General features: G+C 38.9%; 2 protein-coding genes and 2 pseudogenes across 3 annotated transcripts in view; 1 reads left to right on the top strand and 3 right to left on the bottom strand.

The window, feature by feature from the left end:
• Positions 1 to 25,819: 25,819 nt before the first annotated feature.
• Positions 25,820 to 114,323, bottom strand: SLC30A9 (solute carrier family 30 member 9). The gene is made up of 18 exons (XM_019962671.2): positions 114,076 to 114,323; positions 101,672 to 101,824; positions 87,858 to 87,920; positions 85,322 to 85,421; positions 83,124 to 83,216; positions 82,301 to 82,383; positions 75,586 to 75,644; positions 71,683 to 71,750; positions 69,204 to 69,306; positions 58,114 to 58,169; positions 55,797 to 55,932; positions 52,340 to 52,379; positions 51,332 to 51,403; positions 50,674 to 50,781; positions 47,816 to 47,981; positions 39,755 to 39,884; positions 36,889 to 37,002; positions 25,820 to 28,971 (listed from the first exon to the last, which is right to left on the bottom strand). The coding sequence occupies exons 1-18, from the start codon at positions 114,185 to 114,187 to the stop codon at positions 28,927 to 28,929; spliced, it is 1,701 nt and encodes a 566-aa protein (XP_019818230.2). The 5' UTR covers positions 114,188 to 114,323; the 3' UTR covers positions 25,820 to 28,926.
• Positions 75,654 to 82,279, bottom strand: LOC139183625 (E3 ubiquitin-protein ligase RNF126 pseudogene; annotated as a pseudogene).
• Positions 114,324 to 117,024: 2,701 nt separating the features above from the next.
• LOC109560021 (small ribosomal subunit protein eS12-like) lies at positions 117,025 to 117,866 on the top strand (annotated as a pseudogene).
• A 21,605-nt stretch (positions 117,867 to 139,471) lies between these two features.
• TMEM33 (transmembrane protein 33) overlaps positions 139,472 to 144,179 on the bottom strand; it is a 19,660-nt gene continuing 14,952 nt past the window's right edge. For both annotated transcript variants that reach the window (XM_070791368.1, XM_019962670.2), the window contains one exon: positions 139,472 to 144,179. This exon is cut by the window's right edge and continues 742 nt beyond it. The gene's annotated coding sequence lies outside the window, so the exon portion shown is untranslated.

The raw sequence follows: 144,179 nt of genomic DNA, 5'->3' as shown, positions 1-144,179 counted from the left end.
TCCACTTTCTTCAATTTCAGTCTGAATTTGGCAGTCAGGAGTTCATGATCTGAGCCACAGTCAGCTCCTGGTCTTTTTGCTGACTGTATAGAGCTTCTCCATCTTTGGCTGCAAAGAATATAATCAGTCTGACTTCGGTGTTGACCATCTGGTGATGTCCATGTGTAGAGTCTTCTCTTATGTTGTTGGAAGAGGGTGTTTGCTATGACCAGTGCATTGTCTTGCCAGAACTCTATACCATAGATGAACCCTTTTTAAGTTGATTATACATTCATGCAATATATTTACTGAGAGCCTGATTGCCTGGCACTATACAGGTACTGTGTCCCAGGAATGGAATAAATACAGCTGATGGTTAAGTAACTATTTGGAGAAAAAGGACCAACACCTGTTATGAGAAAATTCTAAGTTCCACTGAGCAACTCATTCTTGAATATATTTTTTAAAAACCGCGTCAGTCATACAAAGAGAAAATACATGTCTGTCTCTGTCACACTAAGATAATTCAATCTGAGCATCTCAGCCAAAGTACATGCCAGTTCAGGGAATTATTCACATATAATTTGATGTACTCCCAAACCCTGGTTGACTCTTTCTCATAATTCCTCCCTCCTCTTAAAGCTGTTTTTCAGGCCTCACATAAGACACCATCTTAGTGATACACACCTGGTGTTTGAACCAGCCTGTCAGGAAATAGATGGCACAGTCGATTTGAGAAGAATTTGATAAAGACACAGTCCAAAGGTGTGAGCAGGTTAGCCTGAAACTACAGTGGGGAGGGGCATCTAGCCCTTGCGTTGGCAGGGTGCTGTCGTCAGCCTGAAGAAGTGAGGTGAGCAGCGGTGGGGCTGGAGTTGGGAGTGCCTGCTAGGAGATGTGGTCTCCGTGCGAGGAGACGTGGTCGGACTCCACAAAGCTTGCAGGGAAGGAGCCGGAAGAATCACCACCTGAGCCCCCTCTTTCTCTCTCCCGATGCTCCCCTCCGGCCGAAAGCACCTGGAAGGCAAAGGGCAGTGGAACAGGTGGGAGCCCATGCAGGTCAGCCCCCGGGCGCAGAGCCAAGGTGGAGACGGAGTCAGGGGAAGAAGTTGGTCACAACTGATACAGGGACGAGCTGGAGAATTCAAAGGATCTGTTTGGTTCCCCTTCACTGAAATCCTGAGACATGACTTCTTTACATAAATGACATTTTAGTTCTTAATAATTTGAATAGTTACCATATCAAGCCAGTAGTTTAATGCTTTCTCTCATTGTTGTCGTGAATCTTCTTACGGCCTGTGAGAAAAACTTAATAGGATCCCTTGCTCAACAGATGAGTGAACTAATCTTAGAGACATGGACCCAAGGTCACAGAGCTAGTGGTGGTGGCATGCTGAGGGCAAGGTGCTCATCCAGGCAGTCCAGCTCCAGGTGAGAAACCCAGCTTTCACCCATGCCAGTAAAACTGATCTTTGAAGACCTTCAAGGCTGAAAAAAGAATGGCAACAATAACGCTGATAAAATAGTGGACGTAGAAGTCATTCAGTCGTGTCCAACTCTGCGACCATGTGGACTATGCAGTCCATGGAATTCTCCAAGCCAGAATACTGGAATGGGTAGCCTTTCCCTTCTCCAGGGGATCTTCCCAACGCACGGGATCAAACCCAGGTCTCCCACATTGCAGGCAGATTCTTTACCAGCTGAGCCACAAGGGAAGCCCGTAACCACCTCTTAAGTCTACCCAGCTTTGACTGATCAAGTTATAATTCTTCTGTTCATATGGCCTGAGAAAACTGCTCAAAATCCTAAAAACAAAAAATGCCCCAGTGAATATTGGTGGAATTCCTGGGTCCCAGGTGAGTCTTGTTTCTGATTCAGTCCTAAAGATCCATAGAGATCTTAATGCCTCTATCAGCAGTCCTCCGTGTTCAGTGATCCTGAAGAAGCAACATATGCTTGCTTCTATAAATGAATGAGTGAAGAGATGATTGATAGATAATAGATAAGGTAGAGTAAGATACATCAAAATAGACTATCTCGAACTTGTTCTGATCCATTGTCAAATTTTAATAAATTAGGTTAAAACATGGGATTGAAATACAACTTTCATTCTCACCTAACAAAAATGTTATGGGCCACAGTGGTTATGATTCCAGGCTTTCACTGTCAAGGGCCGGGTTCAATCCTTGGTCAGGAAACCAAGATCCTACAAGTTGCGTGACACAGCCAAAAAAAAAAGTCATGGACCAGATTAGTTTCGATTTTTCTTTTAACTTCTTTACTACTAAAAAATAAGAATTCATCAAGGCACAGTGTATATAAGAATATCACTAATGAAAATGAAATATAGTGAACAATAAACTGTGTGGTTGGATACACACACAGAGAGACCAGAAAATGTATAAATATAGGCTGCTTTTAAAGGCTAAGGTGCACTTCCAGCAGTAAGTGAGATTTAAAACATTTTTCAGTGTCTGCCAGATTCTAGGAAGAAACGCAGGCCTGTCAAGATGTGAGGAACAGGGGTAGGGAAATGTCTTCTGGCCTGTCTCCTTCTTGGTCCGAATGACAATGATTGTTTTCTCCTTCCTGGCAACACAGAAGCATTTTCAATTCAATTTTTAAAACATAATAATTATGTTTGATTGTGACTTGTGTTATGTTTTCTATTAACACATTGTACTAAATAATTACCCTTTCATTTCTTATGTAATTTCGGGTACTTTTTTTCTGTGACTTCAGAAGAATGTCAAAGTAAAAACTAGTGACATGTGAAATATATGTTAGCTTTAAAATTAGTAAAGATTAGATAATTCTGTCACATTTCCCTTTAAGGATGCTTAATGAGGAAAATCTCATGAATCTACTATGAACCATAAACATATGTTTAATGAAGAAGTGAATAATCCTAATGAAATGTATAAAGGAAGACATTTCTTTGAAGGGTCATTAATAATTGAGAAGTTATGAATAAAACAAATTTAAATACTGTCTAATTCAGCAGGCAATTACTATCACATAGAAAAGTGAGGCCCAGAACATTCTACTAGTAACCTGTTACATTCATGCAGCTATTTGCTAGCAGTGCCTATATGAATATCAAAACTCTTAAGACCCTAGAGCCGTAAAATTTTTACAGCTACTTGTCCAAATTTCTTATCGGCTCTTCCCTTTTTCCCCACGGCTGCCAGGAAGCCCGATGTTAAGTTATATCTCAAGTGCAGCTTCCCTTAGCTCACCTTTTCCAGTCTGCTTATTCTCCACCACTACTGGCCATCAGTTTCTATTCTCGTCTTTGCATTTATCTTTGAAAGTTTATTGTAGCAGTGCTTTATTATTATGAGCTATTTTTACCTGGAAATGGAGGAAGTAGGGATGGTAAGTATGTTAGAATGCTTCCTAGAACATATATTGTCATGTTCAAAAGCTAACCCCAGAAATTAGAAATCTTCACCCCTTTCTGCCAGCTGCCCCACCCCCCGCTCCCCAGCACTAACAAAAACAATGCAGACTGCTTGTCCCAACTCACCTATCTGGAATCTCTTGTCTCAGCCCTTGTGGTCACATCCCTGCCAGGGTTCTCTCCCCTCTTTGTCTGCAATGAGGTTAAGAACCTGGTGGATGACAGAGAAAGACAAATATCATATGATACCTTTTATATATGAAATAAAAAAAAAGGTACAGATGAACTTATTTACAAAACAGAAATAGAGTCACAGGTGTAGAAAACAAACCTACGGTTATGGGGGAAGAAGGGAGGGAGGGGTGAATTGGGAGGCTGAGATTGATATATACACACTGCTGCTGCTGCTGCTAAGTCACTTCAGTCATGTCCGACTCTGTGTGACCCCAGAGACAGCAGCCACCAGGCTCCCCTGTCGGTAAATTGGGAAGTTGAGATTGACATATACACACTGCTGTCCAAAAAATAGATAACTCACAAAGACCTACTGTATACCACAGGGAACTCTACTCAATACTCTAATGCCGAATACGGGAAAAGAATCTAAAAAAGTGGATATATGTATATGCGCAACTGATTCACTTTGCTGTACAGTGTAAACTAATACAGCTTTTAAATTAAACTTCAATAATTTAAATTGAACATGGTGGATAAGGAAAAATGAGGAACTTGTCCAGAGGTAAAGACATGTGATGTCCAGAAACCTGCCCCCTCCTCTCTGGGGCCCTAGTTAGTTAGGAGACTTTGAGCAGAAGCCCCTCTGAACAAGGATCTGTTGTCTGACACAAGTGGGAAGTGGAAGTACCTTAGGGAGTGAGGAGCAGTGGGGGTTTTAAGCTATCAAGGTCTCAAAATTGTCTTGTTACTGCAACATAACTTAGTCTATCTGGACTCACACACGCACTACAAGAGTTTAACTGTTAGGGTAAAGACCACTCTGAAAATCATAAAAACTTGGGACTCTCTCCCTAGATACACTCAGAATTTCCAGGCAATTCCAAGGGATTCTTACGCTAAGTTTTATCCATGGTCCCCATGTTAAGAACGCCTCCTAATCTAGAGCCTTCTCCTCAGCTCTGAATCGCTTTTTCCCTGGCAGCTTATCCCACAGCTTTTTTGTTTCTTCTTAGTAGGTGCTGGCTACATTGAAAGGCTTTGCAGTAAAATATGTTGCTGTAAAATATTAAAAGTACTAATGCCCAAATTATTAGGCTAGAAAGAGGACATCAGAAAGACAAATGGACGAACCTGTTCCAAACTTGAAGTCTCACTCTTAAGAAAGCACTGCCCTGGGACTTGCCGCACAGTGCTGCGACTACTGAAGCCCACGCACCCAGAGCCTGTGCTGTGTCTCAAGAGAAACCACCGCAACGAGGAGCAGCCCCCGCTCACCACAACTAGAGAGACGCCGCGTGCAGCCAAGAAGCCCTAGCACAGCCAAAAATATTAATATTAATTAATCAATAATAATAAACATCACCTGCACAAAATGAGCAAATGTTATTTTTTTCAAAAAAGCATTGTGCTACAATCCTTATTGAAACAAAGCAGTTTTGCTCCCCAAATACCCTAAAATGAATGCATATACCTTCTCAAAATGATGCCCAGCCTTAATCTGGTGGGTTCTTTAATATTAATACTAAAAACTTTATGGTATACTAATAAAAATATTAGGAAACATTTTCTAAGGATGGTTATTCTGTGCTAGAAACAATCCTTCCCACTTTGTTAAGCAGACAAGCTGCCAATTTATATTGCAAGCAGGCAGGCACTGCAGACTCAGCCACCCACATTATTCCCCCATGTTCCTGCCTCCCCTCCCTCCCCTTCACTCTAATCAGAAAAGCAAATGCAGTTGTTTGAGTGCCTTTACTCTACACCATGATATCTGTTCAGCGAGCAGATGTTCCTTACTGCCTAGGTACTAAGTGTCTAACCAGGAAAATACTTGGGGAGAATGTTTAAAATCGGGTCACTTAAATTTGTTCCCAAAATAAAGCAATTTTTACATACAAGTCATCAGACAATGACCCAGTGTTTTTGTAAAATGTCTTTAAAATCAGTTTCCTTTTTTCCTTTTTTTATTGGAATATAATTGCTTTCCAATGCTGTGTTATTTTCTGCTGTACAATCAAGTGAATCGGCTGTATGTTTCCAAATGTCCCCTCACTCTTGAACCTCCCTCCCACCCCTCATAGCCCCCTCGTAGGTCATCAGAGAGCACCAAGCTGAGCTGCCTGGGCTATAGCGCTGAGCCCCACAGGCTAGCTGTTTCACGTGTGATAGTGGATATTCAGCAATGCTCCTCTCCCAATTTGTCCCTCCCTCCTCTTCCCCTACTGTGTCCACATGTCTGTTCGACACATCTGCGCCTCTGTTCCTGGCCTGCAAATATGTTATCTATACCATTTTTCCAGAGAAGGCAATTGCACCCCACTCCAGTACTCTTGCCTGGAAAATCCCACGGATGGAGGAGCCTGGTGGGCTGCAGTCCATGGGGTCTCGAAGAGTCGGACACGACTGAGCGACTTCACTTCCCTTTTCACTTTCATGCATTGGAGAAGGAAATGGCAACCCACTCCAGTGTTCTTGCCTGGAGAATCCCAGGGACGGTGGAGCCTGCTGGGCTGCCATCTATGGGGTCGCACAGAGTCGGACACGACTGAAGCGACTTAGCAGCAGCAGCAGCATACCATTTTTCTAGATTCCATATATATGCATTAATATACATTATTTTTCTCTTTCTGACTTACTTCACTCTGTATGACAGACTCTAGGTTCATCCACCTCTCTATAAATGATCCAATTCCATGCCTTTTTATGGCTGAGTAATATTCCATTGTGTGTATGTACCACATCTTTATCCATTTATCTGTCGATGGATATCTAGATTACTTCCATGTCCTGGCTACAGTAAATAACACTACAGTGAACACTGAGGTACATGTGTCTTTTGAATTGTGGTTTTCTCCATATATATGCCCAGTAGTGCAATGGCACCCCACTCCAGTACTCTTGCCTGGAAAATCCCATGGATGGAGGAGCCTGGTGGGCTGCAGTCCATGGGGTCGCTAAGAGTTGGACACGACTGAGCGACTTCACTTTCACTTTTATGCATTGGAGAAGGAAATGGCAACCCAATCTAGTGTTCTTGCCTGGAGAATCCCAGGGACGGGGGAGCCTGGTGGGCTGCTGTCTCTGGGGTCACACAGAGTTGGACACGACTAAAGTGACTTAGCAGCAGCAACAGTGGGATTGTTGGGTCATATTATTTTTTGTCTCTTCCTGCTCCAGTTCTTATCCAACAACTAACAAAAATTAGTTTTATTTCCATCTTCCTTTTGAGCTATCTGAACACAAACCCTCAATTTTGCTTTACTTTTTTCTTTCTTAAGCATTTATTGAGTCTTCAGTATGTGTAGGCACTGTGCAAGTGGTCGGTCCTGGGCCTGTCCTTGGGTCTCCCTATCACCAGGGAAAGATGGGATCTGAAGGAAAGAGTATTGTGGTCTTTTCAGAGTGATATGGTGCAGCTTTCACACCGACTGCAGCCGGTCACTGGGCTCCAACCGGTGGACTCTGGTTGGAGAGAATCAGAAATAGCCCCAGTGTGATCTGGTCTTGTTGAGACAAGGAAGCGGGCTACTCCCAAAATCACTCCTGCTCAGCTTCCCCCCAGAACACCGCTCAGAATGAACACGGCAGGGTCTAGGTGAGCCCCTTACACTCTATCAGCTACAGCTGATTTTACTGCTCTTTTAAACGCATCCACAGCCATTTTTTAAATGCACTGCTGGAAGTGAAGAGTTTTATTCTAAAGTCCTGTAGTTAAAGCCTGCATTGTAATGAAAAATTCCTAGCTAATCTTCACTCTTAAAAAACCATCATTCTTTTAGCAGATTGGAAGGAAAAGGCTGAATAACTTTGAAAATAATTGCAAGTGACAGCACTTCACATTCAAGAGAATAGAAATATATTCTGTTAGAAATACATCACGTGGCTCCAAGCATGCTGAGGTTGAAATAATTTTTTTGTTAATAAATTATCTTACTTCTAGCTTGGTAGCTAGGATAGTATTAGTATAGTAGTAGTATTACTAAAATATCAACTTTTAGCTTGGTGGCTAGAATAGTAATAGTATAGTAGTAGTATTACAAATAATAGTAGTATTTGTAATAGTTTCAATATATTTGTAAAAGAAGAAAATGCCTATTCCATTGATGACCCTGCAAATAGGTCATCCTATTATCCAATCATGATAACCTGTTGCTCTCATATCATTTATGACATTATTGTGTATATTTGTGTGATTCTCTGTATAAAGTTTGCATGCCTCATCAGACTTCTAATTCTATAATATCAGGAGACATAGTTTGTTCATCTTTTAATATCTTTTACCTACCACAGAATCTTGCATATTTTATGAAGTGCCAAAACATGTTTAATGTGTTAGTGTACTATGCTCATATGTGTGTATTATACATAGATGATGAGCACAGCAAGAAGTTCGTAGAGATTTGAAGAGGTTTGTGAGAAGAGACTTCGGTCATCCTCACCGTGGGCAGTGCAGCAGGGCCAGACAACACTGACACCATCTCATCCCACTCCCTCAGTTGTAGAGAACCTAGGCATATCCCGACCTGCACTGGAGAGTGAAGACAGATAGGAAACCCCCAAGAAATAATTCTATATAACGTCACTGTAATTTGAAAAGTGAGAATATATTTTAGTTACATAGGCATGCAGAAATGTAAATGTCAATTATATGCACAAATGTTGGAAGACATAGGTTTCGTTGTCCAAAGTATTCTGTACGCATAGTACCTAGAAGGGATTTCTGGGTGGCACAGTGGTAAAGAACCCTCCTGCCAATGCAAGAGATGCAAGAGACGGGGGGTTTGATCCCTGGGTCGAGAAGATCCCCTGGAGAAGGAAAAGGCAGCCCACTCCAGTATTCTTACCTGGAAAATTCCAGGGACAGGGGAGCGAGCATGAGGGGTTGCAAAGAGTTGGACATGACTGAGCATGCCACACAGTAGCAGCAGGAGCTAGAATGCACACACACACACACACCCCCCCTGCTACTACTACTACAGTACCTTGGCCTTAAATAAAGGGCAGAGATCTTGGAAGACAGGGGACCTGAATTGAAATCCCAGCCCCAGGACATCCTGGCTATGTCACTTTGGGCAAGTTGTTTAAAGCTAAACCTTAGGTTGCTTATCTGTAAAATACCTTTGCTTATTTGTAAAATATCTGTACAATACCACTTTGAATTAACATAAGAATTAACATCTTACTATTTGATTTTTGCCTCATCTTTTCTTTATTCCTTGTTTAGGATTTACTGAATATTTATTATGTTTCCATTTTATCTCCACTGTTGGCTTATTAGCTGTACCTCTTTGTATGAGGGTTAGCTAATAATGTGTTTTAGCATTGCTAAAACATACTGTCCTTTAGCCTTGCTCAGGCTGCCTGGAAATATAAGTGTAACACTTCGTTAAGAGTGTAAGAGTCTTCTATGTCTCTATTCCTGTCCTTTTGTGCTACTGCTGTCATATATTTTAATTCTACATTTTATGGGTTTTGAAACTCAATTCCATTTTGGTCAAAGAATATACTTTGCATGATTCAAATCCCTTTAATTTCATCAACACATGTTTTATGGTGAAGCAGAAGGTCTTTATTGGTAAATAACCTGAGTGAACTTCAAAAGAATGTGCATTTCTGTTTCAGGATGAAGGTACTACAAATGTCAAATAGGTCCAGGTAGCTGACAGTGTTGTTCACATCTTCTCTATACTTATATATAGAGGACTTTCATCTGTGTCTATTGATTATTGTGAGAGGAGCATTGTGTGCATTTATCTATTTCTCTTCCAGTTCTATCAGTTTTTGCCTCATATATTTTGAAACTCTGTTAGATAATGAGGCTGATTTCTTTAACCAAGAAACCGGAATTTATATCTTAAGGTAAACATTATTCTTCAAATCAGTAATTACCTTGAAAGAACTTGAACTCATTATATAATGACAATATTCATGTTGTTTGTGAGGCTTCTCCTACAAAATGAAATAATGAGCCACAAACGCAAAATAGATTTCATTATACTGCTCCTTATTTATCATCCCCAAACAATGATAACTAGCTTACCCATCCACATTCATAAGTCTTAGATCCAAGTGGTTTTGACAGCTTCACCCGAAATTCCATTTATCCTCAAAAGGTGAAGATATCTATCACCTCATCAGCCTAATTTTACAAACGAGTTACAAATACTAAACTCCCAAGCAGGTGTTCCAAACATATCCTAAAGATGGCAGCATTGTTAGAATAAGACAAGAGTCTCACAAGGGACTATTTTTAAAGGAACATTGACTTGCGCTTTCAGTTCAGTTCAGTTCAGTCGCTCAGTCGTGTCCGACTCTTTGCGACCCCATGAATCGCAGCACAACAGGCCTCCTTGTCCATCACCAACTCCCGGAGTTCACTCAGACTCACGTCCATCGAGTCAGTGATGCCATCCAGCCATCTCATACTCTGTCGTCCCCTTCTCCTCCTGCCCCCAATCCCTCCTACCATCAGAGTCTTTTCCAGTGAGTCAACTCTTCGCATGAGGTGGCCAAAGTACTGGAGTTTCAGCTTCAGCATCAGTCCTTCCAAAGAACACCCAGGGCTGATCTCCTTTAGAATGGACTGGTTGGATCTCCTTGCAGTCCAAGGGACTGTCAAGAGTCTTCTCCAACACCACAGTTCAAAACCATCGATTCTTCGGGCCTCAGCTTTCTTCACAGTCCAACTCTCACATCCATACATGACCACAGGAAAAACCATAGCCTTAACTAGACGAACCTTTGTTGGCAAAGTAATGTCTCTGCTTTTTAATATGCTGTCTAGGTTGGTCATAACTTTCCTTCCAAGGAGTAAGCTTCTTTTCGTTTCATGGCTGCAATCACAATCTGCAGTGATTTTGGAGACCCCAAAAATAAAGTTTGACACTGTTTGCACTGTTTCCCCATCTATTTCCATGAAGTAACGTGACCAGATGCCATGATCTTAGTTTTCTGAATGGTGAGCTTTAAGCCAACTTTTTCACTCTCCTCTTTCACTTTCATCAAGAGGCTCTTTAGTTCCTCTTCACTTTCTGCCCTAAGGGTGGTGTCCTCTGCATATCTGAAGTTATTGATATTTCTCCCGGCAATCTTGATTCCGCCTTGTGCTTCTTCCAGCCCAGCATTTCTCATGATGTACTCTGCATAGAAGTCAAATAAGCAGGGTGACAATATACAGCCTTGACGTACTCCTTTTCCTATTTGGAACCAGTCTGTTGTTCCATGTCCAATTCTAACTGTTGTTTCCTGACCTGCATATTGGTTTCTCTTGCGCTTTAATGTTTATTAAAAATATGTTGACATTATTTTATGATCATACTTTGGATACAATTCCAGATTAACTCCCAACAATTAATTATGTAAGAAGGCATATGTATTAATTATGTAAGAATTATGTAAGAATATATATGTATTAATTATGTAAGAATGCATATGTAAGAGTTCCAAAGAATAGCAAGGAGAGATAAGAAAGCCTTCCTCAGCGATCAATGCAAAGAAGTATTGGAAAACAATAGAATGGCAAAGAGTAGAGATCTCTTCAAGAAAATTAGAGATACCAAGGGAAAATTTCATGCAAAGATGGGCTCAATAAAGGACAGAAATGGTATGGACCTAATAGAAGCAGAAGATATTAAGAAGAAGTGGCAAGAATACACAGACGAACTATATAGAAAAGATCTTATGACCCAGATAACCACGATGGTGTGATCACTCACCTAGAGCCAGACATCCTAGAATGTGAAGTCAAGTGGGCCTTAGAAAGCATCACTATGAACAAAGCTAGTGGAGGTGATGGAATTCTAGTTCAGCTAATTCAAATCCTGACAGATGACGCTGTGAAAGTGCTGCACTCAATATGCCAGCAAATTTGGAAAACTCAGCAGTGGCCACAGGACTGGAAAAAGTCAGTTTTCATTCCAATCCCAAAGAAAGGCAATGCCAAAGAATGCTCAAACTACCACACAATTCCACTCATCTCACGTGCTAGTAAAGTAATGCTCAAAATTCTCCAAGCCAGGCTTCAGCAATACGTGAACCGTGAACTTCCAGATATTCAAGCTGGTTTTAGAAAAGGCAGAGGAACTGGAGATCAAATTGCCAACATCCGCTGGATCATTGAAAAAGCAAGAGAGTTCCAGAAAAACATCTATTTTTGCTTTATTGACTATGCCAAAGCCTTTGACTGTGTGGATCACAATAAACTATGGAAAATTCAGAAAGAGATGGGAATGCCAGACCACCTGACCTGCCTCTTGACCTGTATACAGGTCAGAAAGCAACAGTTAGAACTGAACATGGAACAACAGACTGGTTCCAAATAGGAAAAGGAGTACGTCAAGGCTGTATATTGTCACCCTGCTTATTTGACTTCTATGCAGAGTACATCATGAGAAACGCTGGGCTGGAAGAAGCACAAGCTGGAATCAAGATTGCTGGGATAAATATCAATAACCTCAGATATGCAGATGATACTACCCTTATGGCAGAAAGTGAAGAAGAACTAAAGAGCCTTTTGATGACAGTGAAAGAGGAGAGTGAAAAAGTTGGCTTAAAGCTCACCATTCAGAAAATGAAGATCATGGCATCTGGTCACATCACTTCATGGCAAATAGATGGGGAAGCAGTGGAAACAGTGGCTGACTTTATTTTTCTGGGCTCCAAAACCACTGCAGATGGTGATCACAGCCATGAAATTAAAAGAGACTTACTCCTTGTAAGGAAAGTTATGACTAACCTAGACAGCATATTCAAAAGCAGAGACATTACTTTGCCAACAAAGGTCCATCTAGTCAAGGCTGTGGTTTTTCCAAGAGTCATGTATGGATGTGAGAGTTGGATTATAAAGAAAGCTGAGTGCTGAAGAATTGATGTTTTTGAACTCTGGTGTTGGAGAAGACTCTTGAGAGTTCCTTGGTCTGCAAGGAGATCTAACCAGTCCATCCTGGAGGAGATCAGTCCTGGTTGTTCATTGGAGGAACTGATGTTGAAGCTGAAACTCCAATACTTGAGCCACCTGATACCAAGAGCTGACTCATTTGAAAAGACCAATGCAGGAAAGATTGAGGGCAGGAGGAGAAGGGACGACAGAGGATGAGATGGTTGGATGGCATCACCAACTCAATGGACATGGGTTTGGGTGGACTCTGGGAGTTGGTGATGGACAGGAAGGCTGGGAGTACTGCAGTTCATGGGGTCACAAAGAGTTGGACACAACTGAGTGACTGAACTGAACTGATTCTGCCATTAGAAAAGAAATCCTGCCATTTGCAGCAACATGGATGAACCATGTTCAAGGGCATTATGCTAAGTGGAATAAGTCAGACAGAGAAACACAAATACTATATGCTATCACTTCTAAGTGGAGTCTTGAAAACAAAAACAGAGAGCAGATTGGTGCAGGGGCTGTGAAATGGATGAAATTGGTGAAGGGAGTCAAAAAGTACAATCCTTCCAGTTATAAAAAATGTCAGGAGGATGTAACATGCAGCACAGTGACTATAGTAGAAAGAAAAGTGTTAGTTGCTCAGTCATGTCCGACTCTTTGAGACCCCATGGACTATACCCGCCAGGCTCCTCTGTCCATGGGATTCTCCAGGCAAGAATACTGGAGTGGCTTGCCATTCCTTTCACCAGGGAATCTTCCCAACCCAGGCATTGAACCCAGGTCTCCCGCATTGCGGGCAGATTCTTTACCATCTGAGCCACAAGTCGCTAGGGAAGCCCAAGAATACTGGAGTGGGTTGCAATATCCTTTTCCAGGGGATCTTCCTGACCAGGGATCGAACCCTGGTGTCTACATTGCAGGCAGATTCTTTAACATCTGAGCCACCAGGGAAGCCCCAGAGGGGACACTGTGGCTGCATGGCCCGGGAATCAAACCCGTGCCTCTTGCCTGGCAGGCAAGAATTCTACTACTGAACCACCCATGCACCAGTTAACAATTGCGTGTTTGAAAATTGCTAAGAGTAGTTCTTAAAAGTTCTCATTACAAGAAAAAAAGTTTGTTAACTATGACTGGTGATGGATGTTAACTAAACTTGCGGTGATCATTTTCAGTGCATAAGCATAGTGACCCATAATCCTGTGCACCTGAAACTTATATAATGTAATATGTCAGTTATACCTCAATAAAATTAAGTAAGTAAATAACCTGTAAGAAAATTGAAGCGCCTTAGTCTGAAAACACTGCCAAGCTTGAGAGGTGCTCCTACTGCAGCACTAAGCCCATCTTCAGGACACAGCAAGGCCTTGGGCTTCAGAGATGTGAAGGTGGAACTGAGAGTCCTGGGAGGAGCCTTGCAGGCTGGGGCAGGAAAGAAGTCCCAGGCGACAAAGGAAAGAGCTGTGACATCCATTTCATCCCTTCTGGAGGTCTGAACTGTTCCCCATTTGGAATAAACTGAGAATGTTTATACCAAATACAACTGCCTGTAAAGTTTTAAACTGCTTCAATCTGAGTTTAACAGCCACCTCTCCCTTCACCTCTTACTAAATCATCTTAAAGCTACATCTAGAATTCAATAGGAAAAATTACAATAAAAATGGGTTTTAGGGTTTTCACAGATTTATTCAATATTTCTACTGAGAACAAATAAATCACAATTCAGAACTCCAGCAAGAAACAATGCCTTGAAGCTACACTTATGAGGAAACAAGTTAAATCTACTGAACCCCCAGAGACTCTATCTACCATTGCAAAATAAGCGTGAGAGTCTCATCCTTTATGCCTCTCCAGATCCAGCAGAGATGTAGCAGAGTGGAATTCACTCAGTACTGATGGCTAGAGACAGTCTGCATGAACACTCGAGGAACAGGTTCTCAGGAATGAAAATGCACTCTGATATTCCTTTTAGCATGAGGTTGCATGAGCCCAATTAGAGCTATCAGTTGAAGATCAATACCATATTTTTGTACACATTCCTTTCCTCTTTCCTGAAACACACCACCCCGTGCTCTCTGTCTGACCTCCAAGGGCACAGCCTGGAGGAGGCTTTCCCATCCCTACTGCCCAGGTAGGAATGAGGTGGACAGTGCCCAGTGACACAGGGTGCTCTCAAAACATCTGTTGAGTGAATGCAATAATTGAAGGCTCGGTTTTTTAAATTTCTCTTTCAGTTTTCCAATTTTATAAGACAATTTCTCTAGGCTTCTCTGACAGAGAAGTATCTGTTTTTACAATAACCCATAGTGAGCTCCAAGACCATGACAGATTATATAAATGAAGAATTAAGCACATGGCCTTCTTGAGTTTGAAATACAACTGTTTTTTTAAATTTATTTTTAAATTGGAGGATAATTGCTTTACAATGTGGTGTTGGTTTCTGCTGTACAACAATGCAAATCAGTCAGAACTATATTTATACCCCCTCCTTCTTGAACCTCCCACCCACCCATCTCACCCTCTAGGTCATCAGAAAGCACCAGGCTGGGCATCCTGTGTTATATAGCACAATATACCCCTATTTTTAGGGCTGGAAGTTCCTATGGGAAAGTTGAAATCTAATGGTATTAAACTCAAGTTTTAAAAATAATTGAAAGAAACCATCTTATCTTCAGCCTTTTCCCTTTAAAATTTTTGGTTCTTATTTCCTTTTGAAAGGGAGTATTAAAGTTAGAATTCTAATTCAGAAATTCTAACATCTTAGTTTTATGATACTCTATGATGTTTTCAATTATATCAGGACAGTTGAAGAATTGTCAGTCCTTTTCAATTATCTTTTTGTTATACTCTATAACATCTTATGGAAAACCTGAACAAGCTTTTTGATCAACCCAGTGAAAGACACATTCATCACTGGAAATCTCTAAATGACAAAAAAAGAGAAAAGTCATATTGAACATTGTTACTGCTTAGTGTATGTATTAGGTTGGTGCAAGTTTTGCATTGTTGAAATTTGCCATTTGATATTGGAATACATTCTTAAATAAATGTGGTTATGTTATACAACATTTTAATGCACATTTCTTGTTTTATGTTTTCTGCTAGTGAATTATTACTTGCTATTTATTTTACATGTGTTTTAGTTATGGAAATGATGCTAGACAGAAGCAAACTTGAGCAATATTCTTATTCCAGTTCAAAATGTGTCATAAAGCAGCCGAGACAACTTGCAACATCAAGAACTCATTTGGCCCAGGAACCGCTAATGAATGTATAGTGCAGTGGTGGTTCAAGACGTTTTGAAAACAAGATTAGAACCTTGAAGATGAGGAGCTCAATGGCCAGCCAATGGAAGTTGACAATGACCAATCGAGAGCCATCATTGAAGCTGATCCACTTACATGAGAAGTTACCCAAGAACTCAACAAAACCATTTTATGGTCGTTTGGTATTTGAAGCAAATTAGAAAGCTGAAAAAGCTCTTAAAGTGGGTACCTCATGTTCAGTTCAGTTCAGTTCACTCACTCAGTCATCTCCGACTCCTTGCAACCCCATGAACCACAGCAGACCAGGCCTCCCTGTCCATCACCAACTCCTAGGGTCTACCCAAACTCATGTCCATTGAGTCGGTGATGCCATCCAACCAGCTCATCCTCTGTCGTCCTCTTCTCCTCCCACCCTCAAACTTTCCCAGAATCAGGGTCTTTTTAAAAGAGTCAGCTCTTCATAACAGGTGGCCAAAGTATTGGAGATTCAGCTTCAACATCAGTCCTTCCAATGAACACCCAGAACTGATCTCCTTTAGGATGGACTGGTTGGACCTCCTTGCTGTCCAAGGGACTCTCAAGAGTCTTCTCCAACACCACAGTTCAAAAGCATCAATTCTTCGGTGCTGTCTAGGTTGGTCATAACATTCCTTCCAAGGAGTAAGTGTCTTTTAATTTCATGGCTGCGATCACTATCTGCAGTGATTTTGGAGCCCCCAAAAATAAAGTCTGTCATTGTTTCCACTGTTTCCTCATCTATTTGCCATAAAGTGATGGGACCAGATGCCATGATCTTAGTTTTCTGAATGTCGAGCCTTTAAGCCAAATTTTTCACTCTCCACTTTCACTTTCATCAAGAGGCTTTTGATTTCCTCTTCACTTTCTGCCATAAGGGTGGTGTCATCTGCATATCTGAGGTTATTGATATTTCTCCGGGCAATCTTGATTCCAGCTTGTGCTTCATCCAGCCCAGCCTTTCTCATGATGTACTCTGCATATAAGTTAAATAAGCAATGGGTGACAATATACAGCCTTGACATACTCCTTTTCCTATTTGGAACCAGTCTGTTCTTCCATGTCCAGTTCTAACTGTTGTTTCCTGACCTGCATACAGATTTCTCAAGAGGCAGGTCACGTGGTCTGGTATTCCCATCTCTTTCAGAATTTCCCACAGTTTAGTGTGATCCACACAGTCAAAGGCTTTGGCATAGTCAATAAAGCAGAAAGATGTTTTTCTGGAACTCTCTTGCTTTTTCCATGATCCAGCGGATGTTGGCAATTTGATCTCCAGTTCCTCTGCCTTTTCTAAAACCAGCTTGAACATCTGGAAGTTCATGGTTCACGTATTGCTGAAGCCTGGCTTGGAGAATTTTGAGCATTACTTTACTAGCGTGTGAGATGAGTGCAATTGTGCAGTAGTTTGAGTATTCTTTGGAATTGCCTTTCTTTGGGATTGGAATGAAAACTGACCTTTTCCAGTCCTGTGACCACTGCTGAGTTTTCCAAATTTGCTGGCATAATGAGTGCAGCACTTTCACAGCGTCATCTGTCAGGATTTGAAATAGCTCAACTGGAATTCCATCACCTCCACTAGCTTTGTTCGTAGTGATGCTTTCTAAGGCCCACTTGACTTCACATTCCAGGATGTCTGGCTCTAGGTCAGTGATCACACCATCGTGATTATCTGGGCCGTGAAGATCTTTTTTGTACAGTTCTTCTGTGTATTCTTGCCACCTCTTCTTAATATCTTCTGCTTCTGTTAGGTCCATACCATTTTTGTCCTTTATTGAGCCCATCTTTGCATGAAAAGTTCCCTTGGTATCTCTAATTTTCTTGAAGAGATCTCTTGTCTTTCCCATTCTCTTGTTTTCCTCTATTTCTTTGCATTGATCGCTGAGGAAGGCTTTCTTATCTCTCCTTGCTGTTCTTTGGAACTCTGCATTCAAATGGGTATATCTTTCCTCTCTCCTTAGCTTTTCGCATCTCTTCTTTCATAACTGTTTGTAAGACCTCTTCAGACAACCATTTTGCCTTTTTGCATTTCATTTTCTTGGGGATGATCTTGTTTCCTGTCTTCTGTGCAATGTCATGAACTTCTGTCCATAGTTCTTCAGGCACTCTATCAGATCTAATCTCTTTAATCTATTTGTCACTTCTGCTGTATAATCGTAAGGGATTTGATTTAGGTCATACCTGAATGGTCTAGTGGTTTTCCCTACTTTCTTCAATTTACATCTGAATTTGGTAATAAGGAGTTCATCATCTGAGCCACAGTCAGCTGCCAGTCTTGTTTTTGCTGACTGTATAGAGCTTCTCCATCTTTGGCTGCAAGAATATAATCAATCTGATTTCTATATTGACCATCTGGTGATGTCCATGTGTAGAATCTTTTCTTGTGTTGTTGGAAGAGGGTGTTTGCTATGACCAGCGTGTTCTTTTGGCAAAACTCCTAGTCTTTGCCCTGCTTCATTCTGTACTCCAAGGCCAAATTTGCCTGTTACTCCAGGTGTTTCTTGACTTCCTACTTTTCAGTCCCCTATAATGAAAAGGACATCTTTTGGGGGTGTTAGTTCTAGAAGTTCTTGTAGGTCTTTATAGAACTGTTCAACTTCAGCTCTTCAGCATTACTGGTTGGGGCATAGGCTTGGATTACCATGATATTGAATGGTTTGCCTTGGAAATGAACAGAGATCATTCTGTCATTTTTGAGATTGCTTCCAAGCACTGAATTTTGGACTCTTTTGTTGACTATGATGGCTACTGCTTTTTTTCTAAGGGATTCTTGCCCATAGTAGTAGATATAATGGTAAATTCACCCATTCCAGTCCATTTTCATTCACTGATTCCTAAGTTGTCAATGTTCACTCTTGCCATCTCCCGTTGGGCCACTTCCAATTTTCCTTGATTCTTGGACATAACCTTCCAGGTTCCTATGCAATATTGCTCTTTACAGCATTGGACTTTACTTCCATCGCCAGTCTGAGTGTTGTTTTTGCTTTGGCTCCATCCCTTCATTCTTTCTGGAGTTAGTTCTCCACTGATCTCCAATAGCATATTGGGCACCTACTGACCTGGGGAGTTCATCTTTCAGTGTCCTATCTTTTTGCCTTTTCATACTGTTCATGGGGTTCTCAAGGCAAGAATACTGAAGTGGTTTGCAATTCCCTTCTCCGGTTTTGTCAGAACTCTTCACCGTGACCCGTCTGTCTTGGGTGGCCCTACACAGCATGGCTCATAGTTTCATTGAGTTAGACAAGGCTGTGGCCCATGTAATCAGACTGGTTAGTTTTGTGTGATTGTGGTTTTCATTCTGTCCACTCTCTGATGAAGAAGGATAAGAGGCTTATGGAAGCTTCCTGATGGGAGAGACTGACTGAGGGGGAAACTGGGTCTTGTTCTGATGGGCGGGGCCATGCTCTTTAATCCAATTTTCTGTTGAAGGGTGGGGCTGTGTTCTCTCCCTGTTAATTGATCTGAGGCCAAACTATGGTAGAGGTAATGAAGATAATGGTGACCTCCTTCAAAAGGTCCCATGCAGGCAACCCTACACTCAGTGCCCCCAACCCTGCAGCAAGCCACCACTGACCCATGCCTCCACCAGAGACTCCTTGGACACTCACAGGCAAGTCTGGATCAGTGGCTTTCGGGGTCACTGCTGCTTTCTCCTGGGTCCTAGTGTGCACAAGGTTCTGTTTGTGCCCTCCAAGAGTCCATTTCCCAGTCCTGTGTAAGGTCTGGTGGCTCTGTGATGGGGTTAATGGTGACCTCCTCCAAGAGGACTTGTGCCACACCCAGGTCTACTGCACCCACAGCCCCTTCCCCTGCAGCTGTCCACTGATGACCCGTACCTCCTCGGGAGATACCAAACACAGTTCTGTCTCAGCCTCTGTGGGGTCTTTGGGTCCTGATGCACACAGGTATATTTGAGTCCTCTGAAAATTTCTGGTGGGTATGGGGTTTGATTCTAAACACAATCTTTCCCCTTCTACTATCTTAGTGGAGCTTCTCCTTTGCCCTTGGACATGGGATATCTCCTCAAAGTCGCTCCAGTGCCGCCTAGCCACTGCTCCAGCACCTATCGTCTTGCTGGAGCTTCTCTGCCCTGGGGTGTAGGGATCTCCTCACAGTTGCTGCAGTGCCATGCAGCTGTGCTGCGTTGGTCATTTAACTAGACTGTGAGTCTTTTTTTTTTTTTTAATTTTTATACCTCTAGAGATAGCATCATACATGAAATATTCACTTGTCAACATATATTTATTGAATGCCTACGATGCCAATCTAGGTGCCAATCTAGTTTCTGGAGATCCAGCTCTCATGGATGTTACATGTTAGTAGAGATAGACAATAAACAAAATAAAATTGTAGTATGCAGGTAATAAATGCTATTGTCAAAAATAAAACAAGGAAAAATTAGAGGTGTGAGGAGAGAAATGGAGAGGGTTTGCTACTTTATAAAGGGTGGTGAGGAAAGGCCTCACCTTTAATCTATGCTTTTTTAAATATATTTATTTGGCTGCACCAGGTCTTACTTGCCACTTGCAGAATATTTGATCTTTGCTGCAGCGTGGGCAAACTCGAAGTTGTGGCATGTGGGATCTAGTTCCCTGACCAGGGATTGAACCCCGGCCCCTACACTGGGAGCACAGAGTCTTAGCCAATGGACCACCAGGGAAGTCCCTGTTAAGGTAGCCTTTGAACAGATATCTGAAGAAGCAAAGCAACATACTGTGCAGGCATGTGGTGGAAAGAGTATTTCAGGCAGTACAAAGGCCCTAGGTGGAGAGCATACGTACAGCCGTAGGATGTATAAAAAGCAGAAAGGAGGCCAGTCTAGCTGGAACGGCAGGGAGAAAATAGTAGAAAATGGGGTCTGAGAGATGGTGGAGAAACTCATCATGGAGGACTTGTAAGCTTCGTCCGAACAGACTTTGTTAGTCTGTATGAGATGAGAAACTACAGGGAGGGCTTCAAGAAGTGACATGATCTAATATCTTTTCAAAAAAGCACAAGCTGCTGTGTTGAAGCAATGTGAGGGCTAGGATTAGGAAGAAATCACTTAAGAGTCTATTTTGAAAATTCAAGCAAGATATGATGATGGCTGACATGAAGATAATTGAGATGCTGAGAACTAGATTCTAAGTATATTTTGGAGCTAGAGCCCGTACATCTTGCTAAGGGGTTGAATGTTCATTGTATGAAAAATAAAGAGGAGCCAGGCATAAAGCCAAAGTTTAGGGCAACTGAAAGGATGAAGATGTCACTTAATGAGAAGGAAAAGACTGCAAGAGAATTGTTTTGAAGGTGAGACAAAGAAACTGGGAGTTTTCTTTTTTGATATGTTGAATTTGAGATATTAGTGATCTCCCAAATCTCAGTAATGCTCACATTGCAATGGTTATGGGTTGGTTGTCTTTCTGTTCCATGTGCCTTTTTCATTCAGGAAACCAGATTAAAATAAAACAGCCCCTATCTGGAACATGCCATTCTCAAGAAAGAGGGAAAACAGCTATGGTAGAATCATGCAATAGCTCTTAAAACATCTGCTCAACTAACACAACACTTTAAATCAACTAATCTGCTCAGACATGGCATATACCACTCATGCTCACAATATATTAGCCAAAGCCTGTTGCATGACAAAGCCTGATGTTAATGGAAAGTACTGTAGGTCTTATGGCCATGGGATAATTATTCAACAGGGACGTGTAATGTTCTTTCATAAAGGCAGTGAATAATCAGGACCAATCACCTAATTTACCCAAGTGGAAAGTCAAGCTGGCAACTGGGTGTATGAACCTAGGGTTCAAGATATAAAATTCAGATTTCAATAAACAGTGGTTTTTGAAGGCATAGAATTGAGTCACCAGTGAATGAGTGTGGCCGGAGAAGAGATGTAACCCTGGGACATGCCAATTCTTGGAGGTAAGGGAAGTGAGGAATAACTTGCAGAAGAGACTGGAAAAGAGGCCACTGAGGTAGGAGGAGAACTCAAGAGAGTGGGGTTCAGAAAGTCAAAGATTCAGCATCACATGTTGCTGGGTAGGTCAAGTCAAATGATCACTTAAGACTGACCATCGTATTTAGTAGTATGGAGGTTTAGGAAGGGGTTAGCAGGAAGAATGAAAATGGGAAAAAAGAAGAGCAGCAAATATAGATGACTCCTTTGAGCTTTTTTCCTGTAAAGGGAAACAGAAAATTGGGAAAGTAGTTGAAGGATTTTTTGTTTTTAGGAATTCATGTGTGTGATTGATGTTTGTTTTAGTTCATTTTCTATGATGGGAGACATAAGAGCATTTTGATAAAAATCCAGAAATTTTGTGAAGATTTCATACATTGTCAAACTTAGCAAGACTGGCCAAAAGTTTGCACCGACTAGCCGGGTTGTGAATGCAAAGGAAAAGTCCTTGAAGGAAATCTTAAGTGCTACTCCAATGAACAGATGAATGATAAGAAAACAAAAGTCTTATTGCTTATATGGAGAGAGTTTAGTAGTCTGGCTGGAAGACAAACAAGCCACAACATTCCTTAAGCCTAATCCAATGCAAGGCCCTACCTAACTCTCTCCAACTCTGTGAAGGCTGGGAGAGATGAGGCAGCTGCAGAAGAAAAGTTTGAAGCTAGCAAACGTTGGTTCATGAAGTTTAAGATAAGGAGCCATTTCCATAATATAAAAGTGCTAATATAGAACTTTATATTAGCAAGTGTAATGGAGAAGCTGCAAGTGCTAATGCAGAAGCTGCCACAAGTTATCTAGAAGATCTAGCTCAGATAATAAATGAAGGTGGCTACACTATGTAACAGATTTTCAGTGTTGACAAAGCCTTATATTGGAAGATGCCCTCTAGGACTTTCATAGCTAAAGAGAAGTCAATGCCTGGCTTCAAAGCTTAAAGGGGCAAACTGATTCTTTTGTTAGGAGCTAAGGCAGCTGATGACTTGAAACCAATGCTCTTTTACCATTCCCCAAATCCTAGGGCCCTTAAAAGTTAGGCTCAATTTACTCTACCTGTGCTCTATGAGTGGAAGAGCAAAACCTTCAGAAGACAACATATCTGTTGTTGTCACACACAGCTCAAAAAAAAAAAATTTCCTTTCAAAATATTGCTCTTGTTCTATGATCCAATGGATTTCGGCAATTTGATCTCTGGTTCTTCCGCCTTTTCTAAATCCAGCTTTTATATCTGAAAGTTCTCAGTTCATGTATTGCTGACGCCTAGTTTGAAGGATTTTGACCATTACTTTTCTAGCATATGAAATGAGCACAATTGTGCAGTAGTTTTGAGCATTCTTTGGCATTGCATTTCTTTGCGAATGGAATGAAAACTGACTTTTTCCAGTCCTATGGCCACTGCTGAGTTTTCCAAATTTGATGGCATGTTGAACACAGCATTTTAACAGCATTGTTTTTAGGATTTGAAATAGCTCAGTTGAATTCCATCACCTCCATTAGCTTTGTTCGAAGTAATACTTCCTGAGGCCCACCTGACTTCACACTCCAGAATGTCTGGATCTTGGTAAGTGATCACACCATTGTGGTTATCTGAGTCAGTAAGATCTTTTTTATACAGTTCTGTATATTTTTGCCACCTCATCTTAATTTCTTCTGCTTGTTAGGCTCTTACAGTTTCTGTCCTTTATCGAGCCCATCTTTACATGAAATGTTTCCTTGGTATCTCTAATTTTAAGACCTCTGGTCTTGCCTATTGTTTCCCTCTATTTCTTTGCACTGTTCACTTAAGAAGGCTTTCTTCTCTCTCTTTGGAACACTACATACCTTTCCCTTTCACTTCTCTTCTCTCAGCTATTTGTAAGGCCTCCTCAGACAACCATTTTGCCTTCTTGCATTTCTTTTTCTTTGGGATGATTTTGGTTACCTCCTCCTGTACAATGTTACGAACCTCCGTCCATAGTTCTTCAGGCACTCTATCAGATCTTATCTCTTAAATCTATTTGTAACGTCCACTGTATAATCGTTAAGGGATTTGATTTAGGTCATACCTAAATGGCCTAGTAGTTTTCCCTACTTTCTTCAATTTCAGTCTGAATATTGCAATGAGCTCATGATCTGAGCCACAGTCAGATACAGGACTTGTTTTTGCTGACTGTATGGAGCTTCTCCATTATTGACAATGTACCTGATCACCCCAGAGCTCTGATGGAGATGTACCACAAAACTACTATTTTCATGCTTGCTAACACAATATCCATTCTGCAGCCCATGGACCAAGACTTTCAAATCTAATTATTTAAGAAATATATTTCATAAAGCTGTAGTGATTCCTCTGATGGATCTGGGTAAAGTCGATTGAAAACCTGGAAAGGATTCACCATTGTAGATGTTATTAAGAACAGAAGTGGTTCACAAAAAGAGGACAAATTATCAACATTAACAGCAGGTTGGAAGATATTGCCTCCAACCCTCATAACTTTGAGGCGTTCAAGAACTTCAGTGGAGGGAGTAACTGCAGATGCGGTGTAAACAGCAAGGAAACTGGAATTTGAAGTGGTGCCTAAAGATGTGACTGAATTACTTCAATCTCATGATAAAACTGTAATAGATGAGGAATTGCTTTTTATGAATGAGCAAAGAAAGTGGTTTCTTGGGGTGGACTGACTCCTGGTGAAGATGCTGTGAAGAATATTGAAATGACAACAAAGTACTGAAAATATAATATAAATTTAATTGATAAAGCAGGGCAGGGTTTGGGAAGATTAACTTCAATTTTCTACTGTATAGAAAATTGGAGGAGAATCTACAAAGTTCTACTGTGGGTAAAATGCTATCAAATGACATAGAAACTGTTCAAGAAAGCAAGTCCAATGATGTAAGGAAACCATTATCTTAAGAAATTGCCACAGCAACTCCCAATCTTCAGCAACTGCCACTACCCTGGTCAGTCAGCAGCCATCAACATGAAGACAAGACTCTCCATCAGCATGAGGCCTCTCAAAAGGCCCAGATGATGGTTAGCATTTTTTGGCAATAAAGTACTTTTAAATTAAGGTATTTACATCGTGCTGTTAGGCATAATTCTAGTGCACACTAAATAGACTACAGTGTAAACAGAACTTTCTAAACATTTCTTTGGCTGTGCTGGGTCTTCATTTTGGGCATGTGCAATCCTTTCTTAATTAAAAAAAATTTTTTTTTTTAAATTTTTAATTTTTTTTTAGCTGCGGCATTGGGGAACTTTAGTTGCAGCACGCAGACTCTTAAGCTGTGGCATGTGGGATCTAGCTCCCTGAACAGGAATCAAACCCAGGCCCCTGCACTGGGAGCACGGAGTCAGCCACTGAACCACCAGGGAAGTCCAACATAACTTTTATATGCAACGGGAAGCCAAAAAATGTGTATGACTTGCTTTAGTGTTTGCTTTATTGCAGTGGTCTGGGACAGAACCTGCAATCTCTGAAGGATGCATGTACATAAAAAATGGTACTTGGCATAAACAGCTCAAATTATCCTGTTGATAGCTGTATTATACAACAGATTTTTTAACTTTTGTCTATTTTAAAACTTCTACGAGCTCTTAAAGACACACACATATTTTGTATTTTGCTTCACAAATTCTAAACTGTATTGCTTTTATTTTCAATATGTTTTGATTTGGAGGGAGATATGCCCTCTCAAAATACCAAATTACTTTGAATAACTAATATGGCTCAGTTTCTTGTGAAAAAGGAAACACAGTTGGGCTTCCTGCAGGATTAGTACAGAATTCAACCTGGATCACACTGCAGGCTGGCTCTAGGCTCAATCTTTTGTTGTTTTAATTTTTGTACTTTTTTCCCCCTAAATATACTATATAGGTATATCTCAAAAGACATAAACCAATTAACATGTTCCAATAATCTTATTTTGTTAAAATGTAGTGATACAGTATGTGTCACTAAGAAATATATATGTTTTAATTTTCACCTTACCACGCACATGATATTCTAACAGTATATTAATAATAGTTCTCTTTATACTGAAAATGGATTATAAAACAATTAAGGGTTTTTATATCTTAGTTTTGTAAAACTGAGGACACCCACAAATTAACAACCATGCTCAAGAAATAATAAATTGTTTGGAAACAAAGGTATGATATTTAAGGTTAGCACAAGAAGTATTTAACAAACATTTATTTATCAGGGGGGAAAAATCCCAAACTAAGAAGTAAAACATTCTTATTTACATACAACATTTATTAAGGAAGAATGCATCCTGAGGGACCAGGGAAATCTAACCTGCCACAGAGATCAGACAGATGAAATACAATGTAATAGAAACAAAAATTTTCTCTTTTCCATAAAACCAAGTCTAGAGATGCTAGTAAACTTAAATGCAAATATAAAGGCTGCCAGACCAATCTTCTATATAAATGCTTTCCAAAGTTCCATTTCAGAGACAAAGATGAGGGATTTAGGGGGGACAATCTTTGAATCAACATTTTACCTTCAATTCTTTGCTTCAGTGACTTCTGACAGTTTGGCAAATTGGGGGTCATCACATTTGAAAGAAATGCCAAAGTTTGACAAATGCAATCTAAGAAAAATAGTATAAATTTCAAATGCCTGTGCAATTTTCTGTAGTTTCCAGCATTCTCAAAAAGTTATCCGATTTAAAACTTAAGCCATTTCCTTTAGATGGTATAATTTTACCAAAAAGCATTACCCAAAGTACAGGATAATTAAGGTAACACACTGAAGTCATATACCCAAAATTCAAATCTAAAGCCATTTTGTTGTTCTGGTTTATTTGGTGTGTAGGAGGATGTATGCAGAGTTTATTTTTTTTTAAACTTGAAGGTTTTCCAATCTATCTTACAGTTTCCTAAGTATATGTTCAGGAATCTCCCTCTTTGGAACTGAATATTACTAACATAAGAAGTGGACACTAACATAGTCCACTTAAAAACAGATCTCTACTCCTCATCCTCTGCTGTGGTCTGAGAGACATGCCACCTTCCATAGTCTGAGGCCTGTTACTAACAAGTACATTTCACCTTTGCTACTTTCCAGATTTCAGCTTAATACAAAGAGAAGTAGTGGCCTTAACTGACCTCTTCTCTGTCCAACATTAGATATCATCTTATTTTTAAAGAAAGGGGATCAAATTCCCTGATTTCAAAATTCAAATTTGACTCTCATTTAAAAGAAAAAAAACAAAACAAAACAAAAAAAGGACCAGTGTTGTTATACATTAAATTCCTAGACAGGCTGTACTTCTTTATGTCAGATTTCACTTCAAGTATCAGTGCAGGACAAGACCAGGGAGAAAGGACAGAAACATAACCTTCAATTAGGTATTACTTCAATCAAAATCAGATTAGAAAAGTCAAAGAAGTATCAGGAATTGGCTTCTTTCAGGGAGTCCTTTAAACAAAATCTACCACTTGGAATAACTATTGCACATCAACTTGAGATTTTTTTTAATAAGTTAATATTCTTGTCTAGCTATGTGATATTTTTCCGAGTAATTTTACTAGGAGGAAACTGGATATAATTTGGTACCTTTCCATATGGCATTGACATGGAATAACAAAATGGCAGGTGGGAAAGGGGAGGGAGGAAGACATAGAAAATATAGAGTGAATTATAATGGGTAAAAAAAGTTTCTTAAAAAGGGTGAAGAATTTGAAACTGTAAGAACAAATTGTGGGTGTATACAGGTATATGTATAAAAGAGTTTAATATCTTAAAAAATAAAATTGGAATGTTATTTTTCTTAAAATATACAGCATGCAAAATGCTACAATTGTAATGGTAAAAAATGTACAGAAAACTAGATTTTCACAATTTTCCAGTAAATGACAATTCTGGGTCAAAAAATTACCACTACAAACCCTTTAATCAAATGTTTATTTTTTGTTTCTGGCATTACAATTTGCTATAATTGGTAAACTTTAATCTAAATAAGTTTATAGACACTGACCTAGGTCCTTAAACACCCCCTTATCCAGCAAAGAGATTATTCACCAGCTATCCCTCTTGCGTGGACAACGCTCACCGGTACCTGAACAACTTAAAGTGCGTGTGAACTGGTTTGATGAATGGAGAGACACAGCTGTAGTTTTGCACTCAGTTTTTAATTATTGAATTATGTTTTTTCACCTTGATACTTTATGATCATCAGAAAGCTACTTACATAATTTATAATCATACTTTATGCTAAATGCCCATTTGTAACTGCAAGAAACTCATGTTACACTATTGACTATGATATTAAACAAAGTCATGGTCACAAGTTTTTGTATAAGAGGTTTATGTCTCTATCTCTTAAAGCAAGAAATATCACACAGTTCAGATTTACATAAGTAGTGCCTCTTTTAAAATAAATTAAAAATAAAATGCTGTGGTGTCTGTAAAATTATAAATATTTCTAGTCCACTTTACAGAATGTTAAAATACTTATAAATGCATTATCTCCTAGTAAATACACATGGCAGCATTGGAGCCAGTTAAAAAAAACAAAAACTAAAAACCAGTCATCACACTGGCCCATGGAAACATCTAGGGTTATTTTATATTTCCTACCATTAGAAAAATTAAACTAAATAAGGAAAAAAACAAAGGAGAGAAAAGAAATTTTACAAAATGGCAACTAGCATGACCTAAAAGAGTGTACTGAAGTTATCTTCCTTCAATTCAGTAACAGAGTCCTATTGGAATGAACATTTATGGATAACCAAGTTATTACGACAGTGTTCCTCTTAGTGCTCAGGTTTGACAACCTATGTCAAAATAATTTCTACATTCTGTAAGGAAAGACAGACTTTGAAAATGGAGTGACTGTTTCAAAAACCAGAATACAAGATTTAGCCAGAATGTTCAAGATTGACAGGTTTTGATGGAGTGAAATCTTCACTGGCCACAAAATAAAAAATCATAATCTTACGGATGCTGCTTATTTTTACCCATGTGAAGGAAGGAAACATGATTGCAGGTACAATACACACTGACAGGCTAAAGAAAGAAATTATGAACAATTTAAGTAACTAAAACGTTTCCATTGAAACATAAAAACATGATTTCCAAATTGATTCAACTTGTAATAGGTCTCTTAGAAGAAGCTGTTTTAGTTCTATGGACTGTTGAATTGCCCTTTTCATATAAATACTTCCTCCATCTTCAAATAAACGGCTTCTGAATGGCATTGACTCCCTCAGGGTGGGAAAGTAGTCTTGGCAAACTTGGTTCCAAGGCTCCCTCCAAGGTGATTCATCCCATCAAGTTTATAATATCTCTAAATCTACATGTCGAACTTCAGGATTTCGTTTCTGGAAGGAAAAAAATCACCGTTACGTTATTAATAGCAAAAGACAATCTTCTATTTCCTTTATTCCTTTTTAAAATTTTTATTTATTTTTAAATTTAAATTTATTTATTTTAATTGGAGGCTAATTACTTTACAATACTGTATCGGTTCTGCCACACACCAACATGAATCCGCCACGGGCGTACACGTGTTCCCCATCCTGAACCCCCCTCCCACATCCCTCCCCGTTCCTTTTTATCAACTTTACTTTATTTACGTAGATGCACCATATGGCATGTGGGATCTTAGTTCCCCAACCAGGGATCATACCCATGTGCCTCCAGCATTGGAAGCTCAGAGTCTGAACCACTGGACTGCCAGGAGAGTTGCTCTTTTTATTTCTTTTGCTCCCTAAAGCCAATGAAAACTTTTGATCAAACTATTTCGCTGTAGCATAGTATCAAGAGAAATATTTACATAGGGAAAAACACAAGATCAATAGATAATGACCAATTATACACTATAAACAGTAACAGTAAGTAGTCCAACCTCCCTGAGTTTTGTCCATATGTTCATTAACACAATAATGAATTAAGAATCTAGTACATGCAAAGTATTGCAAAGCAGTGCAAATACTCATTTGTGGTGAAAATCACTGCAGAACAATAATAATCAGAATTAAGCTGATATTAACTTATTTTACATATTCCAGTAACGGTCCATATAGTCTTGATCTAAGACTGTTCTAGAAAGTAGAGCTATGGTTATTAAATAAGACTCTGCTTCTAACCCTGAGGGACTTAGTTTACTCAGAGGCAAGTATATGAATAACCTTTATGAGTTAAAGCATTATAACTAATAATAATAATCAGTTAACCTTTAATGAGCAGTTACTCTTGTGTCAAACACTGTGTAAGAGGCTTCATGGAATAGTATGCACTTTAAAACTGTCATAATAACCAATTATTTCCATTTTACATATGGGAAAACTGAAGGTTAAAGAAATTAACTAACCATCCAAAGTCACACAGCTAGTAAGTGATGGAGGCAAGACAGATTCCAGGCCTGACTCCAGACCCCAAAGCTCCTATTTTTATGTACTAAATAATGATTCTGGTTATAACAACATGAGATCTATTACTTTCATTCACGAGATCCAGAAAGAATTCACTGAGGATATAATATCTAACCAAGGTTTGAATACAGTGAGTTTTCCAGACAGATGAGGAAAAGGGTCTAGACAGAAGAAACATGAGCAAAGTCAGACAGCCTGCGAACTCTGCACTGGCAACATGGTGTGATCAGCACAGAAACTGCAAAAGGGCGGGTTAGTGATAAGGCTGGAAAGATAAGCAGAAGTCAGACTGTAGAAAAATCTAAAGAAATTTCAACAACAAAAATTATTATAGGCCTAGACTGTAGCAAGCACTGAAGTATACAACAATGAACAAGAAACAAACAGCACTTGACCGGAAAGAACTTATCTTTAGTGAGGAAACACACGTTAAGTAAGCAGACATTATAACGTTATGCTACTACAGAGCAAGTTAAGATTTGGGAGGATTTTCCCACTATGGATATGATATGTAATGCAAGAACTTTTCCTTTGACTTGAGATTAATTGTACCTTATGACCACCTTCTCCTCCTCTCCTCCTCCAGGAGGAGAAGGGGACAACAGAGGATGAGATGGTTGGATGGCACCACCAACTCAATAGACAAGAGTCTGAGTAAACTCCGAGAGTTGATGATGGACAGGGAGGCCGGGCATGTTGCTGTCCATGGTGTCACAAGCAGTCGGACACGACTGAGCGACTGAACTGAACTGATGACCACCTTAGTAGCTATGCTTCCCTCATAGCTCAGTCTGTAAAGAATCTGCCTGCACTGCAGGAGACCTGGGTTTGGTTTCTGGGTTGGGAAGATCCCCTGGAGAAGGAAATGGCAACCCACTCCAGTATTCTTGCCTGGAGAATCTCATGCACAAAGGAGCCTAGGAGGCTGCAGTCCATGGGTTGGCAAGAGTTGGACACAATTTAAGGGACTAAACCACCACAACCACATTAGTCAGGGATATCTGCACCTAAAAGGGTAGGCAAAATGTGGCATCTTGGTTTGAAAGACTTACATAACTCAAAAACATGAGATAATTCAGTCTACTAATGATTTCAGTTCGGTTCAGTCGCTCAGAGTGTCCAACTCTTTAAGACCCCATGGACTGCAGCATGCCAGGCTTCCTTGTTCATCACCAATTCCCAGAGCTTGCTCAAACTCATGTCCATCGAGCTGGTGATGCCATCCAACCATCTTATCCTCTGTTGTCCCCCTCTCCTCCTGCCTTCAATCTTTCCCAGCATCAGGGTCTTTTCAAATGAGTCAGTTCTTCGCATCAGGTGACCAAAGTATTAGAGTTTCAGCTTCAGCATCAGTCCTTCCAAAGAATAATCAGGACTGATTTCCTTCAGGATTGAATGGTTTGATCTCCTTGCAGTCCAAGGGACTCTCAAGAGTCTTCTCCAACACCACAGTTCAAAAGCATCAATTCTTCAGCACTCAGATTTCTCTACAGTCCAACTTTCACATCCATACATGACTACTGAAAAAACCATAGCTTTGACTACACAGACCTTTGTCAGCAAAGTAATGTCTCTGCTTTTTAATATGCTATCTAGGTTGGTCATAGTTTTTCCTCCAAGAAACAACGGTCTTTTAATTTCATGGCTGTAGTCACCATCTGCAGTGATTTGGAGGCCAAAAAAATAAAGTCTATCACTGTTTCCCCATCTATTTGCCATGAAGTGATGGGACCAGATGCCATGATCTTAGTTTTCTGACGTTGAGTTTCAAGCCAACTTTTTGACTCTCCTCTTTCACTTTCATCAAGAGGCTCTCTAGTTCTTCTTCACTTTCTGCCATAAGGGTGGTGTCATCTGCATATCGGAGAAGGCAATGGCACCCCACTCCAGTACTCTTGCCTGGAAAATCCCATGGACGGAGGAGGCTGGTGGACTGCAGTCCCTGGGGTCGAGAAGAGTCGGACACAACTGAGTGACTTCCCTTTCACTTTTCACTTTCATGCATTGGAGAAGGAAATGGCAACCCACTCCAGTGTTCTTGCCTGGAGAATCCCAAGGACGGTGGAGCCTGGTGGGCTGCCATCTACAGGGTCGCACAGAGTCGGACACGACTGAAGCGACTTAGCAGCAGCAGCATCTGCATACCTGAGGTTATAGATATTTCTCCTGGCAATCTTAATACCAGCTTGTGCTTCATCCAGTCCTGCATTTTGCATGATGTACTCTGCATATAAGTTAAATAAGCAGGGTAATAATATACAGCCTTGACATACTCCTTTCCTGATTTGGAATTAGTCTGTTGTTCCATGTCCAGTTGTAACTGCTGGTTCCTGACCTGCATACAGATTTCTAAGGAGGCAGGTCAGGTGGTCTGGTATTCCCGTATCTTTCAGAATTTTCCACAATTTGTTGTGATCCACACAAAGGCTTTGGTGTAGTCAATAAAGCAAAAGTAGATGTTTTTCTGGAACTCTCTTGCTTTTTCCATGATCCAACAGATGTTGGCAATTTGATCTCTGGTTTCTCTGCCTTTTCTAAATCCAGCTTGAACATCTGGAAGTTCATCATTCACGTACTGTTGAAGATTGGCTTGGAGAATTTTAAGCATTACTTTGCTGGCATGTGAGATGAGTGCAATCGTGCAGTACTTTGAGCATTCTTTGGCATTGCCTTTCTTTGGGATTGGAATGAAAACGGACCTTTTCCAGTCCTGTGGCCACTGCTGAGTTTTCCAAATTTGCTGACATATGGAGTGCAGCACTTTCACAGCATCATCTCTGACAGTTTGAAATAGCTCAACTGGAATTCCATCACCTCCACTAGCTTTGTTCATAGTGATACTTCCTAAGGCCCACTTAACTTTGCATTCCAGGATGTCTGGCTCTAGGTGAGTGATCATACCATCGTGATTATCTGGGCCGTGAAGATCTTTTTTGTATAGTTCTTCTGTGTATTCTTGCCACCTCTTCTTAATATCTTCTGCTTCTGTTAGGTCCATACCATTTCTGTCCTTTACTGAGCCCATCTCTGCATGAAATGTTCCCTTGGTATCTCTTAATTTTCTTGAAGAGATCTCTAGTCTTTCCCATTCTATTGTTTCCCTCTATTTTTTTGCATTGATCACTGAGGAAGGCTTTCTTATTGCTCCTTGCTATTCTTTGGAACTCTGCATTCAGATGGGTGTATCTTTCCTTTTCTGCTTTGCCTTTAGCTTCTCTTCTTTTCTCAGCTATTTGGAAAGCCTTCTCAGACAACCATTTTGCCTTCTTCCATTTCTTTTTCTTGGTGATGGTCTTGATCACTGCCTCCTGTACAATGTCATGAACCTCCATCCATAGTTCTTCAGGCACTCTATCTATCAGATCTAATCCCTTGAATCTATTTGTCACTTCCACTGTAAGGGATTTTATTTAGGTCATACCCAAATAGTCTAGTGGTTTTCCCTACTTTCGTCAATTTAAGTCTGAATTTGGCAATAAGGAGTTCATGATCTGAGCCACAGTCAGCTCCCGGTCTTGTTTCTGCTGACTGTATAGAGCTTCTCCATCTTTGGCTGCAAAGACTATAATTAATGATTTAATGGCTTCTAATTAAATCACGTGCACCGTCAGTTGCATCCAACTCTTTGTGACCCCATGGACTACAGCCCATCAGGGTCCTCCGTCCATGGAATTTTCCAGGCAAGAATACTGGAGCAGGTTGTCATTTCCTACTCCAGGGGATCTCCTGATACAGGGATTAAAACTGCATCTCCTGCACTGGCAGGTGGATTCTTTACCACTGAGCCACCTGGGATGTCCCAATTAAAGCAAAATAAGCTTAAAAATAATAAGCTTATATGATTATGATAAGAATAAATACACTTAAGAATGGCCAACTTGTTAAGTATTCTCCAGTCCATACTGTGATGTGCTGTTTCCAATAAGAGTAAAGCCAAAATTAAAAATTAGTTTTAAAAATCCATTATTTTCCTTGCCAGGGACATAAAAGCAGATAGAACGGAAATGTAACATATATTCATTCACCAATTACCCAGCATAAAAAGAATCATCTCACATTTTATTAAGAACAATGGTTTTCAAAGTTTGGTCCAAGGATTACTGGGTTACGGAGATATTTTCAGGGGTGACTCCAAGGTCAAACTATTTTCCTAATTACATAAGATGCTTTTTGCCTTTTGTATTATGCTGACATTTCCTCCAATGGCATAAAAGCAATGGTGGATAAAACTGCTGGGACCTTCATACAACTCAAGACAACTTACACCAAACTATACTGACATTCATTTTGCTTCTTTACTGCCACTCCATTGGTTTTTTTTTTAAGCCAGTTTCACTCTGAAATGTCCTTCATGAAGCAGTAAAAAGTACTAATTTATTAAACTGAAATTGTGAATACAATTTTTAAAAAATGTTTTGTGATAAAATGGGAAATATGTATAAAGCCCTCTAGTGCCACACAGAAGTCTGATGTCACAAGGAAAGGAACCCCCATGACTGCTTGAATTATGAGCTCAATCAGATGCTTTTTATCTGAACACCATTTTTACTTGAAAAAATAACTAACAAACCATGGTTATTAAAATCTGGTTATTTGGTAGGCACCCTCTTGGGAAATAAACAAAATGAGTCTACTTCAAGAAAAACAACTAATAGTATTTTGTTGCTAATAATAAAATGCAAGCTTTCAGGTCAAAATTAGGATGCTGAAAAACTCATATCCACCATGATGAGTCTGACAGTTTCCCAATATTTAGAAATGTATCAACATTTGAATGATGTGCATAAATTCAATGAGCCAGTATTTTCCAAATGACCAATTCATAATGCTAAAGAATTATGCATGGGTTAAAAGATCCCATCAGACAGAGAACAAAGACAGGCTAACAGATTTTAATATAATAATGTATAGGACAGAACTTATTGTACCCAAAGAGAGGTCTGACAGTTGCTCTTGGCTACTGGGAGATAATCTTCAGGCCCTTGGAAATCCTGCCTGATAATTATGTTTTTATCTTTGGCCACATGGTGGCTGCTGTATCTCCAGAAAGGGGTGGAGACTAGAGGTGTCAGCTCTTCCTTAGAGGGGCTGGAGATGAGAGATAGGCTACTCAAGCAGTCAGCTACAGAGCCCCGAGAAAACTCCTGGATACCAAAGCTCAGCTGAGCTTCTCTGGTTGGCAGCACTCCATGCAAATTGTCACACATCATTACCATGAATGTAACACTGTCCATGACTCCCCGGGGAGAGGACAGAGAAACTCCAGGTTCAGAACTCTGCTCTATACACCTCTTTCTTTGACTAGCTTTAATCTGTATCCTTTCACTGTAACAAACCATTCAGTGAGTTCTGTGAGTCCTCCTAGTGAATTATCAAACCTGAGGATAGTCTTAGAAACTCCTTGAACTTTGCAACTGGTATCACAAATGAAGATGGTCTCCTGGACTGTGCCCTCTAACTTCAAACACTGTATGAAAAGTTCATTGAATGGTTTCATATTTCGCATCACAACTAAGCTTTAAGAGGTTACCAATTGCCAGGTTTTGATATAATATTAAAAGAGAATATAACAATTTAGCTTTTTAAGTGAATGCTGCTGCGGCTAAGTCGCTTCAGTTGTGTCCGACTCTGCGACCCCATAGATGGCAGCCCACCAGGCTCCCCCGTCCCTGGGATTCTCCAGGAAAGAACACTGGAGTGGGTTGCCATTTCCTTCTCCAATGCATGAAAGTGAAAAGTGAAATGGAAGTCGCTCAGTCGTGTCCAACTCTTCGCAACCCCATGGACTGCAGCCTACCAGGCTCCTCCATCCATGGGATTTTCCAGGCAAGAGTACTGGAGTGGGGTGCCATTGCCTTTTCCGTTTTAAGTGAAGAAATATTCTTAAATTTCTCAATTGTAATTTATAATTTGCTAAGTATCAATAAATATAACCTACCAAAAAAAGCTCAAGTCCTCAATAATATTTAAGACAGTAGAATCCTAATATCAAAATATGTGACAATTACTCATCCAGAAGTTCTGAAAATCATGCCTGATAGAGCTCATGAACTATAATATTAACATTAACAAAATCATCAAAATTAAAACAAATACATTAACAAAATCATCTTTTTTTGAAGTGCTTTGATCACATACGTAGATTCTAAAAGATAGTAAAATAGTGATAAAAATGTTTCCCTTCAATTTGTCATTCCTCATCAACTTTTAACAATATTAAAGATTGATCAACATCAACTGAAGAAAATTCACTGTCTTCAACAAGCTATAGATGTTAACAATCATTTACAAATTTTCTTCATTGCAAAGGATTAGAACTCCAATGTCAACAAATGACAATTTCAGAACACAGAGGTATTTTTAAAGGCAGTCTGGTTACGTAATATTTTAGTTAAAAAAACGATAGGTTGTAATGCTATCCAACTGAACAGAAACAAACAGAAAATATAAATTAATGTCAGACAGATTAAAGAAAGATGTATATACTTAAAGTCATTTTCTTTAAACTTTTGAACAGAATCTAAGGTTTCCCCTTTACCTTTCTCTAAAAATATTAGAGACCACTTCTTAAAGACAAACCTCTGACTATTTTAGAAACTAAGCAATCAGTATAGAACAGGGGTTAAAAATACTGAATCTTAAACTAAACAATAAAGGTTCAAATCCCAAGTCCCCTGTTTCCTTGAGTATACTATCTAACTTCTCTAACCTGGTCATTTTGTTGACCGTAACTACTGATACGTTATGAGGTTACTGAGAAGATAAAAGCACACAAGTAATGCAATTAGCAAAGTGCCTGACACAGATAAATATTCAAAAAATAGGTGACACTGTTAGCATATTATTATGATGAATATATCTTACTTTCAGTTCCTTCTCAAGTCTATCTACTTCAGCTCCTAAAGTATCAATAATATTTTCTCCATGTTTAAGCATAAAGGTCTCTAGTTCTTCAGGAGTCTTCACTTCTTGAATTTCCTATAAAAGAAAATGATAGGATAAAAACAAAATAAATTCTTAAAAAAAATCATAGTCATACATTGATAATTTCTTCTAAAAATTATAACAAATACCATTGAGTTTTATGAAATATGGAAAACTTTCAAGCCATAAGCAATGGACCATCTATTTCTAAAAAAAAAAAAAAATCAATCTCAGAAAAATTGAATACAATGCCCCACAGAGGTAATACTGCAAAATCAGTGAGAAATAAATGGACAAATGAGTAAGTAGTGCTGAGAAAATTATTTTTTAATAGGAAAAAAAGCCTAAATCCCTTAGACTAATAAATAATTCCAAGTGGACTGAAAACCAAATGTACAAAAGTAAACCATAAAATTTTTAGAAGAAAAGAATATTTTATGATAATGGGATACAGAAAGGTTTCTCAATCAAGATAATAAAAAGCATTTCAAATTTGACATAAAATTAAAAACTGCATTAAATCTTCTGTAAAACAACAAAGTGAATGATAAGTTACAAACTAGGAAGTTATCCACATATACGTAACTGAGGAACGATTAGTACTCAGCGTATTAAAAATAAAACATTTACAAATCTGTCAAAATAAGAGAAAGTAAATGAACAATGAAGTAAGTAGAGGGAATTCCAATGGTCAATAAATTTCTATGCTTATTATCCTTACTACTATCACGGAAATATCAACTAAATCAACAGGATAGTATTTTATATCTATCATAATGACAAAATTTTTAAAACTCTGTCAATACAGTCTACTGAAAATGTAGCAATAGAAACTTTGCTACATTGATGATGGAAGTTAAACTGACATACTTTGGAGAACAATTTGCCAATATCTAAGGAAGCTGAAGATATGTTCAGCCCATTGCTCACATATTTTAAATCGAGCTATATAATAATGCCCTAAATTTCTTGCACATGTGCCCTAAAGTTTTGCACATGCAAACAAGGAAACATGTATAAAAATGCCATCGTAGTGTTGTTTCCAATAGTTTAACACTGGGGCCAATATAATTTCCCATCAAATGGGGACTGGATAAATAAACTGCAGTATGTTCATTTATACAATGAAATACTATATAGCAAGTAAAAGTAAATTAATAGGGTATATATTACCATAAAACACACTGCTAAACAAATTATAGAGATAATCATATTATACCATTTATAACAATTTTCAAACATCTAAAATGTTATTCTATCTTGTGCTAAGAAAAATATCTTGAAAAATATAAAAATCTGAATGGAAATGACAAGTACTAAATTCAAGATAATTGTTAGTTCTTGGAATGGAAAAAAGAGAATGAGATCTAGAAGGAGAAACAAGGACTGTAACTATTTTTGTAATGATTTCTTTTCGTTTTTTACAATCTTAAGCAAATACAGTATTGTAAATGTTAATATTAGACAAAGGCAAGTGGTAACCTCTGCTCTCAGAGAAGGCAATGCACCCCACTCCAGTACTCGTGCCTGGAAAATCCCATGGATGGAGGAGCCTGGTGGGCTGCAGTCCATGGGGTCACTATCAGAATGACACGACTGAGCGACTTTCCTTTCACTTTTCACTTTCATGCATTGGAGAAGGAAATGGCAACCCGCTCCAGTGTTCTTGCCTGGAGAATCCCAGGGATGGCGAAGCCTGGTGGGCTGCCGTCTATGGGGTCGCACAGAGTCGGACACGACTGAAGCGACTTAGCAGCACCAGCAACCTCTGCTCTATTCATTATACTATCGTCTATAAATTTTCTTTTAAAGTACTCCTAATAAAAAAGCATGGATTCTGGAGTTACAGATATCTAAATGAATATCTGACTCCATATTACGACTCTGAAATTTAGGCAAGTTATCTAATCTTTCTGTGTCTGAATTTGCCTATATATAAAAATTAAGGGGCTTCCTTTGTGGCTCAGTGGTAAAGAATCTGCCTGCCAAAGCAAGAGATATGGGTTTGATCCTTGGTCCAGGAGGTTCCCACATGACATGGAACAACTAGGCCCTTGGGCCGCAACTATTAAGCCTGTGCTTTGGGCTTCCCTGGTGGCTCAGAGGTTAAAGCGTCTGCCTGCAATGCGGAGACCCAGGTTCAATCCCTGGGTTGGGAAAATCACCTGGAGAAGGAAATGGCAACCCTCTCCAGTATTCTTGCCTGGAGAATCCCATGGACGGAGGAGCCTGGTAGGCTACAGTCCACAGGGTCGCAAAGAGTCGGACATGACTGAGCGACTTCACTTCACTTTGGAGCCCAGGAGCTGCAATTACTGAGCCACTTGCTCCAACAGCCAAAGACCACACACCTTAGAGTCCGTGCTCCGTAAGAGAAGCCACCACAATCAGAAGCCCATGCACCACAACTAGAGTAGACCCTGATGCTGCAACAGGAGGAAAGCCCACATAGCAATGAAGACCCACTACACCTAAATTAAATAAATATGAATTATTAAAAATAAATAAAATAAAAATGAAAATATTAATTCTTCACCTCACAGGTTGTTGAGAGTAAATAAAATAACATATATAAAATGTGTGGCACCAACAAGCACTTTAATAATAAATTACCTTTTCTGCTGTCTCCTTTGAAACACTCTTACACTAAGTAAAAAGGTCTTTGTCAAATTTTAGAACCCTAAGAAGCTGAAACTTGAAGTGACTTTAAGACTTACAAAGAAAAGCTTTTATTTTATTTACTCAGGAAGTAACTCTTCAACCCTTGGCTATATTAGAAAAAAAATTAAAAAATACATAAACTTACTTGTAGCATTTGGTCAAAATCTTGTTTTTCCAAATATGATCTCGTAACAACTCGTCCATCGAAATCTACTTCTGCCTTAAATCTCACTTTCCCTAATCCCAGGTCTGTGGCTTTAACATCATGAATTGCCCTGTAATCAATAACAATGCATACAAATTTATACACACACACACACGTTTTAGTGGCAAAAGTCTAGAATTCTTTTTTTTCCACCAGTGATGAAAATGGACTAAGATGGCTTCCAGAGTGCTCACCATTAAGCACCACCTACCATTTTCCAAAAAATTGCTCGTTAAGTTTTTTTTTTTTGTATAATGCCATACAAAGGTGCAAACAATACTATTTTACAGTAATTTTAATATACATTAATTACATAGTTTGTAGATTAAAAAATCAACTCTAAATTGCTTTTTACAATACTGTCATTTTATCTCATAATCTTTTTTTCAATAGCTCCTTTTTCACACAATGCCCAGAAGTACTGTATTAGAATGAGCTTAATAACAACTACCTAACAGGACGGATTATAGAGTTTTGCCAAGAAAACGCACTGGTCATAGCAAACACCCTCTTACAACAACACAAGAGAAGACTCTACACATGGACATCACCAGATGGCCAACACCAAAATCAGATATATTATATTCTTTGCATGCAAAGATGGAGAAGCTCTATACAGTCAGCAAAAGCAAGACAGAGAGCTGACTCTGGATCAGATCATGAACTCCTTATTGTCAAATTCACTTAAATTGAAGAAAGTGGGGGAAACCACTAGACCACTGAGGTATGACGTAAATCAAATCCCTTACGATTATACAGTGGAAGTGAGAAATAGATTCAAGGGACTAGATCTGATAGAGTGAGTGCCTGATGAACTATGGATGTTATACATAGTTTGTGACGTTATACAGGAGACAGGGATCAAGACCATCACCAAGAAAAAGAAATGCAAAAAAGCAAAATGGCTGTCTGAGGAGTCCTTACAAATAGCTGTGGAAAGAAGAGAAGCGAAAAGGAGAGGAGGAAAGGAACGATATACCTGTTTGAACGAAGAGTTCCAAAGAATAGCAAGGAGAGATAAGAAAGCATTCCTCAGCGATCAATGCAAACAAATAGAGGGAAACAATAGAATGGGAAAGATTAGAGATCTCTTCAAGAAAATTAGAGATACCAAGGGAGCATTTCATGCAAACATGGGCTCAATAAAGGACAGAAATTGTAGGGACTTACCAGAAGCAGAAGATAGAGGTGTCAAGAATACATAGAAGAACTGTACAAAAAAGATCTTCACGGCCCAGATAATCACGATGGTGTGATCAATGACCTAGAGCCAGACATCCTGGGATGTGAAGTCAAGTGTGCCTTAGAAAGCACCACTACGAACAAAGCTAGTGGAGGTGATGGAGTTCCAGTTGAGCTATTTCAAACTCTGAAAGATGATGCTGTGAAAGTGCCACACTCAATATGTCAGCAAATTTGGAAAACTCAGCAGTGGCCACAGGACTGGAAAAGGTCCGTTTTCATTCCAATCCGAAAGAAAGGCAGTGCCAAAGAATGCTCAAACTACCACACAATTGCACTCATCTCACATGCTAGTAAAGTAATGCTCAAAATTCTCCAAGCCGGGCTTCAGCAATACATGAACCGTGAACTTCCAGATGTTCAAGCTGGATTTAGAAAAGGCAGAGGAGCCAGAGATCCAATTGCCAACATCCACTGGATCATGGAAAAAGCAAGAGAGTTCCAGAAAACATCTATTTCTGCTTTATTGACTATGCCAAAGCCTTTGACTGTGTGGATCACAATAAACTGTGGAAAATTCTGAAAGAGATGGGAATACCAGACCACCTGACCTGCCTCTTGAGAAACCTGTATGCAGGTCAGGAAGCAACAGTTAGAACTGGACATGGAACAACAGACTGGTTCCAAATAGGAAAAGGAGTAAGCACATCAAGGCTGTATATTGTCACCCTGCTTATTTAACTTATATGCAGAGTACATCATGAGAAAGGCTGGGCTGGAAGAAGCACAAGCTGGAATCAAGACTGCCGGGAGAAATATCAATAACTTCAGATATGCAGATGATATCACCCTTATGGCAGAAAGTGAAGAAGAACTAAAGAGCTTCTTGATGAAAGTGAAAGAGGAGAGTGAAAAAGTTGGCTTAAAGCTCGACATTCAGAAAACTAAGATCAGTCTACGGCCATACCACCCTGAACGCGCCCGATCTCGTCTGATCTCGGAAGCTAAGCAGGGTCGGGCCTGGTTAGTACTTGGATGGGAGAAAACTAAGATCATGGCATCTGGCCCCATTACTTTATGGCAAATAGATGGGCAAACAGTGGCTGACTTTATTTTTCTGGGCTCCAAAATCACCACAGATGGTGACTGCAGCCATGAAATTAAAAGATGCTTACTCCTTGGAAGGAAAGTTATGACCAACCTAGACAGCATATTAAAAAGCAGAGACATTACTTTGCCAACAAAGGTCCGTCTAGTCAAAGCCATGGTTTTTCCAGGAGTCATGTATGGATGTGAGAGTTGGACTATAAAGAAAGCTGAGCACACTAGAATTGATGCTTTTGAACTGTGGTGTTGGAGAAGACTCTTGCGAGTCCCTTGGACTGCAAGGAGATCCAACCAGTTCATCCTAAAGGAGATCAGTCCTGGGTGTTCATTGGAGGGCCTGATGTTGAAGCTGAAACTCCAATACTTTGGCCACCTGATGCGAAGAGCTGACTCATTTGAAAAGACCCTGATTCTGGGGAAGCCTGTGAGCAGGAGGGGAAGGGGACAACAGAGGATGAGATGGTTGGATGACATCACCGACTCAATGGACATGAGTTTGTGTAAACTCCGGGAGTTGGTGATGGACAGGGAGGCCTGGCGTGCTGTGGTTCACGGAGTTGCAGAGAGTCAGACCCGACTGAGAGACTGAACTGAACTGAACAGGATGGATGTGGGAAATAATGAACCAAAATACATAAAATGTTTAATATGGCACCAATTACACAGCAGGCTTTTAATCAATGACATTCGCAAAGTAGATTAAGATGGCATGTTTAATTTATAGATAAAAGAATCCCAGAGGGATATGAGAGACCTAAGGTAATTTATCTAGTCAACAGGAGAGCCAGGCCTCACCCCAGATCTTTCGATATCCAAACCTAGTGGCCTTCCCATTATACCATTCTGCCTTCCAGAAAAGGAAGCAGACGCTCAAGCATAACTGATTTTTATCCTTCCTGCCCTAATCCTAGGCATCAATCTTCCCTGGAACACTATTGATAAATTCCCTTCTTTTTATGGTAATCACTATAATATCTTTTGTTTACAGGATACATAAGAAAACTAAAACCCCTCTGAATTCTAAGGACATTGAGATTTTCTACTGGGAAAACAAGCCTAAATGAGGCACCAAGTACTCTTAAAACATCTGCCTGAGAGATCTTAAGCAAGTTACTATGGAGTCTAAAATTCTTTATCCATATGAATATAGATTTATAGATGAAAATAAGAATTAGTGGCTGAATATTTATAAAGTTATATATGTCCAAATTGAAACAGAACTTGTCCAGATTTGTAAGAGGCTATATAATTTATTCATTTTAGAAAAGTGTATCTAACTCAGTCTTAACAAATTATTTAAAATACTCATGACTTGACTAAAATTAAACAGCAGTTAAAAATATTGATATACTTTCCCCTTATACTCTTAGTTAATTTATATATCTTAACTGCAGATAGAAAACTGTGATAGGCAGTGTTTATCATGGTTCCAGCGATCCTCTCCTCTTGTGTTCAGGCCCTTGTATAACCCTGTCTCTTTCAATGCAGGCTACCCCTGGTGATTTGCTCCTAACCAAAGAATATGGCAAGATGATGAGGTGTCATTTCAAGATCAGGTGACTGATCTGTGACTTTTATCTTGTCCACACTCAATATCTATTGTCTTCTCTATTTGCATACTTTGATTAAGCAAACTGCCATGTTGGAGAGTTCCACATGGCAAGGAACTAAATTCTGTTGATAATTGTGGGAGTAAGCTTAGAAGCTGATCCTTCCCCAGGAGATGACTGAAGTCTCAGTCAATACCTTAACTGCAATATGTGAGAAACCCTGGAGTGGAGACCCAGGTAAACTGTGCTCAGATTCCTGACCCATAGAAGCTGTGAGGCAATAAATGGTGTATTAAATCACAAAGTTTTGGGGTAATTTGTAACAGACCAATAGAGGTAATTAATACACTGCTTTAAAAACTGTATAAACTTTCTGAAATAACTAACATTTATTTTTCCAACAATTTAATATATAGATCTTCACTATTTCAGTTCAGTTCAGTCTCTCAGTCGTCTCTGACTCTTTGCGACCCCATGAACCGCAGCACGCCAGGCCTCCCTGTCCATCACGAACTCCAGGAGTCCACCCAAACCCATGTCCATTGTGTAGATGATGCCATCCAACCATCTCATCCTCTGTCGTCCCCTTCTCTTCCCGCCCTCAATCTTTCCCAGCATCAGGGTCTTTTCAAATGAATCAGCTCTCCACATCAGGTGGCCAAAGTATTGGAGTTTCAGCTTCAACATCAGGCCCTCCAATGAACACCTAGGACTGATCTCCTTTAGGATGGACTGGTTGGATCTCCTTGCAGTCCAAGGAACTCTCAAGAGTCTTCTCCAACACCACAGTTCAAAAGCATCAATTCTTCAGCACTCAGCTTTCTTTTATAGTCCAACTCTCACATCCATACATGACTCCTGGAAAAACCAGGGCTGTGACTAGACAGACCTTTGTTGGCAAAGTAATGTCTCTGTTTTTTAATATGCTGTCTAGGTTGGTCATAACTTTCCTTCCAAGGAGTAAGCGCCTTTTAATTTCATGGCTGCAATCACTATCTGCAGTGATTTTGGAGACCCCAAAAAATAAAGTCTGCCACTGTTTCCCCATCTATTTGCCATGAAGTGATGGGACCAGATACCATGATCTTAGTTTTCTGAATGTCGAGCTTTAAGCCAACTTTTTCACTCTCTTCTTTCACTTTGATCAAGAGGCTCTTTAGTTCTTCACTTTCTGCCATAAGGATGATATCATCTGCATATCTGAAGTTATTGATATTTCTCCCGGCAATCTTGATTCCAGCTTGTGCTTCTTCCAGGCCAGCCTTTTTCATGATGTACTCTGCATATAAGTTAAATAAGCAGGGTGACAATATACAGCCTTGATGTACTTACTCCTTTTCCTATTTGGAACAAGTCTGTTGTTCCATATCCAGTTCTAACTGTTGCTTCCTGACCTGCATACAGGTTTCTCAAGAGGCAGGTCAGGTGGTCGGTCTGGTATTCCCATCTCTTTCAGAATTTCCCAGTTTATCGTGATCCACACAGTCAAAGGCTTTGGCATAGTCAATAAAGCAGAAATAGATGTTTTCTGGAACTCTCTTGCTTTTTCCATGATCCAGCAGATGTTGGCAATTGGATCTCTGGCTCCTCTGCCTTTTCTAAATCCAGCTTGAACATCTGGAAGTTCACGGTTCACATATTGCTGAAGCCCGGCTTGGAGAATTTTGAGCATTACTTTACTAGCGTGTGAGATGAGTGCAATTGTGCGGTAGTTTGAGCATTCTTTGGCACTGCCTTTCTTTAGGATTGGAATGAAACAGACCTTTTCCAGTCCTGTGGCCACTGCTGAGTTTTCCAAATTTGCTGACATATTGAGTGTAGCACTTTTCAGGAAATTTCAAATTTGTCACCATCTTTCCTTTTACAGTTCTTCCCTAGAGTTTAATTATAAACAACATATACAAATTATAAACACATTATTCCTAACAAATGGGTGCCAAAATACATGAAGTAAAAACTGACAGAAATGAAAGGAGAAATGGGCAATTCAACAACAATAACAGGTGACTTCAATATTCTACTTTCACTAATGGAGAAAACAATGAGGCAAGAGGATCAATAAGGAAACAGAAAACTTGAGCAGTATAAACCAACCAAATCTAATAGACATCTACACAACACTCCTTACAATAGCAGAATAAACATCCTCAAGTACACATGGAATATTATCCAGGATAGATCATGTTAGGCTATAAAATAAAGCTCAGTAAATTCAAAAGGACAGAAATAATAAAAAGAGTGCTTGACAACCATAATGGAATGAAATAAGAATTAATGAAGACATTTGAGAAATTAAACCACACACTACTAACCAACCAATGGTCAAAGAAGAAATCTAAAGTGAAATTAGAAAATACTTTGAAGTAAATGAAAACGAAGACATAACATAATAAAATTTATAGGATGAAGTGAAAGCAGTACTTAGAAGGAAATTTATAACTGTAAAAGCCTATATTAAGAAAAGAAGATGGGTATCAGATAAAAAATGTAACGTATCATCTTAAGACACTGAAACAAGAGCAAACGTAAATCAATACTAAACGTAAACCAAGCAGAAGGACAGAAATAATATAGATTAGACCAGGATTCAAGAAATAGAAAAAACTACAGAAAATCAATTAAACCAAAAGCTAGTCCTCTGAAAAGATCAACAAAATTGATAAATCTTTAGCTGGACTGACCAAGGAAAAAAAAAAAAAAAACCAACACTTAAATTAGCAGAATCAGAAATGAAAGAGGAGACATTACTACCAATCCTAAAGAAATACAAAGGAAAACCACGAACAGCTGTACCAACAAATTAGATAACTTTGAAGTAATGGACAAATTTCTATAAAGACACAAACTGCTGAAACTGACACAAGATGAAACAGACAATCCGAATAAATGTGTAAAAAGAGATAGAGCAAGTAATCAAAAACTAACCAAGCAGAAAGCCCATCCCCAGATGGCATCACTGCTGAATTGCACCAAACATTTAAAGAAGAAATTATAACAAGTTTTTTTACAAACTCATTAAAAAATTAGAAGAGGAGGAGAGGAAACACTTCCCAACTCATTTTATAAAGTCAATACTACCATGATACTAAAAGTAGAAAAAGAAATCACAAAAGAAATCACAAGAAAAGGATATTAACATGGAGAATCTCACATGAAATCACTAAGCCTAGTATTGATTCTAAAAATGCTCAACTTCTAATCTTGATCTAGCAGGTAAGTACTTTTTAAGAATAAACATGTAGGGCTTAGAATATAAATATAGTAATCACATACTCATTTGTTTTAGTGATGTAGATACAGAGGTCATTCTTAAAAGACTGAACTTAAAGATTTTAATTATAACACAAGAAAAACACATTCTTAGAGTTAAATATGTGTGTGTGTGTGTGTGTGTGTGTGTGTGTGTAGATTAGTAGAAAATTAGAATTTTAAAGGATTGTTCCTTTCCCTTCACTCTGAAACTACACTACTGCTTAAGTTCACTAAGTTCTATTAGAACACTTTATCTCTTCTGATTATCTATTAAATCTTCAACTCTTTATCATTTAATGATAAAGATTATAAGGAAAAACATTTAAAATAAGCTAAAATAAGATGTTTATACTAAAAAAAGTATAAATTATATTCAATTTGGTAGTCATATCCCAATGAATAAAAATCTTTTAGGTTCAATATATTCAATTTGTGGGGACTTCGCTGGTGGTCCAGCGGCTAAGACTCCAAGCTCCCAATGCAGGGGTCCCAGGTTCAGTTCTGGTCTGGGAACTAGACCTGACATGCTGTAACTAAGACCCAGTGTAGTCAAATAAATTTTTAAAAATACATATTCAATTTGTAATTATAAATATAAGGCAAATATAAATACGAAGATTTCATATAAGTGGTTCCACATTGAAGAGGCAAATACTTAGCAAACTTCTGTTCCCATTATATGATCTAACTGTTCCTTATTTTTAGAAAAATTAAAGATATAAAAAATTTAAAAGGAAATTCAGGGAGTTTGCTAAATGCTTTCACTTGCTTTCTTGTAAGGTTGCAATGCTGCAAAGTAATAGATTAAAAAGTTCTGAAGGCTAGGGATTCAAAACCTCTTTTGGAAGAACTTATAAAACAAGCATTTCTATTTCTCTAAACTTTAACAGCATCACTGGAATAAGCTGACCTTACTGACGGATCGTTCTCCAGGAGCTCAGTAAGCCGTTGTACTTGTTCTGGCTGGATGGATCGTCCTAAGAGTGCTTCCGTGTTAGTGTAGATGAGGAATGCTGAGACCACGCCTAATAGGGTGCCCACACCCAAAGAACCGAGGCTGTCATACAGTGGGTTGCCTAAATAAAGGCACATAAGAAGTCAGTAAATTAACATGTTCTATTTCAATGAGCTTTAGGGAGCAAAGAACCTGAATTAGTAAATCAAGGGACCTGAAATTCATTCCTAATTCCTTTAATGACTTTCTCCTAATAGTTTTACTATTCTACAAAATAAGAATGCTACAACTTGCTGCATGTTACATAAAGAGTATTATGCAGTTTAATTACTTATGATCCATTACTTGCACCTGGTTACATGGGTTAGGGTTCAGAGCATTTTCAAATTAGAGACATGATATATATACGAAAGTAATAGAGTCCATTTCTTTTTTGATATGTCGGTAGCACTTTTCCTAGTTGACAAAATAATTGTAGGATCAACAGCTAAAAAAAATTTTTGTGTTTTGTCTTATAAAGATTCTGTGCAAGATTTAAGCCATATAAAAAAATACATATGAGGCACTCTTATCTCTTTCAACCAAGAATGATAACATAGGTAGTAACATTCTTAGATACACAAAAAGAAAGCAGAAAGCAAATGGAAGTTCATTTGCATCTAACGGCTACCTTAAAGCAGTGGTTCTCAAAATGCAGTCCTATGACCGGCAGCAGCCGCAGCATCACTGGATAACGTGGCAGTGATGCAAATTCTCAGGTCTCGCTCAAGACCTTCCAAACCAGAAATCTGCAGCAGGGGCCTAGCATTCTATGCCTTCCCAATCCCTCCAGATGATTCTGATTGTAAAGTTTGCCTTAGGCTGTTAGGGCTTTATTCTCTTCCAGAACCTGTAAGAGTTGACTTATTACCTATGAATGTATCAATAAATATTATACTTTAAATCTTTAAAATAAATTTTACACACAAGGTTTTTATAATTAAGCATTTATTCCATAGATCAAATGTCAGTATTAAATTTAACTACCTTAATGCTTGATAAAATATGCATGTTTTACTAAAAAAAAAATCTCAATTTACATTAGTTTTATTAACATATGGTCAAAATATAACACTAAAAAGGGATGACTTATTTTGTACTACTAAAGTATACAAATATGATCCATTTGTAAAACATAATCCATTAGGAAGTTTGTAATTATAGAGTTTCAAATCAAATACTGTTCTTCTTTAGAAATCTAAACTTAATTATTTTTATTTTCAAATATACATTTTTAATAACTGAATGACAATAAAAATGAACAGAATTATTAGCTGGAAAATATTTTATTTCCTGGCATGTCATTTAATGTAAATGACTTAAGTAATTAAATAAAAATTAAGGTGAAACTTTAATAATACATACTTGGTAGAAAGAGATCTTTATCTTGATTTTTTTTCAACCTTGTTTTTTTTTAATTTATTTTTAACTGGAGGAAAATTGCTTTACAATGTTGTATTGGTTTCTGCCATACAATAACATGAATTAGCCGTAAGTGTAAATATGCCCTCCCTCATGAACCTCCCTCCCACCTCTGATCCCATCCTACCCCTCTATTAAAAGTTGACCTATTCATCAAGTCATACTTTCCTTAAGCCTTACATTTTGCTAAGAAATTATTTATGTCTGCTGCTGCTGCTGGTGCAGAGTCGCTTCAGTCGTGTCCGACTCTGTGGGACCCCAGAGACGGCAGCCCACCAGGCTCCCCCGTCCCTGGGATTCTCCAGGCAAGAACACTGGAGTGGGTTGCCATTTCCTTCTCCAGTGCATGAAAGTGAAAAGTGAAAGTGAAGTTGCTCAGTTGTGTCCGACTCAGAGACCCCATGGACTACAGCCTACCAGGCTCCTCTGTCCATGGGATTTTCCAGGCAAGAGTACTGGAGTGGGTCACCATTGCCTTCTCCGTATTTATGTCTACAAAGTGTCTAAAATGGTAAGGTCAACTAGAAAAACAATCAAAACATTTAGGAATATTTTGGATCACAGTGAAAATCAGAAAATGATGGTTTAGTCTCAATATGCACATTCAAAATGAGAAAAATCTATTCATACTTCAGACTATGTTAATACTGCAGAACGGTGGAAGCTCATTACCTAAAATTATTTTAAATATGCTAGGACAAACAGGAAAGAATGGAAATACCATTCCAAGAGAATTCCAACCTCAGAAATTTAGTTTCTTCATAATAATTGGTTCATTTATTTTAGAAAATAAAAATAAAATGGTTTATCTGTCTTATTCACCTGTGCTGCACTGGCCTTCAAAACATTTAACTAGCTGCCAGAATAAGGATGGAAGCAACTAAAGAATCAAGGAAACAGGAAAGCAAAAGCAGTTATTATTGGCACTAACAGTGGAGAAAGACAAATGAATGAGCCACAATGTATATTTATTTTAAACTTTAGAGTTTATTAAAGTTCTCTGTCGTATATTATCTCAAACCTGTAAGGTCACTAGGACAAGTATCACCAATATCTACACATAAAGAACTTAAAAGCTCTGAATAGTTGTGTAATTTACTAAGTCACAGCTAGAAACGTTTAGAGCATTATAGAAATGCTCTATTAGCAGCTTTCTTTATTTCTAAGAGAAATTTCTAACTCAGAAATCTGAATACTTTTACTATCTTGTCTTATACAAACAGTTAGTATGAAATTCACATTTAACAATCTATTGATTTAAACTTTTTCAATGATATAAAGGAAAATTCCCACATATTAAAGGATTATTTAAGTAGTACAAATAAATCACCCATAATCCGAGAAATATTTACCTGTTATGGAGGTAAGGCCCATACAAGTGGCTGCTATTGTCACTCCCAACACAGCTGCAGTATCCTCCAGTAATATAACATTTGTACTAGGATCACGACTTTCCATTACTTAGTCATTGGGGTAGAGACAAGAAAAGAAAATTTTGAAATCTTAATTTGATGTTTTCAGGTAACATAAAATGTCCATTAATTTAACTTAATTTAATTTGAATTAAAAGGGAGTTCCCTAGTGGCCTAGTGGTTAGGATTATAGGTTTTCACTGCTGTGGCCCAGGTTAAATCCCTTGCTGGGGAACTTAAATCCCATAAGTTGTGCCCAATGGCCATTAAAAAAATTTTTTTTAATGTATGCCATCCTGACTTTTAAAACTGTTCAATATAAATATAGTTACTTGATTTAAATGTTAACAATAACTGATATGTAAAGTCAAATTACTTTCTCAAGTTACATAAGCATACACAGAAATATCCAAATATAAAGCACTCCTATTCAAATTACACTACATTTTTCTTTTTAAAAGAGCTAATATATAACAGCCATAGGGAAGACACTGAGATATATTTTGTACACATCTATGTGGAACAAAGCAACAGTACTCGGTGATTTTAGGCAAATAACGATGATGATATAATACACCTACATTTCTAAAATACATACCATACTTGTAAAATGACATTCCTTTGGCCCGAGCACTCCTACGAAGCTCATTTACAGCAACAAGAAGTGTTGCTGAAAGAAAAGCACTCATATCAGATGGAAGAAACTTCATGCCTCCAAACTTTAAAGATGGCATCTCAAAAGATAAATAAATAGGCACAATGCTTTAATGCTAAGAGCTGTCAATAGGAAAAGTTCTATATTAAACTAGCCATTATCAAGAACCCCAGTTAATCATTATAATAAAATGAATCCCATATTTTTAGCTACCATAATTTAAATATCATTACCATCACAACAGCCTTAATTTATTAGAAAACGATTAGTTGTCAGGTACCACACTAAGCACAATCATTTTTGAGACTCCCAACCTTTTGAGGCAGGTGGTATTATCAACATTTTACAAGACTGTCAAAGATGAAGTGATAATTCATAGAAAACGACAATGTTTCAAAAGTAAACATACTATAAGTAGAGCAGCAGATAAGGCAGTTTCATGCATGGTACTAGCACTTCTCTGTCATATTACTTCTATAGCTGAAACTTTCAAAAACTTAAAAATACTTGTTCTGCAAAAAGGGACAGCCTTCCCAGGTTAACATTACTAAAGCCTGATTCTTAAAAACTCGCTATACAGTTATGTATTTATACTCCATTTAAAATGCTCTGAGCTTAAAAATACTTGTTCTGCAAAAAGGGACAGTCTTCCCAGGTTAACATTACTAAAGCCTGATTCTTAAAAACTCACTATATAGTTATGTATTTATACTCCATTTCAAATGTTCTGATACTTAAGAACAAGAACAAAAAAAGCTTTTCCAAATTTGGCCTCATCCATTACAGGAATCAACATAGTACATTATACAAAGAATTTCCTCCCTCAAAGGAGACAAAACTTTATTCTTATTTCTACAGTTTTCTTTAACCAAGAGAACTTATTATTAATAGCAAACTACAAAAATGGAGTATAGATTATTAAGAATAACAAAATTCTGGGATAGTACGTACCTCCTTCAGATACTAATGATCCCGCTAAAATACAGTATGCCTAGGAAATAAATATTAAAATAAAGCATAAGTTAATATTTCACTAAAGAATTATAAAAGTCCATGCATAAGCTTAATGGAAGGAAACATCAATTCAATCCTAATCAGATAAGGATTTTGATGGGAAATAGTTCAAGTGAGGACAATGAGACACATGGTGTCTTCATAAGAAGAAACAAGAGTTAAAATTTGATGACCATCTCATTTTTTAATACCTGGAAGAGTAATATATACACACACAGTAGAATGTTATACCATGACCTAAGTTAATTCATGATATAAAAGAATTATTACTTAACTGGTAAAAAAAGTTTTTGAACTTCAAAATGAACACAAACATTTGAAATCTAGGGTTGTGGATACAGTATGATCCACAACCATACCCAGTTATATCTTAATTTTCTTTGGACGCCCAGTACCAAGAGAATTCTTTCTCGGTCCTGATTCAGATGGATCAGCAGTTATACACAGTAATCAATTTGGGGGAGGAAGACAATACCATTTTCCTTACAAGCCCAGACACTCTTGAATTAGATAAAGATATCAAGAGGTATCACTAAGAACAAAGCTAGTGGAGGTGATGGAATTCCCAGTTGAGCTATTTCAAATCCTAAAAGATGATGCTGTGAAAGTGCTGCACTCAATACGTCAACAAATTTGAACTCAGCAGTGGCCACAGGACTGGAAAAGGTCAGTTTTCATTCCAATCCCAAAGAAAGGCAATGCAAAGAATGCTCAAACTACCACACAATTGCATTCATCTCATATGCTAGTAAAGTAATGCTCAAAATTCCCCAAGCCAGGCTTCAGCAATATGTGAACCGTGAACTTCCAAATATTCAAGCTGATTTTAGAAATGGCAGAGGAACCAGAGATCCAATTGCCAACATCTGCTGGATCATCAAAAAAGCAAGAGAGTTCCAGAAAAACATCTATTTCTGCTTTATTGACTATGCCAAAGCCTTTGACTGTGTGGATCACAATAAACTGTGGAAAATTCTGAAAGAGATGGGACTACCACTCTACCTGACCTGCTTCATTAGAAATCTGTATGCAGGTCAGGAAGCAACAGTTAGAACTGGACATGGAACAGTGGACTGGTTCCAAATTGGGAAAGGAGTACATCAAGGCTGTATATTATTACCCTGCTTATTTAACTTATGTGCAGAGTACATCATGCAAAATGCAGGACTGGATGAAGCACAAGCTGGTATCAAGATTGACAGGAGAAATATCTATAACCTCAGATATGCAGATGACACTACCCTTATGGCAGAAAGTGAAGAAGAACTAAAGAGCCTCTTGATCAAAGTGCAAGAGGAGAGTCAAAAAGTTGGCTTGAAACTCAACATTCAGAAAACTAAGATCATGGCATCTGGTCCCATCACTTCATGGCAAACAGATGGGAGAACAATGGAAACAGTGACAGACTTTATTTTTGGGGGCTCCAAAATCACTGCAGATGGTGACTGCAGCGATGAAATTAAAAGACGATTACTCCTTGGAAGGAAAGTTATGGCCAACCTAGATAATATATTAAAAAGAAGAGACATTACTTTTCTAACAAAGGTCTGTCTAGTCAAAGCCATGTTTTTTCCAGGAGGCATGTATGGATGTAAGAGTTGGGACTATAAAAGAAAGCTGAGCGCCGAACAATTGATGCTTTTGAACTGTGGTGTTGGAGAAGACTGTTGAGAATCCCTTGGACTGCAAGGAGATCCAACCAGTCCATCCTAAAGGAGATCAGTCCTAGGTGTTCATTGGAGGGCCTGATGTTGAAGCTGAAACTCCAATACTTTGGCCACCTGATGTGGAGAGCTGATTCATTTGAAAAGACCCTGATGCTGGGAAAGATTGAGGGCAGGAGGAGAAGGGGACAACAGATGATGAGATGGTTGGATGGCATCACCGACTCAATGGACATGAGTTTGGGTAAACTCTGGGAGTTGGTGATGGACAGGGAGGCCTGGCGTGCTGCAGTTCATGGGGTCACAAAGAGTCAGACATGACTGAGCGACTGAACTGAACTATCAAGAACACATTTGTGCTTTAGTCCAAGACATACAGAAAGAAATAACAGATTTTAAAAAAGTTTTATATGAAATTCAAATGATAAATTTTATATGAAATTTAAAAATTCAAATATAGAATTTTTGGAACCCCAGCCTTCCCTGAAATAGAGGTTTAAAAAATTTGAACCCACTTCAACTTTCTCCTCATCCTGTTAAGAAAAGTTAACATTTCCCAAAGCTACGTGATTTGCTTGAGTATATGGAAAGGTTATTGAAATAAGAACTAGAATACAGGTTTTCCTATCTCAATTTTAGGCTCCTTCCACTGAATCTTACTGGCAACATCAGCAGAAATAGTCTGGAACTACACCATGAGATACAAAAGCTGACAGGGGTGCCACATGACCACTTTGCACTTCTCAAGGGAGCTATGGTCACAGCTGCCAAGCAGGGTAATCTCCAAGAAGTTCCCATGAGAAGAAAAAAGACAGCTTTAGGTACCTATGAAGGCCAGCGGATACCAGTGCAAGGTGATGCTGGTACCCGCTGCTGCTGCTAAGTCACTTCAGTCATGTCCGACTCTGAGTGACCCCATAGATGGCAGCCCACCAGGCTCCCCCATCCCTGGGATTCTCCAGGCAAGAACACTGGAGTGGGTTGCCATTTCCTTCTCCAATGCATGAAAGTGAAAAGTGAAAGTGAAGTCGCTCAGTTGTGTCTGACCCTCAGCGACCCCATGGACTGCAGCCTTCCATGCTCCTCCGTCCATGGGATTTTCCAGGCAAGAGTACTGGAGTGGGGTGCCACTGCCTTCTCCCACTGGTACCCGCAGAGCAGTACTTTTCTGCTCCCTATCTCTACCTTCAGTGCCGCCAGAGGCAGCCTAGGGAGCAGGAGAGAAGAGTACAGGCCCTGAGGTGAAAAAACACAGAAGGGAACCACACTCCCATTCTCCCAATGTAGGCTTCCGACCAGAATGTGGGAAAAGAAGATGCTTTAAGAAAAATTCTAATATATGACTGTTACAAGGGAATGGATATTTTAACTACTGACAGATTATTCTTAGTACTAAAACTGAACAGAGGTCTTCTGGCCTTTCTGCTTTTAGTACAGCAGAAATTAATAGAACTGTCCAAAATTTTAGCCAAGGATGCAGTGCTTAACAACTGTACCTAAAGAGATACTCTTGCTCAACATCATTGAATCACATGGATCTAGAGGTCAGGTTCAGTCACATCCTAAAAAACACATACAGGTGTTTTTATGTGTAATATAATCCTATATTACCGTCAAGAAGGTATATTTAGTCCCAATCATTAACATTAATATAACAAAGGTATTCTACTGTACTTAATTGTTATTTCATATTACTTTAAAACTGAGGAGGGAAGGAAGGAGAAAATTACCCATAGAAGAGATTCTATTGGTTGAGGATTGAGCAATCCCATGATTCCATGGTACCAAGATAATCCTGCACCCATCATGAAAATACCAACACCACTAATCAGTGAAGCAATATAGCGCATATTTGAAAATCCATACCTGAAAAATTAAAAACAGTTTACAAGAAATACAAATTATTTCCTCCCAAAATATGTTTAATAGTTCAATGAAGAAAAACCTCTTACAATATCAAGATGTTATGATTTTATAGTTAAGTAAAAAGTAAGTGCCAAACTCAAATCTAATCAGAAAATAACATATAAAGTGGTAAAAACTGCAAGATCTTTGAAACTATATAAAAATAAAGTGAATATGATTTAATTCAGGTTTTTGCTAATCCCTCTTTCTTATAATTTGCTTTGATTTACTACAGCGACTTTACTCTTAAATACCACAAACACAGATAAAATTTATTTTTTTAATGTATTCAAATGTTTAATGAAGAGTGTAACATTTCAGTTTCCTTGTAATGAAGTTTCTAATTAAATACTGTCTTACATAATTTATATTACCTATAATTTGATGCTAGATACTTTTTGTGGATTCTGTAGAATTTAACACACAGTGACTGACTACGATTATTAAAAGACTAAGAGCTTCAGTTTTCTGGGTGTTTTGATAATTTTTTTGTTAAATTGCAATTATATTTTAACAGTGTTTGGTCAACATGTGCATTACTTTGTATTACTGTATGTACCGATAAAATAATGAGTAATAAATTTAAAAATATGAGATAGTGTAAGAGGGAAAGAATCACGCATTGATACAAAAGTTTCTGGGAAATTTACCCACAAATTCAAACATGGTACCCCTAGAGTAGATGCAACTTTAAATAAGAGTTCTTAATTTAAAAGGGCTTCCCAGGCGGTGCAGTGGTAAAGGATCTGCCTGTCAATACAGGAGATGCAAGAGACACAGATTCAATGCCTGGGTTGGGGAGATCCTCTAGAGTAGGATATGGTAACCCACTCCAGTACTCTTGCTTGGAATCTTAATTAAAATTGTTTTTTTAATTCCTTTTGCAAATATGTAAGCTTACCATAGGAAATTATCAGTTTATAGATGTGACAGTCTTCTATAAGCTTGATTTAGAAAAATTAACATTCTTCTCAAGTTTTTCCCACATAGATAGACTATATATATTTAAGATAATTTAAGATCTAAAGTAAATAGCATTACTTTCATTTTATGTGTTTTCAAGGAACGTGTATATTCTTACTGAAATTTTTAATTATGTAGATCTGCACTATCCAATATGTCACTAGCTACATAAGACTATTTAAATGTAAATTAAGTAAAACTAAATAAAATTTTAACATAATTCTTCAATTGCACCTGCCACATTTCCAGTGCTCAACAGCCACATGTAGCTAGTGACTAGCATATTGAATAGATATACATAAATAGTCCTATTATTATAGAAAATTCTATCAGGCAGCACTAACGCAGACTGTTGAAAATATCTTATGAAAGCTACACACCTAAAAAATTTCAATTTCACCCTGTTTTAAAATTTTTGGTATATAAAGGCTTCCTGACAGTTACAGGATATTCAAAATATGCTATTATTTATAAGAAAACAGGAGTGCCTGGATTTCAAGATATATAAAGCACAGAAGCAGACTCCTATACAGAAATAAAAGTGTACTTCTTTTGCCTTAAGGCAAATTTGATTGCTCAAATTCTATTACTGAAGCTTGTTGAAAAAAGAAAAAAATACATGTAGAATCCAAAAATTTTACCTGGTTATATTAGTAGAAGCAGTAGCAAGTCTTTGTATCAAATAACTAATATAATTCAAAACAATATGTGCTAAAGAGCACATTTCTTTTAAAAATAAGTCATTTTGAAACATTAACAATATTATCTCCAAATGACAAAAAGGGGATTAAAATACATTAAGCATGAATTTAATAGAAAATTATCACTAAAATTTAAGAGTGGCCTATTAGTCCAAATGTGAAATATATGTATTTCCTTTGACCAAATAAAACAACTCCAAGATCAAAATATGTGCTTTGTTATTAATTATCAAATACAAAGAGGACAAGATTTTTATGTTGTATTACAAAGAATAAAAATAATTTGAACTCCATTTTCATATTAGATCTTGACTTTACTTTGACAAAGGAGTTGAATCCTGCATTTTAGATACTACAGCAGAAGAAAGGACCAACTCTTTAACACAAAGCTGCAGGTATATAAAACTTCAGGACATATCGGTAATTCAACGACTTCCTGCCAAAACAAATGAAAACATAATAAAGACAGAGTCCTTACGGATGAGTAGGATCTGGTGTCTGAACAGACTTACTGATGCCCAATGCTAGTAAGGCCTATGGAAGAAAAAAAGTAAATAACCATTAGCAAGATAGGGAGTACAATGAGGTAAAGCCAATCTAGAGGGCACAACCTGACAACAGCAAAGAAACACTTAACACATGTATGTCCAACAACCCAGCAGTTCTGTTCTCTAGTACTTACCATCGAGACATAAAGATGACCAGGAAAGGGTTTAAAAAACACTGCTTATAAAGCTGAGAAATAAGAGAGCAACCTAAACCTTCTTCAGTAAGGAATGGCAAAATAAATCATGGTACAACCAAATAATAAACATCCTCTACCTCAGTGTAAAAGAATAGAGTTGGGATACAGCTCTCTGTGCTGACATGGTGAAAGCTCCAAGACATAACATTCAGTGAAAGGGAAAAAAGCAAGTTTAGAAACGGTATGTATAATACAAAAGAACTTGTGTTTTTTAGTTTTTGTAAACAACATATAATGTAAAGCATAGGAAAAAGCCTGAAAGAACTCACATTTAACCTCTGAGGAGAAAAGTAGGATTAGGGTAGCCTGTAATACCTAATTTTTTTACAGGAAGAATAGCTTGTATAAACTGAACAAATAAAAGATTTAAAGACTACAAACCGTGTATACACATGATACATTTGGGCTTTGCTGGTGGCTTGGAAGGTAAAGAATCTGCCTGCAATGTAGGAGACCTGGGTTTCATCTTTGGGTCAAGAAGATCTCCTGGAGAAGGGAATGGCTACTCACTTATTTTCTTGCCTGGAGATTTCACGGGCAGAGGAGCCAGGCAGGCTACAGATATGGGGTTGCAAAGAATTGGACATGACTGAGCGACTATTCTATTCTATGACACATTTACATTTTTAGTCAAGCTCCAAACCTATGTGCATGAAGTATACATATCAATGTACACACAGCAGTGACTATCTGGAGTGTGGAAGGAAGAAATAAAGATGGAAGACTAATTACAACAAAAATTTTATTTCTTTAGGGGAAAAAAGTCATGACAAAATGACAAAATTTTGCATGATAAAAATGCAAAAATGTCTTTTATATTGGTTACCATCTTTCTTTCCTTCCTCCTTTGCCTTCATCTTTTCTTCCTTTATTTCTGTTTATTTGATATTTTCGGTCATATCTTTTGTTAAAAAAGACTGATTCACTGGAACTGCTCAGTATTATGTTTGCACTAAGTATCTTTTCTATTAATTTCATGTAAATTTAGAAATCTGAAAAAGATTACCTTATTAAAATTATTTATCTAATAAAAATACAAAGCCTCTGAGTGAATATCCTATGTAATTTTATTCGACTAAGCTGGGGGTTTTCCATATTTTCAGTATGGTATCAAATAGGTAAACTTTCAAGATAACCAAATTCTTTACAGTTGAGGTTTCTCTGTAGGTTACCATGCATTTAATAGAAAACATTTTCTTTTGTAAAATATATGGACATTATACCACCCTGAAAATTACTAAAACACATAAATACCAGACTTAAGTTTTGATATTGGAAATTCCATCCTAAAAACAAAGAACATTTCAACTTTTTTTCCTACTTGATTACAAAGGAAAAGAGGGTCAAACTACCTAAAACAGATGATGGCTTTTCAATAAATTAAGAGAATGAGAGTAAATTAAGAACATACAATTTTAAAACTTGTATACTAAAATTAAAATACTCATTATTGATTCACACTATATATGTCTGTGTTTATAATGTTTACAAAATAGTCAATGAGTGTTCAATCATTTTTAAAATACTTAATGTTCAGGTTGGCTGTGCAATGAAGTGTGAGGTATCAGAAGTTCTATAAATTTAATATGGGCCATATTTATTCTTATAAAAATAAGATATCACTAATGCTGTTCTCCAAAGATTAAAGTCAAAGTTCTAGAATTTAATGTAAATGGAATCATGCAATTACTACTCTTTTGTATTTGCCATCTCTTGTTTAACATACTGTTGGAGATACATATATGCTGTTACAGATAAGAATTTCATTTTTTCTTTTTATTGCTAGGTAATATTCCATTGTATGAATATACCACAATTTGTTTATTCCACTGTTGATGAACATTTGTGTTGACTCCAATTTTTTGTCCATTACAGCACCTTCACAGTGCTATAAACATTCTTATACAAGTCTTTGTGGACTTTTGTTCCCACTTCTCTTGGTTAAATATTTAAGAGGGGAATTGCTGAGTCTAACAATAGACACATGTTTACAAGAAACTGACTAATTTAAGAGTGGTTGTAACATTTTACACTCCATCAGCAATATCTAAAAGGTTTGGGTGCTCTACATCTTAACCCAACATTTGACTGTCAGGCTTTTAAATTTTAATCATTATAGGGGATGTGTAGAGAGGCCCTGTTTGGGTGTCAATATACATTTCCTGATGATGAATAGTGCTGAACACCTCCTTGTGTCCATCAACTACATTCATGTATCTTTGTGAAGTACCTTTTCAAATCTTCAGCCTTTTAAAAAAAAACTTAGATTTTCTTTTTTAATACTGAGTTATAGCTCAGTACTTTGGCCACCTGATGCGAAGAGCTGACTCACTGGAAGAGACCCTAACACCGGGAAAGATTAAAGGCAAAAGAAGAGGGCAGCAGCAGATGAGATGGTTGAATAGCATCACTAACTCAATGGACATGAATGTTAGCAACTCCGGGAGTTGGTGAAGGACAGGGAAGCCTGGTGTCCTACAGTCGGTGGGGTCACAAAGTCACATGTGACTTAGCAACTGAACAACAATAACAAAATAGAAGTTCCTTATTTACCCTGGATACCAGTCTTTTGTCAGATTATAAGCTTTACCAATATTTTTTCCCTATCTGCAACTTGCCTATTTACTGTCTTAAAAGTGTCCTCAGTAAGAATATTTAATTCTGATGCAGTTTTTCTTATTTTATGGTCCTATTTCTGTGTCCTATTTAAGAAATCTCTGCTTACCCAAAGGCCTAGAAGATATTCTCCTAGGTTTTCTTCCAGTATTTTCATAGAGTTAGCTGGTACTTCTGGGTCCACCTTAAATTTGTATGAGGCATGAAGGCATTTGTATAAGTCGAGGTCCTTTGTTTTTTATCCATGTGAATATCCAATTTTTCCCATACCATTTGTTGAAGAGTTTCTTTTCTTCACTGAACTGCTTTGGTGCCTTTGTCTGTTGGACCCTCTACTCTGTTCTCCTGATTTGTCAGTCCTTGAGCCAATACCTTGAAAGTGTTAGTTCTTCAGTTATGTCCGACTCTGCGATTCCATGGACTATAGCCCACAAGGCTCCTCTGCCCATTGAAATCTCCAGGCAAGAATTCTGGAGGGGGTAGCCATTTCCTTCTCCAGGGAATCTTCTCCACCAAGGGATGGAACCTGTCTCTCCTGACTGCAGGCAGATTCTTATGATCTGAGCCACCAGGGAATTCCCTACTGTCTTAATTATTGTGCTCTGAAATAAGTCTTAAAATCCTCCAAAAATTTTTTTAGATTGCTTTCAATATTCCAGGTTCTTTACATTTGCATATAAGTTATAGAATTTAATGAGTCTGTCAATTTCTAACAAAAAAAAAAGTCTGCTGGATTACATTAAATTTGTAAATTAATTTAGGGAAATCAGACATATTAATGCAGTAATCCAACCCATGATCATAGTATCTTTATCCATTTCCTTAGGTCTCCAGTTATATTTTAAGTTTTCAGTGTTAAAGTCTTACACATCTTTTGTTAAATTTACTGAGTATTTAATATTACAAATGGAATTTATTAAATATTTCATTCTCCATTTGTTTGTTGATAGTAGAAATGCAATAGATTTTTGCATATTAATCTTCTACTGACTTTGAATATTTAAATTTGCATTCCTAGAATATTCACTGGATCATGATCTATTATAATGTTTCTATATTGCTAGATTCAATTTGATTATATCTAAACGAACATGAACTTCCTGATGTTCAAGCTGGTTTTAGAAAAGGCAGAGGAACCAGAGATCAAACTGCCAAAAGCCACTGGATCATCGAAAAAGCAAGACAGTTCCAGAAAAACATCTATTTCTGCTTTATTGACTATGCCAAAGCCTTTGACTGTGTGGATCACAATAAACTGTGGGAAATTCTGAAAGAGATGGGAATACCAAACCACCTGATCTGCCTCTTGAGAAATTTGTATGCAGGTCAGGAAGCAACAGTTAGAACTGGACAAGGAACAACAGACTGGTTCCAAATAGGAAAAGGAGTATGTCAAGGCTGTATATGGTCACCCTGTTTATTTAACTTCTATGCAGAGTACATCATGAGAAACGCTGGGCTGGAAAAAGCACAAGCTGGAATCAAGATTGCCGGGAGAAATATTAATAACCACAGATATGCAGATGACACTACCCTTATGGCAGAAAATGAAGAGGAACTCAAAAGCCTCTTGATGAAAGTGAAAGTGCAGAGTGAAAAAGTTGGCTTAAAGCTCAACATTCAGAAAACGAAGATCATGGCATCTGGTCCCATCACTTCATGGGAAATAGATGGGGAAACAGTGGAAACAGTGTCAGACTTTATTTTGGGGGGCTCCAAAATCACTGCAGATGCTGACTGCAGCCATGAAATTAAAAGACACTTACGCCTTGGAAGGAAAGTTATGACCAACCTAGATAGCATATTCAAAAGCAGAGACATTACTTTGCCAACAAAGGTCCATCTAGTCAAGGCTATGGTTTTTCCTGTGGTCATGTATAGATGTGAGAGTTGGCCTGTGAAGGCTGAGTGCCGAAGAATTGATGCTTTTGAACTGTAGTGTTGCAGAAGACTCTTGAGAGTCCCTTGGACTGCAAGGAGATCCAACCAGTCCATTCTGAAGATCAGACCTGGGATTTCTTTGGAGGGAATGATGCTAAAGCTGAAACTCCAGTACTTTGGCCACCTCATGCGAAGATTGACTCATTGGAAAAGACTGTGATGCTGGGAGGGATTGGGGGCAGGAGGAGAAGGGGACGAGAGAGGATGAGATGGCTGGATGGCATCACCGACTCGATGGACGTGAGTCTGGGTGAACTCCAGGAGTTGGTGATGGACAGGGAGGCCTGGTGTGCTGCGATTCATGGGGTCGCAAAGAGTCAGACACGACTGAGAGACTGAACTGAACTAAACTGAACTGAAAGGATATCTTGCTGTTTCGATGATCCAGTGGATGTTGGCAATTTGATCTCTGGTTCCTCTGCCTTTTCTAAAACCAGCTTGAACATCTGGAAGTTCACGGTTCACATATTGCTGAAGCCTGGCTTAGAGAATTTTGAGCATTACTTTACTAGCGTGTGAGATGAGTGCAATTGTGTGATAGTTTCAGCATTCTTTGGCCTTACTTTTTGGGATTGGAATGAAAACTGACCTTTTCCATCCTGTGGCCACTGCTGACTTCTCCAAATTTGGTGATATATTGAGTGCAGCACTTTCACAGCATCATCTTTTAGGATCTGAAACAGCTCAACTGGAATTCCATCACTTCCACTAGCTTTGTTCATAGAGACGCCTACTAAGGCCCACCTGACTTCACATTCCAGGATGTCCGGCTCTAGATGAGTGTGAATGATTACACCTTAGTGATTATCTGGGTCGTGAAGATCTTTCTTGTACAGTTCTGTGTATTCCTGCTACCTTTTCTTAATATCTTCTGCTTCTCTTAGGTCCATACCATTTCTGTCCTTTATCAAGCCCATCTTTGCATGAAGTGTTCCCTTAGTATCTCTAATTTTCTTGAAGAGATCTCTAGTCTTTCCCATTCTATTGTTTTCTTCCATTTCTTTGCATTGATTGCTGAGGAAGGCTTTCTTATCTCTCCTTGCTATTCTTTGGAACTCTGCATTCAAACGGCTATATCTTTCCTTTTCTCCTTTGCTTTTGCTTCTCTCCTTTCCACAGCTATTTGTAAGGCCTCCTCAGACAGCCATTTTGCTTTTTTGCATTTCTTTTTCGTGGGGATGGTCTTGCTCCCTATCTCCTGTACAATGTCATGAACCTCCATCCATAGTTCATCAGGCACTCTGTTTATCAGATCTAGTCCCTAAAACCTATTTCTCACTTCCACTGTATAGTCATAAGGGATTTGATTTAGGTCATACCTGAATGGTCCAGTGGTTTTCCCCACTTTCTTCAATTTAAGTCTGAATTTGGCAATAAGGAGTTCATGATCTGAACCATAGTCCACTCCCAGTCTTGTTTTTGCAGACTGTATAGAGCTTCTCCATCTTTGGCTGCAAAGGATATAATAAATCTGATTTCGGTGTTGACCATCTGGTGATGTCTATGTGTAGAGTCTTCTCTTGTGTTGTTGGAAGAGGGTGTTTGCTATGACCAGTGCGTTCTCTTGGCAGAACTCTGTTAGCCTTTGCCCTGCTTCATTCTGTACTCCAAGGCCAAATTTGCCTGTTACTCCAGGTGTTTCTTGACTTCCTACTTTTGCATTCCAGTCCCCTATAACGAAAAGGACATCTTTTTTGGGTGTTAGTTCTAGAAGGTCTTTTAGGTCCTCATAGAACCGTTCAGCTTCTTCAACATTACATCCATTGGATCATTGGAAAAGCAAGAGAGTTCCAGAAAAACATCTATTTTTGCTTTATTGATTATGCCAAAGCCTTTGACTGTGTGGATCACAATAAACTGTGGAAAATTCTGAAAGAGATGGGATACCAGACCACCTGATGTGCCTCTTGAGAAACCTATATGCAGGTCAGGAAGCAACAGTTAGAACTGGACATGGAACAACAGACTGGGTCCAAATAGGAAAAGGAGTACATCAAGGCTGTCTATTGTCACCCTGTTTATTTAACTTCTATGCAGAGTACATCATGAGAAATGCTGGGCTGGAGAAAGCACAAGCTGGTATCGAGATTGCCGAGAGAAATATCAATAACCTCAGATATGCAGATGACACTACCCTTATGGCAGAAAGTGAAGAAGAACTAAAGAGCCTCTTGATGAAAGTGAAAGTGGAGAGTGAAAAAGTTGGCTTAAAGCTCAACATTCAGAAAACTAAGATCATGGCATCTGGTCCCATCACTTGATCGCAAATAAATGGGAATTGTGGCTGACTTTATTTTGGGGGGCTCCAAAATCACTGTAGATGGTGACTGCAGCCATGAAATTAAAAAGCGCTTACTCCTTGGAAGGAAAGTTATGACCAACCTAGATAGCATTTTCAAAAGCAGAGACATTACTTTGCCAACAAAGGTCCATCTAGTCAAGGCTATAGTTTTTCCAATGGTCATGTATGGATGTGAGAGTTGGACCATAAAGAAGGCTGAGCACCGAAGAATTGATGCTTTTGAACTGTGGTGTTGGAGAAGACTCTTGAGAGTCCCTTGGACTGCAAGGAGATCCAACCAGTCCATTCTGAAAGAGATCAGTCCTGGGTGTTCACTGGAGGGCCTGATGTTGAAGCTGAAACTCCAATACTTTGGCCATCTAATGCGGAGAGCTGACTTATTGGAAAAGACCCTGATGCTGGGAAAGATTGAGGGCAGGAGGAAAAGGGACGACAGAGGATGAGATGGTTGGATGGCATCACTGACACAATGGACATGGGTTTGGGTGGACTCCGGAAGTTGTTGATGGACAGGGAGGCCTGGTGTGCTGTGGTTCATGGGGTTGCAAAGAGTCAGACACGACTGAGCGACTAAACTGAACTGAAAGGATATCTACATCTATGTTAATGAGAGATATAGGTCCATATTTTTTTCTTGCAGTATCTAAGATTTTAGATCAGGGTTAAGGTGCTCTTCCATAGTGACTGAGTGGTAAAGAATTCACCTGCCAATGTAGGAGATTGGACCATGGGTCGGGAACATCTCCTTCAGAAGGTAATGGCAACCCATTCCAGTATTCTTGCCTGGAAAATCCCAGAGGATTTTGGCAGGCTACAGTCCTTGGGGTTGCAAAAGAGTCAGATACAATTTAGCAATTAAACAACAATCAGGGTTCAGTTCAGTTCAGTTGTTCAGTCGTGTCTGACTCTTTGCGACCCCATGAATCACAGCACGCCAGGCCTCCCTGTCCATCACCATCTCCCGGAGTTCACTCAAATTCATGTCCATCAAGTCGGTGATGCACTAGCCTGATTAGAGGAAATGAAAAGTGTTTCCTTCTCGTCTATATCTGAAAATCTTTGTACTACTGGTTATTGTTTCTTCCTTACATGTTTGATGTAATTCTCTTGATAACGTCCCATATGTCTAAGGCTCCCTTCATTTTCTTTTTTTAGTCTTTTTTCACTCTAGTGTTAGTATGAATGCTTTCTACAGTCGTATGTTTACTTGAGTTTAATGATCATGCTTTCCAAAGTCTAATCTGCTCTTAATTCTATACATTGGATTTTTCATATCAGATATTTTTCAGCTCTAAAATTTCCATTTGGTTCGTCTTTCTATCTTCCATTTCTCTTCTCATTATATTCATATTTTCTTTTGATACATAATATGAATGCATCTTTAATAGCCATTTATCCTTGTCTGCTAATTCTATCGTATGTCAATTGAGTCTGTTTCTATTGACTAATTTTTCTCCTCGTTGAATGTCAAATTTTCTGCTTCCTGGTTGTCTAATACAAATTTTTCAAATTAGGTATGGACACCATGAACGTTATACTGCATGTCTAGAATTTGTTGTCTTACTTTTAATAAGCGTAGGGCTTTGTTCTGGCAGGTAATTAAGTTACTTGCAAATCAGTATGATGCTCTAGAGTTTTGTCAGAAAGGTTCTAAAACTTAACAACTAAGATAATTTAGCCCTACTACCAAAGTCTAAGCCTGGGTAATCCGTCAGGACTTTCAACCTTAGAAAGTCAGAACTTAATCCAAGCCCTTTCTGAACTCTAGGGATTACTCAGGTTAATGTTCCCTGCTGGTTCTTTGCCTAGTCTCATGGTGCTTTAGCCGACTCATGCGTAACAAAACCTCAGCAAAGATTCAACTCAAGGAAAACCCTATGTAGACTTCTGTAGCTTTTTGTCTGCATAGCTCCCTCCTCTGTGTAATCTACCTTGTAATTTCTAGCCACCTCAGACTCACTGAACCCTAATTTCTACCTTCTCAACTCAATGATGGTAACCCACCCTGCTCCACTATCCCAAAAGTGCCTCCAAGCAAAAAAATCAGTGATCATAATTTAATTCACCTGTTCCCCTTCCTCAAGGATCACAGTCTTGGCACTATTAATGTCCAATGTTTGAAAATACTGTTAAATATACTTTGCATAGTTTTTCAGCTGTTTATAGCAAAAGACTGTGAGTCTAGTCCCCATGTATCCATCATGGCTAGAAACATTACATTATGTACATATGTTTTGCAACTTGATTTTTCAGTCATATGGTTATTATTCCAGATTAATACATAGCTATCTACCATATGCTTTTATTTATCTATTGGCTGTGGCACGTGGCATGCGGCATCTTGGTTCCCCAACCAGGGATCAAATCCACGCCCCCTGCAGCGAAAGCATGGAGTTTTAACCACTGGACTGCAGTGCAAGTCCCCCTACCACCTGCTTTTAAACCCTCAATAGTATATCAGAGTATGGACACTTTAAAATTGTCTTCAGTGTTTTAAGTAACAACTAAAATTAATAATATGCACTATTTTTACATTTTAATTTTCTCATGTTGGCATAAACTTAGAACAAAATAGCTACTGTGTGTTATGTATTTCTCTCTCACCCACCTCTCCCCCACTCAACAGGCAAAATATTATATAAATAGTAGTTATTAAGTAATTACTGAGTATAAAAATTTAAGAAAATGATTGTTAGTACTAATAGCAAGTGTCTGTACTTTTTCCTTATCTTTAAAAAAAGTTGTTTAAATATTTATTTATTTGGCTGCACCAGGTCTTAGGTGCCACTCGTGGGATCTTTGATCTTCTCTGCAGCATGTGGGATCTTTAGCTGTGGTATGATAACTCTTAGTTGTGGCAAGCGGGATCTAGTTTCCTGACCAGGGATTGAACCTGAGCCCCATGCATTGGGAGCGTGGAGTCTTAGCCACTGGACCACCAGGGAAGTCCCTACCTTTTTCTTTACTTTTACAAAAGGTTTAATCTATCTGACAGTGAGTTACATGAGTTCTTAGATTTAATTTTTATTAAAATTGGTCTCCCTGCTCCTTACCATTATTATTTTTAACTTTGTCTTAAATATTCTTACTGTACGTACCTGTGTCTTTTGTTATAAGTTCTCCCAAATCATTCTTATATAATAGGAGGATAAACAAATAAAAACTAAAAAGGTTTTCTTTAATAGGCCACTTTTTTAAAATGTGAAATGATATACAAGTAGAAATGTTGTATTCTTAAAAAAAGGCTTAGATTTGTAGTATTCAAAATTTGAATTAAAGGGAGTCTGGACGGAGGAGCCTGGTAGGCTATAGTCCATGGGGTCTCAAAGACTCGGACACGACTGAGCGACTTCACTTTCACTTTTCACTTTCATGCATTGGAGAAGGAAATGGCAACCCACTCCAGTGTTCTTGCCTGGAGAATCCCAGAGACAGCGGAGCCTGGTGGGCTGCTGTCTATGGGGTCGCAGAGAGTCAGACACGACTGAAGCGACTTAGCAGCAGCAAGAAGGTATTTTAATTTTATAAAAATTATTCTCCATTTGTAAATTCAAGGAAAAAATCAAAATACTAGTTTATTGTGAAAATCATTTTAATTCATCAATCACATATGACTATTTTATATATTTATTCAAACAAATCCACTGGCTCTTATAGTTATAAGAACTAATATTCTTAAATCAAATTTCTATTTAATGTAAGAATCACTTTTGAAAAAGCCTCTGCCCAAATACCTAGTATCTGATAATCTTATACTTCATTGTTAAAAGCTTTTAAAGCATAACAATCAGCTTTCAAATACTATGATCATAATTCTTTGTATGTCATCATTCAAAAGTAAAACACCTTCCATTTTCTTTTACAACCCAACTGTAGGAATCATTCAGTTTTTAAAATGTCAACTTTTAGACTAAAATCTCAAAAAATATTACTTTAAATTAGTAAGAAAGCTTTTACCCCTCACCTGGTTACAAGTATCAGATAAAGAGTGTATCGCTTCTGAAAACATGCTTGCTGAACCCGTATAAATCCAAGCAAGAAATTTGAAGAAGCAGTTTAATCCATTGCTAGGAGAGAAAGAAAAGATAATTTAGCATAGGTTTAGATAAAAATTCCCACCAAAAGCTTATTTATACACATACACACACACACGATTTTGTTCAAAATAAAACAGATTTCTAGTTTATTACACTTTAGGCAAGAGAATACAAATTTGAAGAATATAGATTATCGTTTCACTAAATATTTAAATGAAAGAGGCATGATATGTGCAAACAAATTACTTAAGAACTGATGAGAAAAGAGGGTGTTCTACATTTGGACAAAACGGAATCAGAAAGGAAACTGTGTCTTAGGTAGGTGAAAGAAGATCAGCACGTGATGTAGTTCAGCAGGTCACTGTCAAAGACACGACACTGGTGAAGATCAGGTTGTTTAATTAGACAGATGCTCGAGGTGAAAACAAAGCTAGACCAAGTAGTCTGGGTCATACTAGAAGATCATACATGCTAAAATAAACATGATTATCTCCTGAGGAAGCTAGTTGTGCTCAGATTCGGACAGTAATAACTAGTATAATTTATCTCAGACACTGTACTTAGTCACTTATTATGTTTTACTATAACTATTATACAAATATTAATAAGTAATAACATCCTCATTTTATAAATGAGGAAACGGGGGCAGGGGGCTTCCTGGTGGTCCAGTGGCTGAGACTCTGCACTCCCAATGCAGGAGACCTGGGTTTGACCCCTGGTCAGAGAATCCTATATGCAGCAACTAAGAGTTTGCACGCTGCGCCTAAAAGATCCCACTGCTGCAACTAAGATCCAGTGCAGCCAAATAAATAATTTTTAAGTAAATAAATAAAAATAAATGAGGAGCCTTACTTCCCCTTCCAGCTACCCTTTTCTCCTCTCCTCTTCAGATAATTTCTTCAAAGAACTGTGTCTGCTCTTGCTGTCTCAGTTTTCCTCATTCTGTATTCAGTCTTCAATCCCTAAACAATGGCTTCACCACCAACACCTCATAAGATTGTTCTTAACAATATACTGTTTCTTGCTATTAAATTCCTGAAAACATTTTTAATAGTTTCTTTAATCTTATAGAGGTATTTGCCACTATCTTCTTAAAACACTGTCTTCTTTGATTTCTACCAGACTCCTGGTTTTTTCCCCACCTTTCTCTTTACTGTTTCTCAGTCTCTTCTGCAGGCTTTTTTTTTTTTTTTTCTTCTACCAATTTCTTAAATGTGAGCATTCTTCAAGGCTTATTCAGGAGTGCTTTTCCTTCCTCATACATTATAATGTATATACATATACATTCTCCAGGTGATCTTAACTATTCCTATGACTTTAATTATTCCCTATATCCTAATAACTCTCTAGTCTTTATCTCTTAATTCAGGTCTCCTTCCTGAGCTTCAAACCAATATATATTAACAATAATAACCATCAAGTGTATTATATAACAGTATATATAATATAAGCACTAAGTATATTATATAATAATATATATTATATATAATATATATTATATATTAATATATAATATTATATAACAACCATATTATATAACAGAAACTATGCTAAGCAGTTTACATACCCTGCATCACATTCCTCCAATATAAAAAGCTTTAGCTGCTAATCCCACTTTATTGACAAAAACAATTATTTCTGTTGACCAGCTCTACTTGGGTGCCCTATAAATACCTCAGACTCAAAAAGGAACCCATTATTTTCTTTGCTCCCACCCTGACTCTTCCTTCCAGTGTTCCCTTTTTCTCAGTGATAGTACAGTATCTATCCAATTGTCCAAGTCAGAAACCTGGGCACCATCACTAGTCAGTCCTCCTAAATTCTTTTTGAACCTAACCATGTCTCTCCACCCCTATTGCCACTATCTGTGTTGTATTATTATAAATGACTCTTAGTCTAGTGCCCCTCCAGTCCTTGAAGATAAGAATTACGTATTTTACCTTCATGTTTCCAGACCACATCAAAATTCCTGACACGTGTAGTATATGTATTTGAGAAATAAAAGCACAAACTAATGAACTACGAATTAATGCTCTTAAATAAATATCCTAAAATAGATTACTCAGTACAATAGATTAAAAGGTAGGCAAAATAATAGAGACCAAGAAGACAGAAGAGAAAAGAAAGAGGCAAAAGCATCAGTTATGTTCTACCGGGTTAAATGGCAGAAAAATAAAGAGGGCAGATTCTCTTCAGTAGTCATAATGCAGGTTGGTTTACTCTAAATGTAACTTCGGCCAACTCAACTTTTTAAAAAAGATTTCTATAAACACCAATGAAAATAGAAGAAAAATTTTCATACAGCGCTTTTATCTTTATCTAGATACCAAGTAATAAATTTATATTCATATATATACATTAAAAACAATGTAATTTATTTTTAAAGGTTTATTTTTCAGTACTTACATGCAAATGGCAACCATCACCACTTTCCCTGGCCCCTTTAAAAAAATTGATGCCGTTCTAGAGCGTGGCTATAAAAACAAAACAAAAACAAAAAAATCTCAAACATTTTTCCAAAAGGCACTATGACCATTATATGTGACTCTGACACACCAGAAAATATCTCCCCTATCAATGCCTCTTCACAACTAGATTTACTTAATTCTTTTTCTCTAGACTTTCCTATTTAAATTGTGGGAAAATGGAAATTGAAAGTGCATGTCCAGAATGTTGTTTATTTCCTTGTAATTCATTTCCTATCTACTCCCAGAAAAATTCTGAGTTGTTTACATTAAAAAACAGAAATAAAGTGATAAAAATATACTGAACTGAAATAACCTAAAATTTTCCATTTCTTGAGCAACTTCTTAAATTTTAAAACAAGAACAGCCAAAGCCAGTAAGTCTGTTGCCCCTCATTTAACTCCTGACTATTCTCTAAAGACTGAAGCCCTCAAATAACACTGTGTTTAATTCCAAAACTGAACAAAACAAAAGGAAATCAAACAAGTAGAGAACATATTCAAGGAGAATATTTTTCTTCAGTTAAATATTCTTTGGCTACTCTTTGAATTTATACTTTCTGTGTTTCTTTTCCTGCTCTTTCCTCTCCCGGGAATGCTATCATACGTCACTATAATCTCTCTAAGCTTTACTCATCTTCTTCCATATCTGGCCAAGGGTTACCCTTCTATGTAAAGCCTTCCTTGATCCCCCAGAGAATACTCACACTGCTCCACATTTATGGTTGTACTTTACTTTTCTATTAAAGCAAGTCCTGTATTCTGCCTTATGTAATTTATTCAAGAAATATTTACTGGGCAAGTACTACATACCTGGCACAGTTCTAGATGCTGGAGCACAAGAGTAAACAAAAGAGAGTCCCTGCCTTCATAGATCTCACGGTCTAGCATAGGAAGGGGAGAATGAATCCGTCATATCTGAGTGATAAATAAACTAAGACAGAGACTGATAGAACAGAGTTGGGGGTATGACACGGAGGGCTATTTTGATTAGAATACTAAGGGAAAGGAGTTCAGTGATGAGAAGGAAGCAACCATGAAAAATCTGGAAGAATGTTTTAGGCCGAGTATACAGCACATTCAAAGATTCTGACAGAAGTAAGTTTTGTGTGAAGAAAGGATAAAAACAAGGCCGATGTGGCATGAGGGGAACAAAATGCTTTTCTTTTTATCTTGCACTCTGATAATGCTTTGCAGTCAGGTCTGCAGGTTAGGGTTTAAAAAGCACCTACTAAGTTCCTGTGGACAACGGAACAAAAGAGGGAGCTGCAAGCTTTAAAGTGATTCATTTATAAAGTCCGACCATGGTTCCACATTTCTGAGTTATGCCATTTACTGATAAACAAAAACCAGTGTATGTGCATTTTACTACAATGAGAATATACCATATCGTTTGCTTAGTACAGGGGGAAAAAATGAAATTGTTATAGGAATAGTAGAAAATGAAAACATGCTACTCAAGGAAGAAGATGAAAAAGATTTCTTTAGAAGAAAGTTTTGAAAACTTATGGAGTAAACAAGACAGATAGGGAAGGAAAATGAGATTTTAAAACGATAACAGAATGTTATAGTAAGGAAAAAGAGATTCATTGAGCACAAATTGCTCTGAAAGAGAGAATTCCCTGGCAGTTCAGTGGTCAGGACTGGGCTCTTCCACTGCTGGAGTCCTGGAGAACTAAGATTATGTAAGCCTCATGGCACAGCCAAAAAGAGAGAGAGAGAGAGAAAGCTGTAGAAAATGCGAAAATATGTTGGTAATAATTAGGTCAGAAATAGCGACAAGGTCCTGGAGAAGGAAATGGCAACCCACTCCAGTACTCTTGCCTGGAAAATCCCATGGATGGAGGAGCCTGGTAGGCTACACAGTCCACGGGATATCGAAAAGTCAGACGTGACTGAGCGACTTCACTTTCACTTTTCATTTTCATGCCTTGGAGAAGGAAATGGCAGCCCATTCCAGTGTTCTTGCCTGGAGAATCCCAGGGATGGAGGAGCCTGGTGGGCTGCCATCTATGGAGTCGCACAGAGTTGGACATGACTGAAGTGACTTAGCAGTAGCAGCAGCGACAAGGTCCAAGGAAATCTAGCAGCAAGGGAAGCAAAATCTCAAAAAGCAACAGATCCATAGTAGATGGATAGATTTCAGAGGACTAGGAGGAAAATCAGCATAAAATACTCAAAGAGCTACAAGTAATTTCAAAGTGACACTATCATTTCAATCCCAGGTGGCCCAAGTAGTAATGAATTCACTTGCCAATGCAGTAGATGCAAGAAACTTGGGCTCGATCCCTAGGTTGGGAAGATCCCCTGGAGTAGCAAGTGGCCACCCACTCCAGTATGCTGAAAGACTATCCCAAGAAGTTCGAGAATTAGGATTAGAAGGAAAGGCACAAAGAAGTAGAAATATTAAAGGGAAAATGTATTAAAGGGATAAGAAATAAGATATCAGTTAGAACACTGAACATTGAGAGAGTGCGTGTGCCAAACCTAAAATATAGTGAGTTCATATATTTCACTATTGGAGTTCCCATAAAATGAAGAAGACTATAAAAGAATATAATAAGAGAAGGAAGTGTCTGGATCAGAGAGAAAAAGGATACAAAGTAGGTGGGTGAGAAGGAGGTTTAAGAGGGAGGGGATATGTTTATACATATGGCTGATTCACTCTGTTGTACAGCAGGAGCTGACACATTGAGAAGCAATCATACTCCAATAAAAAATAAATAAATAATAAAAAGACAAAAAAAAAAAGAAGATATTTTTATTCCAGGCAACATGAATAATCCTGTTATGTTTTAGAGAAGGAAACCAACCATCTTTAGTGAGAGTCTCAAGTGAGTGTTCCTAGAAGGAATATGGAAACAGTAGGAAATTCAATACTAAAGTCTTATTCTATTACTATTTTAAAAAAAAGTATAATAGAAATTTTATTCAAAATCTGTAACATTTCAAGGCTGATGAGTATTAATCTTCAAAAGGGCTCTAAGTGACACAGATTTCAGAAGTCAAACAGCTGCTATTCAATAATCTGGTGCTGATGATCCTCCATGCAAAAAAGATATAAAGCTAGCAGTAAGTCTTCCCAGGAGGCAGATCTCACCAGCCTAAATTACTCCATAGCAAGAGGCAGGGGCGGAGTCTGTCAAGGCATAGAAGTGACTCACACAACATACAAAGGCCCTACCACCGAAGAGAATCCAGGTCTTCAGTGCAGCACTGGGGTGCCAAAAATGCAGGGCTCAAAAGGGAAATGGAAGTTAAGAGGCTTTGAATACGATGAATGGGAAAGAAAAGCATATCAAATAAGGTATGACTACAGTTGTCATCATTGCTAATTTCTAAATTTTCCAAGAAGGAAGCAATGACTCAAATTTAAGTCAGAAGAAAAGAGACAATTTGCAAAGCTAGCCCTTTCTCCAGGTATGGTGCTCACTTCTTGACAAGAGACACCTCCAGCTCAATTTAAAGGCAAGGCTGACTCTGAACATGACTACTTGGCATCGTGGAAGTGTCGGTGGCTTTGACAAGAGCTATTTCAGTGGAGTGGTGGGAATGCAAGTCCAATGAAGGACTCAGGAGAAAATAAGAAGTGGACAGTAAAAGTAAGCTTTCTATACTGGTCCCAATATTAATTTCCTTCTGGTAGGAACGAAAATAAGAGTATTCTGGCACATTTGTAGATAAGGCAGTAAATGTGGTGATGGAAAGATAACGTATTTTTTTTTAGCAGATTAGATCTACCTTGGAATAGGATCACAGACATGCTAGATTTTCATCATGGACAGATTCTAGGATTTTATGTGAAATACATACTCAACATAACATTAAAAGAAAAATATTCTTACCTTGGTATTTCCCAGAAAGTCTCTATATTCCCTCAGTATTTTTTGGTTTCTAAATAGCCCTATAAAAAAAGAATTACGAAATACATTTAGCTCATACATATTCTTATCCTTTCACATTTTAGATTAACACAATTATTCTAAGACTATGTTAAATGGTCTTCTCCCAGATACAAACAAAAATATCAGGTGATGGTAAGAAATCTGAATTTGCAACTTGATTAAAAAATGGGTTAAGGACGTGGATAGACTTTTCTCCAAAGATGATATACAGCTGGCTAACAAGCATATGAAAAGATGCTCAGATCACTAATCATCAGAGAAATGCAGATCAAAACCACAATGAGGTATCACTTCACAGCCATTAGAATGGCTACTACCACAAAACAAAAAACAAAGAGAAAGAAAAAATAACAAGTGTAGGCAAGGAATGCAGAGAAATTGGAGATCTTGACTATACTGGTAGGATTATAAAATATTGCAACTGTTATCGAAAATAATATAGAGGCTCCTCAAAAAATTAAAAACTATCATATGATTTAGTAATACCACTTCTGGGTATACATCCAAAAAAAAATGAAAGCACTGTCTCAAAGAGGTTATTTTCACACCCTAATTTATCACAGCACCATTCACAATGGGCAAGAAGTGAAAGCAACCAAAACGTCCATGGACAAATAAATGCTGAACCATGTGGTATATACATACAATGGAAATCCTGTCACATGGACGAACCTTGAGGACATTACGCTAAGTGAGGTAACTTAGTCAAAAAGACAAACACTGAATGACTCCATTTATACGTGGTATCTATAGGAGTCAGAGTCATAGAAACAGAAAAAAAGAGTAGCTACCAGGAGCTAGAGGGACAGGAGAACTGTAGACAAGTACAGCTTGAGTGCAGCAAGATGAGTTATTTAAGCTTGATATAAGAACCAATTCTCCATCTATAGCTCAAAGTTTAAAAATAAGGAAAAAATATTTTATTAGTGTGCTTTCTCAAATTCTGTACTTTAAGTATGTCCTCTAATATATGTAAAGGCTATTCACAGCATCATTATTTTAACAGTAAAAGACTGGAAACGACCTAGGTGAAAAGGACTGAATAAACTCTGGTGCACCCCCAAAATGGAGTGTTATAAAAGAAATGAAGAAACCTCTCTGTTTCCTGCTATGGAATGTTCTCTGGGACACATAATCAAGTTAAAAAAAAACAAGCACAGAAAGTACACAGACTATGCCTTATTTATGAAAAGGAGGGTCTAAATTACCAGTATGTATGCTATGTTAGTAAAAATAACACTCAAACTAATTTTTTAAACAATTACCTATGCTAGAGGGAGGGAAAAGGGTGGAAAAGACAGGGATGGAAGCTAAACTTCTCTAAAGTATTTTGTCTTTAAAGTATTTGAGGTGACTTTGGAACCATATAAATGTTTTACAAAATTATAAAATAAAAATAAATCAAATTTCTTAAAATCAGAAGCAGAACGAAACAAACGAACCTATTTTTATATCTAGTAGATGGTTTATCCATACAGTGAGAAATTACAAGTGACTTTAAAACACAGGCATTTGACTGTACATCCCCAGTGAGATATACAGTAAAGACAAAAAGAAAAATAGAAATCTTAAATCACCTTACTAGCAAGAATACTGATACTAATAGTTTGAAACAACACTGTATTCTGTCTATATGTGTGTGTACATACATAAAGAACAAATAAAAAATGTAATTAATGATGTTAATGAATTAAGAAATAAGATTTTCAGAGTAAGAGATACAAAGGAAAAAACGGAGGGAATAAGTTTATCAAAATAACCTACATGTTTTCTCTTAAGAAACAAAAAGTATGTCCTAACTCTGTCCACTGAAATACCTTAAAAATATATCAACCTATTAAAAAAAACTGAGTACCCCTAATGCCCACAAAAAAATGGAGTAGCCATCATGGTCAACAAAAGAATTCGAAATGCAGTACTTGGATGCAATCTCAAAAACGACAGAATGATCTCTGTTCGTTTCCAAGCCAAACCATTCAATATCACAGTAATCCAAGTCTATGCCCCAACCAGTAACACTGAAGAAGCTGAAGTTAAACGGTTCTATGAAGACCTACAAGACCTTTTAGAACTAACACCCAAAAAAGATGTCCTTTGCATTACAGGGGACTGCAATGCAAAAGTAGGAAGTCAAGAAACACCTGGAGTTAACAGGCAAATTTGGCCTTGGAATATGGAATGAAGCAGGGCAAAGACTAATAGAGTTTAGCCAAGAAAATGCACTGGTCATAACAAACACCCTCTTCCAACAACACAAGACTCTACACATGTACATCACCAGATGGTCAACAATGAAATCAGATTGATTATATTCTTTGCAGCCAAAGATGGAGAAGCTCTATACAGTCAACAAAAACAAGACCAGGAGCAGACTGTGGCTCAGATCATGAACTCCTTACTGCCAAATTCAGACTTAAATAGAAGAAAGTAGGGAAAACCACTAGACCATTCAGGTATGACCTAAATCAAATCCCTTATGATTATACAGTGGAAGTGAGAAATTAGACTTAAGGGCCTAGATCTGATAGAGTGCCTGATGAACTATGGACTGAGGTTGGTGACATTGTACAGGAGAAAGGGATCAAGACCATCCCCATGGAAAAGAAATGCAAAAAAGCAAAATGGCTGTCTGGGGAGGCCTTACTGAGCTGTGGAAAGAAGAGAAGCAAAAAGCAAAGGAGAAAAGGAAAGATATAAGCATCTGAACGCAGAGTTCCAAAGAATAACAAGAAGAAATAAGAAAGGCTTCCTCAGCGATCAATGCAAAGAAACAGAGGAAAACAACACAATGGGAAAGACTAGAGATCTCTTCAAGAAAATTAGAGATACCAAGGGAACATTTCATGCAAAGATGGGCTCGATAAAGGACAGAAATGGTATGGACCTAACAGAAGTAGAAGATATTAAGAGGTGGCAAGAATACACAGAAAAACTGTACAAAAAAGATCTTCACGGCCCAGATAATCACGATGGTGTGATCACTGACCTAGAGCCAGACATCCTGGAATGTGAAGTCAAGTGGGCCTTAGAAAGCATCACTATGAACAAAGCTAGTGGAAGTGATGGAATTCCAGTTGAGCCATTTCAAATCCTGAAAGATGATGCTGTGAAAGTGCTGCACTCAATATGCCAGCAAATTTTGGAAAACTCAGCAGTGGTCACAGGACTGGAAAAGTTCAGTTGTTATTCCAATCCCAAAGAAAGGCAATGCCAAAGAATGTTCAAACTACCACACAATTGCACTCATCTCACACACTAGTAAAGTAATGCTCAAAATTCTCCAAGCCAGGCTTCAGCAATATGTGAACCGTGAACTTCCAATGTTCAAGCTGGTTTTAGAAAAGGCAGAGGAACCAGAGACCAAATTGCCAACATCCGCTGGATCATCAAAAAAGCAAGAGAGTTCCAGAAAAACATCTATTTCTGCCTTTTTTTTTTTTTTTTTTTTTTTGAGCTCAAACATCCATTTATTTCAAAGCAGTAATAATTTAAAATTATAAAAACCTTTCCGCTGTTGAACATGTAGAGGGTGAGGTCAGAGACAAAGGGGAGGGAAGGTGGGACGCCCGGGCAGTGTGTGCGGGCGCCCGGCCCAGCCAGGTTGTCCCTGGGGAGGCCGAGCTCCCTCCGCAGCTTGGAAGAGTGGGTCCTCCGAGCCTCCTCCGCGGCGGGCCCGGTGGCGCTGCAGTCCGTGGGCGCGTGGGCTGTCTGCTGTTGCCCTGGGGGCTGGTTAGCCGGTTTGCTCAGGAGCTGCTGGCCGGGTTCTCATTGCCAGGTGAGCTGGAGGACGAGGAGGAGGAGGAGGAGGAGAAGCTCACCACAGCCAGGCCCGGGGGGTCAGTGGCCGTGTTCTGTCCTGTGAGGCTTTTTCGGCAGACGGGGCAGCTGTCGTGCTGCTCCAGCCAGGGCACGATGCAGCCATTGTGGAAGAAGTGGTTGCAGGGCAGCTGCCGCACATGCTCACCCAGCCCATAGTCATCCTTGCACACGGGGCACTCCAGCCCCGAGCCAACGTGCTCCTCAGTCACGGGCACGGTGGGGAGGGCCTGGATTTTCTCTTTGTCTGCGGGTGGGGGACCCGAGTTTTCAAACTGATTAAGGAGCTGCGTGATGATGGCGTCCAGGCTGTTGGCCCCCCAGGTGTAGTCCATCGGGTTTGAATGCAGGACGCCCCAGGGACCCAGGCCCAGGTTGGGGATGGTGGCCGGGGTGATGATGCCGTTGACCAGCTGCTGGATGATCCCTTCCAGCGTGGGGTCGCCTTCGTGCCGGCCGGTGGCCCGCCGCGCGGTGAGGCGGGCGCAGGGCTGCCGGGGGCCGTACGGGTGCCAGGAGTCCTGCTCTCGCTCCCGCCGGCTCTCGGGGTCCCTGCTATCATCAGCCTGTGCCCCAGCGGGGAACGTGGGGATCTCAAAGCTGTCGTCAAAGATGCCGAAAGCAAAGTGCCCATAGCCCTGCGGCAGTGTGAACAGGGGCTGGTCCACATTCTCGAACGGTTGCTGCCGGCTCTGGTCCGCAGAGGCTGTGGAGGGGGCTGAACCATTCTCTGCACTCCTGTTCTCTTCTGGAAGCTCCTCGATAAACCCAGACTCGCATCTTGGGCAGATGTAATCCGGCAGGCGCGGCACGATCTCGACTGAGCAGCAGTGGCAGAAGTACCGTCCGGGCTGCGGCGACGCCTCGGCCATGGCCACCGCCGCCTCCTCCGCGGCGCCCGCCACCGGCTGTCTGCTGCTCCCTCGCCGGTTGTTTGATTATATCTAAACGATCATGAACTTCCTGATGTTCAAGCTGGTTTTAGAAAAGGCAGAGGAACCAGAGATCAAATTGCCAACAGCCACTGGATCATGGAAAAACCAAGAGAGTTCCAGAAAAACATCTATTTCTGCTTTATTGACTATGCCAAAGCCTTTGACTCTGTGGATCACAATAAACTGTGGAAAATTCTGAAAGAGATGGAAATACCAGACCACCTGACCTGCCTCTTGAGAAATCTGTATGCAGGTCAGGAAGCAACAGTTAGAACTGGACAAGGAACAACAGACTGGTTCCAGACAGGAAAAGGAGTACGTCAAGGCTGTATATTGTCACCCTGTTTATTTAACTTACATGCAGAGTACATCATGAGAAATGCTGGGCTGGAAGAAGCACAAGCTGGAATCAAGATTGCTGGGAGAAATATCAATAAGCTCAGATATGTAGATGACACCACCCTTATGGCAGAAAGTGCAGAGGAACTCAAAAGCCTCTTGATGAAGATCAAAGAGGAGAGTGAAAAAGTTGGCTTAAAACTCAACATTCAGAAAATGAAGATCATAGCATCCGGCCCCATCACTTCATGGGAAATAGATGGGGAACAGTGGAAATAGTGTCAGACTTTATTTTGGGGGGCTCCAAAATCACTGTAGATGGTGACTGCAGCCATGAAATTAAAAGACACTTACTCCTTGAAAGAAAAGTTATGACCAACCTAGATAGCATATTGAAAAGCAGAGACATTACTTTGCCAACAAAGGTCCATCTAGTCAAGGCTATGGTTTTTCCAGTGGTCATGTATGAATGGGAGAGTTGGACTGTGAAGAAAGCTGAGCGCCGAAGAATTGATGCTTTTGAACTGTGGTATGGGAGAAGACTCTTGAGAGTCCCTTGGACTGCAAGGAGATCCAACCAGTCCATTCTGAAGGAGATCAGCCCTGGGATTTCTTTGGAAGGACTGATGCTAGAGCTGAAACTCCAGTTCTTTGGCCACCTCATGCAAAGAGCTGACTCATTGGAAAAGACTCTGATGCTGGGAGGGGTTGGGGGCAGGAGGAGAAGGGGATGACAGAGGATGAGATGGCTGGATGGCATCACTGACTCTATGGACGTGAGTCTGAGTGAACTCCGGGAGTTGGTGATGGACAGGGAGGCCTGGGGTGCTGCAGTTCATGGGGTCGCAAATAGTCGGACACGACTGAGTGACTGAACTGAACTGAATGCCCAGAGGTCTCTAAATTTTATTTCCTATTAAGAGGAAAAGGGGCTCCTACTATAAATGCTGATTACCAATCTGGGGCAGGGTAGTGGTTACTGGAGGGGAAGGGGCAAGGTTGAGGGAAAAATGGGTAAAATGAATCAACTGTGTGGTATCAGCTGGAAACTAAATTTTTGGTGGTAATCAAGTTGTAGGGTAAACAGAAATAGAACATAAATGTTATGTAAACCAGTGTTACCTCAGGAAAAAGTAAATTAAGAAAGTAAACACTTCATTCCTGTAGATTTAAATGCAGGTCTGTTTAGCTTATCTGTGAATATAAAGATACTAAACAGCTGTTTGCTTCTTCTGAGAGGCCAAAACCCCTTAGAAACTAGGATTCACTTTTACAACAGGTACAATCTTCAAATCGGACCCTGAGTTTTAACATTCATATGTCTTATAGAAACGACAAATTAGCTTTCCTTGCTCTCATGATCTTTAAAAAGCTATAGAGAGAAAAACAAACATATTGTTTTTATAAAATAATTAAACCCCAAAATGAAAACTGGCATTTGCTAGAACCAACAAAGCCAAACACAAGAGGTAGGCAACCACTAGGGAGGACACAGTTATTATAGACACAGGTCTCATTTACAAGTTGCTTTTCAGTTAACTCGGCTTTAAACTGAATATACTTACTTTCTCTATATTCTATTTCTGCTTCCTTACGAAGTTTTTTCTCTCTGGCAAGAGCTTCAGGACTTCCCCAAACTTCCAAAGATCTATGTACATACACATGGCCACCATTCAGTAATATAATTTTAATGACTTCATGAAAATCATATTTAAATCTAGACAACTGAAAACTATATGAAAATTTAACAAATCATAGGTCCTTTAGGAAAAATATAAAGCACTTAAGAAAGTTTTCTAAATTAAATCTACACAATAAGAATAAATTCAACAGCAAATTTTCTTTAAAAAAATCTAATTTTTTTTTGCTAATTAATATATACTAGTAACTCTCAAACAAATCTGCAAATGCAAAAATATTCTGCTTTTGGATTTTCCTGGTGGTCCAATGGCTACGACTCCGTGTGCTCCCAATGCAGGCGGCCTGGGTTTGATCCCTCGTTGGGGAACTAGATCCCTCGTGCTGCAACAAAGAGCTCATATGCCACAACTAAAGAGTTTGCATGTTGCAACTAAAGATTCTGCATGCTACAACTAAAGATCCTGCATGCCACAAAGAAGATCAAAGATCCTGCGTGTCACAATTAAGACCTGGTGCAGCCAAATAAATAAATAAAAGTAAATACTTTTATTTAAATACTTTTTAAAAAAAAAAGTATTTTTTAAAGTATTTTATTTAAAAAAAGTATTTTTTAAATACTTTTTAAAAAATATGTATATATTCTGCTTTTAAAACATATCATTTTAAAAATTCTGAGTCTATCTAAAATGGATTTTTATTAATCCCAAATTCAGCTTGTATTTTATCCTAAAAGAACTATGTTCTTACTTTGCCTCCACATCTGATCTCAAGTATACAGTAAAGGACTCAGTATCTTCATGAGGACTTCGTCGTCTGATTTTTCGAAGCTGTTCCAGATCACTGAAGAAAGAAATATGTTGAATTTACTCAGAGAAGGTTCATATAGTTCAGGATTATTAAGGGCAGATAAAAACCACTAAGCCTCATTTTCGGAGAAGGCAATGGCACCCCACTCCAGTACTCTTGCCTGGAAAATCCCATGGATGGAGGAACCTGGTGGGCTGCAGTCCATGGGGTCGCTAAGAGTAGGACAAGACTCAGCGACTTCACTTTCACTTTTCACTTTCATGCATTGGAGAAGGAAATGGCAACCCACTCCAGTGTTCTTGCCTGGAGAATCCCAGGGACAGGGGAGCCTGGTGGGCTGCCATCTCTGGGGTCGCACAGAGTCGGACACAACTGAAGTGACTTAGCAGCAGCAGCAGCGCCTCATTTTAAAAGCTAAAGGTGGATAGCCTGTAAAAATCCCTTTAAAGATGATATTTTGTACATAAAACTGGTTTAGAAAGAGTTGAAAACCTAAGAATTACTCTTGACTCAATATAGATACCATAATATAATAGGTAGTGAGTCAAATCCTTAAACAGTGCTTGTCCTTTATCTGCTATGGATATACCACTGCAATATCTGAAGTATGAATAAAAAAAAAGTAGAAAGAACACAGATTAGAGTATTACTCCTCTATTTGAGAATGTAAACTTAATATTCACAGTCATTTGTTTACATCCAGATTAATTGTCATTGTTCAGTCGCTAAGTCGTATCTGACTCTTTGCAAGCCCATGAACTGCAGCATGCCAGGCTTCCCTGTCCTTCACTATCTCCCTGAGTTTGCTCAAATTCATGTCCAGACTAATACTAAGTGGTAATATCATTCATAGGTATCAATTTATAAAGAGTATATGTCAATTTCATGCCATTTAATTATTTTCCTTTCTCTTAAATTCTGAAAGGTTGATACATGCATCAAGTCACTCTGCTAAACAGTCATTCTAAATTTGATCATTGGTCTTCCGAAGGAAATTTTGTAATAGCAATAAAAGACCTATAAACAAAAATCTGAGGAATTCCCTAGTGGCCTAGTGGTTAGGATCCCGGCTTTCTTGCTGTGGCCTAGGATCAATCCCTAGCCAGGGAACTAAAATGTTTTAAGCCGTGTGCTGCAGCCAAAAAATAAAAAAGTAAAGGTCTAGATCAGGTAGCAAAAGATACATATTCTGATTCCCACTCTGTCACTGACTCACTAAATGAACCAGGTCATTGCTAACATCTTTATTATATTTCCTGGCCTATAATATGGAGATACCTATACCTAACCTACTTTACTCACAAAGTTTTTGTATGGGAAACAAAATATAGTTTTATAGCATTATTACAATTGGTTATTGTTTCAATATTTACAGAAGTTATAAAACTGATTATAGGAATCCTTATTTACTGATATTATACCATATGCTACCCACTCCAGTATTCTGGCCTGGAGAATTCCAGTCCATGGGATCACAAAGAGTCAGACGCGATTAAGGGACTTTCACTTTATACTCTAGAAGATGTACCATGGTGGGGGTGGTGGAGGGAGAGCCTAGATCATCTGATGTCTAAATTGCCAAGAAATCTTCCACTTAAATATATAGCTTTCCTAGACAAAAGAGGGGAAAACATTTAAATTTGTAAAAAAATATACCTCAATAAATCTCTTCAGTTAGAAGAAAATAATAAGATACCAGAAAGAAGTAAAATAATTTACACTCAACACAAACCACAGCTGGAATGTGAACATAATAAAATTGCTCTACCAAAAAAACCCCAAATTTTAAAGCTATATTAATATACAAATACTCTTATTGATAATTCTGCTACATGTTAACAATAGAACTCCTAAGGTTCTTATGTAACACATAGATTTTTGAAGAACCTACTTTTTTGAGTTAAAGGAGCCAAGAAAGACTGGAATTGCTCAAGCTGGAGCAGTCTTCAGTTTAATAAGCTAACAATTTTAACATTTAAAAAAAAATATTTTTAACTGAATAAAAATATTTCTTCAATTTAGGAAGGAACCACAGTAAAGTTTCCAAATGGATGGTATCTGGTAACAAATTCTATGAAGTAACTGGTTATTTAGATTAGATAGAACAAACCACTACATTTAAAAAAAAATTACCATACCTGGATTTGAGGCAGAACTCATTCATCGCTCTGACTCCAGTGATGAAATTATTCTGAGTATACTTTGGTCCATATTCCCTCTTTTTAAGAACTGCTTTGACTAAAACCAAAGAAAAGGAAAACATACTAAATATGCACACTGGAAGTCACATTTGAAGATAAACATATACTAATTTTTAAGTGGGGTCACTAGTGAGTTCCATAGAAAACAGGTTTTTCCTGATGCACTGGATGGCATCTGGGGAAAATAAAGTCTACTTCAAGTACAGAATGCTGCTGCTGCTGCTGCTAAGTCGCTTCAGTCGTGTCCGACTCTGTGTGACCCCACAGACGGCAGCCCACCAGACTCCCCCGTCCCTGGGATTCTCCAGGCAAGGACACTGGAGTGGGTTGCCATTTCCTTCTCCGATTCATGAAAGTGAAAAGTGAAAGTGAAGTCGCTAAGTCGTATCTGACTCTTTGAGACCCCATGGACTGCAGCCTACCAGGCTCCTCCGTCCATGGGATTTTCCATGCAAGAGTACTGGAGTGGGGTGCCATTGCCTTCTCCGCAAGTATAGAATAGGACAGAATTAAACTCGCAACCACCCAGCTTTTAACTCCATAGTTCATCAGTGCATGCTTGCATGCCAAGTCTCTTAGGTCATGTCCGACCCTTTGTGACCCACCAGATTCCTCTGTCCATGGGATTCTTCAGACAAGAATACTAGAGTGGGTCAGGGGATCTTTCCAACTGATGCCAAAAGATCAACCCTTTGTCTAAAGGACACCTTGCAAAGGTATCACTGGTCTGTTAAATCGTACTAGTACAATTTAAATTGCTTGGAAAATCTAAGTGAAAGTGAACTGAAGTTTCAATTAAAAAATTACATGCTGGTTCAGTGTTTTATAAACACCGGTGAAACCAGCATTAAAAAAAAAAAACAAAAACAGAAAGTAATCAAGGAGTATTGCATATAATGAAGAATCGGCAGTTTTTGTGAAAACTTTTGTTTCAGTTACATATAATAATCTATATATATACTAAATCATTAGTACTTCCTATATGGGTTGCAGTCAAAAAACTCTGAAATTCACTGAACGATTTCACATAAAGTAACAAAGGTGAAATAAATATATGTAACATTTTTATTAGTTAAAAATTATAGGAAGTTAATTATAGATTATAGGTAAAACACTGCCTTCTATTAAAATATTCCCCTATTATCAAGCATCAAACTGTTCATAAAAAATGACACATCAATAACAAAATACCAATTTGGCATCAGTTATACCCTGTGGATTAAAAATTACAGCCAACATTGGTCTGTTCATTTTTATAAAGTTAGACTTTTAGTCACATGATATAGATAAATAGCATAAGCATATCTTGGAAAAGCAGGAGAAATACAGCAGAAACTCATGTGTTCTGTTTCAAATTGTCGCCAAGTTACTTCATATTCTATTCTCATATCTAGTAACTACTAAGTCTTCTGTTGTACTTGCAAACTGAAAGAATAAATTAAGACTAAATTATCCACCACTGAAGAAGGTAAAAAGACTCTTAAAACATAAACTATGAAAGTCAAAATTCACAAATCATAGTTAATAAGAACATTTCAAAAATAAAGTTCAATAAAAAAATCAAAACTTTATTTGAAAAAAGTATATAAGGAAGTTCAGGTTTCTTTTTGCATAAGTTTAAGTCTCTGAACTACCTTATTGTAATAATCCTAAAATATTAAATTCAAATAAGCTTCTCAGAGAGGAGAAATACATCTCTCTTCAAAAAGATTAATTTTTTCTAATTACTTTTTAATAATTTCTTCAAAGTATCTAGAAATCCCTGTTGGCCTGTCCTGGCCCAGATTATTGATGGTAACACAACATTAAGTATTCTTAATTGTGACCATACAGTATATATCATCTCCAAAGTTATCCTATAAAAAAGAAGTCCCATTCTCAGCACCACCATAGAGGAGAAAACTATGACTCAGAAAAATCAAGTGAACTGCTCAAAGCCATAAAGCTGGTACATGCTAAAGCTACAAACTGAATTTACTTTTGTCTGACGCCAAAGCCATGGTGATCCTACTCACAGAATTAGTACCTCCATGAAATATGCTACTTTGGACATGGGAGCCATAGCCCAATTATAAAGAAGAGAACTGCAAACAAGAATTCCTTCATTACTTAATCACTCCTAGAAATGGAAATCAAGAATGTCCAAACTATCTCGATTTCAACATGCCACAGGTATTGGCCTCTAGTTCCTTATTAATCACATTACTTTTCTAAAAATGATAAAACCTTTTTTATTTGCCTTTACTCCTTTCTTTGGGCTTTTGAAAATAACAATTACCATAAAATTTATGACCAGAATGCAAATTTCAGTAGAAAATTAGTTTATAAATAGAACAAATCCTTATGGTCAATATATTTTTTTAAAAGTAAAAATGAATACACCTTTATAACCATAAAGATATCTATATAAACTAATTTTATATATTTAATTCAAAACACCTTTATAATAAAAAACAGAATAAAATATATTTACCTCTTACTTGGAGAGGTTCTTGCTTAATAATTGGAGCTTTCAGTTCTGCACCCATATTTTCTGCTGTAAAGATTAAAAGTTATTTTAAGTAGTTGTTTTCATATAAACCCTATAAACTTAATTAACATTTGCTAAAACAATCTGCTGCTGCTGCTGCTAAGTCGCTTCAGTCGTGTCCGACTCTGTGCGACCCCATAGACGGCAGCCCACCAGGCTCCCCGTCCCTGGGATTCTCCAGCCAAGAACACTGAAGTGGGTTGCCATTTCCTTCTCCAATGCATGAAAGTGGAAAGTGAAAGTGAAGTCACTCAGTCATATCAGACTCTTAGCAACCCCATGGACTGCAGCCTACCAGGCTCCTCTGTCCATGGGATTTTCCAATCTGGCAATGTATAAAAAAGATACTATATCACAGACCAAGATAAATCCGAGGATTATTTTAGGAATGAAAGAGTAGTTAAACATTGTTGTTTAGTTGCTGAGTCACGTCTGACTCTTCTGCAACTCCATGGACTATAGCCCGCCAGGCTCCTCCTCCGTCCAGGGGATCTCCCAGGCAAGAATTCTGGAGCAGATTGCCATTTCCTTCGCCTGAGGGTCTTTCTGACCCAGGGATTGAACCTGCATCTCCTGCACTGGCAGGGAGGGTTCTTTACTACTGAGCTCCCAGGGAAGCCCAGTTAAACATTAGAAAATCTATTAATTCCTCTCATTAACAGATCGAAGGAAAAAAACTGTAGAATCATTTCAGGAGCTAACCAAAAAGCACTTAAAATACAGCACCCATGCAAGTTTCAAACCTTTTTAAGAAAAATTAGCACAAAAGGAATTTCCTTGGAGGGTAAAGCAAACCTGTAACAAACACCGTATTCAATGGTAAAAATTTAGACGCAACCCTTTAAAACAAGGAACAAAACAAGGGCACATGCTGTTGATTTTTCCACCCCTAAACTGTTCTAGAGATGCTCTTCAATGAAGAAAGGATGGCTATTAAATGGTTATTGGAACAACGGTACAACCCTCCCCCACTTCAAAAAACATTTAATAAAATGAAACTGTAATCTACCTCATACCATAACCAATTCCAGGAAAATTAATGATTAAAGACTAAGGTATTTATATGATTAGGTGGCACTAGTGGTAAAAAATCCACCTGCCAGTGCTGGAGATGCAAGGGGTGAAGGTTCAATTTCTAGGTTGGGAAGATCCCCTGGAGGAGGAAATGGCAACCCACTCCAGTATTCTTGCCTGGGAAATCCCATGGACAGAAGAGCCTGGCCGGCTACAGTCCATCGGGTCGCAAAGAATAGGACATGACTGAGGCAACTTAGCATGCATGCATGCATGATTAACAGACAACAATATATAGAGAAAAGCAAGCTGCAAACCGGGCGACTGTATTTCCAACAAATACAATCAACAAAGGATAAGTATGAAGAATACTTAAGAATTCCTCCAAATGTGTTAAGAGAAAGACAGAAAGGGGCAGAATACAAGAACAAACTTGCACAGGAAATGCAAATAACTAATAAACATGTGAAGAGATGATAGCCTCGTTATTAACAGAATCCAAATGAAATCACAAGATGCCATTTAACAACCACTGGATTACGAAATATGAGAAATATGATAACCCTAACGTTGGCAAGGGTATGGAGCAATGGCAAGTAATACACTACTGGCTGAAAGACAAACAGGGATAACCAAACTGGCATTATCTAAAGTGGCTCAGACGGTAAAGCGTCTGCTACAATGCGGGAGATCTGGGTTCGATCCCTGGGTCAGGAAGTTCCCTGGAGAAGGAAATGGCAACCCACTCCAGTACTCTTGCCTAGAAAATCCCATGGATGGAGGAGCCTGGTGTCCATGGGGTCACAAAGAGTCGGACACAACTGAGCGACTTCACTTTCACTTTCAATGTAGCTGAACACAAGCATAACCTACAACTTAGCAATTCTATTTCTAGGTCAACATACTCGGCACACAGAAACTTGTACAAGGGCATAAAAAGATGAGCATTCAAAGCAGTGCTGTGTTCTGCTGTTTCAAACTGGAAACAACCCAAACGTCCACAGGCATGAGAATAGATAAAGAGACCATGTTATATTCATTCAGCAGCATTTTGTACATCAATAAAGAAGAAAAAACATAATAATGGCTATCTTTCTTTGCACCTTTACTATTAAGGTAACTGCAAGCATTATTTAAGCACTTAATGTGCATCAACTCATTTAATTCACACAAGAGCCCCCAAAAGTATATGCTGTAATTATCTCAATGAAAATGAATGAACCAGACACATATACAATTAAGATAAATCATGGCAAAAAATTTTAATGAAAAAATAAATCACAGAAGCATACAATAAACTATCACAATAAACTAAGCTAAACAATTAAGGACATATACAATTGTCTAAATCTATTCCTTTTTTCTTACTCAAGAGACGGAAACACAAAATTCAGGACAGTCACATGGATACAAAGGGTGAAAGGAACTATGAAAAGAAGTATTAAGGATAACAAGAATGCGATCAAAAATGCAAGGTCAGGTTAGGTGGTAAATTACAAGGTTAGGTGGTAAATTATAGGTGTTGATTACATATATTCTTATACATGTATCAAGTAGTTTGTAATAAAAACCTCATCCTTAAAATATCTTCCCTTATTATATTTATACCCTCATTCAATAATAAAATAACATTTTTGAGCCTATTAATAGCTTACATTTACTAACTACTTACCATGTGCCATACACAGTACTATGTCCTTGACATGCATTATTTCGCTTAATCCTCATAAAGCTGCTCTGAGGTAAGTACTATTATTATCTTCATCTTATTTATCTTATTTGGAACTTGCCTCAAAGTCACATAGCTAGTATTTTAAATATGGAAGCACAGTCAGGATTAAAACCCAAGTCATTTTATTAGTCTATTCTTTTAACCACTTTCCTACACTGCCTCTATATTTAAAATAATATTTGGTTTATAAGTTGATATTTGTATGTTTTCAGGAAAAGAGGACAGAAGTGAAAACTGGATCAGCAATGTGGAGATCACTGGTAACCTTTTGACAACAGCAGTTTCAGCAGAAAGAGTAGTGATGGAAGCAACAGGTAGAGGTGAGAAAGGGAGATGAGACAGTGAAAGCAGTATCTGGACTTTCAGTAAGAGCTGGAAAAGAGAACGGAATCAAGGAATCATTATTTATCAAAAATAAAATAATGATTTTATTTTTATAGAGGTAGAAGTAATGAAATAGGGAAAATAATCGTTTCTACATATTTAGAATATGCATCTATATAAATGATAGGCAACACCAGACTTCTGCCACCTTACTGTCTGTCTTGTTTACCATCCTTTTTTTTTTCTTGCCTTTATTTTTGCCTTTCTGGCCATCTGTTAGATTGATAAAATTGATAAAATTTTCTATATTCTCCTCTCACCCCACCTGCTGGTTTTTGAATTTACAAGATTAAAGTTCTACTGTTTTCATGATTCCATTTAGAAACTTAACATACATGCTTTCCTGTCAATCTCTCTAATCATCTGTAAGGTTATTCACCATCTCTACCTTCCTCTGAACAAGAAAAGTATCTGTAACCACTGAAATTTCTTTTATCTTACTACTCTAAAATTTCAGCATTTAATATAAAGTTTACTTTTACTATCAATAACTTTACTAACACATTTAAACTATTTCTTGCTCTTCATTGTCCCAACCCTTCTTTGCCTGAGTTTACTCTGCAATCTGTAAGAAACATGTATTTGAATAGTTGTGTTTTTTTTTAATATGGGTGGTTTAGTAGTAAATGATAAGTCATCTTTACATGTGAAATGTTATTTTGCCTTTCCCCTGGAATGATTATTTGCGCGCTCAGTTGCGTCCAACTCTTCGTGACCGCATGAACTGTAGTCTGCCAGGATTCTCTGTCTGTGGAATTCTCCAGGCAAGAATACTGGAGTGGGTAGCCATTTCCTTCCCCAGGGGATCTTCCCAACCCAGGGACTGAACCTTCATCTCCTCCATTGGCAGGTGGATTCTCTACCACTAGTGCTACCTGGGAAGCCCAAGAGCCCATAAGATTGAACTTATAGATGATATAATCCTTCTAAAGCCCCAGTGATTATTTAGACCATGTAAAATTCTAGGGAACACTTATTTTTCCTCTGACCATTTCATGGACAGTACTTCAAATCATTCCTCCTTTATTTTCTGCATATTGTTGCAGATAAAAAGTCTACGTAGGAAACGAGTTGCCAGTCCAGGTTCGATGCACGATGCTGGATGCTTGGGGCTGGTGCACTGGGACGGCCCAGAGGGATGGTATGGGGAGGGAGGAGGGAGGAGGGTTCGGGATGGGGAACACATGTATACCTGTGGCGGATTCATTTTGATATTTGGCAAAACTAATACAATTATGTAAAGTTTAAATATAAAATAAAATTAGAAAAAAAAAAAAGTCTACTTCAAAAGAGTAATAACAATTGTACTAACAACAGCCTGACTTTTTGAAAGCTAAGTTAGGTTGTTTCTTTTTCCGTTTTGAAATCTATGGATTTCTTTTCATTTATCCTGTTTAGTACTAAAAGTGTACTTTTGATCTGAAGATTGATTTTCTCAAATTCTGAAAAATTCTCATCCATTATCTCTTTATATATAATTTCTCCATCCTCTCTCTGAAATGCCTGTTGAATATAGGCTAAAGCTTCATGCCTTTCAAAAGCTTTTTCATTTTTTTGGAAAATCTTTTTACTTTCCTATGCACGTTCAGAATGAATTTCAATTTACTAATTCTCTACTTGACTATAGCCATTCAATATACTATATTCTTATTTTAATGACCACACTTTCATTTCTAGGCATTCTCATTGGCTCGTCCAGATCTACTTCTTATGCTTTTATTTCTGTCAGTTTGTATTTCAAAATATGAGTACTTCATTTATTCTTTTGAGGATATTAAACTTATTTGAAGCAATTTGTGCTGTTATTTTAAAATTATCTGGAGTTAATTCATATTTGATTGTTGATTTTGTTGGCTTTCTTGTGTTAGAATTCTTTGTGCATTTTTTACCGAGATATATTGACATAAAGTTAAGGTGTATATAATACATTGATTTCATTAACTTATATATTACAATATGACCCTTCCTGTACTTCTAAATTTTGGAATTTGCAGTCTTATTCTGAATAGGATATATTGTTTCACTCTCCTCTTCATGATCTATTGTCCAAAACTCAATCCGACCCTTCTGTCCTGAACCAGACCTCACACTGCCACTGTGAAATAACTATGCTCCAGTTTAGTATGCCAGCCAGCAAAAAGGTTTAAGTTCCTGTTCTTTCTGCTGCCTCCACCTACCCTACAGCCTCCTATAACACAGAGCCCCAGATGACAAATAGAAGAGGCTAGCTTCAGCCTCCTATAGGAGGATGGATGGGTAAATTCACAGTCTGAGTCTGGCTATGCATGTAGCACTTACAGATCCATTATCACAAATGAGCCAAACTTCTGGCTGCCAGTGCCTGCTTACAAACCCAGAGGCCAGTATCTTCTGTTTCAATTCCTGGACATATCTTTTTTTGAGTCCACTTACTTCTTCAGTTTTCTCTTTGTATATTCAGTCTATCACACCAGTAAGTGAGAAGTTGAATGGTTACCTCAGAGTATTCTTTCAACAATGCTATTGCTATCTGATCCAAATTTCTGCCAATCCATTGATTTACCTTCTTTTAACGCTCTTATGTATAAATTAAATATCAACAGAATAGGCACTTATTCTATTGTGCCTATTTATTTATTTATCAAAAACAAAACTCTCTTCTAAATATAAGCAAAAAAATCTTACCTGTAATATTTAGTATATTTCTCAATTATTTTTCAGGGAAAGCCACTGGGGAAATGACTTACATGGTATATTATGTTTTCATAACTAAAACATATACAGAAAATCCAAAAAGGCTTTATTTTTACTGTTCATCAGATTCTAAGTAAGTTATAATGACACACTGGTTAAAAACAAACAAAAAAGAGGCCTAAAAACACTTCTATTTAATTAGTAACTATGGCTTCCAATATTTGACACTGATCAGTTAAATGACTGATATTTTATTTCTGTCTGGCTATACAGCAAACAAATTCTAAAGCATCTTTATCTACAGAATCTACGTTTATCAATTACTTAAAATTTTGTTTTGGGGAATAGAGCCCTGGGCAGATAAAAGTGAAGGGGTGGGGTAGTGGAATATTAAGCTTTCAACACTCATCTAGTGTATGAACAACTGAAATCTACTATTTAAAATTTCACAGACAGCCGTTCTTTCTACAATGATGAAAGTCATTCAAACAAATCACATAAAATGAGGTGCTCTAATACTGATATTTTTGGATATTCTTCTTAGCACAAACTGTCTAGATATTACTAAATATATAGTGTTAAGACTCACAAACAAGAAATGCTAGTAAAAAGCTCAAACACATGTAGGAATACTTTTTTTACATACCACATCTTAATAAATTTACACTGGATCCCTGGAGTAGAATCTTGATGATTTCAATAAGCAACGAGACATGCTATCCATGAATATCTCCAGACATTTTGTTTTAAGCTCAAGCCCTGGCTGTTTGCCACACATCTGCTGTCATTAGCAAAATTAAAACTGATTTTACTAAAATTTAAAACATCTGAATGCTCCTTAAAAACTTAACGATTCCTTAGCAAGTCTCTGCCTCTTAATGAGCTGTTTCTGACTTTATCATGTGATTTGAATTATTCAAAAGTCAATCTCAAACTCTTAAATATACAAATTATCTTTCAATCAAGCAATTACTTGCTGTCTATCTGATGGTTGGTAGTTTAGTCGCAAAGCTGTGTCCAACTCTTGCAACCCCATGGACTGCAGCCTGCCAGGCTTCTCTGTCCATGGGATTCTCCAGGTAAGAATACTGGACTGGGTTGCCATTTCCTTCTCCAATCTGATGCCTAACAAGGTCTAATCTGGCCTAAGAAGATTCTGAAAAATTAAGCCCAAAATAAAACCATCAGTAAACAATGTAGTCCTAATATAATAGAATAAACTAATATTTAAATTTCACAAGTCAGCAGAGAAAAAATAAACTGAGTCACAGATTTCAATTTCAAGCATTCTGTAAAGTAGAACCAACATTAAATATCTTTGCCTGAGTCAATGTTCACCTCACAATAGCATTATAACATGTTTTACCTTTAATTACATTATTCCACGACCCGTTTCTTCTCAATGTTCTAAATAAATATGCTTATTTCTTGAACTTAGGGACTCATGATCCTCTCCATTCCTTCATCCTCTAATACCAGACTCTCAATATTTACCCCAGCAGTTCTTCATCACAAGGAAAAGAGAAGAAACTCACTAAAACTGGATAATAAGCCCAAAAAGAGGATGCGGCTTGGGGAAAAGGATGAAGAACAGGCATGATAAACTGTCCTGCAGTATCTCACCGTGCACACTGTTCACTGAACCCAGGGTAGGTAAGGTGTGAGCTAAGAGGCTGGAAGAAAACTAGAAGAGCCGTAGAAACTGCAGATGTGTTTATTCTCTCCGGGCTGGCACAGCAGCCGTAGCAGCAGCAGACACACTGTGTTCTCTCCTCTCGTGATTGACCCAGCGTACACAGCTGTGGGTCTGTGAGGGTCCTCACAGCCTCACCACCATATTGCAACCATAACGTAGCCCCAAGGGCTTTTTCAGCTGGAGCTTATATATACGTGCATACAAAACAAAAGCATGGTAGCCTGTGGCCAAGTGGTTACCTTGTCACGTGCATGCACAGTGCTATAAGTGATCTCAGCTGTTACATAATCATTATTTACAAAACGTGGGGCAAGAGTGAGAGGGTGTGGGGGTGAGAGAGCCTGACCACCGCCCTCTTGGCTAATTTGCTCTTTCCCTGCTGCTGCTGCTGCTAAGTCGCTTCCGGCATGTCAGACTCTGTGCGACCCCACTGACGGCAGCCCACCAGGCTCCCCCGTCCCTGGGATTCTCCAGGCAAGAACACTGGAGTGGGTTGCCATTTCCTTCTCCAATGCATGAAAGTGAAAAGTGAAAGTGAAGCCACTCAGTTGTGTCCAACTCTTCGAGACCCCATGGACTGCAGCCTACCAGGCTCCTCCGTACATGGGATTCTCCAGACAAGAGTACTGGAGTTGGGTGCCACTGCCTTCTCTGGCTCTTTCCCTAGATAAACATAAACACAGATTTCTCAAGGAATCTGTAAAATCTTTCCTGTGAAAGACATCCAACTAAAGGAAAGATGGTCTTGAAATGTTTATTATTCTTCAAACACTCTTCTCCTAACACCATCCTCTCCTTGGCTTTTCTCCTACCTCTCCAGGCTGTTCCTCCTCAACTATTCTTTGCAAGCTTCTCCTCTTCCACCTGTCCCTTACTCACTGAGGATTTCAGACTAGCTCTTACCTCCCCAATCTAAACTATCCCCCTGTACTGTCTCAAACACACTTATGACTTCAGTTACCACCTGGATATAGCTAAAAACTCCTAAATCTTTATCCCCAGGTTAGAACTCTATGCATTTACTCATTTACAAAATTTATTAAACCCCTACTAAAAGCAGACATTACTTTGCCAACAAAGGTCCATCTAGTCAAGGCTATGGTTTTTCCAGTGGTCATGTATGGATGTGAGAGTTGGGACTATAAAGAAAGCTGAGCACAGAAGAATTGATGCTTTTGAACTGTGGTGTTGGAGAAGACTCTTGAGAGTCCCTTGGACTGCAAGAAGATCCAACCAGTCCTTTCTGAAAGAGATCAGTCCTGGGTGTTAATTGGAAGGACTGATGTTGAAGCTGAAACTCCAATACTTGGGCCACCTCATGTGGAGAGCTGACTCATAGGAAAAGATCCTGATGCTGGGAAAGATTGAGGGCAGGAGGAGAAGGGGACGACAGAGGATGAGATGGTTGGATGGCATCACCAACTCAATGGACATGGGTTTGGGTGGACTCTGGGAGTTGGTGATGGACAGGGAGGCCTGGCGTGCTGCGGTTCATGGGGTCGCAAAGAGTCAGACATGACTGAGCAACTGCAATGAACTGAACTATAAGCAAACTACTCTAAGCACTGACAGAGAAGGCAACCACACCCCACTCCAGTACTCTTGCCTGGAAAATCCCAAGGATGGAGGAGCCTGGTGGGCTGCAGTCAATGGGGTCGCTAAGAGTCGGACACAACTGACAGACTTCCCTTTCACTTTTCACTTTCAGGCACTGGAGAAGGAAATGGCAACCCATTCCAGTGTTCTTGCCTGGAGAATCCCAGGGATGGGGGAGCCTCCTGGGCTGCCGTCTATGGGGTCGCACAGAGTAGGACACAACTGAAGCAACTTAGCAGCAGCTAAGCACTGAAGTTCCTGCTATGATGAGGTTTGGAAACAAGGGGAAAAAATAAATAATACAGATACTGAAAATATCAGTTAGTAATAAGTGATGTCCACACAGAGAATTAAAATTACTGTAATATCAAGGACTGACTGGGTGTGCAGAGTTGACATGTCATGTAAGATATAAATTACCAAAAGGGGTCAGCCAGATGAAGAAGGGCATCATGGAAAGTTAAAGCAACTAGAACAAACACCCTGTAACAAGAACAAGCTTGGTATTTTCTTGTTTTCTAAGAACCAAAAGAAAAATGGTTTGACTAAAATATAGTGATAAAGTGAGAGTGGAACCAAGGAGCCCAGAGAGGCTACTGCAGCAATCCAGCCAAAGAGATGATGTCTCACAGTAGAAAAGTAGTACAACCACTGCCTACTAGTCGTCATCTGTTAGAATGCCCCAGAGGCACCTACAGTTCAGATGTCCAAGACTGAGCCCTCAACTTCTCATTAATACACATTCCAGCCTTGGTATTTCTACTTTTAGAAGTCAATGAAATCACCAATACAAAAGCCCAGTCAAATCCAATAACCATGCACTGTCCTTTACTGACTCTCTCTTTTAGTCCACCAAATTCAGTCAAGTCAATTATTCAGCTCCTAAATTTCTTGCACTCGCCTACCCCCTTAAGAAACTCATTGCCATTAGCCTAGTCTAGAGCCTGATTCACATCCGTTTTCAGTTCCTTCCTCTGCAATCTATTTTCCAGTCTGCATCGAGTTATCTTTCTAAAATCTTAAATATGATTAAGTGCTTCCTATTCTCAAAATATTCCAACAGATTCCCACTGCCTCTGAAACAGTCCACACTCCTGAACAAAACCCTGATCTGATTACTGTTTACCTCTTGAGTTTCACCCCTTTCAAAACTACCAACCCCACCATGAGGTGCTCTACTCACTAGTCTGATCACAATGAACTACTTGCAGTGTTATCTTTTCTTCCCACCATTCATCACACCAATACCTACTCTCAGGTCACTAATCAGATAGCACTTCCCTATGGAAACCGTCCCCAGCCACTCAAGACCCAGGTGTCCCTCCAGCACACAGCACTTCTTCCACCACAGTACTTACTATACTTTTTTTGCTTAATTTTCTGTTTCAGTAATAAAAAATATAAACTCATTCTCATGTGCTGCTATATAAAAAGTGCTCAATAAATACTTCTTCAATAAATTAATGAATAAATACAGACTTCTTTTTAATGCCGCAAAGTGGACTAGATATCCTGAAAAAGTATCTTTTCAAATGCATTCCTAAGCTAGCAAAATGATCTGAAGGGGGCAAAAATGAAGGGAAAGCAGGATCTCTATAGAATAAGAGAGCACACCAAAGTTTCTTCCCTGATGATTTCTGTTGACCCTTACACTCTTTGAGGTTCTATTTCTACAGTTACGCCAAGTGTCTAGCTTTGTTTCTAGGTATCTCCTGTTAGAGTCTCCATCTCTAGCAGAATTCTCTAGAATTCTGGTAACAGGAGATATCCAGAAACAAAGGTAGACAAGGCATAACTGTGACCTATAAAACACATATGGGGCTTCCCTGATGGCTCAGTGGTAAAGAATCTGCCTGCCAATGTAGGAGATGCCTAGGGTTTGATACCTGGGTTGGGAAGATCCCCTGAAGAAGAAAATGGCAACCCACTCCAGTATTCTTGCCTGGAGAATCCCATGAACAGAGGAGGCTGGCAGGCTACATTCCATGGGGTTGCAAAGAGTCGGACACAACTGAGAGATTACACAACAACAAGAAAAAACACAGAAAAGGAGTCAGCAAGGAAGTAAGCCTGCCCTGACTTGTGTGTTAAGTAGTGGAGAAGAAAAAACTCCACTGGAAATCTTAGGGATAAGGCAGCTCACACAAATTTACAGTCTGAATTCATACTGCTAACATGGTCCAAAAATCTTAAGCTGACGATTTAATTTAATGTGGTCCCAAGTTGTATCCCCAGCAGCTAAGAGAGGCAAATGCAAACTCTCTATGCAGGAACACATTCTCAATCAGAGACATCAAATAGTTCAAAGATATTAAACTACATGGAAAATGAACAATTCTCAGTTTAAAAACAGATCATCATGAATGAAAGCTGGAAATGAAGGAAAAAGGTAATACAATAAAACCAAAATATTTCAGATAGCAGAATTTTCAGTCATAGAATATAAAAATAGCTATGTTTAATGTCTAATAAAAGACAAGTTTGAAAACACACAAGAGACCAACCAAGCAAGCTGAAAAATAAAAATACACTATTTCTAGAAATGAAAAATACAATCATTAGAAATAAAAAGCCCAACATGGTACCAGCCAGCAGATTAGAGGCAACTACTCAGAGAAAATTAGTATACTACGTAGACTTAAGAAAATAATCCAGGAGTCAGGCCAGAAAGATAAAGAAATACAAAGTATGTCAGAGAGGTTTAGAGACATGAAAAATTATGCAGTAAACATTTCAGATTTCTTAATAGAGTTCCAAAGGCCAAGAGAGAGTTGAGAAGCGGTAATAATACACACCTCAAGGGACGCATGCTAAGTCAGTTCATCTGTGTCAGACTGCTTGCAACCCTATGGACCGAGGCCCACCAGGCTCCTCTGTCCATAGTGTTCTCCAGGCAAGAATACTGGAGTGGGCTGCCATGCCCTCCTCCAGGGGATCTTCCTGACATAGGAATGGAACCCAGATCTCCTACGGCTCTTGCACTGTAGGCAGATTCTTTACCGCTGAGCCACTGGGGAAGCCCAGCAACAGTGACAGAGAACTGCAGAATTCCAGAATTGTAGAAAAACAATTCTCAGATCCAGGAAGCCCAACAAATCTCAGGCAAGGTAATATACCTCACTCATTTCATAGTAAAACTAAACTTTACACCAAAGAAAAAGACTTTCAAAATAAAGTTAAATTTTAAAAGCAAACAGAAAAGACATGAAAACAAAGGCATGATATCTGACTTCTCAGCACTAACAGTGTCAGCCAAAAGACAATGGAATAAGCTATGTATTAAATGTGCCTTTACCATGAAAGAGTCTCACCTAAAGAAATTTCTATAGGATGTATCGACACATCAGATAGAAAAGCAGAGACATAAGAAAAGATGGTTAACAAAGATATTAGATTAAAAATTTAAACAAATAATGGTATAAATTTTAGAGAAGGAAAAGAGAGGAGAACAGATACAAGCTACCAGCCAGCAAATAACATGTAAGTTGAGAATGGGCGACCACAGTGAACATTCCAAACCCTTTGTATGTTTCAGAAGGAAAGTAAACTTTTCAATTACCCTTAGACTTAACACATACATAAAGCATATACCTCCCAAGCAAGCGTGTGTACGTTGCGTATATGAGGGTAAGAGGATAATGGAATAAGAAAACTAAGATTTTATTAGGAGGCAAAAAAAATTAAACACACACACACACACAGGGAAGCACATGATATAATGGCAGAAATATGTCCAAATATATCAACGACTGTAGTAAATGTAATCAGACTAAACCTTCCATTAAAAGACAAAGATTATCAAACTAGGACAAAAAAGCTTGAAGTCAAAGGACAGGAAAACTGGGAGACTGGAATTGACATATATATATTACTATATAGTATTACATATAATACTATATTAGATAACTAATGAGGATCTAAAACAATTTAAAAATTAAAGATTAATGAGCAAAACAGCTAACTGGTCATTAAAAATGATTAACAGGGGACTTCCCTGGTGGTCAGTGGCTAAGACTCCAAGCTCCAGTGCAGGGGCCCAGGTCTGATCCCAGGTCAAAAAACTAGATCACATGCTACAACTAAGAGTCTGCATGCAACACCTAAAAGACACATGCTGCAACCAGCAATCTCGCATGCCACAACTAAGACCCAGCCCAGCCAAATAAATACTTTTTCTTAAAAATGAATAACAGAATAAATACAAAGGAAGCAGAAAGGAAAATATAATTAAGTAAGAGTAGAAATTAATGAAATAGGAAACAAAAATACAATATAAAGATTGAAAGTAAAAAAATTATCACTTAGTAAAAATAATAAAATTGACAAAGCTCAGGCAAAATTAATCAAGTAAACAACCACCACCAGGAATGAAATTAAAAAGAATACATATGCTATTTTAAAATGTATATAGAGAATATAATGAACTTTATATCAATAAATTAAAAATTTAGTTGAAGTGGATAAATCACTGGGAAAAAAATGGAACTTACCGAGTCAAAAAGAAATAGAAAAATTAAAAGAAATTAAGTTAGCTCCTCATGAAAAACACACTAGTTCAGATGGTTTTACTTATAAGTTCTATCAAACATTCAAGGAACAATCTCATGCAAACTATTCCCATATACAGGGGGAAAAAAACTTTTTTAAAAGATTTATACATACCTGCTTCATCAAATGAAGGTACTTTTTCCATTTTCTGAGATTGTGATCCCTGTCCTTCTTTCTGAACATTTGTGGAATACAACTTTACTTGATTCAGTGTACAGCATGGAACACTGTTTGAAAAGCTTCCAAATGTCACTAAACTCTGCCATTCTAAAAGAAAAAAATTTAAATTTCAAACAAACTAGTAATAAGGATTTTTATACCCAATAAAGCCTACCTATGATTAGAAAGAGAACAAAATAACAGTAAAATCTGTACTCTGTTAAATACCCAAATGCACAACGTTAAGCCACCCTTTCCGTACAGGTGTTTCACCGGCCCTTAGGTATACAGCGTCCATATTCTGTAAAGGAAACATAAAGATAACATTGCTTCTTTTCTCACTTGCAAATTTATATAGAAATTTTTTAATTACATAAAGTCAAATAAACATTTATATTATTCAGCTATTCTGAAAGGTCTTTGGCATATAAAAGGTACTCTTTATTTTGTATGTTGGTTGCATGCTAAAAGAAAATGGCATAATATACCTTTCAAAATAAGAACTCTGAAAGGAGAAAGGTCATGAGGGCTTTCTACTCAAAATTACATTGCGTCTTCCCTCTGCTAGCTGAAACTCGGTCCTCTTCCATTTCACATTCACTATGTGAATTATATGAATCAGTCAGTCATACTGTCACTGATTTTTTAAAATCAGATAAATAAATCAACATTTGGAGAGATTCCTCAGTATATGAGGAATAATGATGATGAGTATATATTGAGGGAAGAATAGAAGTCTAATTACAAAGCACGTTAGCTGCTACATCTGGGTTGATTGTGGGCTTTGGAGGGCTGAAATAGAAAAATGTAGTCCACATTTGCATCAAAGTGGTAGAAAAGTAAATCTGTCTCTACTCTTGGGTGACCCTGTCTCCCTGTTACTTTTTATGCTTAGGACTGAAACTTGAAAACCTTGTTTAGGTGCAATTTATACATTTTCTAAAATTTAGGTAAAATAGTGAAATTATATCATTAGAAACAGTCAAGTTAAACATTTAAGAGTTCAAACTTTTCTAACTGCTTAATAATGATCTTCCCAAAACGTTAATTCATGTACTTGCATGTGCAGATTGCCTTCTGAAATCAAAGAAAATAAATATTTTTTTAATGGCTCAGAGAATTCATCAGGAACATCAATTACTGTGAATATCAAAGGTAATCTGAAAAGCATGAGGGACATAAGGCAGCCTTAAGTATTCACTCAAATTTCAGGCTTAGAACTTGTTTTCTTGAAAAACTTCCTGATGCCAACTTAAATCTTTCATTTGGCAAATATTTGTTGAAGGCCCAGTATGGTTTTGTTTTTTTTTTTGTCATTTGATGCTACTTATTAAAGGCTGAGTAAAGCAAATATAACAATGTATCTTCTTTCATATTAAAATAAATATGTCACTAAAGGCTAAAGCAAACCCTCCCTGGAAAACCACCCTCCAGGAAAGCATCTTCACCACCACCACCACTGGTGTTCTGACTTGTCAGCCCTATTCAAAGTATCTTTTGTGATTATTACCAAACAAAAACAATATACCACTAACATTTTTTTAATCCACTGATGAAATACTTCTATAGACATTGTGCTAAGGTGTTTAAAGAGGGATTACTAATCTAAAAGTCTTGCCTCAGAAGATGACAATATATTCGTAACTTGATCCTCGATCTTGTTCAAAGTTCTCCTGAATTTTAAAAATATTTTATTATAAAAAATTTTAAATATATACAAAGGTAGAAAAAAACAGTACAATAAACATACATGTACTTCTTACCTAGCTTCAACAATTATCAATTCATGGACAACTTCATTGTATCTCTACCTCACCAATATCTCATCTACATATTAATTTGATGCAAATCTCAGACATAAAATAATTTCACTCATAAAACTTTCAGTATGCATTCTAAAAGATAAAACATAGCTATACCACCATTGCAAGTAAAAAAAAAAAATCTTAATATCATGAAAATAGCCTCAACTTCCAATAATCTCAATTTTCTCAATTTTCTCAATTTCCAGTGTTGTAATTTTTATATATCTGTGAACAGATCTTAATTCAGTCCACATACCATAAACTGAGTGCAATTGTGCGGTAGTTTGAGCATTCTTTGGCATTGCCTTTCTTTGGGATTAGAATGAAAACTGACCTTTTCCAGTCCTGTGGCCACTGCTGAGTTTTCCAAATTTGCTGGCATATTGAGTGCAGCACTTTCACAGCATCATCTTTCAGGATTTGAAATAGCTCAACTGGAACTCCATCACCTCCACTAGCTTTGTTCATAGTGATGCTTTCTAAGGCCCACTTGACTTCACATTCCAGGATGTCTGGCTCTAGGTCAGTGATCACACCATCGTGATTATCTGGGTCGTGAAGATCTTTTTTGTACAATTCCTCTGTGTATTCTTGCCACCTCTTCTTAATATCTTCTGCTTCTCTTAGGTCCATACCATTTCTGTCCTTTATTGAGCCCATCTTTCCATGAAATGTTCCCTTGGTATCTCTAATTTTCTTGAGATCTCTAATCTTTCCCATTCTCTTGTTTTCCTCTATTTCTCTGCATTGATCACTGAGGAAGGCTTTCTCATCTCTCCTTGCTATTCTTTGGAACTCTGTATTCAAATGGGTGTATCTTTCCTTTTCTCCTTCACTTTTTTGCTTCTCTTCTTTTCACAGCAGTTTGTAAGACCTCCTCAGACAACCATTTTGCCTTTTTGCATTTCTTTTTTTGGGGATGGTCTTGATCCGTCTCCTGTACAATGTCACGAACCTCCGTCCATAGTTCATGAGGCACTCTGTTTATCAGATCTAGTCCCTTAAGTCTATTTCTCACTTCCACTGTTTAATCGTAAGAGATTTTATTTAGGTCATACCTGAATGATCTAGTGATTTTCCCTACTTTCTTCAATTTAAGTCTGAATTTGGCAATAAGAATGCTCAAACTACCGCACAATTGCACTCATCTCACACACTAGTAAAGGAATGCTCAAAATTCTCCAAGCCAGGCTTCAGCAATACATGAACCATGAACTTCCAGATGTTCAAGCTGGTTTTAGAAAAGGCAGAGGAACCAGAGATCAAATTGCCAACATCTGCTGGATCATCGAAAAAGCAAAAGCGTTTCAGAAAAACATCTATTTCTGCTTTATTGACTATGCCAAAGCCTTTGACTGTGTGGATCACAATAAACTGTGGAAAATTCTGAAAGAGATGGGAATACCAGACCACTTGACCTCCCTCTTGAAAAATTTGTATGCAGGTCAAGAAGCAACAGTTAGAACAGGACATGGAACAGACTAGTTCCAAATAGGAAAAGGAGTACGTCAAAGCTGTATATTGTCACCCTGCTTATTTAACTTATATGCAGAGAACATTATGAGACATGCTGGGCTGGATGAAGCACAAGCTAGAATCAAGACTGTGGGGAGAAATATCAATAACCTCAGATATGCAGATGACATCACCCTTATGGCAGAAAATGAAGAAGAACTAAAGAGCCTTTTGATGAAAGTGAAAGAAGAGAGTGAAAAAGTTGGTTTAATGCTCAATATTCAGAAAACTTAAGATCATGGTATCTGGTCCCATCACTTACAGATGGGAAACAGTGGAAACAGTGTCAGACTCTATTTTTTGGGGCTCCAAAATCACTGCAGATGGTGACTGCAGCCATGAAATTAAAAGACAGACACTTCTTGGAAAGAAAGTTATGACCAACCTAGACAGCATATTAAAAAGCAGAGACACTACTTTGCCAACAAAGGTCCATCTAGTCAAGGCTATGGTTTTTCCAGTAGTCATGTATGGGTGTGAGAGTTGGACTATAAAGAAAGCTGAGTGCCAAAGAACTGATATTTTTGAACTGTGGTGTTGGAGAAGACTCGAGAGTCCCTTAGACTGCAAGGAGATCCAACCAGTCCATCCTAAAGGAGATCAGTCCTGAATATTCATTGGAAGGACTGATGCTAAAGCTGAAACTACAATACTTTGGCCACCTGATGTGAAGAACTAACTCATATGAAAAGACCCTGATGCTGCGAAGATTGAAGGCAGGAGAAGGGGATGACAGAGGATGAGATGGTTGGATGGCATCACCGACTAAATGGACATGAGTTTGGGTAAACTCTGGGAGCTGGTGATGGACAGGGAGGCCTGTCATTGTGCGATCCATGGGGTCACAGAGTCGGACGTGACTGAGCGACTGAACTGAACCATAACTGAGGGGTTTTTTAATATTTATTTATTTGGCTGTGTCGGGCTTTAGTTGCATCACACAGGATCTTTCACTGCCACATAGGCTATCTAGTTGGGCACACGGGCTCCAGAGCTCACCAGCTTACTTGCTCCAAGGCATGGGGATCTTAGTTTCATCAGGGATCAGACCCTCACTCTCGATAGTGAAAGTGAATAATCCTAGCCTCTGGACCACCAGGGAATTCCCAACTCCTGTGTCCTTGTGATACTACCCTAGTAATCTTGTTAGCTTCCTTGTTCACTGTTTCAAAAAATTATTAAATTTTAACTTTAGAAGAATTTCAGATATCAGCAACTTTCAACGTACATATTTGGCATAATACAAGACAAACTGCAAGGAAACTGCAGAATATATAGGACAACATTTGACTCAATAAAATACACAGAATACCTAAAATTCAGCAGTAGAAACTCAACTGTTGAATAAATTACTGAATTTGTTAATTAATTCTGGGAGGCAAAAAGATAGTAAAAAAAATATTACCCATCATTTATACACTCTCTTCAAGATGACTTCTAAAATAAGCTACGTTAAGCTACAGATCCGTCTTTAGTTCAGTGCTCACTACTCTATGGGCGTGGAAAAGGAACTTCTCATTGCTGTATATACAAGGGTTGTTTTTTCATCAAGACTGCAGAGCTAGGTATCTTATCTGTCTAACCGCAACAATCACTTTTCTCTGCTTTTATTTTACTGTTACTGTCTCTGCAGCTGCTAATGACATTGGTACTGATCACCCCTTGTCCTCTCCAATCTGCTTTGTCACCTACCACTTACTCTGGCTTTTGGAGGAAATTTGGCCTTCTTTTTCAGACTACAATACAAAAAGCTCTCTTTCTGCCAGGCAAACTGACAATTCTATCTACCATGTGTGTTGCTTCTGCAATAACAATAACTAAAAAACAAAAAGATTTCTTAATGGTTTGAAGTATTTTACTTTAGGCTAGTTTCAGGACAAGAGATAAACATGTACCTAAGTCTTTCAGAGATCAGTCTCTATACTTGAGACCACTGCAGATGGATGGACCTGGACATTATCATACTGCGTGAAGTAAGTCCAAGAGAGAAAGACAAATATCATATTGCTTATGTGTGGAATCTAAAAAGATGACGAAAATAAACTTATTTACAAAGCAGAAACAGACTAACAGATATAGAAAACAAACCTGTAGTTACCAAAGTGAAAGTGAAAGTCACTCAGTCGTGTCCAACTCTTTGTGACCCCATGGACTATACAGTGGATGGGATTCTCCAGGCCAGAATACTGGAGTGGGTAGCCTTTCCCTTCTCCAGGGTATCTTCCCAACCCAGGGGTCGAACCCAGGTCTCCTGCACTGCAGGTGGATTCTTTACCAGCTGAACCACAAGGGAAGCTCTAGTTACCAAAGGAGGTAAATTAGGACCTTGGGATTAACATACACACCTGGTGTGTCAGACAGTAAAGAATCTGCCTGCAAAGCAAGAAATCCACCCAGGTTCGATCCCTAGGTCAGGAAGATCCCCTGGAAATGACAACACACTCCAGTATTCCTGCATGGAGATTCCCACGACAGAGGAGCCTGGTGGGCTACAGTCCATGGGGTCATAAACAGTCAGACCTGAGCGACTAACTTTTTATACATAAAATAAACAAGGACCTACCGTATAAGACAGGGAACTATATTCAATAACTTGTAATAACATACAATGGGAAAGAATCTGATAATATATGTGTGTGTGTATAACTGAACCATGATGCTGCATTTTTAAAAACAAACAAAATACAGGTTGATTTCAACTATTAAATGGATTATGCATCTGGATTATGCATAATTTTTACTCTATATCTTAATACTTTTCTGTATTTTCCCCAACGCCTAAAATTTTAAATTAAAAATATATGCACTGTTAAATCACTTCTAACATTATTTCTGCTAATAGGAGCACACTGATTGTCTCTAGTTTACTTTTATACTTTCAGCGAGCAAAATAAAATGCAGGAAAATCCCTTTCAGGTCTAATCATCAGGCAAGCAAAAGGACTGCCTGGTGACTTACACCAGTTAGCTCAACCTTCAGGACTAGTGCTGATGTGATTTTTCACCAGAACAGACTAAGCAACGAGGAATCCTTTTTTTTTTTTTTTTTTTTTGCGTATGTAAAGAATATGCAACTTTCTGCACTGCATCTTGGCATACAACTCTACTTCCTTGCTTAATTCTTAATATTTTCTTAGAAAAGGGGGGGGGGAATATTTAATATATTAAGGATTCACCAAGTGCCACTGTCCTAAATGCTCTACCTGTATTATCACACTATAATTTATACCCCAAAGTATGCCTCAAAATCATCTGCATCTCTCCATCTCCATTGCCTTTTCATACTGTTCATGGGGTTCTCAGAATATTCATCGGAAAGACCGATGCTAAAGCCAAAACTCCAATACTTTGGCCACCTGATGTGAAGAACTGACTCACTGGAAAAGACCCTGATGCTGGGAAAGATTGAAGGCAGAAGGAGAAGGGGACGACAGAGGATGAGATGGTTGGATGGCATCACTGACTCAATGAACATGAGTTTAAGCAAGTTCCAGGAGCTGGTGATGTACAGAAAAGCCTGGCATGCTTCAGTCCATGGGGTTGCAAAGAGTCAGACATACTGAGCGACTGAACTGATCTCCATTACTAAGTACCATGGCCCAACTACAATCTTCTTTGTGTGGCTAACTCTAATAACCCTCTACTGATCTCCTTATTCCTTTCCCCTTTCCAATCCAACAGTAGTCAGAATGATATTTTTAAAACATTTCCTTTTCTGGCCCCTTAAACCCATGGCCCAAAAGGCTATGAAAGTGAAAGTTGCTCCGTCATATCCGACTCTTGCGACCCCATGGATTACAGTCCATGACCTTCTCCAAGCCAGAATACTGGAATGGGTAGCCTTTCCCTTCTCCAGGGGATCTTCCCAACCCAGGCATTGAACCCAGGTATCCAGCATTGCAGGCGGATTCTTTACCAACTGAGCCACCAGGGATGCCCAAGTATATTGGAGTAGGTAGTCGATCCCTTCTCCAGCAGATCTTCCTGACCCAGGAATCGAACCAGGGTCTCCCTGATACCTCTCAAATCTCACTTCACACATCCCTCCCTTTCCAACCACACTCCAGCCAAAGCATGTTTCTTTCTGCTCCTGAATACTACAAGTCTGGTCTTCTCTGCCTGGATTGCTCTTTGCCCCAGATCTTCACCTGGCTTGCTGATTTTCATTTGTCATGACTTGGTTCAGTCACCACCTCCTTAGAAAAGCTGGAGTCCCAGACCAGCATAACTGATAAAATGGCCCCTGCAGGCTTCTAGACTGCCACTCGGCTTATTTCTTTTACAATGTTTAGGTATGTTTCTCATTCCTCATTTCCAAAAAAGGTGGAAAGTCTGTCTTGTTCAGCACAACACAATCAGCGGCTACAATGCCTGATACCTCTTCCTGAATGATCCTCACTCACAAAAACCCTACACATGAAACACATGCTGTGGCTAACCTCACTCCACAGGCAACCTTATCACTAACCTGAACTACACAGAATCCTGCTGCCACTCTGCCAAAACGGTCTTTTACAACTGTCAATGTTCCTGTTGCTTATTTAAGGGATTCAATCCCCACTCTACTTTTCATGTGGTAGTACCAGCACATTACAGACAAAAATCTAAAAATACAAAGGTTAATTTCTATCTTTTTATGTAAAAACTATACTTTTATTAATCTTGGATTTCAGCAAAAGCCTGCATCTATTGATTTGTAGTGGTTAAGGGAGTATCCCCCCACCTCAAATCCCTGTCAATGAGGCAAGGTACAAATACATGAAAAACAGGTGAGACATATACATCAAGAACATTTTCCCAAGTCACTAAATATTCTTCTAAATTATATTTTTTTAACAGCTGCATCTATCACCAGCCCTTAATAAATACACCATAATATGGTGTATTTATTATACCATATATTTTTCATAGCTGTAATATACTCTTCATAACTGTTACCTATTTATTACTATTAATAATAAAATTGTGTGCACACTTTAGTATGTATCTGGTTATTTCTTGAAAGCAAATCCCTTTAAGTAGAACTGCTGGGTAAGAAGGCACAGAACTTTAAGGTTCTTTTTAGTACAAGGAATAACTGACCTCCAAAACACTGACCAACTAACTACGTGTCCCAGTTAGTAGTAAGAGTTTCTGCTTTCCTGCACACTCAATATGGAGTATCACTATGAAAAACTTAGCTAATGTGAAAGCAATTAGTAGTAAACCCTTTAGATTTGTATTTCTATACTTATTAGTAAATATGGAACATTTTTGCATTTTTATTGGTCACTCGAATGCCCTTATGAATGCATTCATCTCCTTTGCCCATTTTTCTACTGGGCTTGTAAAAATTCTTTATAAATTAGGAATACTAATTCTATAACTGCACTGCCCAGAAGTCACTGTTCACTGAGTACCTTAAATGTGGATAGTCTGAACATGTGCTGTAAGTGTAAAATACACACTGGACTCCAGAAACAGTTCAAAAAGATAAAGTAAAATACCTCAATAATTTTTATACTGATCATAATATTGAAATACTTTGAATATACTGGATAAACTATATTAACAAAATTAATTTCATCTGTTTTTACTTTTTAAAATACGGCTATCAAAATTACATACATGATACACATTATATTTCTTTCAGACAGAACCGCCCTCGAATATTGTTCTCCTTGTTGCCTTTAAATGTTTACGATGCCGGGAGCCGGCATATTGCATACTGAGTGCATATTGCATATTGAGTGCAGCACTTTCCACAGCATCATCTTTCAGGATCTGGAATAGCTCAACTGGAATTCTATCACTGCCAGGAGCCAGCGTGAGGAGCTCCACCCATGACAAAGGTCATGAGGAAGGAGGCTCGGCGTAATCGAGCCTCAGGAGTCCCCCTGGAAATTCTCGAGCATCTACCCCCAAAACCAGAGTCTGCCTACTTTCTGCTTTGTGCTTTCACCTACACCTCTGACTTTACAGGGGGCTGTCCCCCACTACCTCTCTCTGAAAAAAGAGTTAGTTTACAGCTCCAGTTAATAATTCCTGGGTGTGACAGTGTTTCAACCTACAAACTCCTTTGGAAGTCCTCTAGCCTGCCTGAATAGGTTTTTCCAGCCACATGTGATTGCTCAGAGCCTCCCAACTGTGAGAGGCATGAGATGTTCTAAACTGTCTAAATACAGATTCCTTTGAGCAGTTAAAAGATTGATTAGAAATTGTATTGGTGAAGGGATTTTCACTTGTCGGGCCAATGTTCGCTGCTAAGTTTCCATATCCCTTACCTGCTGTGTCCCTGGCAATGTATTGATTAATATAATTGGTGTAAGTAGTAGCTTTAATGGTTGTAACCTGGGACCCTTGAGTTAATTCTTTTTCTTGTTATAGCCCACCACACGTTTGCTCTGTAGGAATGCAACTTTATCTACTGCTTTTGGAGGGTGGCTCCTGACCAATCACCTTTAGAGAAAAATAAGTTTTCTGAAGAAAGGGTCTCAAAGTGTTAACAGGCCTCCGAGCCAGAAGATGATGCAAATCACCTAAGCTTTTGCATATGATAAGTTTGCAGGAAGAAAGCTTGGCTTGCTGCATGACTCTACCCCTTCCCCCATTATCCTCTATGCATAACTTAAGGTATAAAAACTACTTTGGAAAATAAAGTGCGGGCCTTGTTCACCGAAACTTGGTCTCCCCAGGTCGTTCTTTCTCTCACCTTCTGGCTGAATTATTCAGCCTCTTTTCTCCACTGAATTTCCTCACTGAGCTAGCCTTATTTCAGCCTCTTTTCTCCACTGAATTTCCTCACTGAGCTATCCTTATTCTATTACTCTTTATATCCTTAATTAACGTTTAATTAAGCAGTTGTTTCCTGATCCTCGCCAATGCCATCCCCGCTTCGAATTCCCTGGATCCACCGGGGCTGGACCCCGGCAGTTTACAGTGTTAATTTGACCCACCAGCATTTCTCATCTTTGAGCATGTATAAGAAGCAGTTTGGAGAAGGAAATGGCAACCCACTCCCATATTCTTGCCTAGAGAATCCCGTGGACAGAGAAGCCTGATGGGCTGCTGTCCATAGGGTTGCAAAGAGTCGGACACGACTGAAGCGCCTGAGCATGCATGGACGCACTGGAGAAGGAAATGGCAACCCACTCCAGTATTCTTGTCTGGAGAATCCCAGGGACAGAGGAGCCTGGTGGGCTGCCGTCTATGGGGTCGCACAGAGTTGGACACGACTGAAGCAACTTGGCAGCAGCAGCAGCAAGAAGCAGTTGTTTCCCTTAAGATTCTTCCTCTACTACTCTTTTTAAATTTACACAGGGCTTTCAGAAGCACAAACTAAACTTTATTTCTTGACAAAGTAAAAACATTTATTTTTAGAAATTTCTCTCCAAAAGTTCTTCCAATATTTCTTTCTTAGGTGCAACCAACTTGATTAGTACTTTTTCTAAATAATCCTTTTGAAGTTTTATAACAATTATGGTCACCCCTTTAAAAACTGTTTAGGTATTATTGAAACTAAATTTTCACCAACAAGGTTATTTTTCAATCTACTATTTTTAAGTATGAGAACACATTTTAATTTTTTGGTAATAAATACTGTAAACAACTTTGCAGTCATTGTGACTGGTGAAGACAGGCGATTCTTATCACAGAGGGATGAGAGAAGAGCACATAAATTTCAACAGAGAATAATGAATTACAAATTACACTATTTCACCTCCTTTTACCAACACTTAAAGGCAGTTTAGACTAAATTTAGCTACAGTCCACTGGGTTGCAGAGTGGGACTTCGCGACCAAGCAACAACAAACAGCCACTCCACCTAATTTAAGTGTAAAATGCCAAAACTACTTGGTCAATAGAAGCAATCATGCTAGAAAGCTTAGATGAGGATTTTGGAGTATGGTAGAACTAGATGATTCATCTTGTTCACAAGAGAATCAGGTGTATTTCCCATTACAGGAAAACTCCACAGTTACACGTTTTTATCACTACCGAAGTCTCCAAAACAGCTCTTTTAAAATGAACCCTTCTGAAATTTTAAGAGCCAGTTTCTACATTTACTACAAATCAAAAATAGGACCATATGCCAAAATACCTGCACAGTAAAGAGCTTCTAAAGCTTATGTTACTTAGAAACTTGAATGACTACAACTTCCAACTTTTATTGCAAAGTCACAAACATGCTACAAGATTTTTCAAACATAAACTTTGGGGAAATGTTTCTTTAAATTCTCTTTTCACCCACAAGAATCTGGGGGATTAGGTTAGGAGTGGATTTGATTCTGTCTCTCCCTCATTGTTCCTCTCGGCCTACTAGGGACTATTGGTATGGCAAAAAAGGAGGTAAGCTTGACTCAGACTTGCAAGTTCAATGATATTTTGCAAACTGCCAACTGAAATTTGAGTCAGAAAAGATTGTTGGATAAGAATTATAAAAACAGTAAACCAGTAAACATTTCTTCACCAAAAAGAGTCTTCAACCGAACTGAGTTCATTCAATTAATTGCGGGACTGTCAGAGTCTCATATTAAATAATTATTCGTAAATGTTAAGTAGTAACTCCCAACTTCCTCTCAGAAAATTTAATAAAACAAGCTGGGCATATGAGAAAAGCAATAGGGTAAGAAAATCCACTGAGTCACAAGTGCTCAATAAAGGTAAGGCGGTGAGCTTAAAACACCCTGGAACTTGGAGTCAGCAATTTCCTATTGACTGGGGGAGGAGGCGGGCCGTCACCGCCATGCACTAAGATGCTCACGTAACCTTTCATCTGAAACGAAGTAGTCGGTTTCATGGATGCCACCGGACCGCGAAATGCCCCAAATTCCCGCGGGAGCCGTGCTAGAACTGTACGCGAGACCAGATCAAGGAGGCCTGTCAGGGGCCACGGCAGGGTGGGTAGCCTGAACTGCGAAGACGGAGGGCCAAAAGGAAGGTTCTTTGGCTGGGGAAGGGCAAGGCGGCGTACTGCCCGAGGCGAGGCACCCGGCTCCGAGCCCGGCCTTGTCTTCAAGTCCGGCTTCCGCGGAGTCAGTGGTCGGCGCGGGACACTCACCCTGGCGGTCGCTGGAGCCCCGGGCCGCCGCCCTGCAGCGCAGACGGAGCCGGCACAGGGAAGACCAGCTACATCTGTGGGCCGCAGCGGCGGCGGCCAAGCCCGGTAACATCCTGGCGGGGCAAAGGCCCCCACTCGGACACCGCCTGCTGCCTCCGCGCCGCCGCCGCCACCAACTGACTCCATAGACCGGACACTACCGAACACCGACCCTTGCGCCGCCTGAGGCGGCTTCAGCGAACCCGGAAATGGTAACATCATTTAGAGACCTAGCTGCGGAGACAGCGGAAGTGGCGTGCGCGAGCAGGACCAATCGCGAGACCTTGCCAGACCCTGACCACTTGGGGAAGGCGTGGCTGCGCAGGAACTTTGGCGTTTTCCCTGTCTTCCGCGCTTTTACTGTGGCGCTTTGTTTGAATGTCTGGAATCAAGATTGCCGGGAGAAATATCAGTAACCTCAGATATGCAGATGACACCACACTTATGGCAGAAAGCGAAGAATAGCTAAAGAGCCTCTTGATGAAAGTGAAAGAGGAGAGTAAAAAAGTTGGATTGAAACTCAACATTCAGAAAACTAAGATCATGGCATCCGGTCCCATCACTTAATGGTAAATAGATGGGGAAACAACGGAAACAGTGATAGACTTTATTTTGGGGAGCTCCAAAGTCACTGCAGATGGTGACTGCAGCCATGAACTTAAAAGACGCTTACTCCTTGGAGGAAAAACTATGACCAACCTAGACAGCATATTAAAAAGCAGAGACATTACTTTGCCAACAAAGATCCATCTAGTCAAAGCTATAGTTTTTCCAATAGTTATGTATGGATGTGAGAGTTGGACTATAAAGAAAGCTGAGCGCTGAAGAATTGATGCTTTTGCACTGTGGTGTTGGAGAAGACTCTTGAGAGTCCCTTGGAATGCAAGGAGATCAAACCATTCAATCCTAAAGAAAATCAGTCCTGAATATTCTTAGGAAGGACTGATGCTGAAGCTGAAACTCTAATACTTTGGCCACCTGATGCGAAGAACTGACTCCTTTGAAAGGACCCTGATGCTGGGAAAGATTTAAGACAGGAGGAAAGGGGTCAACAGAGGATGAGATGGTTGGATGGCATCACCAGCTTGATGGACATGTTTCACCAAGCTCCAGGAGTTGGTGATGAACAGGGGAGTCTGGCATGCTGCAGTCCATGGGGTCTCAAAAGAGTTGGACACTTCTGAGCGACTGAACTGAACTGAAATCATTAATAGACTGAATTATCTCGTGTTTTTTAGTTATATAAGTCTTTTAAACCAAGAAGCCACATTTTGCCTACACTTTTAGGTGAAAACATCCCTGACTAACATGGTTGCGGTGGTTCAGTCACTTAAATTGTGTCTTGACTCGATGGACATGAGTTTGAGTAAGGTCCGAGAGTTGGTGATGGACAGGGAGACCTGGCATGCTGCAGTCCATGGGGTCACAAAGAGTCGGACATGACTGAGCAACTGAACTGAACTGTCTTCCTTGCTTCTACTGTGGCACTTTGCTTGGATGTCTACACGTGAATTATTTGCTTCTTAACAGCCCATGAAAACTTGGGCAGAAGTGACAGCTTTGGGGGGCTCTGCCTACTCTCCTTTTTTCTGGGCTCAGATCCTGGGCCATGCTGTTGGAACAGGATGGAAGATGGGAAGGAAGGACAATGGCCTTCTGAGCCTCTCCTTCTCCTGAGCCTTATTGGATAAGCCCAAGACTAGGCTAATTGGTCCTCAGTGCTCTCAGAACCTGTTCCACAGTATGTCACAACACTGCTGTGTAGCCATTACCATGAGGGCAAGTACCCACAGAATCAGAACTTGCCTTACTAACCTCTGAACCTGGGACTCCTATCTGTAATATAAGACTTACATGCTCAGGATTTATGTGGGTAGAGCAGGTGTGCAGACAAGTAAATAGGAGTCAGTGTGGTCCCAGGGAGAAAGCAATCAACAATATTCACCAAGCATTAACTGTGATGTTTATCTGACATGCTCTCAGGTCTTAGCTCAAAAGAGCGACACCTGCCTTGACCGCCCTAGCTATAGTATGGGAGCAAGATTTTCCACCCCAAAGTGAGTTTCTTTGGCATGTGTATTAGTTTAGGCTGATTTTTTTTTTAAGGTCAAAGACTCATTACCTTTGACCTTTCCCAGACCTGCTTAAAAGAATGTGGAGGAAGCAAGATTTTCCACCCCAAAGTGAGTTTCTTTGGCATGTGTATTAGTTTAGGCTGATTTTTTTTTAAGGTCAGAGACTCATTACCTTTGACCTTTCCCCGACCTGCTTAAAAGAATGTGGAAGATGTGTCTGCCAAGGGTGATACCACCATAGATAACCATAGTACAAACTAGATGTGTAGACTCAGAGGAACGTAGCAAAGTCTGCTAAAATTCCCCTCTGTGTCCCATTGTGTTTGCTGACCCATCAAACATTTGTTTACCAAACGTCTGCTGTTTTTGTCTCCTTTTCAGTTGCCTTCCTCCCCTTAGAAGTCCCAAACTACCACCCCTAACATCCTCTTTTTTCTTTAACTGAAGGTGGTATTCAAGTTGGCCATTTTGGAGAGTTACTCAGTTTTCCTGGGTCTCTCCTATGTATACATGTTGTTGAACTTTTGTTTGATTTTATCCTGTAATCCATCTGATGTAAGTTTAACTCTTAGACCAACTAGAACTTAGAAGGTGTAGACTTAAAAAATATTGAGAGTTATGTTTTATTCCGCAGGAATTTTTAGGACTTCAAGCCAGGGAAGCAGCATCTCAAGTAACCTGGAGAGAACTGCTCTGAGGTGAGGGGAGAATCAGGTTATATAGTTTTGCTACAAAGGGCAGGTAGTTTGAACATCAAAAGGTTATTGTTGCTCTCTTTCCCTGCTGCTGCGGAGGCGGAGGCTCGGGTGCATTCAAGATTGGGCTCCACCCATAACCCACTGCCGTGGCCGAGGAAGGCATTGCTGCTGGAGGTGTAATAGACGTCAATACTGCTCTGCAAGAGGTGCTGAAGACTGCGCTCATCCACGATGGCTTAGCACGTGGAATTGGCGAAGCTGTGAAAGCTTTAGACAAGCGCCAAGCCCATCTACGTGTGCTTGCATCCAACCGTGATGAGCCCATGTATGTCAAGTTGGTGGAGGCCCTTTGTGCTGAGCATCAAATCAACCTGATTAAGGTAGATGACAACAAGAAACTAGGGGAATGGGTAGGCCTCTGAAAAATTGACAGAGAGGGAAAACCCCGTAAAGTGGTTTGGTTGCAGTTGTTTGGTGGTTAAGGACTATGGCAAAGAATCTCAGGCCAAGGATGTCATCGAGGAGTACTTCAAATGCAAGAAATGATGAAATTAAAAACTGAGTTCTTGGTTTAAAAAAAAAAAGATTATTGTTAATTAAAGGGATACAAGATACCTCATTTAGCACCTGTCTATGTATGGGAAGATGCAAGAGTCTGTGCTCACTGAAATCATACCCTTGATACATGCCTCAGCTATCTGGGACCAGTGTCCTATAGGTTCATACAATGTCCTGTATGTCCTGAGGAATCCTGAGGTTCCCCAGGGCTCACCAGCTCACCATTGATGGTGACTGCAATCAGTAGTGATTGCAATCGCTGATGACTGGGATATCCTTTATTTACTGGTATGGCAGGAAATAGTCTATTTCTCAAAAGGTAGAGGAAAATTTCTTCCTCCCTGATGCTATAATAGGCTTGTTTATTCTCTACCCCTTTGCCCTGTATGCTTTTCTTCAAAATGCCTGTATATACTTGAAATTATCTATGCATTTATTATAATTTTCTGTCTCTCAGAATGAAAAATAAGCATCATGATGCTGGAGTCTTGTGTTTTGCCCATTGCTGGTTCCCAGGGGTAAAACAGCGCCTGACACAAATAAATTAATTGAATGGAATACATGATTTTAAAATTAATGAGTCATTTGACTATAGTGCTACTGAGGCAGGAATAGGTGAGCTCCAGTTTAGGCATTTACAACCAGCCTCCTGTTTGCTCTCCGAAATGGAAATAACAACTGAAACAGGGTAAGTAGTCAGACTGTCTCCTATTGACACCTTCAGATAACAGTCATGACAGGAGCAGAGAGGGGCTAAGCATTGTTTGAGTAAAGGATCAAGAGGTCATGTATTTCCTCTCCATGGGACAAGGGAGACATTTCACATGCTCAGAAAGACTCCTGGGGGATAAAAAGGAGGGGCAGACCCCAGCATATGTGATTCCATAGGCCTCTGGGCTGAAATCCATCTTGGAAAGTTGCACACGCATGTTGGGGAGGGTCCTAGGGCAGGTCAGGTGGGGAAAAAGAAACCAGACAATTAGCCAAAGGTAAGCAAAGAACTATCCTATATAAATGACTTAACTGCCTCTTTACTGCCCTTCTCCTCACTCAGGGGGATGCCCGCACCCTTTCTCTCCAAGTGTGTGCATCTCTGCCTTGCTCCTCTCTTAACTGAACAAACTGTTTCTTTGTGTGCTCTCCCTCGTGTTGTAACGCTGTGTCTAATAATAAACTTTGTACCTGCATTTACAGTTTTTGCCTCTGTGAGAAATGAATTTTTCACTGGGAGTAAGAGCCAGTGAAAATTAGCTTCCAGTCTCTAGCCCTTGCTAGTCTGGTGGCTAGGATTCCTGTGTTTCCATCCAGGCTACCCAGGTTCAATTCCTGGGCAGGGAATTAAGATCTTGCTTCATGTCACTGGTCACCGCTGCCTCTCAGAGGTCACTACCGTTGTTGAACCCAAGTTCATGTGCCTGATGCATTGTGAATCCTAACAAATCAAAACATCAGCATTTAGAGCAGATTTATTTGCAGGGCCAAACAAGGGCAACAGGTGGTTCATGATCAGTAAGCTCAAACTCTCAGAAGGGTTTCAAGGAAGAGTTTTTATGGGCAAAATTTGGAGAAAAGTCTACAGGGTTGTGACCTTTCTCTGACTGGTTGATGGTAAGCAAATGGAGTGATGTTCCATGAATCTCAATCATCAGCCTTTTGGTTCCAACCAGCCCAGGCTGCAGTTACCTTCTTTCACCTGGTGGGGGCCTTAGTTCCTGTAAAAGAACAAAGAGCTATATTGTTATGTATGTCTTATTGTATTTATCTGAAGAGATACATTGTTATGTATATCCTGGGGCTTCCAGGGTGGTGCCAGTGGTAAATAACCCACCTGTTAATGCAGGACAAGTAAGAGACACGGGTTCAATTCCTGGGTCAGGAAGATCCCCTGGAGGAGGGCATGACAACCACTCCATGACAATCCACTCTAGTAATCTTGCCTGGAGAATCCCATGCACAGGGAAGGTTTTAGAGGCTACAGCCTTTTTCCTGGGCTTCTCTGGTGGCTCAGAATGTAAAGAATCTGCCTGCAATGTGGGAGATTGGGTTCTATCCCTGAGTTGGGAAGATCCCCTGGAGAGGGAATGGCAACCCAATCCAGTATTCTTGCCCGGAGAATCCCCATGGACAGAGGAGCTTGGCGGGCTGCAGTCCAAGGGGTGGCAGAGAGTCAGACACCACTGAGCCTTTTCCTACAAATGAGAAACGGGAATACTGAAAGGCCCCACAGGGCTCTCAGTTTCACTACAACATAACTAATTCAAGGGGAAATAAATTAGTATGTTACCAATTTTAAGAGAATCAACAGTCTTTTATGATAATTGAAAAAGTACAACCAGATTAGTGAGGTCATAGTGATTAAATTATCACAAGAATGGTAAGCAAATTTAACTTTCTATGACAAACATAGATTAAAACATTAAGTTAAAAAATGCTGCTCCATAAATATGTATAACCTCAAGATTACTCAGAAATCTGAATATTACTGTAAAGTTTTTATCCTTTCCTTGTAAATAGATTTTAGCAGTAATCCAGTTTTTATGATCTAAAACACCTAAAGATTTAACTCTAATTTTTCTGGTTCAGTTCAGTTCAGTTGCTCAGTCGTGTCCAACTCTTTGCAACCCCGTGAATCACAGCATGCCTGGCCTCCCTGTCCATCACCAACTCCCAAAGTTCACCCAAACTCACATGCATCGAGTTGGTGATGCCATCCAGCCATCTCATCCTCTGTTGTCCCCTTCTTCTCCTGCCCCCACTCCCTCCCAGCATCAGGGTCTTTTCCAATGAGTCAACTTTTTGCATGAGGTGGCCAAAGTATTCGAGTTTCAGCCTCAACATCAGTCTTTCTAATGAACACCCAGGACTGGTCTCCTTTAGGATGAACTGGTTGAATCTCCTTGTAGTTCAAGGGACTCTCAAGAGTCTTCTCCAACACCACAGTTCAAAAGCATCAGTTCTTCGGCGTTCAGCTTTCTTCACAGTCCAACACTCACATCCATACATAACCAGTGGAAAAACCATAGCCTTGACTAGATGGACCTTTGTTGGCAAAGTAATGTCTCTGCTTTTTGTCACGCGAGTGTATGTTCCTCGGTTCTTTGTCTCATCACAACAAAGATTTGGAGCAACGGACATTAAAGCCCTCGGCGCATCACAGCTCTCGGGTCTTGGACAAACCGTGTTACAGCTCTTAGGCAAATCAGTGTTACAGCTCCATTTTATTTAGAAGATAGCAGGAGAGAGAGAGAGAGAAAGAGAGAGAAAGAAAGAAAAGAGCACGCACACGTCGGGGAGAGAGAGAGAGTCTGAGAGAAAGCGCTTTGGCTCCTCCTTTTATATGTTTTTTCCTCCACCTGGGCCTGCTCTATGCAAATTGGGCTTAGCCAGGAGTGCTGTTTGTTCTGCCTGAAGTCTTCACTCTGGTCCTTGGACCTTCCTTTGACCTTCCTTGTCTTTTAGCCATTGCCATTTTGGACTCCTTTTCCCTATTCTACCTACCTAACATTTTGAATATGCTATCTAGGTTGGTCATAACTTTCCTTCCAAGGAGTAAGTGTCTTTTAATTTCATGGCTGCAGTCACCATCTGCAGTGATTTTGGAGCCCCCAAAAATAAAGTCTGACACTGTTTCCACAGTTTCCCCATCTATTTCCTATGAAGTGGTGGGACCAGATTTTTCTGGTAACTATATGTAAATAATCATGAACTTTTATTATATTGCTAACTTAAATGCTTTGGATTCTTAAAGTTGACCCCTAGTTTCAACTATCATTTTAATCAAGACTGGTCAAAGTCCAGTGGTTAAGAACCTGCCTTCAAATGCAAGGGACATGGGTTAGATCCCTGGTCAGGTAACTAAGATCGGATTTGCTCTGGAGCCCAAACACTGTAACAAAGATCCTATATGCCACAGCTTACATCCAATGCAGCCAAAAATAAATAAAAAAATATCCTTAAAAAAAAAAAAAGTTTCCATCATTAAATTAAAAGTCAAAACTTCATAGCACTGTATAACTTGACTTAGACACTGTATTAATTTTAATAAGCCTACAAAAGCCTTGACTTGCCTAAAAGTTTGAATAAGATAAATCATGCTGTTTCGTCTTTTTTAACCCTCACAATGCTGTATCACATATGTTGTCCATGGACTTGGATTAAAATACTTCTGCAGTTGTCTTGGTGTTTATACCTATATTGTCATCATATATTTGTCCTGGTGGATGCACTCCAAAATTTCCCCAAGTGCTGAAAATTGAAGTAATGCTGTAAGCACATAGGGTAGACCCCACCTCAGAGAAAGAGAGCCAGGCGTGGCTTTCTTGATATAAGGTAAGCTATTTTGGGCCCGAAGCCATCTTGTGCTCTAAGTCTGGCCACAGTGCATGCCCTTGAACAGGTCTCTGTAGTTAGTGATCTTGAGGAAATGCAGAAACAAAACAAAAGTAGTCAAAAAATAGTAGTTCAGTGATAAAACAGAATCCTAGTTCCTCCTTAAGGGAGATACATAGCAACCTGACACCTATCTGAGTTCTGCACGCACAAAGGCCCCCACCCAGATGGAGGATGGAATGGTGATGTTGAACTTTCCTGACCCTCATAACTTCAATCAGCTAAAGTCTGGACTCTGTGGATCTCTGCCCCAATTCAATGCTAAATTCTCCTCTGCTCAAGCCCCTTCACCAATACGCATGTGCCCTTAGCTAAAAAATTCCCCAATTTTGCTGTTCAGGGAGACACTGCTTTGGAAATGATCCCTGGTGTTCTTATTTGCTGCAAGTAAAAAATCCTTCTCTCTCTTCCTCTTTGGCTTGGTTGTATCTCTTGGGTGGACACTCACCAAGAAGCAAACACAGTTTTGGGGTAACAGTGTCAGCTTTAGAGTTTCTTAGGGGAAAGTTCCATTGACCTTAAATTCTTTGAGAAATCTCATCCTTCCTTTACTTATTGCTGAAATTGAGACACATTCAGCAGATGCCTGTGTGTACTACACAGGTAAGATTCCAGCATCATGGAGCTTATTTTTTATTGGGAGAGACAGAAAATTCAAAAATAAACACATATAATTTCAAATGATGATAGTCGTCGTAGTAATACTGATTATTTACACTAATTGTCATGCCCTCTATGTGCATTATCTCATTCATACCTTACCAAGTTATAGCCCTGGTGACTCAGAGGTTAAAGCGTCTGCCTGGAATGCAGGAGACCAGGGTTTGATCCCTGAGTTGGGAAGATCCCCTGGGGAAGGAAATGGCAACCCACTCTAGTATTCTTGCCTGGAGAATCCCATGGACGGAGGAGCCTGGAAGGCTACAGTCCATGGGGTCGCAAAGAGTAGGACACGACTGAGCAACTTCACTTCACCAAGTTATAGATGAAGAAACTGAGGCACAAAGATCTCTCAACCACTAGAGTACTTTCTAAGCCAGTGGGTTTTGTCCTTTGGAAGAAAATATGTCTTTCACTGTTTTCTTTTTTAAAAAATCATTATCTCATTTTTTTCTTTTCTTCCCGCTGTTGTCTAAAATGTAGGTCAAGAGATCATTTCCCCAGATTTTGTATCGATTTTGTGTGAGCAACATTATATTAATTTGTCTGTTTCATGAGGTTTTTTTTTTTTTTTTTTTTGGCTGCACTGCTCAGTATGTGGGATTTTAGTTCCTGGCCCAGGGATTGAACCCACTCCCCTTGCATTGAAAGCATGGAGTCTTAACCACTGGACCACCAGGAAATTCTCAAGAATTTTTTATATAAACAAATACCCTAATAAAAGGAATATCAGGGCTTCTCTGGTGGCTCAGATGGTAAAGAATCCACCTGCAATGTGGGAGACCTGGGTTCAATCCCTGTGTTGGAAAGATCCCCTGGAGGAGGGCATGGCAACCCACTCCAGTATTTTTGCCTGGAGAATTCCCATGGACAGACGATCCTGGCAGGCTACAGTCCATGGGGTCCCAAAGAGTCTGACACGACTGAGTGACTAAGCACACACAGGGAATATTAAGTCAGACAGATAGAAATAGAAGTAGGTAATGGGTGAAGTGTCATGAATATTACCATTAACCTTAACTCTGAAGAAGTTCCACATCTTGCAGAAATTTGCCTCTGTAGTTGAGCAGACTGTTCCTCAGTTTCATCCTGTCTTTAGCTTTGGGAAAATAGTAATTCTGATCATGAGACAAACTTGGCTGCTTATTTGGAAAACTAACTTAGATAATCTTTTATGAGACAGTCAGTGGCTTTATCCTGAGTCTTAACAAGAACACAAATTTAATTTTGATCACAGATATATTTGTTGGCATCATGTTGTTTTTCCTCTGTGGGATTAGAAAAGGAGAGAGCTTGCCCACCTGAACGCTTCAGAAAGAAAAGGACCACACCAAGGATGTCGCTACCTGGTGTACAAGCAAGGGCAGAAGCAGTGTGGGTGTGCACAGACTCATTGTGTGTACAGGCAAAGCCATCCTGCCGAAGCAAAGGAAATGAAATGTGAAATTGGCATGTATACATTCCACCCCACCACCTCCTTTCCTGAGAGGTCAGGGAACAAGATTGGGATTACAGTTGTTACAGTAGGGAAAGTCAAGTTACTAAATACTCCAGAGGGCAAAAGAGAATGAAACGTGTGGTTAACTTTTATCCTTGAGAGAAATAATCTGTGGACCGAAAGCATGTGGACTGTAGATTTGATGTTCTGGGGGAAAGCAGCATTTGTAAAGAGTTCATTTCTTCCCCAAAGCCACAAGTGGTGACGCCAAAGGAAACTCTCCTTAAGTTTTTCAAAACTTAGCTTTTTATGGAAGTATAATACACAGAAAACAGCACAAGTCTTGAGGGCAGAGCTCTAAAAATTCTAAGCAGTGAGCAAAGCTGTAACCAGCACCCAGCATGACCGGCTTTCCAGAAGACCTCTCTTCTCATCAGGATCTTCCCAACCATCAAGTGTGCCACTAATCCTGTCTTATAACAACATAGGTTAGTTTTGACTGTTTAGGGACTCTGTATGCGTGGATTATATATGATGGACTCTCATGATACGTATGCAAGAGTCTGGTTTCTTTATCTCAACATTATATTTGTAGGATTCATCCATGTTGCTGTGTTCATTCCTGTCACTATATAGCATCCCACTGTTGTGAGTATCCATAGTTTATCCATTCCATTGCTGAATAATATTTGAGTTCCAGTTAGGGACCATTGGAGAAGGCAATGGCAACCCACTCCAGCACTCTTGCCTGGAAAATCCCATGGACGGAGGAGCCTGGTAGGCTGCAGTCCATGGGGTTGCTAAGAGTCGGGCATGACTGAGCGACTTCACTTTCACTTTTCACTTTCAAGCATTCGAGAAGGAAATAGCAACCCACTCCAGTATTCTTGCCTGGAGAATCCCAGGGATGGGGGAGCCTAGTGGGCTGCCATCTATGGGGTCGCACAGAGTCGGACATGACTGAAGTGACTTAGCAGTAGCAGCAGCACACAGAATAGGTGAGAAGCTCCGAGGTGGCCTACTATTTCACACCCATGCTGTTTTTTCAATAATGGGCTCACACTTATTCCTTATTCTTATACCTTTTCCATAAGTGAAACATCATTGTTCACTCACTCCACCTCCCAGCCAAGGGAATACAAGCCCCTGACATACTCCAGCCAGTAGATTTTGGCTATTATTCACCAGGATGTAAAAATATGATGCAACTGCAAAGGTTAGAAGCAAGGTCAGGTATTCAGGTATAAAGAAAAGTAAATTTGAAAGCAGACAATTTAACAGTTGCTTTTGAAACAAATTCTAACAAACTAAGTTGTTTTTGAGTTAAATTTATGTCTCCTGAACTGGATTTTTTTTTCAAGCAATAATAGAACTCAATGCCAGTGAAGGACATTTATATTTTCTGGCTGCCCAGCATATTTTGAATACTTTCAGTGTCTGGAGAATCTCCCACCTTGTGGATTTATCTCCCCAAGGTAGAAGACTGACCCTTGATTTCTCAGGCTCTTTCCCAGTGAGGGCCCACAGATGCGACAGAAGCTCCAATCAACCATCAGAAATCTGTGAAAGGCCTCAATTTGCAAGAAAATGGGAAAAGCAAGGCATCTCATGCAACATATTTTGATGAGGGAAGAGATGTGAGGCCTAAATACACAAATTCAGAGGCAATAGGGACAAGAGTCCAGGAGAGTGTCCCAGCAAGAGTGACAACAATAGGAAGCTCCTTCATTCTGTTTCAGAGCTCCCAAGCCTGAACCTTCCCACCTTTTAAAAAAATGTTGTTAGCCAAGCTAATGGTTGTTAGCCAAGTCCTTGTCTGCTTAATTAACTAGGCTGGATTGTGTCCACATTTTTATATTAAAGTCCTACCCCTACTGTGATTGTGGAGATAGGGAGATAATTAAGGTTACAGGAAGTCATAAGGGTAGAGCCCTAAGCCAATAGGTGGCTTTATAAGAGGAGGAAGAGAGAAATCGCCTCTCTCTCCAAGTACACACATCAAAGAAAGGCCACCTGACCATAAAGTGAGATGGCAACTACTTATAAGCCAAGAGTCCTCAGAATGAAATCTACTTTCCTGGCATCTTGACCTTGGAATTCTCAACCTCCAGAACTGTGAGGAAATAAAATTCCTGTTAACTTACCCAGTTTACAAGATTTTGTTATGGCAACCTGAGCAGACGAATACACCAGATAATGGAAGAGAAGGTGGTCTATATTATAGTGAGCATGTGCAATAAGTCATTTCAGTCAGGTCCAACTCTTTGTGACCCCATGAACTGTAGCCCATCAGGCTCCTCTGTCCATGGGATTCTCCAGGCAAGAATACTGAAGTGGGTTGCCATTTCCTTCTCCAGGGTATGTTCCCGACCCAGGGATTGAACCTGTGTCTCTTAAGTCTCCTGTATTGCAGGCAGGTTCTTTACCACTAGTGCCACCTGAGAAGCCCTTACTCTGTAATAAAGCAGTCTTCAGTTCAGTTCAGTCACTCAGTAGTGTCCGACTCCTTGCGACCCCATGAATTGTAGCACACCAGGCCTCCCTGTCCATCACCAACTCCCGGAGTTCACCCAAATTCATGTCCATCAAGTCGGTGATGCCATCCAGCCATCTCATCCTCTGTCGTCCCCTTCTCCTCCTGCCCCCAATCCCTCTCAGCATCAGAGTCTTTTCCAATGAGTCATATCTTCCCATGAGGTGGCCAAAGTACTGGAGTTTCAGCTTTAGCATCAGTCCTTCCAAAGAACACCCAGGACTTATCTCCTTTAGTATGGACTGGTTGGATATCCTTGCAGTCCAAGGGATTCTCAGGAGTCTTCTCCAACACCACAGTTCAAAAGCATCAATTCTTCGGTGCTCAGCTTTCTTTATAGTCCAACTCTCACATCCATACATGATCACTGGAAAAACCATAGCCTTGACTAGATGGACCTTGTTGGCAAAGTAATGTCTCTGCTTTTGAATATGCTGTCTAGGTTGGTCATAACTTTCCTTCCAAGGAGTAAGTGTCTTTTAATTTCATGGCTGCAGTCACCATCTGCAGTGATTTTGGAGCCCCCCAAAATAAAGTCAGCACTGTTTCCACTGTTTCCCCATCTATTTCCCATGAAGTGATGGGACCAGATGCCATGATCTTTGTTTTCTGAATGTTGAGCTTTAAGCCAACTTTTTCACTCTCCTCTTTCACTTTCATCAAGAGGCTTTTTAGTTCCTCTTCACTTTCTGCCATAAGGGTGGTGTCATCTGTATATCTGAGGTTATTGATATTCCTCCCAGCAATCTTGATTCCAGCTTGTGCTTCTTCCAGCCCAGTGTTTCTCATGATGTACTCTGCATATAAGTTAAACAAGCAGGCTGACAGTATACAGCCTTGACGTACTCTTTTTCCTATTTGGAACCAGTCTGTTGTTCCTTGTCCAGTTCTAACTGTTGCTTCCTGACCTGCATACAGATTTCTCAAGAGGCAGGTCAGGTGGTCTGGTATTTCCATCTCTTTCAGAATTTTCCACAGTTTATTGTGATCCACACAGTCAAAGGCTTTGGCATAGTCAATAAAGCAGAAATAGATGTTTTTCTGGAACTTTCTTGCTTTTTCCATGATCCAGCAGATGTTGGCAATTTGATCTCTGGTTCCTCTGCCTTTTCTAAAACCAGCTTGAACATCTGGAAGTTCATGGTTCATGTATTGCTGAAGCCTGGCTTGGAGAATTTTGAGCATTACTTTACTAGCGTATGAGATGAGTGCAACTGTGAGGTAGTTTGAGCATTCTTTAGCATTGCCTTTCTTTGGGATTGGAATGAAACTGACCTTTTCCAGTCCTGTGGCCACTGCTGAGTTTTCCAAATTTGCTTGCATACTCAGTGCAGCACCTTCACAGTCTTAATGTTACACAATTTAATATACATACAAAATTGCAAAGAATGTTCAATTGCAGCTTCATTTTCAGGCCATGTCATCCAAACCACACGAAGTCCACAAGTCCACCAGCCAGCAGAGAGTATTTTATTCTATTCAAGTTGCTTCTAAGCTCCATTCACAGCCATGGAGTCTTAGTCCTAGACTCTGGGGGAACAGCATGTGATAATGCCAATGTCACCAGAGAATCTCAGACAGTCTCCTTCATACCTTCCATATCTGTGTTGTTCAACACATTAGCCACTAACCATATGTGAAGAGTGAGCATTTGATATATGGCAAGTCTGAATTGAGATGTGCTGGAAGAATAAAATATATATTGAAGGCTCGATATAAAAAAATATAAAATTAATAGTTAATAACTATTGATAGTGGGTTATATAAAACATATTACAAAAATTAATTTCACCTGTTGCTTTTTACTTTTTTTTTTTTGGAAACAGTGACAAACTTTATTATCTTGGGTTCCAAAATCACTGCAGATGGTGACTGCAGCCAGGGAATTAAAAGACACTTGCTCCTTGGGAGAAAAGCTACGATCAACCTAGACAGCATATTAAAACACAGAGATAATACTTTGCCAACAAAGGTCCATCTAGTCAAAGCTATGGTTTTTCCAGTAGTCACATATGGATGTGAGAGTTGGACCGTGAAGAAAGCTGCTATGCTATGCTAAGTCACTTCAGTCGTGTCCAACTCTGTGTGACCCCTAGACGGCAGCCCACTAGGCTTCCCGTCCCTGGGATTCTCCAGGCAAGAACACTGGAGTGGGTTGCCATTTCCTTCTCCATGCTTTTTACTTTTTAAAAAATATTTATTTATTCACTTGGCTGCACTGGATCTTATTGTGGCATGTGGGATCTTCCGTCTTTCCTGGGGGATGCAGGATTTTCTAGTTGTGGCACGTGGAATCTTTTTTTAGTTGTAGGTTTCAAGTTCTTGGGGCTTCCCTGGTAGCTCAGCAGTAGAGAACCCGCCTGCCAATGCAGGAGATGTGGGTTCGAGCCCTGGGTCAGGAAAATCCCCTGGAGGAGGAAATAGCAGCCCATTCCAGTATTCTTGCCTGGAGAATCCCATGGACAGAGGAGCCTGCCGGGCTACAGTCCATGGGGTCGCAAAGAGTCAGACACAACTTAGCGACTAAAACAACAGCAATGCAAGCTCTTGGTTGAGGCATGTGGGATATGACCAGGGATTGAACCTGGGCCCCCTGTATTGGGAGCTTGGCGTATTAGGCACTGGACCACAGGGAAGTCCCTCTTTTTGCTGTTTTAATATGCTACCAGAACATTTTAAATTACGTATGTGGATCGCATGTGTGCCTTACATTATGTTACTGTTGGACAGTGCTGCTCTATAGACATACGCAGTCCCTTCGTCCTTTTGATACACTCACTTCTTCCTTCCAGGAAAGTCTCAGCTCCAGTTCTTCCTGGGTCTTGCTTCCAAAGGACGTTGTCAGTCTTTCTTTGCTCCAACTGGTTCTACTTTTGATAGTGAGCAGTTTTCAAAACTTGAGTATGCTTGAGGCAGTGGGGGAAACTCCTCATGGGGGTCTGACCCCCAGATAGAATATCTAATTCAATTAGATCTTTCCTCATTGCACTGATACTTTTTCTCCTTCACTGCATTAAGTAATACTGTTTTAAACACACCCTTTTATAGAAGAAATGGTGAATTTTATTTGGGAAAATAACAAAAAACTCCTGAGCCTTCTATTAATGTAGCTTTTAGAATGCAACATTCTAGAAAATGGAAAGAAGTGGTAGGGAAGAAAACCCTATTCCATCATACATACATTAGCAATCTGGATCCTCTATTACTCTTTTTCTTAAAAAAAGTCTGGCTGCGCAGGTCTTCCCTGCAGCACTTGGACTTTCTTTAGTTGTGGTGCACAGGCTCTCTAGTTGCTCCACAGGCTTACTTGCCCAACCAGGGGCTGAACCCATATCCCCTGCTTTGGAAGGCATATTCTTAATCATTGGACTACCAGGGAAGTCCCATGGATCCTATATTACTCTTTATTCTTCAAAACAGGAACACATGTGAGGAATGGTTAAATGGATTACCCCAGGTCACAGATCTGTACGAAGTAGTTACTACTGAAACCTGGTTCTGATCCTTATTCTGTTCCCTTACTATTATATCACAATATCATGTAATGTCCAAAATTTAAACTTTCTTTGACAATTCTAAATTTTACAGTACCTGGGTAGGAGAGAAAATGGGAGGTGGTCATTGTTACAAACATCAATTATTACTAAAGAGTACCCGAAAAATAAATACAGTTATTGTCTGGCTATTTGGGATAAAAATAACTGGCAAATTATGTTAACAACTACTCAATTTATTCAATATAGCACTCCATAGAATTGTTCTAAATTATAGATGATGAAGATGATGACAGCCAAAATGTTTAGAGCCCTTTATGTGAAGCACTATGCTAAACACTCTATATGCTTGAGCTCATTTTATCATTTCACAATTGATAGCATATTATTATCCCCATTTTACAGGGAGAAGCAGAGATCACACAGCTCAGAAGTGACTGGAACCAGGTCTGTTAGACTTCAGAGTCCTAGAACCTGGCTGTGCTCTACTGCCTTCCAATGATCTTTTGAAATTTTTTTAATATACATTTTTTGTTGATGTTATTATAGGAAATAAATCAGAGCTTAGCTTTATTTAGGGTTGTTTAGTTGCTAAGTCACGTCCGACTCTTTGCGGCCCCATGGACCATAGCTTGCCAGGCTCCTCTGTTCATGGGATTTCCCAGGCAAGAATACTAGAGTGGGTTGCCATTTCCTCTCCAGGGGTCTTCCCAACCCAGGGACTGAACTCATGTCTCCTGCATTAGCAGGTGGGTTCCTTACCACTGAACCATCAGGGAAGCCCCCAGTGATCTTGTCTCTGCTACTTCCTACATGTCTCAGGTCATACCCAATTTCTGCCAGACTCTCTCAAGACAGAATTGTTAATTCTGAATGTCATTCTCTGTACATTGCAGATAAATTTAGTTTTGAGCATTTCTTAGACTATTTTTGCATCCTTATTAATTCATTTGGGATAGTTAGAGCATGTTCTGGAGAGGACTTTCAATCATTTACTGATTTTGAAGAAGTACTTCTGGAGAGAGCTCTTGCAATTAGAGAGGCTGATCTGATTTTTCCAAGTAATAGCACCTTTATGTCCCTGGAATTATGAGAATTATAAAATCTACCTGTCAACATACATAAGGCTTTGTACTTTAATATGAGGAAAAGAAAAACATTCTTTTAAAGTGTCCAAAGTTTCTTTTTTGCCCTGAAAGATGTTGACTTAAAACATGGTAACAGAAGTTTTTTGTTTTTGGTTTTTTGTTTTTGTGAAGTAAGCCAGAAAGAAAAACACCAATACAGTATACTAACGCATATATATGGAATTTAGAAAGATGCTAACAATAACCCTGTGTACAAGACAGCAAAAGAGACAATGATGTATAGAACAGTCTTATGAAGTCTGTTGCAGAGGGAGAGGGTGGGAAGATTTGGGAGAATGGCATTGAAACATGTATAATATCATGTATGAAACGAGATGCCAGTCCAGGTTCGATGCACGATACTGGATGCTTGGGGCTAGTGCACTGGGACGACCCAGAGGGATGGTATGGGGAGGGAGGAGGGAGGAGGGATCAGGATGGGGAACACATGTATACCTGTGGCGGATTCATTTTGATATTTGGCAAAACTAATACAATTTGTAAAGTTTAAAAATAGAAAATTTTTAAAAAAGTTTTAACCATTACTGACCCATCAAGTAGAATTCTGAAGGAAGTTCTTTATTTCCAGGAGCCCCAGAAGCTCCTAAGGTACAATGAAATGAGAAGCATAATATAAAATGTTGCTATCTGTACAAAATTTCACAGTGTACAAATATGTTCAACTCAAACAATCCTCAAAATAATTCTCAACTGGCCACATTCTACAAACGAGGAAACTGAGGGCCAAGGAAATTAAAAGAATGTCTATAAAGATTGGAGCTACTGTCTATGGACTTTTTAACACGTGCTGCAATTCATGGGGTCGCAAAGAGTGGGACACAACTGAGCGACTGAACTGAACATTATTTCTGATGTTATATGTATAAAACTCCTTGATCATGTTTTAATGTGAGCTAGTATATCAGCTGAATCCATCACCAAAAAGAAAACCAGAAAAACCCTGAATAAAAAAGAGCCCAGAGTATAGAGCAAAACATTTATTTACTTCTCCCATGGAGTCTTTTATCCTATCATATCACAGATTCCACCTCCCCACCATCTCTTTCCCTCTATTCATCCCTTCTCCCAAGTCTTTCCCTGTCTCCTGCCTCCTCTGATCTTGAACTGGCAATAAAGGACCCTTTAGTTCCCATCTATCTGGGATGGAGGCTGGGTCCTTCAGATTTTTCAGAATGAAACACCACCAAGTGAACCTTTCTCTTGTTAATGCTGACTGGTTCTCAAGTCAACCTAAAAAAAACCAGGTTAAACAGGAAAATGCTACTCCCTCACACACAGCTTAAAAGTAACCCCCAAATGGCAAAATGTAAAGAATTTTCAGAATGAGTGAACACACATGTTCAGAATGAGTGAATCTATTCTAGCTCCTGGTAAACTTAGGGTAAGGGGTGGCAGCCAGAACAGGATACTGAAGGCAGGAGATAAAGAAGAGGCCCCACCCAAGGAGGGGGTTCTAACAGGAAAGTGAAAGTGAAGTCGCTCAGTCATATCCGATTCTTTGTGACCCGGTGGACTGTAGCCTACTAGCCACCTCCTTCCATGGGATTTCCCAGGCAAAAGTATTGGAGTGGGTTGCCATTTCCTTCATCAGAAGAGCTTCCCGACCCAGAGATTGAACCCAGGTCTCCCGCGTTGTAGGCAGACGCTTTACCTTCTGAGTCCCCAGGGAAGGTGGCTTCTAACAGAAGTTTGCAAAATGATGACTGCATCTGAAATCTAAAGAGACAGCTAGCAAAGTTGCCTTTTTCTACCTTGGTGTCAGGTGGAGGGAAGAAAAATCTCCCCTAAGAATTCAATAACTACAAGCCAGAACTTCTGCCCTGAATTCACACTTCCTGTGTGGGAAAAAAAACCTAGAGCTAAGAATTCAGTTTAAAGTGGTCCCAGTTTGGTAGTGCCCCAAGGCACTTGGCAAAAGCAAATTTAAATCCTTTTAACTCAAAACTTTGTTAAGTATGCATGTTTAAATTTCTAAAGCTTAGTGGGGAAAAAAAGGCAGCAAGTGTGTATAAATTCCAAAATGGTAGAGTGGAGGAAATGAGTTTTAAAAAAAAGTCCAGGGGAAATAAACACACACACACAAAAGGCATAAACAATGAAAAAAGAAACAGAAAAGGCAGAGAACAAAAATAAGACACTAGAAATAAACCCAGATATATCAGTGCTCAGTTGCTTCAGTTGTGTCCAACTCTTTGTGAACTCGTGACTGTAGTCTTTCAAGCTCCTTTGTCCATGGGATTCTCCAACCAAGAACAATGCAGTGGGTTGCCAAGCCCTTTTCCAACATATATCAGTATTAACAGTAATTATAAGTGGACTAAATGATGCACTTAAAAAAAAAAAAAACAACGAAGTTATCAGTTTGCTATAAGAAACTTACCAGATTAACCACCATTAGCATCTGTATCTACTCTGTGTTTAAAAATCAGCTGGTAATTCTGAAATTACCACTGTAGAATGGATAGAAATTATTTGGTGATCATAACTCTGTTGAATTAAGAGTATTTTTGCAGCATTCCTTGTCATCAGAAACACTGTTAAAGTTTAAAACTAGAAGCAGCAGAAAACTAGCTTGTAAAATTTATGCAAGTAGAGTACAGGCCAGGCTGTCTTGGGGAACTAAACATCAAAACTGAAAGCAATGTTTTACACTGAGAAAAAAGAGTTATCACACCATTTTTTAAAATGTAGTTATACATTACTGCTAGTCAAGTTTCAGGCAGAGAAATGGAACTTTGTGTTATGAGACAAAAAATTTATATTTAAAGTAGATTTTATAAAATTGTGTGAGGAGGTAGAGACCTGAACATCCAAAAGGAGAGAGAAGAGAATCAAAGACACTGTCTAGTGCTCCTGAGCGCTCACATGAGTGTTGAGGACTGGAGGGAAAAAATGAAAAAGGCTTAGCCCATTCATCTGCAAACAACAGGAATTTGGGAATGTATTGCCCTAGTGGGGCTACCTTCTCTGTGGGTACACAGACAAGCAGTAGAAGCCAACCTGGAGCAGCCCTCGGGAGGAAGAAGCACAAAAAGAACACACTGGACCTTACTGGGCATTTACTGCAGTTATCCATCTCCCTGTCTGCTGCTGCTGCTAAGTCCCATCAGTCGTGTCTGACTCTGTGTGACCCCATAGACGGCAGCCACCAGGCTCCTCTGTCCCTGGGATTCTCCAGGCAAGAACACTGGAGTGGGTTGCCATTTCCTTCTCCAATGCATGAAAGTGAAAAGTGAAAGTGAAGTCGCTCAGTCGTGTCCGACTCTTCGAGACCCCATGGACTGTAGCCTAGCAGGCTCCTCCGTCCATGGGATTTTCCAGGCAAGAGAACGGAGTGGGGTGCCATCGCCTTCTCCGATGTCTACATATCCTCAATTCTACACGAATGTGAAGGTACAAACCTTCACATCTACCACTCAACTCTCACACAAATTTGTTTTTGGAGCCAACTCTAACCCAGAAAGAGAAATCCTGGGAAAATACAGTTCCCAGCTTAAGTGAGCTGACAATCCAGAATAACAGTTTATAGGAGACACATCTAAAACAGAAAGGACACGAGTGGGAAGAGACATATCAGGCAAAAACTAAGCAAAAGAAACCTGGTGTACTTGATTAAAATCAGACAAAACAGATTTTAAAGCAAAAATTGTTTTCTAGAGTTAGAGGGCTATTATATAAAGTATTCAACCAGAAGACAAAAGTCTAAAGTTGCTTACACCTAGTAATACAGCCTTAAAATACATAAGGCAAAAATTGAGAGGATTTCCAGGAGAAATTGACAAATCTCTTATCACAGTGAGACTCTGGCATACCTTTCTGAGTATTCAGTAATAAAAGAAATAAGAAAGGACATACAAGATTTGACTCTAACAAAAAGTGTAAAGGAAAAATAGCATGCTGTGAAAGAAAAGCTCAGGAGGTATTAGGTATGACTTTAGACGTTGAGTGAAAAAATTGGCTTGAAACTCAACATTCAGAAAACTAAGATCATGGTACCTGGTCCCATCATTGCATGGCAAATAGATGGGGAAACAGTGGAAACAGTGGCTGACTTTATTTTGGGGGGCTCCAAAATCACTGCAGATGGTGATTGCAGCCATGAAATTAAGATGCTTACTCCTTGGAAGGAAAGTTATGACCAACCTAGACAGCATATTAAAAAGCAGAGACAAAAAAAAAGTAGAGACATTACTTTGCTAACAAAGGTCCATCTAGTCAAGGCTATGGTTTTTCCAGTGGTCATGTATGGATATGAGTGGGACTATAAAGAAAGCTGAGCACAGAATTGATGCTTTTGAACTGTGTTGTTGGAGAAGACTCCTGAGAGTCCCTTGGACTGCAAGGAGATCCAACCAGTCTATCCTAAAGGAAATCAGTCCTGGGTGTTCATTGGAAGGACTGATACTGAGGTTGAAACTCCAATAGCCACCTGATGCTAACAGCTGACTAATTTGAAAAGACCCTAATGGTGGGAAAGATCGAGGGCAGGAGGAGAAGGGGACGACAGAGGATGAGATGGTTAGATGGCATCACCAACTCAATGAACATGAGTTTGGGTAAACTCCAAGAGTTGGTGATGGACAGGGAGGCCTGGCGTGCTGCAGTCCATGGGGTCGCAAAGAGTCAGACACGACTGAGCAAATGAACTGAACTTAGAGGCTGAGGTTTATTTTTGGCTGTGCTAGGTCTTTGTTGCTGTGTGAGGGCTTCTCTCTAGTCGTGGTGAGCGAGCCTCTCACTGTGGTGGCTCCTCTTGCTGCAGAACACAGGCTGGGCACACTGGCTTCAGTAGTTGCAGCACGGGGGCTCAGCAGTTGTGGAGTGAGGGCTTAGTTGCCCCACAGCATGTGGGATCTTCCTCAGACCAGGGATCCAACCTGTGTCCCCTGCATTGGCAGACGGATTCTTAACCACTGGATCACCAGGGAAGTCTTTAGAGGTTGAGGTTTTGCCAGGTGGCTGCAATAGGACCCTGGGTAAATGCTGAGGTCACTGCCAAAAGAAAGATTCAAACGACATCTTGAGGCCGTTGGAGAAAAAGGAAATGAAGACAAGGATAAGGCGAGAAAGCAGGAGTGTCTGTGGAATGATGGTTCGCCCATTGGCCTTCCAAGGCTGCTGGTGGGGTTTCACCTCAGCAGAGCTTTGGGGTTAGAGTTCTTTTTCCTAGATTTGCCTTTCAATACCTCAGAGCAGAGGGCAAGGCTGTCAGGGAGCCATGCAGCTAAGCCTTAGGCCACAGGGACCTGAGGATTCCCTTTCCTTGAGATGTGCCTGGTTTCCTTTCCCTTCCTCTGCTCTCTCTGGTAAAAACTGAAAATTGCTGGCAAGAGTATGAATAAAATTGAAGCACTGTCGGGTTAAAACTTGGGTATTTTCTTGCACAAAAGGCATCTGAGCCAGAAGGTTTGTGACAAAGGAGCACAGAGATCTTTAAGATGTTAGTATTTTTTCTGTTAAGAAAGAAAGACAGTCAGTCCTCTAGTGGGTTCTAATTATAAGGGTAAATGTTTACTCACTTTGAAAGAATATTTTATTCTCAGCAATATATCTATATAACTAAAGTTAATTATAGTTTATATAATTTATAACTAAAGTTATAAACTATATCCAAGTGCCCAAATTAAAATATTTTTCTAAAAATTATTCCAGTATTTTTATAAGAAATGTTCTGCTTTCATTTTTAAATTGAGGACTGTCAAGAAAGGAAAACAAAGTTCATATTATAAACATATTATAAACATCAGTTCAGAATAGGCCCAATAATACAGTTATATCCTAAAAGGAAGCTTAGTTTTTCAGATAAAGTGGTAAAAAGGGTAAGTTCTAAACACTTCAAAAGATAAACTATACATTTTGGATATTACTAAATTGAATTGTAAAACATGAACTTGATAATTCTCAAGTTATCAGAGTCAGTTGTTTCAGATCAGAGAAACCTCCATATACAACTGTAATACAACTGTATTTTTTTTAATGAGTTAATGACAAAAAAAGATATCCATTTTATTCTGGATCACTACAGGTTTTGGGGCTTTCCAGGTGGCTCAGTGGTAAAGAATTCACCTGCCAAAGCAGGAGAAGCAGGAGACGAGGTTTCGATCTTTGAGTTGGGAAGATCCCCTGGAGAAGGAAATGGCAACACACTCCAGTATCCTTGCCTGGGAAATCTCACGGACAGAGGAGCCTGGCGGGCTGCGGTCCATGGGGTCACAAAGAATCGGACACGACTGAGCACACACACAATCATAATTATATAATCAATTACATACAAGTACATATACATATGTTTATGATTCCTAGAATGAGATCTAGAATGAGCACGCATGCACCACAAGTTTCATCTGTCTTGAGGGTTTACTACTTCAATGAAATGGCCTATTACTCTTGGAAGTCTACGAATGATTAGAGTTCTAAATTGAAAGAATTTAATGCCAAGTTATTTACCTCCATGTTTGGTTAACAGTAAGTACTCTCTTCATTTGAAGCACTGACCTAGCCCGTTTCCAGTAAGCCTACCAAAGCCCCACACTCTGTGTTCAAGGAAAAAAATCTTTGGATACACTGTCTCTTTTAGGAGGGAGAAAGTGAAGTGGGAAGGCAAAATCTTTCTTACCACTTTCCCTTAAAGGTGGTGGTCTTTTATCTTTCTCTGAGGACAACAATTCAGGGGGAAAAGTCTTTCTTTTACAGAAAGACACTAGAATTTTCCCTTCCCTTCATGTTATATTTATTGTTATAAAATTGTTAAGCCTTTTTCATGTCCAGGCCTTACTGTTAGTCAACCATTTCTAGTCACTCAGTCGAAAAGACCCATGTTAACTATTGTTAATTTAATACCAATCTTTAAAAGGATCCTCATCCCAGGGATGGGGGAGCCTGGCGGGCTGCCGTCTATGGGGTCACACAGAGTTGGACAGGACTGAAGTGACTTAGCAGTAGCATCTTTTAGGAACATAATTTTTACTAAGTGGAAAAGAATAGTGTGAGTTGTTTAAACTAGAAGAAAAAGTAAACAGAGGTAAAAATACGGACGACCATGGCAGAGGATTCTGAGGGCTGGATGATGATAATATGGAAGTCATCATACTGTTCTAATTTTATGTATGTTCAAAACTCACCAGGGACTTACTTCCCTGATGGTCCAGTGGTTAAGTCTCCAAGCTTCCTTGCCAGGGGACACAGGTTGATACCTGGTTGGGAAAGTAAGATCCCCGCGCATCTTGAAGCAAGGCCAAATCCCCCAAAAACGAACAAAAAACCACCTCACCATAAAAGGTTAAAAAAAAACAGACAAAAACTTGCTGACAAATCATCTGTTTAGACTGGTGACTCTCAAGGTTCTTGGATGACCATTTCTTTGAGGAGTCTCTTCATTCAACCAAGCTTGAAGAATGAGATGACCTTTCCCTTTCCAAAGCTCAGAATTACTTCTTAAACAGTTTCAAATATTCCCATATGCTAAAGGAAAGAGCATTATGAACTAACAATGTTTTAGTTTCTAAGACCTTATCACTAAATCTTGAGGAAATCAATTCTCCTAAAACTGTTTACCTATCAAAATCGCCTTTATACAGCTGATTTCCATTATGTGCCTTAGATTATAATCTCTAAGTGGACAAAGATTTAACTCACCTTAACAGTGTGTTGCTTGCTGCTGCTGCTGCTAAGTCGCTTCAGTTGTGTCTGACTCTTGTGCGACCCCATAGACGTCAGCCCACCAGGCTCCCCTGTCCCTGGGATTCTCCAGGCAAGAACACTGGAGTGGGTTGCCGTTTCCTTCTCCAATGCATGAAAGTGAAAAATGAAAGTGAAGTCACTCAGTCATGTCCGACTCTTAGCGACCCCATGGACGGAAGCCCACCAGGCTCCTCGGTCCATGGGATTTTCCAGGCAAGAGTATGGAGTGGGGTGCCATTGCTTGGTAAGTTATTAAAATTGCCACAGAAAGTATCTGCCAACTCCAAACACTTCCCTCGAAGGGAGATACTGAGTATCTTCTATGTTATCCTGTGTTGACTTACGACTCTGAATATATTGTATATTGTGAATCATTTTAGGGTTACAAATAACTCATCCATTAGGCTGTAAATTTCACTAGATAAAAAAGTACAGGGGAGCAAGCAAGCCAATAGCTAAGAGATACAACTATAATTTTTCTTTTTTTTCTAGTCTCACCTTAGGCCACATTTTTTATCCAGCTTCATACTAGATCACAAAATTATACCAGTCTTATTTGTGATGAGCTGAAGAAAACAGAAGAGTTCAAATTCACCTTATTCTAACAATAAGGCAATGAAGCACAATAGAAAACTAAATTCTAATTGTAAATGTTTTTTTGCAACATAACATTTTCAAATCAGCTTAAATTCAGAGAGATTTTTTATTACACAATTTGATTTTTACATCAATAAAATCTTAGATATAACAATACAGATGAAGAATAACAATTTAATTTGTATTGAAATAAATATGAGATACACAAAGCACATACAGTGGAAAAGGGTCACAATAAATTACAAGTGGAGACATTATTTTGCTCAATCACCAGAGAAAGCCCTTGACACTTCCAATTTCACACCATCAAATTTATCATTCTTGCTGATTTAAGCAGAACACAAAACAAATATGGATCCCAGGGCTTACTTTCACAGGTACCAGCATAGATAATTCACTACAGTGATCCAATTTGGAAATCAGTAGGGACCAGTAAATCACTGCATAAAAGAAAGAGTGAATGAGGTCCTTTTTCCTTAGTGTCAGCAGGCTATGATTATGATGTTTATTAGATTCTCTTGAAAGGACTTCACATTTTCTCAAATATTCAGGAGCAGTATATTTCCCCTCTGAGCCCTACATTAGCATTTATGTGCTTTGGTCTTGAATACACAGTAATGATGAATTTTTCAATTTATTTTATAAATTTATATAGTCTGGATAGTATTGGCCTGAAGAGTATATAATTCCCCAACCTGTATAATATTAGATATTAAAAATGGATTCAAGAGAAGTTACTAAGAAATGCTGACATACTGTATATACAAATTTAGTTCAATATATCCCATTATATAGAGCACCAGAGCAATGCATTTATTATAATCAAGCCATTTTCTATGACTCTCTAATCTCTGTGGCCCTTTTACGTTTGTTCCAATATATACATATCACAAATGTTGCCTGCCTAAGACGTTGCCCATTTGGTCTCAACTTACAAACATAAACGTAAGCAAAAATTCATGTCAAAAGCATTTATCTTAAAATTACAAAAAAAAAAAAGTCAAAAGTTTGGAATTTAAACTGTTATGAACCAAGGTAAAAAAGAAGTTAGTTCAAAAGTACTGAGCACATATATGTATTTTTTAAAAGTAGCTTCAGAAAACTATGACGGAAAAAGTAAAATGATTCTTGGGCCTTTTCTTCTCCTGGAATATAAGGTAATTTTTAGATTCCAGCAAAGATTATCTAGCAACAATTTTTTCCTATCATTTCCTAAGAAAAAGGAACTGTTTTAGACTAAAAAAATACTGTACTTTATCTGTGGTCACATCAACTCCTATTCAGTGCAGGTCAGTTTTCCTATCTGCACTGCATAAGAGGACAAAGACTACTCTAGAGTTCATCCCTCACACAGAGATATGTTCCTTCCAAGAACCCTCCTGAACACCAGCTTAGAAGATACACATGTCACAGAGTAACTACCACCAGGAAACTTCCCAAACATTGAGCAGCTTCTTTCTTATCCTTAATACCAGATCCAAATACAACTTTCCACCTAGAGTATTAGAAGAGGACTGCTCATTAAAATAATTTCTGGAAACAACTCCTGGATTTACAAAACATACATGCCATTGGTATACACTAAATCCATTGAACTATGCCATCATATAGCCTCTCAGAATTCTCTTAATTCTAGAGAAATTTCAGTGAGGTGTTAAATGAAATTAGCTGTCTCTGTAACTCAAACTGAATTTACAAATCTAGGCACCATTCCTAATATCCAAAATTATCGACATGCTTTTGTATTACTGTGAAGTCTTAATTTTAAGAGATGGAACTGGCTGTAACTTGTTTACCTACAAAATAACCCTGAAAAAAATTAAGTACCATTTTCTCTATACCTGAAAATGAAGGTGAAAGAACAATTTTATAACTGACATGTTTAGGTAACTTAGGCACTTAGGGAAACAAAAACAAAAACAGCAGAGAGACTATGATCTGAGTAATACCACTAACTGTGGCCTATTCTATTTACCTAGGAAGCAGATATTAACAGGGTACTTACTCCAGCTTCTGAACGTTTTTTATTTAAAAAATGTACTCAAGAGTAAATGCTTACTAAATATTTACTGAATGTTGAATAATTACATATTAAAGAGAATCATGGAATTCAGGTCCTTAGTTTTATGGCTGGCTCAGGATTTAGTGGCATTTAACCTTTCAACATGGCATGATAAACAGCTGGGGACTACTTGAGCAAAGAGTGCCACCTACTGCTCATCAGCATAACTGGTTACTTTCTCCCTTGAGGTTTTCCCCACAGAATAAAAATCAGTCTCAATCTGGGTGAAAGCATTAAGCTAGCAGATCAAAAAGGGCTTTGGGTAGGGGGTGGAGAGGAGCTTCAGACCTATGTTAATTAAAATACATTTGTTAGCATTACATAAGGATCTTTACCACAATCCCTCAAAATTAGTTTCATTCATTCTGATCTCAAACTTTATTAAAGAAATTTCTCTTTGGACTGACATTAAATGAGGAATCAAGTATACAAAAGGAATACACAATCTTTGTTAGAATAAAGTAGATTCTGTAGGAGGCCTACACTTGTCCAAGAAAGTTTAATATTTAAAAGTGCTAGAACAGCAGCACTATATAACTTCCTAATCAGATAGTCTAGATGTTAAATCAACTGTTTTTAAACACATAAAAATAAATTCAGCTATGCTGTATTTAAAATAAATTCAGCAGCTGTAACTTTTCCTAGTATACTCATTCTATATACTCTATTATAATAATTTCCTTTTTTGTTATACATTTTGCATTGTGTAAATGACATCGAAGACATACAATTTTACTTTTTTGGCCTCGCGGCATGTGAGATCTTAGTTCCTTCACCAGGGCTTGAACTCACACACTCTGCACTGGACTGGTGCAGTCTTAACCACTCGATCACCAAGGAAGTTCCTGTATTTCTTTAATTTTAACTTGATAGACATAAAGTTACACTGTACTTTCAGATGTCAAATTAGCTGTCTGTACATATTCATACTGCAAAATTCCTAACTACAAGTTCATGCAAACTAAACATCTGGCAATGCTCAAATTGTAGGATTTATTTTTTTATGAGTTTAGTGAAAGGAAAGTGAAAGTGTTAGTTGCTCAGCTGTGTCCCACTCTTTGCAACCTCATGGACTGTAACCCACCAGGCCCTTCTGTCCAAGAAATATTCCAGGCAAGAACACTGGAGTGGGTTGCCATTTCCTTCTCCAAGGGATCTTCCTGACCCAGGGACTGAACTTGGGTCTCCTGCACTGCAGGCAGATTCGTTACCATCTAAGCCACCCGGGCAGCTTATTTATAAGCCAAACTTTTCTTTAAAAAATATATCAGAAGTATAATCCCATTATATGATGAAAGCCTCAACTTCTGAAGCACAGAGAATTTTCAATTTTAATAGTATTAATGTTAAATTCTTTTCGTTAAAACCCACCTAAATTATTTCCTTTAGGAAAATCTTTTTGGTCAATAATAATTTTCAAAATAAAAACAGGCATACTTCACAGATCATTAAAAAAAACAATCGTGGTTAAAAGAGAGCACAGAAAGAAAATCAATAAATGGAAAAACTGGTGAAATTTAAGTTCCACATCTTAGTAGTTAGTAATATTGTCCCACAGTTAATTTCTTAGTTCTGATAAATGTTCTATAGTTATGTAATCTGTTAATACAAGGGGAAGCTGAGTAAAGGATATAAAGAAACTCTACTATTTTTTACAACTTTTCTACAAATCTAAAATTATCTCAAGATTAAAAAATTGTAGAAAACAAAGAAACTTAGTAACTTAAAAAATAAATATGCCTTCAGCTGCCATAATTTCTTGATATAATTCAAATTTTTAAAAACATCATTAGAAATAATATAGTTTACTTAACATTACTTTATTGCTCTAGAAAATTCAGTTTTTAAAACCATCAGATTACACACATAGTGACAATGAGAGTGCCGCCAACAATCGACTGTGTGTTATGAAGCTTCTCTAACTTTGTAGATAATATTACAAAATTACAAAAATAGCTGGTTACAGTTGAGCTATCAAGTAGGTATCACATTTCTATAGACCAAAAAGTAGAATAAAAAGAAAACTGATGTTACTGCTAAGTCACTGAGTGTATTTGAGAAATCCAAATTACATGCACATAGAAGAAAACTGGTTACAAAAACCATTACATTACTCTGCATTAACATTTTGCAATGTTTTAAACATTTCCAATCATGCAATAATAAATAAAGGTCAGAATGAATTTTAAAAAGGAGTTGATGGAAGTTCAACAAATGTGTTTCATATGTTAAACAACTCAAATCACAGTTGCATAATACATTCAATTCCTCTAAATTTATCCATGCATTACAAGACTGAAATGCACACTATTTCCCCCACAACTCCTCTGGCCCCATTCCCAATCAATAACCAACACCTATAAACCTTTCTATTTAATCTTTTATATGAAATTTGATAGGTAGGTATGTATGATCTTCATTATTATTTCAGAACAGATACAAAGTTCAGTCACAGCTCAATCTTCACTTACATTCCTTTCAAAGGGCACCTGAACTGGTGCAACTGTCTATGAAAATTCAAGCCTAAGAAACTGAGAGAACTGGCAGTCAAGAATCTGATCTAAGTAACTGTATCCACAATCCTAAAAGGATTTACTTTTTGAGAAATGTTACTCAACCTGTCTCTGAGAGGAAAACTGTATGACTACTGCTCGCTGATGTAAAATGCTTAGGTGACCACAAGTATTTACCTAGTTGGTTAACAACCTTTCAGTTGGGCCTGTAAGAAAAAAA

Source organism: Bos indicus, chromosome 6, assembly GCF_029378745.1.
Source record: "Bos indicus isolate NIAB-ARS_2022 breed Sahiwal x Tharparkar chromosome 6, NIAB-ARS_B.indTharparkar_mat_pri_1.0, whole genome shotgun sequence".
NCBI lineage: Eukaryota > Metazoa > Chordata > Mammalia > Artiodactyla > Bovidae > Bos > Bos indicus.
Note: the sequence above shows the minus strand (reverse complement) of the source record. Positions and strands in the feature narration are given on the sequence as shown.

What these genes read in the sequence shown, in the direction of transcription:
- SLC30A9 (XM_019962671.2), bottom strand. Translation starts at nt 114,187, where the DNA reads ATGTTACCGGGCTTGGCCGCCGCCGCTGCGGCCCACAGATGTAGCTGG. An exon ending in GGGCTCCAGCGACCGCCAGG is followed by an intron (nt 101,825 to 114,075) that starts GTGAGTGTCCCG and finishes TTTTTCTTTTAG; the next exon opens with AATGGCAGAGTTTAGTGACA. An exon ending in TATCTGATACTTGTAACCAG is followed by an intron (nt 58,170 to 69,203) that starts GTGAGGGGTAAA and finishes TTTCTTCCATAG; the next exon opens with GCCTTACTAGCATTGGGCAT.